The 144,179-nt window shown below is 44.2% G+C and overlaps 1 protein-coding gene across 2 annotated transcripts; it reads left to right on the top strand.

Moving 5' to 3' along the window:
• The first annotated feature begins 34,094 nt into the window (after nt 1-34,094).
• STK35 (serine/threonine kinase 35) lies at nt 34,095-84,030 on the top strand. 2 transcript variants are annotated; one of them, XM_063114451.1, is made up of 4 exons: nt 34,095-34,400; nt 34,986-35,586; nt 47,681-48,430; nt 83,959-84,030. In XM_063114451.1, exons 1-3 carry the CDS (start codon nt 34,095-34,097, stop codon nt 48,391-48,393), a joined length of 1,620 nt encoding a protein of 539 aa, XP_062970521.1. In that variant the 3' UTR covers nt 48,394-48,430; nt 83,959-84,030. The 2 variants fall into 2 exon arrangements, with proteins under 2 accessions (XP_062970521.1, XP_062970513.1); XM_063114443.1 differs by lacking the exon at nt 83,959-84,030 and adding an exon at nt 72,467-77,179.
• Nucleotides 84,031-144,179: the final 60,149 nt, after the last annotated feature.

Genomic DNA, 144,179 nt, shown 5'->3' with positions numbered 1-144,179 from the left:
GGTGAAGGAGGGGCAGAGAGGCCCTCCTGGAGCCAGGCAATGCTCAAAGCACAGACTATCCTTGGAATGTTGGAAAGTTCTTTTGGAAAATCCTTCTGATCCTGGGGCACATTTTTCTAAAGAACTTTCTTGATTGGAAAAATCCTGTGCTTTCAGGATGGGATTAAATGTGTGGGAACAGCCAAAGGTCACAGGGTACCACAGCTGCAGAGGCAGGAAGCAGATCAAGTTTGGGGACACCATCAGAGACTGAGAGCCAGCCATGGCTACATAGACACAGGCCCAAAAGAGCGGTTACCCTTGTCAGGACCATGGCAGTTTCCATGGAGGAGGTCCTAAGTAACCCAGAGGACAAGTGGCCCAAAGCCACTTCTTAGCTATGCAACCGTGGGGGACTCACTCCACCTCTCTGAGACTCAGTCTTCTCATCTGTAAAGTAAGGATAATAACCCTCTTTGCCTGAGAGGCAGCACATTATATTGGTTAGTATTGCTGGCTTTCAAATCAGACAATTGAGTTCATGGCTCTGCCACTATCTGTGTCGTTTGGGGCAAGTTCTCCAATTTCTTTATGTCTGTTTCTGCATCTGTAAAAGGAGGGTAAGGGTACCTATGAAACAGGATTATGGAGACAATTAAATGAATTGGCATAGGAAAAGGATTTTTAACTGTACTGGGCATACTGAAAGCACTCAGTAAATGATAGCTGTTATTTTTATTACCTTAGAGGGGAGTATGAGGATTAAAGGAGACAGTATGTATGAGGGATTGACACATATAATACAGCTTAGAGAATGAGCTCTGAAAATTATGGCATTCTGATTATTTAAATCTACATAACAAACCATTCCAAAACTGAGTAGCTTAGGATAACAACAATCATCTATGTTGCTCACAGATCTGCAATTTGGGCAGGGCTTAGCAGGATTGGTTCATCTCTGCTCCACATATCATCAGCTGGGGAGGTTTAAGTGGGAATGGAGGGTTCACTTCCAACATGGCTCACTCGCACTGGTAGCCAGTTGGTGTTATCTAATGGCTAAAAGCTTAGCCAGGGCTGTAAACCAGTGGCCTCCATTCTCTCTACATGGGCCTCTCTGCAGAGCTGCTTGGGCTTCCTAACAACATGGCACCTGGATTCTAAGAGCAAATGTTCCAAGAAACAGAAGGTGAAAGCTTCCAGTCTCTTAAGGCCTGGGCCAGAAAATGAGCACAACTTCACTTCTGCTGTGTGTTATTAATTAAGCAGTCATTAAGTCTGACCAGATTCAAGAGGAGGAATATAAACCCCTCCTCTTGAATAAAAAGATTGTCAAAGAATTTGCAGCCATCTTTAACCTACTGCAAGTAGTTTGTATTCTCACTCCAGGTATTGGCCCAGATACACGTACACAGACATAGCTGGGACATATCTCTTCTTCCACAAACCACGTGCCAACCTAGAGGTAGATGATCAAAGGGGGAATAGGGGACTTCCCTCAAACTAGTTAAATCACACTTGTCACTTAAGATTCAGTAGAAGTGTGTCTGGGCCTCCCTCTCCCAAGATCCCTGAGCCAAGAGCCAATCTGCAGCCAGTACCCTTGCTTCTCTCTTCCTGGAGCTGGTTGGAAAGTGGATAGTTGTACTTAGGGGCTATAAATCAGAATGGTGAAGGGCAGAGCCTGTGGAACCATGGTGGGCTTCCTAAGCCTTGGATATCTCATCTGAAAAGTGGGCATGATAACTCCTATATTGTAAAGTCATCCTGAGGATTAGTTGAGGTCATGAGTTAGTAGGGTTGAAGCGAATTAACAAGCAACAAATCAGGCACAAAATGTGGCATGTTATTTGTTTCAGAAACAAATCTCTCACTTTCCAGCTCCCCACCCCATTATGTTGTAGTGAGTTGACAGAGGACAGGACACTAAAATACCAATTTAAAGTATGCTTTTCTAAGATAAGAAACTGTGTACAGTCATTCCCTCTTATCCGTGGGGGATATGTGCCAAGACCCCAGTGGATGCCTGACACCACAGATGGTACTGAACCCTATATATACTGTTTTTAACTATGTGTACATAAATATGATAAAATTTAATCTATAAATTAGGTACGGTAAGAGATTAAAAACAATAACTAATAATAAAATAGAACACTTGTAAAAATATCCCAGCATCACTACTTTTGCATCTTGAGGCCAATATGAAGTCAAGTAAGAGTTCCTCAAACACAAGCACTGCAATACCATGCTGATAACCAAAACGGCTACTAAGTGACTGCTGGGTAGGTAGCACATACAGTATGGACACTGGACAAAGGGTTGATTCATGTCCTGTGCAAGACAAAGCAGGATGGTGAGAGATTTCATCACACTGCTCAGAATGGCACCCAGTTTAAAACTTATGAATTGTTTCTTTCTGGAATTTTCCATTTAATATTTTCAGACCATGGTCGACCAAGGATAACTGAAACCTCAGTAAGTGAAGCTACGGATAAGGGGGGACTTCTGTATATATATTTAGTATGATCTCAATTATGTAAAAAGATGGGAACCCAGAAGGAAATATGACAAAATGTTAACAGTGGTTGACCTTTAGAGGATGGGATTACAGGTGATTTTTTCCTGCTGCTTTGGTAGATTTTTTTGTACATCCATACATCTTACTAGGTTCTGTGTTATTTTTATAATAAAGACATGTATATAAAGTGAACGAATATGTGATAGCACCCCTCCTACCCCCATCACATGCTCCCACACGAGTTCATCTTTCTGTCAGACAAACTAGTGGAGAATTGAACAACTCTTTCTCGCACTGAAGTAAACCACGCACTGCAGGACATTTAGCGTCTCTGCCCCTCGCCCACTTAAATGCCAGCAGCATTCCTAGTGTCAACCAACAACGCCCCCACATTATGCAGAAAATTTTTCAGAGATTCATTTAGGGGTGAAATGTCAGGGTGTTTGTGATTTACTTTAAACTACTTCAGAAAAAAATAGGTAAAGCAATTATGGCCCCCAAAAAACCCATGTAAATGAGAAATCTAGGTGATGGACATATGTGTGTTTGTTCTATTATTCTTTCTTTTATGTTTGAAAATGTTCATAATAAAAACATGGATGAAAAACTTCCCTCCTGTTTCCAAATGTCCCCTATGTGTGTGATACCACCTGTGGTTGAAAAACTATACCTTCATTTTGTCTCAGCCTCTTTTTCATAAGTGCTGTCTCTGACTATCAGTTTAAAACCCTTACAGAGGCTGCTTCATTTTTCTTCAAATGTTTCCTCCTCTGCTTCCTTCTCCCCAAGATGATATCTGGATGTAGGGGAAATGTCCTCATGACAATGGGGAGAGGTGGCCCTTGGACTGTCTTGGGGTCCTTTGTGCTTTCATGAGGTGCCCCTTGCCCTGACTGGTCAGTGGTGTCCTGACAACATCCTCTGCTAAAGTCCACAGCCACTGAAACTTATGATCTGTTCTCACTGGCCACCACTCTCCTGGGAACCTCTGAGTCTAGCTGCATCCTCCAGCCAGCCCTGCCTCAACTGGCCACCCCACAGCTCCTTAGGCTCATTGTTTTTCATGACTCTCAGCAATCTCCCCCATCTTTGCTGGGGACACAGAAGAACTTCTGAATCTTTCCCATGCCACATGCATCCTGAGATGATTCCCAATACAGATGACAAACTGGAATGGGATAAGATGCAGTAATAGAGGGAGCCCAATTATTCACCAAAACTTGACATGCATGTGGTGTTTTACAGATTTCAAGTCCACTCTCCTTTTAATAGCAAATCATTTCTGAGTGCCTACTCTGTGCCAGGCACTGTGCTAAGAGTCTGGGTCCCCCACTCCACTACAGGTACACAACAGGTACCTGTCGATATGGAAAAGGGCAAGCAAATCATGATGTATCTATACCATATCAGGCAGCTGTTAAAAAAAATAAAATTAATTGATAGGTGCCGATAAGGAAAGGTGTCCAAGTTTCAATACAACTGGTAGGATATGCTCTCTTTTCCATGAAAAAAAAAAGATGTGTAATGATGAGAACTGAAAGCAACACTTTTCTGTCCCTGTGTTAAACAACAATGGAACCAAGTAATAATAATTTATGTGCTTGCTCCAGGAAATGCCAGCTCTTGGAAGGTAAGACTGAACCAGCTAAACATCTTACTTATTAAGACTCACTTCAAGGCTCTTGCCTTTCTGGGTCCACCAATCTAAAACAATTATGTCATAAATTTTGCCCAATCCCAACCAGTTGCCTGCCTTGTATGACCTACCTTAAAATCATCCCATGAAGCCTAAATACTGTTAAGTGTCCTTCCTTAACTTCTTCATTTTGAAATTCTACCAAAACTTTTCAAGATGTTCTCCCTTACTACAATAAGCTTAACACACTTATCTTTGTTTGATGAACAGTTTTTCCTGGTGGTCTTTTAGGGAATCAATGAGAAACCTTTTTCCCAAGATAATTTTAAAATATGCTGTTGAGTTTTAGGGATATACAGGTAAGTATAAATGTTTTTGTAGGTAAACATTTGCCAAAAAGGCATTGTTATTGAGAGACACATACACTCTATTAAGTGTGATTATTATAAACGAACAGTGATTCTACTGGGAAAATCTTAACCAGAGAAACGTTCTGCAGGGTATGCCTGAGTACTGTGGAGACTTTCCCTTACCTACAGCTCCTCCTCATCTTTGACAACATTTGCATAGTAAGAACACCACTGAGTGCATACACCATAACTGAAGTGCCCTGTTCCTTTCTGTGGGACGTTTAGAATCTTTCCAATTTTTCACAATTATAAACAAGACTGCACTGAACATCTTTAAACAAACATCCTTACCCATTTGTTCAATTACTTCTTTGGGATAAATTAAACCCTTAAAATGAAATTAGCGGGCTAAAAGTTCTACAAATTTAAAATTTTGATACATATGGTCAAATTGCCCTCCAGAAAGGCTGTACCAATTCCACTGCCTCTCCATTACTGAAACAATGAACATGCATCACAGTGGCACCCTGGCCCACTTAGCAGGAGAGGAGAATGGATGGCCCTGTTCACATAGCTTTTGGAAGCAAAGAGCCTCATAATTCAGACACCAATTACATTTGGAAATGAGATTAGCACACACAATCTTCCCATTCATCTCTCTGGGAGTTTCAAGGTTCCATTCCTGGGCAGATGAAACAATCAAACAAAACCGGTGAAATGGAGTCAGTGTGTACCCAGGACGTTTACCTTGATAAATGTTTCCATTTAGGACCGACTTTCAAGGCAGCTTGCTTAGCTCTGACTTGAAGGGGCATCCCTACCATGCTCCATCCACAGTTTCTCTCCATTAGTGATCCTTCTCCCTAAAACACATTCCTTGATCTCATTAGCCCCCTTCTCGAAAGTATGTCCTAATGCCCCTCCCCAAACATGTTCTTGAGAATGATGCCCAACATCCTAGTAGAACAGTTGCAGTGGTTTCCTCCATCATAGCAATGACAACATCAACAATAGCATAAAAGCTGGTACTTACTTAAAAGGTGGAGTTTGTGTTTAATGGGTACAGAATTTCAGTTTGCAATAATGAAAAAGTTCTGGAGATGGATGGTAGTGATGGTTGCACAATGTAAATGCACTGAATGCCACTGAATTGGACACTCACTTAAGGGCAGTTAAAAATGCAAATTTTACCACAATGGAAAAATGTAATAAATAAACAAACAAACAAACAAATAAATAAATCACCAACTTTTGGTTTCCTGTGCAGCACACAAGGAGCTAGAAGTCATCACTCCATCCTAACAAGTAAAAAGCTGAACAAACTGAAACATCAACAACTCTTCTTAGACCCATCAGAGAACTGCGATCACAGGGCAAACTGCTGCCTCCCAAACTGGAGAAAGACAGGTAGACACAGAGAATCACAATCTACCAGAGCGAAAACCTCTGAGTAGAAACCTCTGTGGGAGCCAATACCAGGGTAGGAACACCTGAATTGTAGTTGACAAATTACTGGAGGCTCAGCGTGGACAAATCTGAAAGATAAAAACTTGAGGGGGTACCCAGTCATAGGGGGATCCCCACACTTTTGTGAGTTTTACTTCCAGAAGCCTGACCATGTTCTCACAGTGAATATCAGAGAAAAATCCTCCCATGCTTCCTGCAGGGGAAGGGGAGAAAGTTACCATTCTGAAATACACCAGAGCATTCCATTCTTTATAACAAGGGCTGCCCTCAGGAGAAACTATTTTGCCAGAGCCTAACCTATTGGGTTTTTTTCGGAGCCAGACCAACCTGGGGGAAGGGAAACACCCAACGCTAGCCCACTCTAGCCATCCTACCCCAACTAAGAGAGGGAGGGCTGAGAAGCACTTTTGAGGTTCTTAGCTCACAGGCACAGGCCCACTAAAAGGCTGAATACTTATATTTCAAAATACTTCCCCTCTAGAATATTTCCCCTCCCCAACATCTTACCACTGCACCACTAAAGGCCTATTTATTGAGGTTCCTCTTAACCAGTACAGCATGTCTGGCTTTTAGCAAAAAATTACAAGGCATACTAAAAGACAAAAAACATTGTTTGAAGCATCAGAACTAGATGTAGATCTGGCAGAAATGTTGTAATTATCAGACTGGAAATTTAAAATAACTGTGATTAATACATGAAGGTCTGTAATGGGAAAGTAGACAACGTGAAAGAACAGATGGATAATGTAAGCAGAAAGGGGGAAATTTGAAAAAAAAAAAGCTAAAAAGAAATGCTAGAGATTAAAAACACTGTAACAAAAATGAAGAATGTCTTTGATGGGCTTGTTAGTAGACATGGCTTAGAAAAGAATCTCTGGCCTTGAAGATATGTCAATAGAAACTTCCAAAACTGAAAAGCAAAGAGAAAGAAAACCTGAAAACAAAACATAGAAAAGAATATCCAACAACTGTGGGACAACTATAAAAGGTGTAACAGATGCATAATGGGAATACCAGAGGGAAAATAAAAAGAGAAAGGAGAAGTAGTATTTGAGCAATAATGACTGAGAATTTTCCCCAAATTATGTCAGACACCAAACCACAGGTCCAGGAAGCTCAGAGAACACTGAGCAGGGTAAATCCCAAAAAACCAACAACAACCAAAAAACAACACATAGGCATATCACATTTGAACAGAAAATCAAAGATAAAGAAAAATCTTGAAAGAAGCCTGAGGAAGAAAACAGCTTACTTGTAGAGGAGCAAAGATAAGAATTAAATCTGACTTCTTTTCAGAAACCATGCAGGAGAGAAGAGAATAGAGTCAAATATTTAAAGTGTTGAAATTAAACAAAATACAAAATGAAACAAAAAAACACCAGCCTAGATTTCTGTCTGTGAAATTATCCTTCAAAGTGAAGGAGAAAGAAAGACTCTCAGAGAAACAAAAAATGAGGGAATCTGTTGCCCATAGACCAGACTTGCAAGAAATTTGAAAGAATTTAAATAACTTAAGTTTAAAGAATTTCTTCAGAGAGAAGGAAAATTATATGGGTCAGAAACTCAGATCTACATAAAAAAGATCCTTGGATAGGAATAAGTGAAGGTAAAATAAAAACTTTTTATTTTTAATTGATCTAACAGATAACAATTGGTTCAAAATAATAATAGGAATAATGTATTCAATTATGTATGCTAATGTGTTTGGATATATGTATACGTGTGTACATATATATACACTCATGTATATATATATATATATATACACACACACACTTACGTATAAGTAAAATGAATGACAGCAATGATACAAAGAATGGGAGGGAGAAATTAGGAATACTTTATTTTAAGGTACTTGTGCTACCTGTGAAGCAGAGTGGTGTTGTATGAAAATGGACTTGTATTCGTTGTATATGCATTTTTATATATACATATATATGTATGTATGTGCATATATACATATATATGTATGTATGGGTATATATATACACACACACTATATATATATGTCCAGGGCAACCACTAGAATTCATATACATTATGAATAGTTATATATCCATTCTATATAGTTATATATGCATTTAGTATATACGAGGAGTCTTAAAAACTCATGGAAAATGTGTATTATGAAAAAACTATGCATGGATTTCAAGATTTTTTGCACCAAAGCAATCTTATATTAACCTGTTACAATATGTCTGAAGAGAATCTAGTTTGAAGCACTAAGAAGGATAAGACATCAGTTTGAAAAGAGCCCCTATCAGAGCAACACGAATTCTGCTAAAATTGAAGTAAGAGCAAACATCAAACTTATGGTGAAGCTTGGGTAAAAGAAGGCTAAAATCATGGATGCTTTACAAAAAGTTTATGGAGATAATGCTCCCCAAGAAATCATCAGTTTACAAATGGATAACTTGTTTTAAAAAGGGATGAGACAATGTTGAAGATGAAGCCTGCAGTGGCAGACCATCCACACCAATTTGCAAGAAAAAAATTAACCTTGTCAATGCTCTAATTGAAGAAGACCAATGATTAACAGCAGAAACAATAGCCAACACCATAAACATCTCAATTGGTTCAGCTTACACAATTCTGACTGAAAAATTACAGTTGAGCAAACTTTCTGTTAAATGGGTGCCAAAACTGTTGTGCCCAGATCAGCTATAGACAAGAGCAGAGACTTCAATGGAAATTTTAAACAAGTGGGATCAAGATCCTGAAACATTTATTTGAAGAATTGTAATAGGAGATGAAACTTGGCTTTACCAGTACAATCCTGAAGACAAAGCACAATCAAAGTGATGGCTACCAAGAGGTGGAAGTGGTCCAAAGTAAAGGTGAACTGGACATGGCAACAATTTTGGGGGATGCTTCAAGGCATTTTGTTTGTTGACTTTATGGAGGGCCAAAGGACAATAACATCTGCTTATTATGAGAGTGTTTTGAGAAAGTTATCCAAAGCTTTAGCAGAAAAACACCCTGGAAAGCTCTACCAGAGTCCTTCTCTACCATGACAATGCTCCTAATCATTCCTCTCATCAAACAAGGGCAATTTTGCAAGAGTTTCAATGGGAAATCTTCAGGCATCCACCTTACAGTCCTGATTTGGCTCCTTCTGACTTCTTTTTGTTTCCTAATCTTAAAAAGTCTTTAAAGGACACCCATTTATCTTCAGCTAATAATGTAAAAAAAGACTGCATTAACACTGAAAAATTCCCAGGACGCTCAGTTATTTAGGGATGGACTAAATGGCTTCTGTCATTGCTTACAAAAGTATCTTGAACTCAGTGGAGCTTATGTTGAGAAATAAAGTTTGCATTTTTTATTTTTATCTTTTAATTCCACTTTTCCATGAACTTTTTAGAGTTCCCTCATATATAAAATCCTAAGGCAACCACTAACAAAAGTAAAAAAAAAATAAGGATAATTGATAGCTGAGAAAGGAAAGAAAATAGAATAATATAAAATGCTCAGTTAAAACTACAAAAGGCAGAAAAAGAGTGAAAGACAAAATCAAAAACAAGAACAATGAGTAGAAAAAAGTAAAAAATATGGTAGTTATTAATTCAACTATATCAATAATCATTTAAATGTCAGTGATCTAAATACATCAGTTAAAAGATAGATTATCAGAGTGGAAAAAATAACAAAACCCAACTATAAATTGTCTATAAGAAATCCACTTAAAATATAAAGACACACATAGAGTAAAAGTACAAGGGTGGAGAAAGATATACCATGATAACACTAACAAAAAGAAAACTGAAGTATTTGTATTAATTTCAAACAGAGCACACTTCACACAAGTAAAATGATCAGGGATAAAGAGGGACATTACAGATAGGAAAAATAAGCCCTATTGGTGTGCAGTCAACCCAGATATCTATAACCAATAATGATTTATTGCATGTAACCAAATGACTAGAAGAGATCAAATGTACACATCACAAAGAAATGATTAAATTTTGCAATGATGAATAGACTAATGACCCTGAATAGAGCAAAACACATTATATACATTATCAAAATACACTTCTGTACCCCATAAATATGTACAACCAATTTGCTTCAATATAAATTTTTTTAAAATAGAGAAATTACATAATGATAAAAGGTCAATTCTCCAAGAAAAACATAACAATCCTTAATGTGTATGCACTTAACAGCAGAGCATCAAAATACAAGGCAAAAACTAACAGAGCTGTAAGTAGAAATAGTTGAATACACTATTGTAGTTGAAGACTTCAACACTCTTCTATCAAAAGTGTACAAATCCATCAGGCAGAAATTCAGTAAGGACATAGTTGAACAAAACAGCACCACTTATCAACTAAATATAATTAGCATCTATAGACTACTTTATCCAACAACAGCAGAATACACATTCTTCTCAATATTGGAATGAACATTCACCAAGATAGACCATATTCTGGTCCATAAAACACATTTAAACAAATTTAAAAGAATAGAAATCATAAAATGTCTACTCTCAGATTACAATTGAATTAACCAAGAAATCAATAACAAAAAAATAGCTGGAATATCCTAAAATACTTAGAGAGTAAACAACACATTTCTAAATAACACATGAGTAAAAGAAGAAATCGCAAGAGAAATTTAAAATTATTTTGTCCTGAGTGAAAATGAAAATTCAACTTATCAAAATTTGTGGAATGCAGCAAAATCAGTGATTAGAGGAAAATTTATAGCACTGAATGCATTTATTTAAGAAAGAAAGAAAGAAAGAAAGAAAGAAAGAAAGAGAGAGAGAGAGAGAGAGAGAGAGAGAGAAAGAAAGAAAGAAAGAAAGAAAGAAAGAAAGAAAGAAAGAAAGAAAGAAAGAAAGAAAGAAAGAAAGAACTAAAATCAATAATCTAAGCCCCTATCTTAGGAAACTAGAAAAAGATCAAGTGAAATCCAAAGTAAGCAGAAGAAAATAAATGAATAAATAATAATAATAATATAAAAGGAGCAGAAATTAATAAAATTTAAAAAAGGAAGTCAAAAGAAAAAAATCAACAAAACCAAAAGTTGGTTCTTTGAAAAGATGAATAAAACTGATAAACCTCTAGCCAGGCTAACTAAGGAAAAAAGGGGAAAGACAGAAATTACTAATATCAGAAGTGAAAGAGAGAACATCACTACAGATCTCATTAACATTAAAATAACAATAAAGGACTATTATGAACAATTCTATACCCACAAATTTAATAACCTAGGTGAAGTGGACCAATTCTTGAAAGACACAATCTGCCAAAACTCACACAAAAAGAAATAGACTATTTGAATTAGCCTATACCTATTAAAGAGATTGGATTGATAATTATTAATCTTCCAAAGCAGAAAGCACCAAGCCCAGATGGGTTCACTTGTAAATTCTACCAAACATTTTTTTTTTTTTGTCTTTTTGTGACCAGTAAGGGGATTGCAACCCTTGGCTTGGTGTCACCCACACCGTGCTCAGCCAGTGAGTGCACCGGCCATTCCTATATAGGATCCAAACCCACGACAGGAGCGCCGCTGCGCTCCCAAGCGCTGCACTCTCCCGAGTGCGCCACGGGGCTGGCCCCTACCAAACATTTAAGGAATAAATTATACTTATACCAATGCTCTACAATCTCTTCCAGAAGGTAGAAGCAGCAAGAATACCTCCTAACTCATTCTATGATGCCAGTATTACCCTAAAACAAAAACCAAAGACCTTACCAAAAAAACCAACCAAACAAACAAACAAAAAACTAAAGACCAATACCTCTCATGAACACAGATGCAAAAATCATCAACAAAATATTAGCAAATCAAATCCTACCATGTATAAAAAGACTTATACACAACCAAGTGGGGTTTATCTCAGATATGCAAAGCGGGTTCAACATTTGAAAATCAGTTTATGTAATCCAATCACATCAATAAACTAAAGAAGGGACAGCCCGTGGCTCACTTGGGAGAGCATGGTACTGGCAACACCAAATCAAGAATTAAGATTCCCTTACCGATTATCTTTAAAAAATAAAATAGAAAAGCTAAAGAAGAAAAATCAAATCAATAGATACAGAAAAAGCACTTGACAAAATTCAACATCCACTTATAATAAAAACTCTCAGCAAACTAGGAATAGAGGGGAACTTCCTCAACCTGATAAAAATCATCTATGAAAAAAACCTAGAGCTAACATCATGCTTAATGGTGACAAACTAGACATTTTCTTGCCAAGATCAGGAACAAGGCAAGGATGTCCCCTCTCACTACTCCTTTGCCACTTTGGAAAACTAACTAATGCAATAAGACATTAAAAGGAAGTAAAATGTATACAGATTGAGAAGGAAGAGATAAAACTGTCTTTGTTCAAAGATGACATAATTGTCCATGTAGAAAATCCTAAAAAAAAAAAAAAATTAAAAAAACTTAGAACTAATTAAGGTGCAGGATACAAAAGTTAGTCTCTTTCCTATATACCAACAATGAACAAGTGGAATTTGAGATTAAAAACACAATACCATTTACATTAGCATCCAAAAAATGAAATATATAGGTATAAATCTAACAAAATATGTACAAAATATATGTGAGGAAAACTACAAAACTCTGATAAAAGAAATCAATAAGAGCTAAATCAATGAAGAGATATTCCATATTCCATGTATAGGAAGACTCAATATTGTCAAGATGTCAGTTCTTCCCAACTTAGTCTCTGGATTCAATGCAATCTCAATCAAAATGCCCAAAAGTTATTTGTGGATATCGACAAACTGTTTACACGAAAAGGCAAAAGACCCAGAATAGCCAACATGATATTGAAGGAGAACAAAGTTGGAGGACTGACACAACTTGACTTGAAGATTTACTATAAAACTGCAGTAATCAAGACAGTATGGTGTTGGTGAAAGAATATACATATAAATCAATGGAGCAGAATATAGAGCCTAGAAATAGACTTACATCAATATAGCTGACTGATCTTTTGAAAGGCAATACAATGGAGAAAAGACAGGCTTTTCAAAAAATGATGCTGGAACAACCTGAACATCCACATGCAAAAAGATGAATCTAGGCATCATCCACAAAAATTACCTCAGAATGGATCATAGACCTAAATTATAAAACTCCAAGATAACATAAGAGAAAATCTAAATGACCTTGGACATGGTAATGACTTTTTAGCTATGACACGAAAGCCAAAACCCACAAAAGAAAGAATTGATAAGCTGGACTTCTTTAAAATTAAAAAATGCTCTGCAAAAGATGATGTCAAGAAAATGAAAAGGCAAGCCAGAGCCTGGGGAAAAAAATATTTGTGAAAGACACATCTGATAAAGGACATATACAAAATACATTAAAAAAAAAAACTATTAAAACTCAACAATAAGAAAACAAACAACCTGATTATAAAATGAGTGAAAGACCTGAACATGCATCACACCAAAGAAGACATATGAATAGCAAATTATCATGTTAAAATGTGCTCCATATCGGGGCCGAGCCTGTGGCGCACTTGGGAGAGTGCGGCTCTGGGAGCGTGGTGACGCTCCCGCCACGGGTTTGGATCCTATATAGGACTGGCCGGTGCACTCACTGGCTGAGTGCCAGTCACAAAAAAGACAAAAAAAAAAAAAAATGTGCTCCATATCATATGTCACTGGTGTTGCACTCTCTTTGTCACCTCTCTTCCCCTGGGTGATGGAGATGCAAAGGATTACTCAAAGCCCATTCCTTCTGAGCAGTGAGAAACCCCAAAGGGGTTAATTTCCTGGAACCCTCAAGAGAGAGGCATTCCTCCTCGGGAAATTAACCCCAGACTGGGGTTCTTTCTCAGTATTTATTCTCCAGGACAGAAAGTTACAGAAAAGGAACATAGGTGGAGTTACAGCTAAGTATAGTTTAACAATAGAGGCTGGTAACATCAGTGAAATAACAAAGTGACATTCCATAATGCAATTTGCAAAAGGTTAAGTTGATACACCAACAAAAGCTTGTTCTTAGCAACTACTGTCTTTTCCTACAGCAGTTTCCTCAGTATTTTTACATAACAATAAAACAACTTTAGGTTAACCTGCTCCAAGGGCATCTGTCCTTGAGCCAACAATTTTGCTGTGTTACAATTCTTTATCTACATCAGGGACATTAGCCTGGAGAAAGTTTCCTGTCTTTTGCAAGCTTAACATTTCTATATGTAATTTTAAGAAGTTAGGTTATACCTGAAACTACAGGGCTTTGGAAACTAGGTCCTGTGAAATACATTTGCTTTATAAATGTTAGTATACTCCACAACTGGGGAACTGCAAATTAAAACAACAACAGTGAGATACCACTACATTCCTATTAGAATGGTAAAAATTCAAAACACTGACAACACCAAATGCTGGCAAGGATTTGGAACAACTGGAGCTCTCATTTGTTGTTGGTTGGAATAGAAAATGGTATAGCCACATTGGAAGACAGTTTGGCAATATCTTATAAATCTAGACATACTCTTACCATATGATCCAGCAGTCGCACTCCTTGGAATTTACCCAAAGGAACTGAAAACTCATGTACACACAAAAATCTGCACATGGATGTTTATAGCAGCTTTATTTATAATTGCCAAAACTTGGAAGCAACTAAGATGTCCATCAGCAGGTAAGTGGATAAACTGTGGTACATCCAGACAATGGAATATTATTCAATACTTAGAAGAAATGAGCTATTGAGCCATACAAATACATGCAGGAAACTTAAATATATATTACTAAGTGAAAGAAGCCAATCCGAAAAGGCTACATACTGTATGATTCCAACTATATGACATTCTGGAAAAGGCAAAACTATGGAGACAATAAAATGATTAGTGGTTGCCAAGGGTTAGGAGGGAGGGAGGGATGAATAGGCAGAACACGGAGGACTTTTAGAGAAGTGAAATGACTCTATATGATACTATAATAGTGGGTATAAGCCATTATACATTTACCCAAACCCATAGAATGTACAACACCAAGTGTGAACCCTACGGTAAACTATGGACTCTGAGTGATTTTGATATGTCGATGTAGGTTTATTGATTGTAAGAAATGTACCGCTCTGGTTTGGGATGTTGATAGTGGGGGAGACCATGTGTATGTGGGAGTAAAGGGTATGTGGGAAGTCTCTGTACCTCCCACTCAACATTGCTGTGAACCTAAAAGTGCTCTAAAAACAAAGTCTACTTCAAAATCTAACTAAGGAAAATAAAAAGCTAGCACCTACATCCTGCCAGGCAATTTACACATATAATTTAATCTTTAAAAGAACATAAGGTGGTTCCATTACTAGGTTGGATTATACTTCTTTGAATGACACTCTGTACAGAAACTGACCTGCATAGGACCTCAGGAGTCTGAGAATTGACCATGGTTCAGCCTGCCTAGAGAACAGAGGTGTAAGTCAGGAGCCATTAAAAGAATTTTCATGCCTCTCACCAAAACCAGATTTGGATCTTTGAAAGTTGACTCTTGCTGCAACAAATAGGAGAGGAAAACGGCTTAGAGAAGCAAGCCAGAAAACCAGCAGGTATTCAAGTGAGAGACAGTGATGACTAGAACCTGGGCAGTGGCTGCGGATAGTGAGGATTTAGAAGAAGAGTCCACCAGCCCAGGACAAAATGTATTGCCAGGGCAGGAGGAAGGGTGTCCAGGGTGATTTATCAGCTGTCTTTGACCAATGTAAGCAGAAATGAAATAAGCTGAAAAGATACAGGGTGGAACAGAGAATTGCCAGGAGAACTGAAGAACCAGGTTAGGGGCAGAAACCGATGCTTCAGGAGCCCCACGTTACAACAGCTTGGTGGGCAGTTCTGTTCACACCAATCATGTCCTACCACAGGGGCCTGCTCCCTCTCTGCTTTTGTGCCTTGTGGCTTCGTCAAAACCCCAGGAGCCTGCTAAAGCCCCTGCATAGGTGCAGTTCAGAAGTACAAGAAAGTTATCATCTCTGGGGGCAACACAGTGGGGGAGGATCCTGGTGGATAAATGCCTAATGTGCTTTTTGCTTCCCAGTGGTCCCAGAAGGAGTGGAGCTCCATTTCCTCTAGAAGCCACCTTGAGAATGCACCCTTGTAGACTTTTCCTCCTTCTCTCTATCATTCTTCTTACTTACTCACTCCTACTTCCTGGGATCACCTCCCAAATAAATCACCTCCATCTGAGGTTTTTGTTTCAGGCTCTACTTTTGGAAAAACCCAAAGGAAGGCAGGGGCTTTTGCAGCAGGGAACCATGCTGAACATCCAAGTACAGAACTGGTCCAAGAGGACAGCTCTGATCTGAGGAAGCACTGAACATGGTGGATTGCACCATGGCCACCCCTGCTGCAGAAACACGGATTTCCTGTGACTGCCACTCCTTTGAGCAAGGCTTCCTCATCTTCCTCATCATATTAATTTCCTTGTGTAACTTGCTTTCTCTCCAAAGTGTGGGTGAGTGTACCTGATTACCTGGTCACATGTCCACCCTTTAGCTGCAAGGGAGTCTGGGAAATTTAATGTCTCCTTTGAGGCTTCCATAATTTTAAGAGGTGTCTGCCTCCTATTAAGACATAATATGGGAAATTCTCCTAATATAGCAAAGGTATTCAGAGGCAGGGTGGCAACCAAACATATCATGTATATTCCACATATCTTGTGGGTTTGGGCTGGATCCACGAGGATATTTCACAGCCCTGTCCTGAGAGATGCAAGCATCGGTTGCTGAATCAGAAGGTTGAGGTGTTGTCTCAAACTTGACTTCCCTTTACCAAGGTCAAGTTCACTTTCACAGCATTCAGAAGAGCCTTAGTAAGCCCAGCCCTACTAAGTAACCTAAGGACAGAAGCACAAAGAATTTTAATAATTTCCCTGTCTTCCCCCTTTTTCTTTTTCCAGTCAGCTCACTCTGCCTTCTGCTGAGCTTTGAATTTTAATTCAAAGGACTGAGCTGATTTACTCCTATCCAGTCCAGCTCTCAGCCCAATTAACAAGTACGACATCCTGAGACTGGGAGCACAGGTGCTGCTGGAATGTTATTGCTCAGCTCTCCAGCCAGGCAGTTGGTAGAAGATGGGCTTTTTTATCAAGAGGCAGCAATACATAGCTGTAAAGAAGATGGGAAAATATACAGAAGACTGAGGAAATACCAAGGGGTCACCTAACTTAGATGGGAGGTTAGGGGTCAGGGGAGACTTCCTGGAAAACCCAACATTTCAGATGAATCTGGAAGGATGAGTAGGAATTAACTCCACCTAAAAGGAAAAAGGTGCTCCAGTCAAATTACCTGCATATGCAGAGACCCAGACGTGTGTGAAGGCGAAATATATTCAAGGAACCAACCCAGGGAGAGAGCTCAGAGAACCAGTCAGTAAGTGACCCGTCACTTCTTAGGGGATCTCAGACACCCTCAGAGAGTCCAAAGGATTCTACTCCAGAATTGAGCCCATATACACACATACACAGAAACTGGCACCAGCTGCCAAGGGGTGCAGGGATCCCAGGTTAAGAGCCTGTTATGTAAATCAGCCCATCATTTGCAGATGTGCACATAGGCCCAGAGAAAGCCAAGGTGGCAGTCATAACAAAGCATTGCCTCTGCATCAGTATTTTGCTTGGTCTCTCTCATTCAGGTTGGAAACTTACCTCAAGTGACTGATGATCTTTATTTCAAAGGCAGGCAAGCAAAAGCTGATTGAAAGCTTTGCAAGCATGGACAGGGTTTGACAACTGATGTGTTTCACTGCAGGGCAACTGAGCATCCAGCCAGATTTTTCACAGAGAACCCCTAAATGTCATGATTGTAGGTCCTTTCTCTGGGGCAGTTTGGTTTCTTCATAGAAGTAAGCTCCATAGAAGGAAGCTCCAATTCATTGCCAAAGACTGGGGATGTTGCTTAAAGAGCCTAGATGTAAATGTTCTGGAGCTGGGCTGGGAAGGGGCTGGGGCTGTCAGCACTCAGGACACAGCTTCTTAGTTAACCCCTCTGCTGAGTTCAGCCTCCTCCTATCCCTGTGCTATGACTATGGTCACTAAACCTGCAACCTCTCTGGTTCAAATTCCTGAGAGATTAAACCCCTGGTATCCTCCGAGGGGAGAAGTGTCTGACTGCATGGTATCAAAAAGGCCTTGACAAAGACTTTCAGTCAATCTTCATGTTTTTGGCACCTTGTTTTCCCTCCACCTCAATATTAGTTCTGACAACCCCTGAGCCTTTCCAGCATTCTGGGGTGAACTGGCTGTTCCTCAGTAGATGCCCCTCTTGAGGCTGACCTTTCACACTACCAAATCATTTGCAGTTCCCCAACCCATTCCTGCCTGCATTTATAGTGTTTCAGGGTTACAGGTGTCTACCGGTTTCATCAAAGGTGAAGAGGGTGTTTCTGCTGTATGTTCTCCTTATTGTGTGGAGTGGATTTAATGAGAAGACAGAAACGAAATTCAGCCATCCTTGACTGTACTTAGCACGACTGCTCTCTACACTCAAAAATGGTTAAGATGTAAATATTGTGATGTGTTTTTACCACGATTAAAAACAAGACAAATAAACAAAACTCAGCTGTCTTAAAACTCATCTCCCTACTGAGTTTCCTGTAAATTGTGAAAAACAAACACAAGCCATTTCCTTGAAATCTGTTTACATGTAGAACTTGGACGTTTCCATTTCTCCTACACAACTGATTGAAACTATCGTGAGGACTGTCTAGTGAGGCGCTTCTCAAAGTGTGGTTCTGGGACCAGCAACGTCAGCTTCACTTGGAAACTTGTTAGAAAAGCAAATTCTCGGGTCCTACCTCAAACCTACTAAATCAGAAATTCTGAGAGTGGGGTCCAGGAGACTGTTTTATAAACCCTCCATGACTGAAGATTTCATATCAGCTTTGTACAGTGATGCAACGGTTAAAGTTTGAGAACCACTCATGTAGAACAATATGGGGAAAAAAGAATGAAATCAAGTATAGTCTGAACATCAAAGGAAGAGTCTAACTCCATAACCTGGAGAAAAGGTAAAGGAGATCGTGAAAGGGAAAGAGAAAGTCCGTACCATTCACCGAGTGCCTGCCATGTGCCATGTACCAAGCCTGCCAGGTTACATACATACTTCTCTCATTTATCCTTACAGTTTCTTCGAAAAGAAGAAACTATTTCCCTCATCTTACAGATAAGAAAACAGAGGATTTCAGAAGGTAACTTAGCTAGTGAAGAAGGATTTCAACCAAGGTCTGCCTGACTCCTTAGGCCCTTCTGTTTATTTTCCACATCTCCTTCTTTTAAAATTAACCTAATCACTGAGAATATCACTGGCTATGGAAGACCAGAGAAAAGAAAACAAGATTTCTCCTCTGCTTGGTAAAATCCTACTCTTCCTTCAAAGCAAAACTCAAATGCCAACTCCTCGGGGAAGTCTTCCAGGACTACCTTGCTCAAAATTAGCCTTCCCATAGCACTTCACACTTATCTGTCCTGGAGTACCTCACACACCTTATTGTAGATGTCCTCACACCTTTGGTCCCAGGGGCCCTTAAAAATAATTGACATTCATATGCAAATGTGAGCCTCAACCTAAATCTCATACCTTATGCAAAAAATTAACTCAAACTGGATCAAAATGTAACACTATAAAGCTTTAAGGAAAAAAAAATAAGAGAAAATCTTACGTAGGATGTAGGGCTGGGTGAAAAGTTCTTAGACTTGACACCAAAAGTATGATCCATAAAAGAAAAAAATACATAAAATGAATCATTCAAAATGAAAAGCTTTTGCTCTGAGAAAGACCCTATGAAGAGGATGAAAACACTGAGAGAAAACATTTGCAAACCACATACCTGAAAAAACACTTGTATCAAGAATATATAAAGAACTCTCAAAATTCAAGAGTGAAAAAATAATAATACAATTTGAAAATGGGCAAAAGTCATAAACAGGCATCACACTGAAAAGGATCTACATTTGGCAAATAAGCACATGGAAATAGTTTCCACATCATTAGCCATTAAGTAAATGCAAATTAAAATTATTTACCACATAAATATCAGAGTAGCTAAAATAAAAAATAATGACAGTACCAAATGCTGGTGAGAATGCAGATAAACTGTATCATTTATAAATTGTTGGTAGGAATGTAAAATGGTACAGCCACTTAAGAAAACGGTAGGGCTGTTTCTTACAAAACTAAACATGCTTACCATACAAACCAGCAATTATGCTTTAGGCTATTTATCCCAGAGAAGTGGAAACTTGTATTTACACAAAACCTGTACATGAATGTTCATACCAGTTTTAGTTATAATAGCCAGAAATCAGAAATAATCCAAGTGTCCTTCCACAAGTGAAAGATTAAACTGACTGTGGTACATCCATACCAAGGAATACTACTCAGCCATAGGAAGGAATGAACATGCAACAGCTTGGCTGAACCTCAAAGGAATTATGCTGGGTGCAAAAAAGCCAATCTCAAAAGGTTACATACTGTATTATTCCATTTATACAAAATTCTTGCAGAGCTGGCTGGTTAGCTCAGTTGGTTAGAGCTCAGTGTTGTAACACCAAGGTCAAGGGTTCGGATCTCTATACTGGCCAGCTGCCAAAAAAAAGAAAAAGAAAATGAAGCAAAAAAAGATTCTTGAAATAACAACTACAGAAAAGGAGAACAGGGGTTAGAGAGGGAGGAAGAAGGGATGGAGGCAGCCGTGGCTACAAAAGTGTAGGATGGGATCTTTGTGATAGAATAGTTCTGTATCTTTTTTTTAAATTTATTTTTTATTTATTAGCATATTCATTGTTACAAATCATACTTATTCCTTTTGCCACATATCCAATCTTTCCCCCTCCTCCTTCCCTCTCCCCTTCCCCCCTGCTGTTCTGTATCTTGATTGTGGTGGTGGTTACATGAATCTATATGTAATACAGTTGCATAGAATTAAATACACATACACACACACACACACACACACACACACACACACACACATGAGTGCATGTAAAATGTGAAATTTGGATAAGGTGGGTTGATTGTATCAGTACCAATTTCCTGGTTGTGATGTTGTAATAAAGTTATGCAAGATGTTACTACTGGGGGAAACTAGGTGAAGGGTATAACAGATCTCTCTGTATGATTTCTTACAACTGCATCTGAGTCTACCAGGACTTCAGAATTAAAAGTTTTTTAAAAATATTTAAGACAGCAAAGAGATTTTGTTGATGTGGGCTATATCAATTGCTGTGTACTATATTAGAAACTAAAATGGAATCATAAAAATGTACTTATATGTTTATTTTTATTTTTTACTAATTTATTTTAAAAACAATAATAAACCCATTACATGTGAATATAAACAAAATGTCTTCGTGACAAATAAGTATATTCCAAAACAAAAATATGTAGTAAAAAGATTGACATTGTTTTACATTTTTGCAAATCTCTTTAAGTTCTGGCCACATAGACAACTGGATTCTCCTATCTCTTTCTGCATTATAATATACTGTGATATCACACATCATCATGTAGCCTCTAGAGGGTTTTCTGGAGGTCTGTGTGCAATGGGCTCAATTCTGGGGTAGAACTTTCTGTATACCCATAAAAGAACAAGAGTGAAAAGGGAAAATAATGTCATGTTATTATAAAAATAATTTTGACCTCACAGATCCCCTCAAAGGGTCTGAGACCCCCAGACCACACTTTAGAAACCCCTGCATTATTGTGATCCTTGACCCACACATGTGCCCCTGCCCTCACAGCAGGTGAGGGCGAGGAGAGTATCTTTTTCAACTTTGTATTCCAAGTGCCTTGTACAGTGCCTGGCACAAAGCTGATACTCAATAGATATTTGATGAATCAATGGAATATTAATGACCTATTTTCTGAGAGAAAGATCACCAATATGGCTGACAGTACATTGCTTTAGACTTCTAGTTCTGAGGCAAAATAAAGGTCAGAGTGTTCTGATAGAGCTTGGTCCCACAGAACAAACATTGTTCTGAGAAGCCAGGAGTCTCCTGGGGCATGAAACATAAGTATGCAATGACTGAATGGCCTTTTGAGAAAGGTCTTGCTGTGTCACAATCTCTCACAAGTCTTGACCTGGAGGCCTCTACACCCTGTCCAGACCAAGCATGGAGAGAAAGGAGCTTAGCGGGTTATGCAGAGAACTACTAAATTATTTTCTCCTGATCTATTACCTTCCTTGTACTCCTAACTCCCTAGGCTATCCCCAAAGCACTGTTAGTGGCCAGTCTCGGTCCACTTGGTCCACAGCTGCTCGGGGAAGAGAAAAATAATTTGGGGCCACCATTTCAGATTATGAATTGGTTCTCAGCTCTCATCCAAAGTATTCATCAAAGCGCAATTTAACAGGGAGCATAGAAAAACACAGATGCAGACTCAAAATTGCCACTGAAAAATTTTTGTTTGTATCCACTATGCATCAGATGCTGAGCCAATCTGTAGGAATATTCCAAGATGACCACACTCAGCTCCTACTCAAAGAGCTCATGGGAAATGACTTGACTCCCCATTGGCCAGCAGCAAGGACTCTAAAGAGGAACAAGCACCCAGGGAAGAGAAATCATCTCTTCCAGGCTTGGAGAAAGGAGGTGCATTTGATTTTGCCCTTGAATGGAAGAGAGGGATGTTGCTAGGCTGATGGAGGACAGCGTACCTGAAGGTATTAGGGAAGATACAGAGTCAGTTGTTTTAACACAGATCTAAAGTAACAGTGGTCAAAAAAACACAATTATTTTTCTTTTATTGTGGTCCAGGCTTATGTATTCTATGCCTGCCACAGAGACCCCATAGCATCAGGTACCCAGACTCTTTGCTTCCCCATGCTCCACCATGTCTGAGGCCTGGCCCTTGTCTGTTTGCAAGGTCCAGAACCATCACGTCTGTATCCCAGCCAGTGGAGTGGGGATGGGGAAAGGGCACAATTCAGAAGTCGCACATTTCACTTCTGCTCCCATCCCATTGGCCAGAGCACAGTTGCAAGGGAGGCTGGGAAACCTCATGCACAATTTTAAAATGTGGGCTTCTGTTGCTCTTGAAGAAATTGCAGTACAACTAGAGGTTTCTGCTCCAAGCACAGAAGTGTGAAAGCAGAGGGAGGTTTTAGAAGAAGCCAGTAGCTAGGTGTGTTTAGAAGTTGCAGGAAGGGGGAAGGAAATAGAGTAAGAATGGTGGGCTTGGGCCACATACTGAAGAGGGCCATGATCACCAAAGCTACAGACTTTACTCTGTAAGCCATATAGCGGGGGTTTGCAAACAAGTGTGTATCAGCATCACCTGGAGGGCTTGTTAAAACCCAGAGTGCTGGACCCCACCCTCAGAGTGTCTGATTCCATAGGTCTTCAGTGGGGGCCCGAAAATATACATTTCTAACCAGTTCTCAGGTGCTGCTGATGCTGCTGGTGCTGCTGGTCCAGGAACTTGGAGAAATGTAAATCCGTTTTGAAGAGAGAAATGACGTCCATATGAAGGAAAGCTGTGTTACAGTGACAGAGACCTAGCTGTACTGAAACTTCCCAGAGCACTAGAGCTTCACACTCTCTTGATCCTCATGTTCCTGAGAAATTGCTCTCAAGAAAAACAGGGGTGATAAAGAGCTTGTAAAGTAAGTTCATAGAATTTCAGTGCCCAAGGGTCACTCCCCATTTCCTGGCAGGGCTGCTGTCTCTAGCCTCGGCCTGGACCCATCATTTCTTTGCTGTGTACAGAAGCCTAGATATGGGTGGTGTTGGGCAAGTCCCTTTCCTCCCTGTACCTGGATTTCTCCACTAACAATAATGATGGGGATCATTTACCTATCCAAGGTGCCAAAGACTATCAGATGGCACAGATCAAAAAGTTGGACAGTGTCCCAAGGCTGTGGGAACTCAGGCACTCACCTACACCATGGTGTGGGCAGTGAATTGGCACAATCCCTGGAAGGCAATTTGACGATCAAACCAGGATTTCAAATGCCCATATCCTTTGACCTAATTATTCCATTTCCAGGGATTGAGCCTACAGATATACTCATGTTTATGTGCAAAAGTTAAGGTTATTCAATGCCCATAGTTTGTTCTGGCAGGAGGTAGGAAACAACCTAAATGTCATCCACAGAGGGCGGGTTAAATAAATCACAGTGCATCAGAAAAAAATACAATGACGAGTAGTCCTTAAAAATATTAAGGACTATCATATATACATGCTTATATATACATGTATGCACATGTAAATATCTAACTTAATATTTTTACTTAATATGCAGAGCACATATCTGGAAGGATTTAGAGAAATAGCTTGCCTTTCAGAATAGCGATCAGAATGGAGGTCCAGCTTGAGAAGGAAACTTACTTTTTACTGTAACCTCTTGTTTTTTTCAACTTTGAGTATGCATTACTTATTTAAATACATAAACATACAAAAAGTGCCAGGTGCTTTAGGTGCTTTATCTCACGAAAGCTTCAGAATAATCTAGAAAGGAAGTACTCTTAATATTCCCAAGGCACAGAGAGGTTAAATCATTTGGGGCTGGTGGCTGGGGAGGCAGGGGGAGGAAGAGGGAGGATAGAAAGAGGCTTGATTTGTAAGGTTGCCAATTTCCATGGTGTAAATGCTCTCACCATGGCTGACTTCAGGATGTTACTGAACAGAGTTGGATAGAGATGTACACAATCAGCTCTCAGGGCCCGGAGGAAGCAGCTCCAGCACATCACCGTAAAAGACCTTATACTTGATTCTTCCTGCTTCATACCTAAAAGAGTTGCTTTTCAAGGACAAAACAAATAGAAGCAAATCTACCACTTCAGGACCTAAGAGCAGCCTCCAGAGATCTTTATAGACAGATACTGGGGAGTTTACTTACAGTGTAAACAACCTGCTTTGTTTTGCAATGAATTGGAAACAGAAACCCAGAAATGAAAATTAAGCATCTGGGTTTTATATTTGCAAATTGCTTGCCATTTTCTTTATGAAATACTGCACACAGCTATACAAGCATAAGGCAATAAAAGAATAATAAATTAATCAGTGTTAGAATTCTGTCAACGCAGCCCAGCATACTTATGGAGGGCCAGCAATCTAAATTAGGAAAGTGGCTTATAAGCTTAATCAGTGCTTTCATGGGAGAGGTGGGGGTGAGAAAATCAGATAGACTTGAATTTGAGTTATGCTCCAGCTCTGCTACTTGCTAGGTACCTTGGGTAAGTGGCCCCACCTCCTGAGTCTCAACTTACTCATGTGTTAGATGGGGATAGCGCCTACCACACAGATCTGTGCCCACAGGTTTGCCACATTTAGTAAATGAGATGAACATATGGTATATACCTGAATATATATATCATATACATCTTTTTCCCCAAAAAATTATCCCTCGGAAGAAAGAAATTTGCCTTATACTTATGTTCTTACAGAGACTCACAGAATCATTCACATTCCCTATATTCTCTCGATCACTTTATTTTAAACAACAAAGTATTTTAGGAGGAAGATCAATTTATAGAAGTCACCTGAAGGAAGTGCCTAAAAAAAAAAGCAAAAAATTTTTGACACAGATGTAAGTCACTACACTGGACATTGACCTCACACCTCTTGTAAAGATGCAAGCCTTATGAAAGAAGACTCTTAAAAGCAATACATTAAGGCTGGCTGGTTAGCTCAGTTGGTTAGAGTATAGCACTAACACCAAGGTCCAGGGTTCAATTCCTATACTGGCCTGCTGCCAAAAAAATAAATAAAAGCAATACATTAAATGTTAAGATGTTGTGATCATGAATATAAACTATACGAGAAATGGAAAAACAATCTCTTCTAAGTGAATTGGGACTTCTAGGATAAAATATTTCAGTGACAGCATCATATAAAGGCTCAAAAAATGCTGGATCACAATTTAGATAGGACTGAAAATTATGTGACCTAGAAAGTGAACTAAATGATGCAGAAACCATCCCCAGTGATAATAAAGATAGTGAGATCAAAGATGCTCCAGGAAGAGATGGAATAAAATTGTTTTGTGAAATGGGAGAGTGGAAAAAACCTATGTTTTTAATAATCTTGAAAGTGTGTGTACATAAAATAAATTAAATATCAAACATAGACATTTTATTATTTCATCTACAGCCTTAAGAATATATATATGCATGTTGATCCCCAAAATGTGGGGTTTTTTTTACCGCAATCTTCTCATTGTGAAAAATGGGAGGATCACCCTGTATTGGAGACCACCCAACATTGAGACATGGGAAAGCACTTTAAATCTCACAAAGCTCTGTGTAATTTGTGATAGTACCGTTACTGTCATTAGCACTATTTTTATTATGATTGTTCTACCGCAGCTGGGCTCTCTGGTTGTGCTCTTCTAAGCACTTCTCTGAATTGGAATCCCCTGATCTTCTACTTTCTAGCTGTGTGATCTTACGCAAATTGCCAAACTTCTCTGTGCCTCTGTGCATCTCTGTCTTTTAAAATAGAGATAACAATAGTACCTTGCAGGGTTAAGGATTCAGTAAATTAGTATATATAAGAAGTGTTTGAAACAGTTCCTAGTAAGGGCTTCTTAAACGTTAGTTATTATTATTTTCACCAAGGGAGAACTGTAATTACTTGTAAACACCTCAGTTTTCCTCACCATACGGTGAGTTTTTAACAGCTAGGACCCTGTCTTACTCATCCCTGGATCCGCAAGTCACACATAGGACCTAACACCCAGTAAATGCTTATGGGCCCAATAATAATTTCTATAGAGAAAAAAAGGTAGTGTATGTTTGGGGCCCAGCACAGGCCCTGGTTCCCATTAGTTGAAAGAGGCACACTCCAAGTGTTGGTACCTATGTCTCAGCCTACTTTCTTACTGGCCAACCAAAATCTAAAGCAAAATCACAGTGCAATGGAGCTAGAAACGACTCTGGACTGGATATTTCTTTCTTTGTTCCCTCTCTAGACCACAAGTTCCTCCATGACAGGAACTGGGTTCTATTCATCTCAATCCCCAATCTGGCAAACAGTAGGAGCTTAATAAGTTCTCATTGAGCAAATGAGTGATGAGATGCATTCTACATTACTGTACTTTTTTTAAAATGAATTTTATCTTTTTCATACCTACAAAAAAAGTACTTAAAAGTTAATACCCAAAATATACACATAAAAAGTTTGAATCATTTAAAATTATGGTGAAAGTAAAAGAATAGCCTAGAGAGAATTCTTCTCAGCATCTAGAGTATCTTATATCCAAATGTTTCCTTTCTGTATGCATGAACTAACATATAAGTACAAAGCCTGTATCATATAATAGTTCAAGATCACAAACTTTGGAATCAGATATGCCTGGGTTTGAATCTGAGCTCCACCACTTTTTAGTGGTATGGCCTTGAGAAAGTCATACAACCTTTCTGTGCCTCAGTTTCTGTGGAAAATGGAGATGATAATAAAATCTACCCTAAGACTTACTGGGATATTAAATTAGTTATTACATATGAGCACTTAGGATGGCCCCAAATACAAAGAAATAACTCAATGAAGGTTAGAAATTATAATACATATTTAAACAAAATATGAAGTCATACTATAGATCCTCCTTTACATTTCTTTTTAACATAACTCAATATTGTGAATATTTGCTCTGTTGTAGTACATACAGAACTAATTCCTTCCTTTCAATAGTTACATTGTATTAAATGTATGACTGTATGTAACCAATCCCCTACTGTTGACACTTGAGTGTTTCTAATATTTTATTGTTACAAATAGCCACAATAAAAATCCTTGTTGTACATATATATTTTCTGAAGTACTTGGGTAAGTATTTCTATAGGATAAAGTCCTAGAAATGGAATTGCCAGATCAAAGTGTATTAATTTTTAAATATATTAATAAATGAGTTATCAAATTGCCTTCCTAAAAGGCCACATTGCTTTACACTTTGATCAACGAGTGTACTTTGTCTTACGGTTATATACGCTTCAATCAGACTCCCCAATAATTTATTTCAAATGTCATAGTAGTCACAAAATTAAGGACTTTACCCTGCAAGTTCTGCATTGTAGTCTTTCCAAAAATCATAAACAACTCCTAAGAACTTAGTAACCAATTTTCTGCTGCAAATGTATGGATACATAGCCTGACAGAGAATTTTTATACCATTCCCAGCTGGGAGAGGAAGAAATGTTGGAATTTCTTAGCCATTTCAGTGGCCGATGGGAAGAACATTTGAAATTAGAACCATCCATTAAGTTTTGAAGACAAGGCGGCTCTATCTGCTTTCACTTTTGTTTTCTGTGACTAGGACCCTCATTTAATAGACAAAAAGCCTTCTCTGTTGTCTTACTGGGTGCGATGTCTCTAATTCCGTGTTCCCCTGAGTGTGATGAAAATACCACTGGCAGCCTTCTAGCTTGGTTGAAGCTGTACAGGGACAACAGGTAAACCTCCTGGCCAGAAGCTGAACAGTGCCCCCAAGCTGACAGGCTGCATCAGTGGCGGCGAAAGCCCATGCCTACTTTTATTTTTAATTTCAATTTTAATCCAAGTAACAAATATATGTAATGTTTAAGAGTTAGATACTGCTAAAAGTTAGATATGACTACAACGTTTATAACAAAAATCCCTTGTCCCACCATCAACTCTAATTCTGTAATTACCTTCCAAGACCTAATTTTGGTGTCGCTTCTTGATTTTCTTAATTTCAGATGTTTTCTATTAAGTCACAGTTATGGAAGATAAAGATGTAGTTTTCTCTCTCTCTCTCTCTCTCTCTCTCTCTCACACACACACACACACACACACACACACACACACACACACACACTTCCCTCTCCAATTTTCCCAAAATAATTATATCATAATTTTTGGTCAAATCAATGTGCTGTTTTACATTATAATGACAATGTAATATTATTTCCAGCTGAGCATTACAGTCTATGGTGATTACAATGTTTTTCTTATGAATTGTTTTTGTTTCTTGGCTTTAATTATCACCTCATGTCTTATTTGCTTACTTTCCTATTTCCAATTTTTTTTTTTCTTTTTTGCCAGAACTCAAGTCCTCTACAATCACTTCAGCTTTATGGTTGGTCTAGGAGCAGGCTAGTATAATATAGTGGTTCTCAAGGTGTGGTTTCCAAACTAGTAACATCAGCATCATTTGGGACCTTGCTAGAAATGAAAATTATCAAGCTCTCCCCCTGACTTACTGCATTAGCCACTCTGGGGCTGGGGCCCAGCAACCCGGCTTTTAACCAGCTCTCCAGATGATGCTAATGGGCACTCAAGCTTGGGAACCATTTGTATAATGATTAAGAGCATGGATACTCAAACGGAAGTCCACCAGGGTTCAAATCCCAGGTACTCCACTCATTTGTGATGGAACATCTTCCAAGCCTCAGTCTTACCATTTGTAAAATGAGGACAATAACAGTCTCTTCCACATGGAATTATTGTGAGCAGCGTGGTATTAGGCATCTTGACAAGCTCCAGTTTTTCTTGGAGACATCCCTCTTGGAGCCTCCCCAAATCCAGCTCCATTATGGGAGGGGAGCTCTTCAAGTCAGCCGCATAGTCTCCACCCAGGCATCTCAGTAGTCCTGCTCAGAGGGTCTCTTCCATTGGGGCACCCACCTCAAGCTTGTCTTTACCACTTCCACGCCCCTCTGAAGTCCTCTTCCTCTACCCTGTACCAGCCTTTCTTCCCTTCACCCTCTCCAACTCTCAACTACAACCCTCATTTCACACCATTCTCAGCCTCTACCCCAATGTCACCTCCAGCCCCAAACTTCAGTCCCCAACTCTCCCTCCTTACTCCCCAAACCTTTCTCCGAGCCCCCTACAGCAGTCTCAGTCACTCCACCAATCAGGCCACAGCCCCCTGCTTTCCCATGGGACCACCCCAATGGCTGGCTGCCCCTTTGGGTGTTCTCAGCTACCTGAAGTACAGGGATGGGTAAGGATGCTGGATTACCAGCCCCAGCCTCACCGTTCTGCCTTCTCACACTAGGGCAGTTCTTGATATAACAATCTATCTGAACCTCAGCTCTCTCATCTGTGAAAGGTGTGATAATAGTGTCCCACTATATCACTTAGCACAGTGCTTGGTATATAGTAAGTGCTCAATAAGTCCAAAGTCCTTATCATGGCCCCCAAGTCCCTGCCACATTATGGGGCCCCACTACATCTTTCTCTGTCTGCACTTCCCACTACTCTTCCCCCGTTCACTGAACTCCAGCCACATTAGTTTCCTTGCATGCTCCCTGCCACCCCAGGGCCTTTGCACCTGCTCTTCCCTCTGACATGAAATGCTCTTCCAGTAGATATGCATTTGGCTTATTCTTTTACTTTTATCCAGTTTATGCTCAATGGTCATCTCCATCCATTCTAAAACAGCACCTACCCTATCCCTTGCAATCCTGTTCCCTACTTATCATCTTACATAGGACTAATGTTATGTGGAATCACATAATGCCATTATATCTTATTTTCTGTGTCAGCCCCTCGAAGGCAGTCACTGAGTTTTGTCTTATTCATATCCATACATCACCTCTAAAATTGCTTAGCATATAGCAGCGCTCAAAAAATGTTAAATGAATGGCTTTCCTTATGTTTAATGTACTCATTGCTTTATCCAACCAGTAACTGAGTGAATTCTTGTGTATAGAGCACAATCAATGGTCTGACATTCCACACAGCCCTCTGTACACAGCAAATTGGCACTCAGCAGAGGAATCATAATTATTTTTTATTCATCCACGATGTTGTATCAATACTCTATTCCTTTTTTTTTTTTTTTTCCTGAGCAGCATCACGTTATATGAAAATACCACAATTTGTTTATCCATTCGTTTATTGATGAACACTGAAGTGTTTTCCAGTTTGGGACTCTTATGGGAAAAAGCCACTGTGAAATTCCTATACAAGTCTATTGTGAATGTAAATTTTCATTTATCATGGGTAAATACCTAGACATGGAATATGTCTGCTGGCCCATAGCAGATATATATCTAACTTTATAAGAAACTCCCAAACTTTTCTTCCAATGTGATCGTACCATTTTACATTCTCCCTTGATGGCTGAAGTTGAATATCAAGCTTGTTCCTATCTCAGGGCTTCTGTACTTGGTCCTGGAATGACTTTCCATTAGTTTTATCATGATTGGCTTCTCAACACTCAGATCTTCGTTCAAATGCCATATTCCAAAGAAGCTGTTAAAGGGCCGGCCCATGGCTCACTCGGGAGAGTGTGGTGCTGATAACACCAAGGCCGCGGGTTCGGATCCTATATAGGGATGGCCGGTTAGCTCACTGGCTGAGCGTGGTACTGACACCACCAAGCCAAGGGTTGAGATCCCCTTACCGGTCATCTTTAAAAAAAAAAAAAAAAAAGAGGCTGTTAAAGACTGAATTGTGTCCCCCTGAAATGCATATGTTGAAGTCACAACCCCCAGTGCCTTAAAATGTGACCATATTTAGAGAAAAGTTCTTTAAAGGGGTGATTAGGTTAATGTAAGGCCATTAGGGTGAGGACCTAATCCAATATAATGCCCAATCCAATATGACTGGCTCATATTGCACCTGAAGAGGAAGAGACACCAGGGAAGTGCCTGCACAGAAGAAAGGCCATGTGAGGACACTGTGAAAAGGCAGCCGTCTGCAAGCCAAGGAGAGAGGCATCAGGAGAAACCACACCTGCTCACACCTTGATCTTGGACTTCTAGGCTCCAGAGTGGTGAGAAAATACATTTCTGTTGTTTAAGCCACCCAGTTTGTATTTTATGTCAGCCCTAGCAAACTAATATAAAGGCCTTCGAATCATCATTTCACACCATTATAATAGTAATAGTTTTAAGCAAGAGTCATTGGTGAAATCTAAAACCAGTCTGATGAAGAACAGGACATTTAAGTAGTCTCAAAATGTCTTTGTACAGGATACTTAATAGTTACAAAGGGAAAAATGTAACTTTATGGTGGAGCACCTTGGCAGACACCACCTCAACCAAATGATGAAGTTAAGATCACCCCAGTAGTGAGAGTCCACTGCCCCTTGATGTGAGGCACTGAGAGCACAACTTTCTTCAGTAGTATTCCAGTCTAAAAAGGCATACTCTGAATCTAATCATGAGAAAATACCAAATCCAAATTTAGGGACATTCTACAAAATAACTAGCCAGTACTCTTCAAAAATTTCAAAATCATGAAAAGACAAATAAAGGTTGAGTAACCAACTGCCTTTCTGGATTAATGGAAACTAGAGAGACATAACTAAATGCATGCAATGTGTGATCCTGAACTGGATCCTGGGAAATAGCCATAAAGGACATTATTGAGACAATTAGCAAGATTTAAATATGGATGGTATATTAAATAAAATTACTGTATCATTGTTAAAATTCCTGATTTTGGCTGCCTCCTCTGCATATCCAGGTCAGCAAGAGCCAGACCGATGCCTGGGATCCTTAGAGATGGGGGCCGGGACAGCCCCAGCCTGGTCTACAACCAGATCCTAGAAGATACTTATTACCTACACATATTTCTTTGGGTGTTGACTTATCTGCTCATGTCCTTCACCAAATTTCAGCTTAAACTTTTCTAATGCATTTTTAAGAGTTTTTGCAATAAGGATATTAATCTTTTTCTGTTTAATAAAAAAAAAAAAGGTAGAGAATAGAAGAACGGTTACCAGAGGCGGGGAGGGGTGGGGTTGGGGGGGAAGATAAGGGGTGAACTAATGGGGACAAAACTTTGCTATCTACCCAAAGTGGATCATTGTGCAGAATATGCATGTATTGAAACAACACACTGCACCCAACAAAAATAAATGTAAATAAAATTGAATTAAAAGAAAATGTGCATGAGAAGCAAAAAAAAAAAAATCCTGATTTTGATCATTGTACTGAGATTATGCAAAAGAATGACTTTGTTCTTAGGAAATACATACAGAAATATTTAGGGATAAAGGGGCATAATGTCAGAAACTAAAATGATTTAGAAAAAAGGCTATATATATATTATATAAACATATATAATATATACAATATATACACACACAAGAGAGAGAATATAATATACAAATGTAGCAAAATATAAAAACTTGTTATTCTGGTTGAAAGGTAGATGAGTTCTTTATTATTCTTGCAATTTATGTGTAAATTTGAAATTTTATCAAAAAATAAAGTTACAGAGGCTTTCACTGATCACACTATCAGAACTGGCCTGTATCCAACCCCCACGCACACTTTAGCTCATTCTTTTTCTCCATCACACCTATCACTGGTAGAAATTTTCCTGTACATTTATTTAAAAATAATACCTAACATTTATTGTGTGCAGGACCCTATCCTGTTTTCAGTGATTTACTTGTATAACGTCTGTGAATCCTCCAACAACTGTTCCAATCTTACAGATGAGGAATAAAGACACAGGTTGATTAACTTGCCCAGGGTCACCAATGTTGTTTGTCTCCTCCAGTAGCACAGAACCCCAGCTAAGGCAGAGACTGTCTTGTCCACTGCCCTTTCCCCAGCGACTTAGAATGGCGCCTAGCATATTATAGACGTTCAACAAATACCTGTAGATTCAGTTGACAAATATTGGGCATCTACTAGACACTGGGTTACAAAGCAGTGAACAAAAATCCACGCCTAAATAGAGCTTTACATTGAGCACTAACTCTCAGCCCTGCACCCAATTAGCGGCTGGCAGGTATAGGGATGCGAAACCGTGACCTTGGTGTTATAAGGCTGCACTCTAACCAACTGAGCTAATCTGTCTGTCACCCCCGGGAAGTAAGCCCATTCTATCCATCTTGCAGAGGGGAAACAGGATCAGGGTGGGGCAATGATTTGCCCAAGATCACTGGGCTAGTAGGAGGGAGGGTCAGGATCCCAAAAGTCCCTGAGGTTCCCAGGCCTGAGCTATTTAATCAATCAAACCGACCAATCCAATCATCCAATCAGTATTTATTAGGCTCCTACTGCGAGCGGTTCATCTTCACGCAGGTCGGGCGAGGAGAGGAGGTTGCGGTGCTCAGGCTGCAGCGGAGACCCAGAGGTCGCAGCGGATTGCGGGAATTTGGCGCCTATTTTTGTTGGTTGGGTGTTCTCGCCGGTGATTGGGCCCCGGCGCAGCGTGCCGGGTGCTACCGGCTGCGGCTGCTCTGTCGACCTTGGCAGGACCTGGGCTGCGCAGTACTAGGCAGACCTCCCGGGGGATGGGCCACCAGGAGTCTCCGCTGGCCCGAGCGCCGGCGGGAGGTGCGGCTTATATAAAGAGGTTATGTAAAGGGCTCAGCTGGCGCGAACACGTGGAGAGCCACGGGAGCCTGGAAGCCTGGGCCTTCCCCTCGAGCGTCGCTGCCACCTCGGGTGCAGCGGCAGGGCCCATCGCACACCAAACCCGGGCCATCGCCTCCCGCGCGGGTAGGTCTCCGAGACAGCCCCGGCCGGGAGCGGACCATCCCCAGGCGGGGGCTCCAGGGAGGAAACGGGCCTCCCGGAAATGGAGGAGCGCCGGCCAGGTAAGGGCACAGTCCACTGGACAAAAACAATCGCCGAAGCTGGAGCTACTCCCGATGCCTCGGCGCTAGGGGAGGGCAATCGGGTGCTCAGCTCGCCGTACTCAGAGAAGCCGAACTTTTAAGCCCATTCCCTCCACCCACCGCCTTTGGGGACTTGGGTCGGTCCTCGGGGCTCCACTAGGGCTTAATTCAATGGACTGTTTACACCCGGGAGAACACAAGGCAGGACGCGGGGAGGGGTTTCTCAGAGTGGACCAGGCAGGGAAAAAGATTTCAACGGTCCGAATCGCTTCTCAAGACGACTTTCTTAAATCATAAAGCCTGCCGGTTCTTGTTTGTCTTATTCCTACACGACAAATTAACTGAGAAAACGGCGAGTTCTTGCTTTTCTTTCCGGCTCCCCCTCTGAACTACTGCCTTGTGGTTCCGTCTTTCCCGCTTTCCCCGCCCCTCCCCCTTCAATCGGAGGCAGTGGCTTCCGTCTTAAAGGGGCCCCGGCGGCCGGAGGAGTTGGGACGCTCTACGGCTTGAACTCCTTGCCTCCCCGCCTCGGCCTGCTCGCTTAATCGATTCTTTCGCCCACAGGTCACAAGCCAAGGTCCCACTTCTCCGCGTCCCGGGGCCGGACGGAGGGATGAGGCAGGGGGGGCCCGGGCAGCGCCGTTGCTGCTCCCCCCGCCGCCTGCAGCCATGGAAACGGGGGTGGAGGACGGCGCCCGCAGAGGTACACAAAGCCTGGAGCGGAAAAGGCGAAGCCCAGTGCCGCGGGCGCCCAGCGCGAAGCTGAGGCCGGCGGCGGCGGCCCAGGCCATGGATCCGGTGGCGGCCGAGGCCGCAAGCGAGGCCTACCTGGCGCGGCGGCGGCCGGAGAGCAGCGGCGGGTTGGTGCGACCGCGCTACAGCCTGTTGGCGGAGATCGGGCGCGGCAGCTACGGAGTGGTTTATGAGGCAGTGGCCGGGCCCAGCGGGGCCCGGGTGGCGGTCAAGAAGATCCGCTGCGACGCCCCCGAGAACGTGGAGCTGGCGCTGGCTGAATTCTGGGCCCTGACGAGCCTCAAACGGCGCCACCAGAATGTCGTGCAGTTTGAGGAGTGCGTCCTGCAGCGCAACGGGCTAGCCCAGCGTATGAGTCACGGCAACAAGAGCTCGCAGCTTTACCTGCGCCTGGTGGAGACCTCGCTCAAAGGTAGGAGCACCGCGGGCCATTTCCCCCCCGCGTGGCCTAGACCCCCCTGCTGTCTGCACGGCTCTGCCCAAACTGTCCCAGGAGTCCCTAGGCCCGGGGCCTGGTCCTGTCACCCTGGGCCCAGACACACACTCTTTACCGGGCTCAGACCCCGGGGCCTCTCTCTTCTCCGGACCCAAGATCAGTCCCGGCACAAACCTTAGCTGGTATTTTCATAACAAGAGCTCATTTAAGTGCTGACTATTATCTTAGTAAGTGCTCCATAAGTGTGCGCCATTATTATAGCACTTCTATGATCCGTCGGGGAGTGGAGGGGTTTGAGTTTAGAGTTGGTGGCAGAACTGCGGAGCCCCCTCACTCTCTCTAGGGCCTCTTCTATTTCCCTCCCAAAACAAACAAAAAGAAAAAAACTAGACCCACCCACACCTTCTCCCTGTCTGGCTGCAAGTTTCCTGACACCTTCCAGCTCCACCCCCTAAAACTCTAGCTTCCTAGTCTGCCTTTTCCTGTGGGACCTCAGTACTTCATCCCAGGGCAGTCAAGTAAACTGACGGTTTTCTGGCCTGGTCCTCTGGGACGTGCAGGCTAATAACCCCCACAGGTGGGCCTAGAGCTGACACATAACAAAACATCTAACGTCTTTTCCCTCTGCTTTACATTCTTAATCTTCTTTTAACCTCTGAGGCGGTCTGGGAAGTGGTTTTACTTATCAGGAGAATGGCGCTCATTGAGGCAAGGGGCTTGCAGTCCTGGGAGAACTAATAATCCTAGTTTCCAAGTTTTAACTGCAGTTAGGAAATGTTTTCCTGAGTGCTCAGTACTCACATGCCTCTTTCAGACTACAAGTAAAGAGGAGAGGGGCAGTGGACTAGAAATTTCAGGGAGACTTCCTAAGGCAGGAGAACCCAGGAGAAAGTTTACTAATCTGAGTTCCAGCTATGGTCTGAGCACTAAAGTGATTTAAGATAACTTTAAAATTAAGTTTTGTCCCCTTTCTGTAAGTTATAGAAACTGAGACTCAGAGGTGAACAAATACAACTTGATCAATGTTAATCAGCTTGAAAGGGAAGTTGGACTGTACTCCTGGTTTCCTTATACTTCTCGTGGTTAAGTACTGTGAACCCAGATCTGTCTTGATTCAAGGCTTGGATCCTTTCAAATGGGCAATGCTGCCCTACCTACCTTGAGGATGAACCTTTAAGAATGAGTAGGATTTTAGGTGGGGTTGGATAGAGTGGTTCCCTAAAATCCTGCTTGGAGCTTTTGCCCAACTTTACTCTAAGATCCCACCAGCCAAGATCCCACCAAGAGAGCTCCTTGTCATGTTTCAAGTCAGTTTGACAGTGGATTGGAGGACATGATCTGTATCGCCTTCCTTTTTCAAGAGACTTCTGCCTTTTGCCCATCCCTACCCCATCCATTCTGAAAAATCCACTCTCTCCAGGGTGAATGTTTGTTTTGAAAAGACTCCCCAGGAGATTCTTTTATCTTACCTGTATTCTAGGAGCTCATCATTTATTTCTAAGTCCTTTCATTCTCAGACTGTCCTCTTCTCTATGGTTAATGATGGTCTGAACTTCCATATTACAGGACTGCCTTGGGATATGGGAATTTGCTTTGCCAAATATTCCCTTCTGTCCTCAGTTCATTGATGCCGGTCTTGACACTTCAGCCTCAGTATGAAGCCCTTGCTTACTCATATAAATACTGTTTAGATTTTGTTTACCCTTAGATTTTGTTGAAACTCCATAGTAACCAATGGCAGCATAGCAAAGTGGTTAATACCACGGACTTTGGGGTAGACTCACGTTCATTCCTGGCTTGTCCTAAATTGACTGCATGAGACATGGGACAAGTTGTTTAAAACCTTTCAGAAGCATTCCTTTACCCATAAGATAAGGGTACCTCTGTCATTGAGTTGCTGTGCAGACTGGAAATGTCACTGTCTCAATAAGTTCAGGCTACACTAGTGAATCCTCTTCAACCATTACCCCTTCGAGATTCACGTTATTCAAGTTTCCGAAACTTGTTTAACCGTGGAACACATCCTATTTACTGTGTCGTCAGCAACACCAAATCAACAGAAACACTGGTTTTTTTCATACACCATTTGTGAACTACAACTTGAGACATAGAGAAATGAAATATTTTGCCTGAGGCTACATACTAAATATGTCCCTCACATTTGTTTGGAGTCTTCAAAGTATTTGAGCCTCTACAATGTTCTGGATTCAGAGACAGGGAAATGAAGAAAATGTGCTTTGTCCTTGTTTGTCAAAATGACATTCTATCTTTCATGCCATGTGTTAACTTAGTAAATAGGCAATTGTTTTTGCTTGTTAATATTAAAGTGGAGAACAAAGATTCAGATTACTCCAGGTTAAGTTTTCCTGACTCCAGCTTCCAAAATTTAGTGGTCTTGATCTGTCTTGGGGACCTGAGTTTACAGCATGCTGATATATCCAGTAATGTCCGAGCTGGAAGGAATCCTCGAGATAACCTGGCTCAGTTCTCTTAAACAGAAAAGTCCATTGCAGTTACCCTTTGCCCAGTCTCCTGCAACTTAGAACCACTTTGAAATAGACCAAAATGCCTTGAAGTCTCAACCGAACCAAATGCGCATAATTTTACTGTGTCCCTACTGTGGTATTTGAAAGGAAAGGAAGAAAAACAACAACAACAAAATACTCCTTGCCCTAAAGGAACTTACATTTGAAAAGTTTGAAGACTAGTAGAAGACCTATATGCTAATCAAGGTCACTGGAGGAAATGGCAGTTGGCTCATTAACAAGGGCTTTGTACAGAATTGAGAAAAGAGAATCAGGAGTTAGCAGAGAAGATGGGCTTGAAAGAAGGCTGCCTAGGACTGAGAATAGGCAGAGAAGAGGCAAAGTGGAATGTCTTTCACTATTGGGCCAATACAATAGTTGTTTTTTCCTCCTTCAATCTCAACTCCCTAGTGAATACTCAGAAGGCATTTCTATAGTTTCAAGAAATTATTCGATGTATGGGTAATCCAATATAAAAAAGAAAGTTCTTGAAATGCTTTATCCCACTTTGATAAACTTCTGTGCATAATGACGTTTTCTGAGCACAGACCAAACAGGTCCTACCCAGAAGCACTGTGCAGAGAGAAGAAGCTATAGCGGGTCAGAAGTGGTCTTCGATGTCTTATCTGGAACTTCTGTTTAACAAGGAGGGAAACTGAAGCCCAGAAAAGGGACAGGACTTGTCTAAAATGAATTAGTGGCAACACTCAAACCAACCTCCCAGGTTTTTTAAAACCATATTAACAATCCTGTAAGTTATTTGGTTGATGGGTTGGTGCCTATATCTTTAACTTTGAAGTACTTTTCACACGAGGAGTTAAGGCATCACCAGTTCACTTTTATCCCCTTGTTTTCTATTGCTAAAGGACCTTGTTCCGAATACACCTAAAACAAAGTTCAAGATTACTGCCACTTACAAAACAGTGGCAATCCTGACTCATTGTCCAATTTAGAATTTCTGTTGCTCTCTCTAACGTACCCACTTACCCTTCTGACAAAGTGAGGACAAAACAAAAAATCCAGAACAAACTCTCAAGGCTCATAAAACCAAATAATTAGAAATTTGGTTTCCCCAAACTTGGTAAGTCCCTAGTTTTGCTTTACCAGTTGTTTGTTTACTGTACTCGATGCATTTAGGTGGCTTGAGATGGCTGGGAATCGAGGCCCTTGGGAAGTAGTTTTGCCTACATGCCAAGTGGCCACGCTGAGCCAGGCTGCTATATTAGAGGCTACGTGCAGTTTCCGTCACAAGGCAAGCAGATAACACATGACCAGATGAACACAATGCAAGGTCATGAGTGGTTGCATACTATAAAACAGTAGGGGTTTTAGGAAGTATAGGTGGAGGTGTGGGGAAGACCAGGGTCTTAGCAATGGGTTAATTTTTGGCCTGCAAACTCCCCCAGCCTCTTGAGTCCCTAGGGAAGCCTTAGGGCTCAGGGCAGGGCTGGGCCACCCCCGCATAGGCCCCACAATTCTGAATTCTCTACTGTAGCTTGGGCCTCAGAGTTTAGAGAGCCCCCAGGTAAAGAGGCAGAGAACTGGATGATGATCTTTGGCTACCGTGATGTAGATAAAAGTGGCAGTAGAGGCCCTGTAAATTAGCAGGATACAATAGAACAGAGAGTCAGAAGGTTTTAGTACCACTGTCACCCTGTCCATGAGAGCTATAACTTGCTGATTGCTGTGTGCCAGGTGCGGTTCTAAGGGCTTTATACCTATTAACTCATTCAGTTCTCACAACCACCTTTTGAAGTCAATACTCTGATTATCTTTGTTACAGGTGAGGCAACTGAGGCACCGAGGTTAATGAAATTGCCCTGTGCAAAACAGCTAAGCAAATAACCAAGCGAGAATTCAAACCCAGGCATTCTAACTTGAGTATGCTTTCTTAACTAACACTGTGGGGCACTGTTGGGACAGGTGGCTTAAATTCAGTTCTTCTGTTTTTCTTGGTTGTAAAATGGGCATAATCATTTTACTCAAACTAATGGCTACTACTTATTTTTAATTCTGTATTAATCACTGCCTGTGGCACTGCTCATTTCTGCTGGTACCTTCCACGTGTTTCAGCTGCCAGGGACTCTACGTGCTTTCTAGTCAACTCTTGAATGTCTTTGGGGCAACCACTGCAGACTTGTCTTGCTGCTGACCTACTGTCTTCCTCCTCTGTGCATTGAGGATTTTAGGTACCAGCCCCAGGAGATAGAAACAACCCGTAACTTAATTGAGAACTATGATTAATTGGGATTGCATTGGCTAAGGCTTTTTATAGTGTAAACTCTCAAGGAGAGCTTAGCTTCCTAGTAGAACATCAGTTCATTTTCACCCCTAATTCGGCCTCTGTTGATATCCTTAGAGCTAGGAACCGTCCTTAGTGACCCTCAAATTGTGGATCCTGACCTAGTTGTCTTTAATTTACATATTCTACATGCCCAAGTACTACTTTTCCTTTCTTTTCTCTTTTTTAAGCCTCTCCAGCCCATGATTATTGATTTGTTTCACCCCATTATTGGACATATACTATGTGTGTGTGATGTACTGTGGGGAACTCAGAATGATTTCATTCTACTGTGAGTGCCAGTCTAATGGAGATGTTACAGTACAACAGATGTTACTTCACTGCTGCCTGTGAGAGGTGCTCTAGGGGAACCAGTTGAATGTGGACTGTTTGGGGGAAGGAAGGATAAGCCATAGAACAGTAAATCAGAAATGACCTTGGCAAGAGCTGAGGCTTAGGTATGTGCCTAGGCCCCGCAGCATATGGAGAGAAATACTGACCTAGACTGCCATGGGTTACACGTTGCTGGTAGAATCTGCATTTTAACAAGATCCCCATAATGTTCCCAAGTAATAATAGCTAGCCTTTCATAGTATTTTCATGTTCATTCTCTCATTGTGAATTTGATGTTGAAGTTGATGTTTTTATATAATCTGGTTTTATAGATGAGAAAACTAAGATCTATCAAGGTCAAGTAATTTGCACAGTATAACAGTAGTGAAAGGTTAGAGCCTAGATGTACATCCGGATGCTCTTTAGTTTCCGTGTTCTTGACACACTGTCATATGCCCTTGTTGGATGGCTGCCAGTGGTGTCCAGAGACATTAACATATTTAACACCCAGTAGTTGTTTGCTCTGGTATCCACACACTATACAGGGTGCTTTGTATGTCACAATTAAACCTTACAACAGCCCAGTGATGTAGGTGTTTCTTCTCAATTTATGGAAAATGAAACAGATTCTTGGGGTCTTTGCCAGGGTCATAAGTGGGGGTTGGGAGGAGTGTTGACCCCCAGGCTGGTTGGCTCCACAAGCCCTTGTCCTTTCTACTAGGCCTGTGAGTTCATCTCTGCCACCTTCACGGATCTATTTGACTAATCTTAGGCCTCAGGCGGTACTTTGGACATACCCTCTGGTGTTGATATGTTACCTAGCCTCTCTATAGTGACATGACAGCCCGAATCATTGATACTAGGACCAGAGCTTAGTTTACATGCTCATCTTTCTTTGTGAAGACATGCCAGGATGGGTCCTTTTCTTCAGTCTCTCAGGCTCAGCCAGTTGTTTAAGTAAAACATTTTAATTTTTATTTACTTATTTTTTTTTTAAAGATGACCAGTAAGGGGATCTTAACCCTTGGCTTGGTGTTGTCAGCACCACGCTCAGCCAGTGAGCTAACCAGCCATCCCTATATAGGATCCGAACCTGTGGCCTTGGTGTTATCAGCACCTCACTCTCCTGAGTGAGCCACGAGCCGGCCCTAATAAGTAAAACATTTTAATATACAACTCTTAACCAAAAATAGGGATAGCTGTAAGCGTACCTTATTCAAACTTCATTTTTCTGGGTTCTTTCTAAACCTTTTTCTTAACCATAACTTTATAATTTTTATATTCTACTTTTTCCCCCCTTCACATTAAAACTTGTTTATGACATGCTATGTGACCTTGTCTTTTGGCTTTTTAAGTAAATTTTTGTTGAAGTACAACATGGCCCTTTAAAGTGTTCAACGCAGTGGCAGTACCATAACTGTTACCCATTCTTGGACAACTAAGTTCTTTCCAATCCTTCACTTTTGCTATGCTGTGTGGAATACCAGTTCTGGGTGTTTTTGGTGTTTTGTGTGTCTTTAGTTGTTGGTGATAGGGTTTTGGGGGGTTTTTTTTGTCCTTTCAGTACTTTTAGAATAAATTTTTTAGAGTAGCACTTTTTATGTCAAATGGGTTGGGCATTTTGAAGACTTGTGATACATATTGCTGAATTGCTATCATCCCAGCACATTTAAGTCAAAATCATAATTAGTCCTCTACTGAAAAAGGAATCTGCATTCTGCATAGTTGGACCATCAACACAAGGGACTTAATGAACATTAAATTCCTTGGGGCGTACAGAAGTGTCTGTTACAAGGAACTGTGGGAAATAGAACATCCAAGTGTGAAGTGCTGCTGCTGGCTGTGAGGATCCGGGCTATGGAGACTGGGTCCTGCCCCTAACTAGCTGTGAGACCATAGGCAAGTTAATCTTCTGAGCCTCAGTCTCATCACCTGTAAAAGGGGATATAGTTATCATTTGAATAGGTACGAGCTCGGAGTGAGAAGAGAGGACTGGGTAGAGTACCCTCTAAATTCTTCCTTTTCACCACACGTGACCAGTTACCAAGTTCTGATCCTAAACCTCCAAGACCTTTCTCTGATCCCATTCTTGTCTCCTCCATTGCCAGCCCTTACTCCTCTGGGTTTCAACTCTCCGGGCCTTGGCCGCTAGTCTGTCTTCCTATCTCCATCCCCTCATGCCTCCAGGAGGAACTGATTTCATTAATTGTCCAAGACATGCTCTTTCACATGTTAATGTCTCTGAAATCAGATTTGAGTGGTATGTCATAGTGTTGTCAACAGCCTCTATGTCTTACTGAAATTGTGTGTCTTAAAATTGATGACTTCTTAGATTCAGTAAGCAATATGGTATCTTTCTAAAATACAGTGTCTTAGAGCCGGCTCGTGGCTCACTCGGGAGAGTGTGGTGCTGATAATACCAAGGCCACAGGTTCGGATCCCTATATAGGGATGGCCGGTTAGCTCACTTGGGACAGTGTGGTGCTGACAACATCAAGTCAAGGGTTAAGATCCCCTTACTGCTCATCTTTAAAAATAAAATAAAATTAAATACAGTGTCTTTCTCGATAGAGAACTTTTAGTCACTTCCCATTTCTTAGGGTATCAGTCTGCCATAGAACATCATCCTCATTTCTACCTCTACTACATCTCTTCTGAGATTTCCCAGACTGCTTGGGTCCCTGGCTGCACGTTCACACCCCCGTGCACGTGTGCTCACTCTCCCTCCACATTCTGGGAGACGCAGCTGAAGGGCCTTGTTGGCAATTGTCCGCAGCCTGCCTTTCTCTCACCCAACTTCTTTCCCCACTCCACAGGCAGACCTGGGCTCTCTTCCTTGCTCTCACAGTGGAAGTCATTCCGCTTCTAACGACCAGAAGAAGCCTTCGTAAGGGCAGAGACTGCTCATTAAGTCACCCCTTATCTCTGGTGTCTGACCAGCAGTGTGTGCTCAGGAAATGGTTAAATGGAATTGTCAGAACCTGGAAATCTAGCTTCTGGAGGAGGTTTGGGAATAGGCTTTATAAATCCAGGATATTTTGTATCTTTCCAGGAGGTACCTACATTTCCAGAGCTCATACTAATTTGTCCTTATGCTGAGCCTGCTGGCCTCAAGTTTCTTAGTGAAGCAGGTCACATTTTATTTTATTGGGAGACTTCAACACTACTTATTATTTCCATGAATAATGAGATGTGAGATACCAACTGGAATTTTTTTTTTTTTAGCATTTTCTCTGTCTCCCTGTGTATTTGTGGTCACCTGGCTATTAGACTTGAGGGAAAAGTAGTAAAACTATCCTGAAAGTGGGCCTGCCTCCTTTCTTTAAAGTACTTTTTTTTTTTTTTTTTAAAGCCCTCTGGGAACTGGGAGACAGCATTGTCTGGTGGAAGGACTTGGCTCTCAAGGCTCATATCCTGCCCAACTGTTCAAGACAGCGCTCTTAGGCAGGTTACTCAGCCTTTCTCAGCCTTAGTTTCTCCACCAATAAAATGGTATCCAGTAAGAAGAGACAGCTCACATAATGAGCTTTTAAATAGTGCCTGGAACCCAGTTAATTTACCACAGGTACTTACCCCACCTCCCAGTAACACTCACTGTTCCCTCCATCTCTGGGAAGGAAGCTAAATTTTTAACTCTTTAATCTTACAGAACTGTCAGGTTATACCAGACAAGTGAATTATAAAACTTAAATAAATTTTGTCCTCTCAAAGAACTATAAATTTCATGTGAGGATTCTAGTAGTTGCTGCATATGTCTGTCCCAGTTAAACATCCTGAAACTGGGGGAATAACCACAGGGTGGAGTTGGGGACCCACGGGGCCCACTGTCAGATGGACCTGAGCTCAAACTCCATCAGCCCCTACTCTGACTGGTGGACCGCAGTGACACTTTTGGTCTTCAGGAATTAGTGTCATTTCAGAACCAGTGCAAAGTAGATTGGCACTGGAGCTGGCCTTAAGGTCACACTCAGTTATACCTGTAGAGATTTGGGGGGGTTGCTTTTTAGGTAGAGAGATCATCCCAGATAAGAGTGGTCTGGTCTAGCTAGAACATGGGTTTTAGCTGTTACAGCCTAAGAAATTTGATGCCTTGTATGGAATCATCCACTTTTTATTTTCTGATCTAAATTTCATCTTTTGCCTAACACGTGAGAACTTTATTCTGTGGCCTACAGCACTGAAATTATTGAAATCATGACTTCCAAGGACTTGACTGGGGTGAGATGGGAATGATGATGTTAGGGATGGTCAGTGGATGATTCCTCCAAAGTATCTTATACTCTGCAAAATGTATTTTATATCTGTGGCCTAATTCACAGCAATCATGTGGTATAGGTGTTGTTCTCTCATTTGATAAATGAAAGGACTGAGGCTCAGAGAGGTTGACAGACTTGCCCGAGGTACTAGACCCCATTTCATCATACCTCAGTCTCCCTGTGTTTCCCTTTGAACTAAGAATCCACCTGGCAAACCACCGGGCAGAGTTGGAGTCTAAACCCAGGCTCCTTGCTTCCTGGTCTGTGCTTTTCCTGCTGCTTCACCCTGTCTTGCTTCTCCACAGAAATGCACTGAGTACCTGCCAAGTGTCAGGCCCCATCCATGTCCCCTCCATGTCCCCTCCGTGAATCAGGTCATGAGGTAGCTGAGAGGCCCAGGTAAACAGTGCCTGGAGTGAAGAACTGAAATCCTAATGTGCCCCTTCTGTTTCTAGTGGGCTGCTGGGTGTTCCCATGTGAGACACATGCTCCAGCTTCTCGTGAAATAAGCCCAAGGCCTTTGCCTGCGCAAAGAAGCACTTTGTCTCTGGGACGAGTAGCTGCATTCCCCAGTTTTCCATTCTGTCATGCTCTCTGATGCTGTATGTGATTCTGAGAATCCTTCTTCCTGTCCAGTGTTTTCCTCTCAACAAACAACCCCCCGTAGCGTCTCCTGAGCTTAGTTCACTTCCCCTCTGTCCAAGGTCCCATCTCCCCAACCCTCTCACTAACTTAGGGCACTTGGTTTTGGGTTGTTTTATTTATTTATTTTTTTTAACCCTTTTTTCTTTCCCTGGATTCTTATAACCTAGACTTACATTATAGTCTGTTTTGTAGACTCGTTTTCTTTTTATTTGTTTCCATAGTTACCAGCATGGTACACAAAATAATCGTCATTCCCCACCCTCTGTTCCCCGACCAGAAGTTTCACTATTTTCTGATATGCCGTTTGCAGAAGAAATTTGATGGCTTTTTTGTCTTTTCCTTTCTGGCTCTATCACCACTAAACATTTCTTACTCTCCTTTTTATGGGTCTTTACTCTAGAGTCTAGATTGATTTGGGCTTCCGCACGCTGTTTCATTTTGCAGTGTTTTTAGAAAGAGAGCCTCAGCACACTCAGCCAATGACCTAGAAAGAGGATTATGAGAAGGGAAATAACTGACTAAAAAACAAACAAACAAAAAATCTGCCCTAAACTGGTTCTACCTGTATTACTTTTATAGTTAGTAATATAAACAAATTATATAATCTCAGGGGAAGTAGGCCTGTCAGATTGTGGACTAAAACCTAAAGCTTTTGTATTGTACATCAGTTCATCTTCTTGGCTCAATGTAGAACTCCCAAACCACTGGCTTTGGTAGACTGTGTGCCTTGGTAATTTCTGGGCCATTTTGGTTAGAGGGATATCATGCGGATCACCAGTTCTGTAATATAAAGTAAATAGCTAGAAAAAGGACCTCTCTGCCAGAGCCTGTCTGAGGCAGTGCAGCTGTCGTTTTTGGTAGAATGTATACACCGTACTGGGGACTAAAGGACTTGTCTTCAGGTCCTGCTTAGTTAAAAATGACACATATGACCACTCAGGGCAAGTCGCTTCACTTGCAGGCCCAGCCTCCTCATAAGAAAATAAGACATCTGCCTACTTGGATTTAGCTTTTGGGGCAGTTGTAGTCATCACATAACAGCCAGGTGAGGGCTCAGTGTGCCATCAGTTGCTTTATAAAGACTTGGGATTTGCTTGGAGATGCCAGTCCCCAGCTTTACTGGCATTTCAAGCCCACACAACTGAACGCCACCTTATATAGCTGCTTCAGACCCCACTGTTGCCACCAGACACCTTTCTGGTCTATTTATCCCTGCGTTTTATTATTCGTTCCCTCTCTCAGCCCTGGAATTCCCTTCTTCCCTCTGCTGGTCTCCTTCCTGTACTTTTAAGGGTAATTCAATTCCTGCCCCTTCTGGCTTCTTCAGATCTGGCCACTCCTGCGCACCCTTCATAGAAGTTGACTTTGATGTGGGTGTATGGCTTATAATGGTTGCTGTTGTGATACGTGTCATCTCCTTGAAACTAAGCTTCACAGAGCTGGGGGCATGCCGTGTACTTAACTAGTGCCAGGCATATGGGGGGCTAACAGAAAATACTGATGGGTTGGAGCATGCCTCTTTGAAATAATTAAAATTGTAGTGCCGTTCTAGATCCATCAGCAAGAGTCATTACACAGGGCAGGAAAGGAGAGTGGGAAGGCCATTTGCGTGAGGTGGGATAGCGGTGGTGATAGAAGCAGTGGACATTTGATGGCCTCTCATATGCTTTGTCCCATCTTCCCAGCAGCCCTGGGAGGTATGGGTGGTGTGGTGGCTGCCCGTTTGGAGTCAGTATAATGAAACTGAATGGCTTCACGCTCAACAGACAGCAGTAAACCTGAGTTCCTACCCAGGCTTTTTCATTCCAAACCCCGGTGCTTGACACCAGTGCCTTACGCCTGTGTCATGCCTTGACTTGTCTTTATGAGGAGAAACGGGCCTACCTGTGTAGAGTTAGCTCGATACCAGTTGTGCAGGTCCTCTTGGCGCAACTGCTTGTCACCACTGTCACTCTTACTTTAATATGCTGCGTTCCTTTAGTCTAAAAGTGGCGTGAATCTCACTCAAGCTCTTCCGTCCTTTGATTTAGGAGAAAGGATCCTGGGTTATGCCGAGGAGCCCTGCTATCTCTGGTTTGTCATGGAGTTCTGTGAAGGTGGAGACCTGAATCAGTACGTCCTATCCCGGAGGCCAGACCCAGCCACCAACAAAAGCTTCATGCTACAGCTTACGAGTGCCATTGCTTTCCTGCACAAAAACCATATCGTGCACAGGGACCTAAAGCCAGACAACATCCTCATCACAGAGCGGTCTGGCACACCGATCCTCAAGGTGGCAGACTTTGGACTAAGCAAGGTCTGTGCCGGGCTGGCACCCCGAGGCAAAGAGGGCAATCAAGACAACAAAAATGTGAATGTGAATAAATACTGGCTGTCCTCAGCCTGTGGCTCAGACTTCTACATGGCTCCCGAAGTCTGGGAGGGACACTACACGGCCAAGGCAGACATCTTTGCCCTGGGCATTATCATCTGGGCAATGATAGAAAGAATCACTTTTATTGACTCTGAGACAAAGAAGGAGCTCCTGGGGACCTATATTAAACAGGGGACTGAGATCGTCCCTGTTGGTGAGGCGCTGCTAGAAAACCCAAAGATGGAGTTGCACATCCCCCAGAAACGCAGGACTTCCATGTCTGAGGGGATCAAGCAGCTCTTGAAAGATATGTTAGCTGCTAACCCACAGGACCGGCCTGATGCCTTTGAACTTGAAACCAGAATGGACCAGGTCACATGTGCTGCTTAAAATTCAGGGCAAAGCATCTTGGCTGTTTTTAAATGAGGTGAGTGCTCCTGCTCTGCATGCATGCTTACTGGACCTGCTCTGCATGCATGCTTACTGGACCGGGTTTTTCATCCTGAACCCTGCGGTGGGCCCTGTGCAGTTGGCGGGAATGCAGGGTGGAAGAGAACTAAGTGCTTGTTATCAAAAATCCCCCCACATCTTGATAGAGGGATATGTGGGATTATTTGAGTATGAGTTGAAAAGTCTAGAGAAGCCTTCTGAAAGGAGGTTGCATTTGAGCTGTGTCTTTTAGAAATACTTTTTCGTATCAAGTAATAGATGCTCACTGTAGAAAAATATGCAAAAGAGGTACAAGTTTTCAGAGAATAAATACACTCTAATTGTATCCTCCTACACAGACATCCAATTCTACATAGTTTAGATCTTGCTATAGTTAGGTAGAGTTTTGTTTCTTGTTTTTTTTCACTCAACAGTAATCTCAGCATTCCCCCTTGTCATATGGCTTTCAGTGATTATGACATTCCATTATATGAACCATAATTTAACCATTCTACTTTAGATATCAGATTGTTTCTCCATTTTAGATACTATAAAGAGTGTATTAGTGAATATTCTTATATGGAAATCTTTGTTTATTTGACTTGTGTAGGCTTTTCTTTGTCAAGTGCTATGCTAAGCTCCCTGGGTTAACAATGATAAGCAAAATCAAACTTTCCCCATCCTCATGAATTCAGCAGCTTAAGGAGAGACATTTTCATCAATATTTATCATAGTTTTACAGTGAAGGAGAAAGAAGTATTGAGGGAAATTTTCCTTTCAGGTGATGGTGCCCAGAGTCAAGAGAAGGGAATGGGGGGTAGAGGAAGCCTCCCAGGTAAAAGGACTAGTCTCCAGAAGCCGGAAGGCCCCTGACACGTTTTCTAGACTAGACTAATTTGGGTTAGTGAGGAATGTAGGCCTTGTAAAGATCAAGGAGGACAGGGACCTGCCAGGAGAGGGAACAGTGTGGACAGAAGTCGAGGTGGAAAATCCAAAAGCATGTACCAGGAACAGCAAAGTAGTTCAATTGGACTAGAGTCTGAAGTGTGAGCAAGGGAAATAAGATCAGAAATTAGGTAAAATGTGGGACCCTGGAATCTGCCTCTGATTTGGTACACATTAGGGAGCCATCTAAGGACCAGAGCAGAGTAGTGATCAGATAGCTTTCGCAGTACTAAGATAACTTTCAGCATGTGCAAGTCGGATTAGATGGAAAAAAGGCTGAGGTCTGGGAGACCAGTTGGACTAATTATCTTATTCACACTGGTAAGACGTTGAACCTGAAACTGAGTAGCCTTGAGGAGAGAGGAGTACGTAGATCAAGATGGAGCATAGGCAGACAACTGGCCAGGTATGGAAGCAGGGGAAGGAAAGTGTTAGGAGATCAATAGCACTTGATACCAATGCTGCTAGTGCATTGGTCAGCTCTGAATTATTTTCCTTAACAGGGATCCCCAGCTGTGTTTTATAGGAAGGGAAAAGAACATTGACCATATATGCTAGGTAATTGCACATGTATTGTTTCACTGTTACAACCCTGCAAGGGATTAAGTAATTTACCTAAGACCCTACTAAATTAAGGGCAGGTATGTCTTACTCAAGCAATTCCTCCCTCCCTCTTTTTTTAAACCTTGATATCAGTATGGCAAGCTAGAAATAAGCTACTTTTTATATTTTGCTGAAGTCTTGAGATGAGGTGATATGAGAGTGCTGATCTCAGTGGTCACAAAGTAAGAGCCTCAGAAACCATCAGACACAGGGCCTTCGGTCACTGGGGTGGGTTCTTAGTTTCCTTCCTTTCCATTCCTCTCCCTCAGACTTCTAGATGGAGTTGTTTCGCACTGAGTTGAGCTGGGTTACATCTGTAGTGTTATAGTGAATGTATGTATTTTTGGAATGAGTTACTGGGTTTAATGCTTCCATTCCACAAACATCAAGTACCTTCTAGGTGCCAGGCCAATTTGTCCTACCACCCACTGAGTGAGAGAATAGCATCCCCAAAGCTAGGTTTAGGGTAGTGCTGTGTTGGAAATCAAAAGCATTGGCTAGACAGTGTTTTCGTTGTATTTCATGCCATCACTTCCCATTGCCCTGGGAATTCAAATTTGCCCTGGCATAGGAGAGATTGTCATTAGAAGAAGGACCTGAATTAAACTAGGAGTATGAGGTTGTCACAACTTACTGTAATCGGGGCTCCCATTTGGACATCCACACTTGAGATTTTGCCTTTTTATAGGACAGAGTTTTAGCTAAATGAGAGTGATTCCCTCATCTAGGAGAAACAGGTGACCTTGAGAAGAGGAGAAAAGATTAGGAACGTGGTCACTGGTAAATGTCCCAGGCTGTTTAATTTATTTTGTGGCTAGTCAGTACAGTACTGGTGGTGCCAATTTGACCGTAGCCTGTCCTGCCCTGTCCTAGGTAGGCACTTAGAATTGTGGGCCTGGGCCCATGTCTGTGTGGCCAAAGCTAAACCTTGTGCCAAAAGCTTTGACCTGGTTGTGGTGTAAATGAGCTGTATCTGGCTGGTTAGAGAATCAGAAGCTTGAGTTAGGAAGAACACTGAGTTTAACCTTCTCTTCCCCTGCTAACCTTTATGGGTGGAAAAGCTAATTCCAATTACTCATTCAACATAGTTATTGGAAAAATATTTGCCAGGCACCATTTAAGTCACAGATGATACATTAGTGAACAAAACAGATAAAAACTTGTGCAGTTGTGGAGCTTCCGTCTCCTGGGAAAACACAATAATCATGTGTAATATGTTAAACAGTGCTAAGTACTGGGGTGGGGGGAGCAGAGCAGGGTAAGGGAGATGACAGTGGTGGGAGTTGGGTTGTACTTTTAAATGGGAGAGATCACATGGGTCTCCTTGAGACGGTGACCTTTGAACAAAGGTTAGAAGTAGTTGAGGAAGCAATTCTTGAGGATTTCTGGGGAAAGAGCATCCCAGACAGAAGTAACAGTCAGTGTAAGGGCCTGAAAGCTGGACAGAGTGAGCAAGGAGGGGAGTACAGGCAAGGAGGATAGAGACATGACGGAAGTCAAGCAGACGAGGCATTGCAGGCCAGTGTGAAGAGTTTTGAAAGGGTCACTTTGGCTGCTGTGCTGAGAATAAGCTGCAGGGGGCAAGTGAAGGGATGAGATGGGAGGCTGCAGTAATAATCCAGGTGAGAGATGATGGTGGGTGGCTTGATACAGAGGAGCAGGGGAGGTGATGATTGGATTGGGTTTTTTTTTTTTTATGTCAGAGTCAACAGGATTTCCTGCTGGATTGGTCGTGAGGTAGGAGAGGAAGGAATTAAGGATGACTCCAAAGTTTTGGCCTGAGCAATTGTAAGGATAGAGTTGCCATCAAATGAGATGGGGAAGACACTGGGAGAAGTGGATTTGGCTGGAGAAAGTTAGGTTTTAGTCATGTAAAAGTTTGGCACACCTATTTAGAATCCAAGTGCAGGTGTGGAATGGGCAGCAGATGAGTCTAGAGTTCAGGGGAGGGGTCCAGCTTAGAGACACAGACTTAGAGCTTGCTGAGATCTTAGCGTGGAGACTGACCAGAGGTCAGAGGCCCAAGCTCTGGGCCACCCAGCATTGAGTCTGGGGAGAAAGAACGGTGCCAGAGACGTAGGAAAAGACCTCCAGAGAAGGGAGTGATCAGCTGTGGCATGTGCTGTTGGTAGGTTGAGTGAGATGAAGACAATTAACCACCGGATTTAGCACATTAGATGTCATTAGGGCCCCTGAGCAATTCTAATGGTGTAATGAGGGAACCCCTGACTAGAGTGGATTTGAAACAGAATGAGAGGAGAGGAACTGAAAACTGAGAGAACAGACCAATGATTCTCACAGTTTTTGATCTGAAAGCCCTTTACGCTCTTGGAATTGAGAATTCCAAAGAGCTTTCGTTTTGTGTTATATTTATGGATGTTTGCAGTATTAAAAATTACAACAAATATTTTAAATGTTCCTTTCAAATGAATGAATAAGTAACAGTAAACCAGTTACATGTTATCAGAAGTGTCATATTTTATGAAAAATAACTATTTTCAGAAACGAAAATTTAGTGTGTTGTAGTGGCATTGTTTTAGGTTGGTAAATCTCTTTAGTGGTCAGCTGAACTCTCATTTGTTTCTGCAGTATAAATCTGGTGCCATGTCATTCATGGAATTTCTGGAAAACTCCTTTCTACTTATGAGAGAATGAAAGTGAAAAAGGCAGAGACTTCCCTATCGTCATTATGGAAGGGTTCGGCTTCACAGACTCCCAGACCAGACCCCACTTAGAGCCAGTGATATAGACTACTCTTGGGTGAGGAGGAACTGAGACGTGGATGGTAGCTGGAGACCTAGAGAGAAGGGTCAAATTCAAGGTCCCAAATGAAGGGGGACACAACTTGTGCATCCTGATTCCTAGCCACCTTTCCTAGTAGACTGTCATGGCTCAAACTCTGGCTGCATTGAGAAAACAAGCTTGTCCCCAGTACCAACAGATTAAGAAACACCTCAGTAGATTAGGATTGTAGATCTCAGAGTAACATTTCAGTGAGGGCTGAATGGTTTATGGTTTTTGGCAAAAATGAAAGGAAATGCACTTCGGTTTGGAAACTCGGGATTCTCTGGAAAAGAGTGTTGCCTAGAGACAGAGCAGGGAGTGAGTCCCATTTCTGTGACTTACTGGCTGTATGGCCTCAGGCAACTATTTTCACCTCTCTGGGCTTCAGTGTTATTATCTGTAAAATGGAGCCCATTATATTTATCTTATTGAGGTTGTGGGGGGAATCACAACCAGAGGTTGTGAGTGCCCTATATAAACTGCCTAAATTAAATGTCATACAGTAGACTTTTAGGTACTTACTTTGGCCTGATTTGGAAGTATTGTCTTCCCCTCCCCTCTGAACACAGTCAGTAGCCTTGCTTCTGAGGATTATCTAATAGCTTTTCTTTTCAAACAAAGCTGTAGTCAAGGCCACTCTGTTCAATCACTTGTTTCAGAAAAATGAATCTATTTTTAAAGATTACTCAATGATGGGTCCTGTATCTCTTTTATTTGCCACTTTTGGAAGATATTTAATAATTCCTAATGGTTTCTGCCAGCCACAAGCCTTACGCCAAGCAGGAAGCCAGCCAAGCTGATGTTCCAGGTGCCACCGCCCGCGTGCTAGCAGGGAGGTTGTTGTGGGATGAGGGCATCTGCATTCATGGCCAAGTCTGCTGTCTGATATACAAACCTCTGTAACTAGGGCCTTTGGAAGCCCAGGGCCTTGGCTTCGTGTATTTGGAGTGGGCAGCTAAGGCCTGCTGAAGGAAATCAGATGTAGGTGTGAACTGAGGGGTCACAGGAAATATTCTTTGCTCTATCTGAGATCTTGGTAGCTACCTAAATGAGAGAAAGAATCAAGCCTCATTCCTTGTTGAAACAATAGATGATATATTCATCCCTGGCCTGGGGTCCAAAGATGTGGCTCTAGGCTAAGGTGCTGGGTGACTTGGGTTGGCTACTTGACCTGGGCTTCAGATTTTACTTCTGTTTTACGAGATTTGAAATTTTTACCTTGGGGGGGAGCTCCCCAGACCTCTAATGCATCCCTGATGATATTACAGGGATTCAAACGCTTTTCCAGCTTACCTGACAGGCAGTAGCACATTTGCTTACACTTAAACCGTTGATACCAATATAATTATCAATTTGCTTTCTTTTACCTGGAATTATACCCAAATTATGTCACACTATGGGTGCCAAGTTAATCAGCAGTGATACTAAAAAACAGGAAAGAAATACTTAATATACTTTGTTTTAAATAGCAAGGACTTCAAAAAAGAGTCCCTGGAGGGTAAATTAAAAAATGGTTTAGGTGAGAGTTGGGAACCCAGAACTAGATAGGTCTCCAGGTCTCTTCTTTGTTGAGTGTGACTTCCAGGCCAAGCTGTCAGGACAGCCATGAACCAAGAGCCTGAGCCATCTTAGTATCCCTGTCTCTCCAGTGGGGTCCGAGCCTTGCCTTGTCTCACTGGCACTTCACAGAGCTGCTCAAGAGGGGAGAGGGGATGTGCATGAAGATTCAAAGTGGTTGGGTCTCTTTTCCCCCAGGAGATTTAAGCTCAAGCTTCAACTATGAACTCCCTGGTCACTCTATGTTCCAATGTACCTAGAGGTGTGTCCCTTGGGGCCTCGTTTCTCTACTTGTGTATTTTGAGTTCTCTTCCCCAGGTGGGGAAGGCTGGTATTTTTGTAAGGCCCAGGCAGCTCCCTAGTGGCCTGCTGTTACCCTCTCTTGATTGTTCCTGCTACATCAACAGCAGTAAGCTGAGCCGTCAGTTATATAATGGGGCTGGTGGCCCCCAGGGATAATGTGTCTCTTGAAGTTCTGTGGGATGGGACGTGAAAGCATCCATGAGGAGACATGCCTGCCCTGGGGTTGTTGACGTCAAGGCCCAGTTGCTGCTCACATCCTCTTCCTCCTGGCATCCTTGGCTCCCTCTGGCCTGTGTAGCATCCCTTCAGGCAAATCAAATGGCTCTTTTAATCAGCCAGCTGTGAGCAAAGCTCCTGATGACTTAGGGTCCTTCTAACTCCCATTTCCTCTTACCCCAGGGACACACAGACACTCCCATCAACAATAACAGCTCCTGGTTATCAAAACCTGCTTTGAGGGCCCCCCTGGCTTGGGTGGGGCAGAGGCCCTGCCTTTTTATCTCCAGTCCTGAATTAAGCACTTTATGTACATTGTTATCCAGCCTCATCTGCATAACTCTTCTTTTATTTGCTCTCATTGTGCTGATGAGGAAGCTGAGAATCACTTTCCTAAGGTTTTGAGAGTCAGGATTTGAAATAAGGTATACTTGACTGGAAATCCCACCGTTCTGTTCTGCTTCCTATAGTCTCTTAAAAAGCAGCTTTTGATTTTTATACTTATATTTTATATTTTGAGGAAGATGGTAGGTTCCCCCTCCAAATAGCACTATGTACATAGCCCCTTAGGTTTAAGTATACGGTCTGACAACTGATCTTAGCTCAGGCACACTGTAGGAGGGCCACCCGCTGCTCCTGCAGGTGAGGGCAGCCAGCATGCTGATTCCCATGTGTCACACCAATACAGCCCCAAACGTTGGCATGAGAGGCAAGGCTGGTGTAGTGAGGCACCCACATAACAAGTGTCAGGCAACAGGAAGGAGAAGCCACACAAGCAGACAGGTCAGAATTACCAGAAGGTTGGAAAGTAGGAGACCCAAAGCATGCCCCCAGCCAGGAAAGCACCAGGCACCAAGGGAGTGCCGACAGCAGAACCGTCTCTGGCACCAGCCAAGGAAAGAGCTCTGATATGAGCCTAAGGCATCCTAGTTGTCTCTGGTCCCTGGTACCCTGGGAGAAGCCCCTTCCAAGTGAGTTCAGATTTAAGGTTGATGAGGACCAAAAGCAAACTGGCAGGGGTTGCTGTATTTCTCTCTGACAAATCTTCCAGCTCACTCATTGGATCCTAGCTAAAGCAAGGGATTTCATCATCCATGTCTACTCTGATTGACATGGCTGCCTGCAGCCCTGTGTTGAAAGATCCTGGGGCCAAGTCAGATTTGGTGAGCAAGAGCCCTCCTGCCATATGGCAGGCACTTGCCCAGTGGTGACATTGATCATTTAGACCCTAATGTTGTCCCCTAGCATCTTACAGTTTAGTAGTGGGGACAAGACAAGGACGCTTAGTTGTGGTAGGTTATGGCTCAGTGAAATACAGGAGGACTGGAGAGAGTGGAAGGAAGGCTCCATGGAGGAGGTAGTATTATGGGGCTGTTTTTGAAGATAGATTTAGGGGTACCTGGTAAGCCAAGTGAGATGTGAAGAGGTCACAGCTCAGGATGCCTACCGAGGCTTTGTTGGATACAGACAGCTGCAGGGGGAGAGGGTATATTCTAGTAGTGAAATTCCCAGCTGTAGTTAGATAATGGGCCCAGGACCTGGGGAGAGTGCCCAAGGTTCTGTCTTGATAACTAGGGGGCAGCAGCATCCAAGCTCCCAGCCCCTCTTTTCATTTCCACTAGTGAGTACTCCGTGGTATTACAAAATCAGAGGAAATGGAAACCTCCTCCAGCATTTCTAGGATTCAGAGGCATGACAGGCCTTAAAACTGCCAACCAAGTTTAAGATAAATCAATACCATAAAACACTGCAATGAATTTCCCAACTTTAAAGGAATTTCACTTTCAGTTAGAGGTGCCAGGGGAAAGCTGTAACTCAGTCTGCGTCGTACATAGGTCAGGATTCTGTATTTTGTTTCTTTGTTAAAGAAAGTGTTGTCTAGGGACTTGGGAGGAATGATTAGAGCCACCCAGGCACACCATAGGGCGTAATGAGGAAGATAAATGCCTCTATTCTGCCAGGCTGCAAAAACAGTCTTGACATGGGGTCTGGGGAAGTAGTCTTATGAATGGTAACTTTGGTTTTTCTGAATTCAGGGGCATGGTACTGTAGCAGTCCCTGGAAAGCAGGTCGGCTTTTGTACGTCATGTTGGATTTGGGTATTGATCATCTGTTCCAATGGGAAAGTCAGAGATAATGTGAGCCGGTTGACTCATTCTGCATTTACGTCCATCCCTTTGGAGAAAGGAAGCCTTTAATTAACAACCATGTGCAGCACCCCTTTGTTCTTTTTTTTTTTTTTTTTTTTTTTTTCCTGCTTTCTTCAGACATGCCTAAGACATGCCCTCCCAGAAAACTGAAGTCTAGGGCAAATTTAAGGCGTGGAGTGGGAGGCCAGGGCTGTGAGACCTTGGCAGATTACATGGACAGTACAAGCATGGCCAGCCTTGTACCAGACATAAAGAGAACTGGAAGTCACAAGTGAAGACTCTTTTGTTGTTAGTAACCAGAGTACATACTTGGATTTGATGAATGTTTGGAAGAAACCCTGGGTTTGCATGGGGCAGCAAAAATGAGTATGGATATACCACACCCCAAACAACAGGATGACTTTTACCTTTTAAAAAAAGTTATTTGGGGGTTTAGGCCAACTACCTAAACTGAAATCCAGATGTCACAGCTGATACAGTCCAGAGATCCCCCTCCCTCCCCTTCTCAGAGCATTATTGGGCCTGGGCACCAAGCAGGTATAATACGAAGAGCTTTTGAAGAGAACATGTAGCTCCATCCCACTGTTTGGGAGTCTTATAACAGTGCGACAGCTATTGCCAGAATTCCAGCTTTTCTGTATACTCTTAGAATTAAGTTGGGATTGATGCCATAGATAGACTCAAAATGTGAGTCTTCTGCAGCCTGATTACATGACCCTGAGGAAAATTTAACCATAGTTAGAAGGATTGCTTCTGTTTTCAGTGGTAAGAACTGAGGATGTCATGAGTAAGGAGTTTTCTACTTAATACATCAAGACTCAGTCCTTTGATCTTCAGGCTATCACCATGCTCTCCAAAGTGGAGCAAAGACAAAATGCCCACCAAACTGAGACAGTGTCTTGAGACTGAGAAATGAAGCAGGCACTTCCATGCAGTAAGGCAAAAAATTATAATTAAGAGGGTAATTTACTTACAGGGTACTGGATCAGGTGGGCAGCTACCTGGGAGAATGCACAAAGTTTTTCTGCACCACCCCCTGGTTGAGGCCAAGTTGATACAGGCTGTTCACACAAAGCAATGGAAAAGGCCAAGAAAAAATATACTAAGACACACACTAACATCACTACCTATGACAGTGATTATTATTTTGGGTGGTCTTGTGATACAGGTAGGTAGCTGGACTGGCTGTTACCATACCAGTAGTTGATCACTAGGTCCCTTCTTTATAGTCAGCAAACCATTTCTACCTATTGTTCTATCTTACCCCTAGTTACTACATAACTTCCATGGGCAGGGTTCACACAAAGGACACACAGCAAGTGGTGAGGGCTTTCAAGATGGAGTGAGTTACACTCACAGCCTCACACCACGCTTCTCACTGATCCTCAATATATGCCCCCTCCCTCAACACGCACAATGCCAATGAGAAACCTCAGCACTGATGGTTCTTAAAGTGTGGTCCCCAGGCCAGCAGTGTCACCTGCCATCTCAGACTTACTGAGTTGGACACTGGGGAGGGGTGTTCCGTCAAGCCCTCCAGGTGATGCTGATGCGCACACAGTCTTGAGACCCACCCTAGCAAAGTAGGGTAAGTGCACAGGCAGCCACCTTGCCATCTTTAAACATACAGACCATTGCCCTCATCTGTTACTCTGAAAAAGCTTGGATTTAGGCATAAGAGTCAGCAGGGCCTGCAGGGTTCTACTCCTGGCTTCTGTAATTCTATCAGTAATTCTGTGATTACCTAGCCCTGTGACTCTGGGCAAGTCACTCCTCCTCTCTGGGCCTTGGTAAGTCTGGATGGTAGGAAAGGAGATCACCCCTGGAGAAAGGGGAAGCAGAGAAGCAGCAGGGCCTGGGGAATGGGGGCATGCCTTGATGCACAGGCAGGACTGAGGTCTCTAAATGGAGATCTTAGACGTGGCTTTGAATCTTGACTAGAAAATGTCTACTTATTCCACAGGCACATATTGAGTACCTGTTGTGGGCCAGGTTTGGGCCGTGGAGATGGAGCTAGTTCCTGACTTCAGTCCGTTTAAACCCTAGGCATCTCTCTGAGCCGTGGAGTCCTCATGTGTGAAGTGAGATTGCTAATGCCCTGTAGGATTGTCATAAGGGTTAAATGGAAGATTACTGTAAAGCTAGCATAGGATGTAAGTCATGCAGTAGGCACGCCACAGATGTTCAGTCCTGCTGTTCAGTTCTTGGCCAGGTTGGTAGCAGCGCTAGAATTAGCACCGTGGAATATGCAGCTTTAATGTGCTTCCTACCCTCCCCCACCAATAAAAAGTAAAACTCGCACACCAGAGGAGTGTGCCTGCGTACCAGGCTCCATGGCAGGTGCTTCTAATACATTGGTAAGAAAACAGACATGGTCCCCACCCTTGAGGCTCTTACACCTCCATTGGAGAGGCACATCATAAAGAAATAGCGTAGACAGGGACCAGCCCGTGGCTCACTTGGGAGAGTGTGGTGCTGATAACACCAAGGCCACGGGTTCGGATCCCTACATAGGGATGGCCGGTTAGCTCACATGGGTGAGCGTGGTGCTGACAACACCAAGTCAAGGGTTAAGATCCCCCTTACCGGTCATCTTTAAAAAAAAAAAAAAAAAAAAGTGTAGATACAATTTCATTGTGTATGGATGAGGGAAATAGCAGAAAATAGGAGACCTGCCCCAGGTGGTCAGAGAAAGCCTCTTTGAGAAGGGGACATTGAAACTGAGACCTAAAGAATGAGATGTCTCCCAAGCAGAGGGAGAAGAGCAGGCTGGAGCAAGGTGGAAAAGGCCAGGAGGAGATGGAGGAGCCCAATCCGTCCAAGCTTTGTAGATCATGGTAAGTCATGGAAGCGCAGTTTTAACAATTGATGTGCATCTTGAGGATCACTGTGTGGCAGCAGGATTGGAGAGGCCAGTAGAATTGGAGGGAGCCCAGCTGAGAAGCTGTAGTTATCCAGGTTAGGGGAGATAGAGTATCTTCTCCACTGGAGATGGCCAAAGACGAGGGAATTCAAGGTGCATTCAGAGATACCTAAAGGGCTCTCAGATGGACTGAATTAGGGAGGGTGAGGTAGGGGTGACTCAAAGATGACTCCATTATCTGTGACTTGAGTAACTGGGTGGTAGAGACAGAGCCATGTAGGAGATAGTGAACGTTGAAGGAGGAGAGGTTCTGGGGGTGTGGGAAGATACATAAGTGTATCTTGGATGTACAGATGTAAAACCATCCTCTCTCGTCTACGTGGGTATTTGTGGTAAGTTGTGTGTGATTATTTGGGTCTTTTTGGAGGGCTGTAGAATCTCAAATTCAGTGCTGAACAAAGGACACCTTCCCAGGCACAGAATGGCCTCCTCTTAGATCCAGGGCTGCATTGACACCTTTATTTGATGGCTGAGTCGTGCCGTGTCTTGTTCTTCCCTTTGAAATCAACTTCTCATTAGGTGACTGATGTGTCTGGCTCTTCTGTGTCTTCATATGCATATGAACTCTGCTATAATTGTGTCTCAAACGTAACATTTTGTTTTGTATTGTCATGCTTTTTAGAGCTGAAAACCTGTGCAGAGTCCTGTCACATGGGCAGCCTGGTGGTTCTGCCACAGAGCAGCTTTCTAGCACTGGTCTCTCGCTCTCTTTTTGGGTAGTTATATAACATCAGCACCATGTTTGCTGGCTATAAAATTGATTTTGAAATCTACTTAGCTTTGTAAATTGGAAATACTTTCTATTTGGGGTTAAAGAAAGGAGTACAGGGGATGAGGGGTTGAGCAGGGGAGGTCTCTGGTCACAATTGCCTTTAAGTTTCTAAGTACAAACACCAGGAGGCCTGCAGCTTCTACATCATGTCCAGCTAATGGGAAGAGGCTTCAGAATGGCTCCTTCAGCTGTCCTTTCACACCTTGGTGTGAATGATATATAAGGTAGAGGCTGGATCCCTCTGCCTGTTCACTAGATCCCGTCCCCTGGGACCCAGGAGTCACTAGGTCTTTTTTTGCATTCATTCAGCAAATGCTTACTGAGAGCTTTAAAGCTTGCTGGTAATCCTGCATTCACTATATGTTTCTGGATAGGAACAAATTGGTGCAATCTGGAGTCTTATCGCAAGGCGTAATAGGAGGAGGTGGGGGAGGTGGTCTCTCTCTTTCTGTCTCACCTGAACTTGGTGAGCATGTTATGTTTGCCAGACTTAATACTCCCCACTCTTTATCTTATTAAATCCTCACCTGTGTCCTGGGTATTGCTTCTCTCTCCTCCCAACTCCCACTCCAGAGAGAGGCAGTGATTTGCCATTGGCCACATGGCTAACAAGTGCCTGTGCAAGGCCCAGAGCTCCAATGCCCTTGCTCTTCACCACTGAGCTACAGAAGAGAGGTCATCTGAGCAAGTCCATAGTGACACAGCACTGTCTCAGTGCCACCTGGGGCTCAGAGGAGGAGTGCTGGCTTTTGTTGAAGAAGTGAGGGCAACATGAAGGACTGTGACTAAAGATGGACCTTGAAGAGAGGAGAACAAGAGAGGGTATCCTAACCAGGGGACATGGCATGAGCAAAGGCAGAAAGAACCCTGGGAATTAGTGGGAAGAGCATATCACTGGGTTGGTTCATGCAGAGGCTAGAGCTGGAGAGCCAAATAGCACTAAGTTGCCAAGAGCCTTGAATGTCAGCCTAAGGAGGATGAACTTCATCCTGCAAGAAGGTGGGGCTGGGTGGGAAGATGGGTGGTGGTGTACAAAGCTATTTTCGGAAGGCGAGTCAGCAACAAGAAGGCGAGAACTCTCAGCCCCCCAGGGAGACAGTACACATCTCCAGAAAGCGTGAGAATGGTGCAGGCGCCTTCCTGAGCATGTCAAGGAAGAAACAGCAACAACCGAATTGGACAATTAGGCACCTGTGCTTCTGCACTGGTATCAGGACGTGACGGGACTTGCTCTTGAAGCTGATAGACTGGTAAACTTAGGTTTAAACCACAGCTCTGCCACTTACCAGCTGGGTGGCTTCGGGCAAGTCATCTACCTTCTCTGGGCCCCCATTTCCTCATCTGTTAAATGCCAAAGGTGATGCTCACCGTGTACTGTATTCAGTGCAACTTCTAGCATACGGTAAGAGTTCGGTAAACATTGGCTCTTGTATCGCCTTCATCCTGTTTTGTTTTGTTTTTGCCAAATCCTCATAGGCTGATCATGCATTTTCACTCTTTGCTCACTAACAATTTGTGGCACCCTTCTTCCCCCTGAGAGATCTCCAAACCCCTCAGGAGGTGCCCCCAATGAGTTCCCCTTGTCATACTGAGCTTTGGACTGATTGGTATAACCAAAAGTCCATATGGACCATTCTGTGGTCATAGTCTGGTTTGGGTCTTTCCTTTCATAACCACAAATTGTTCTGCCTCCATATGGAAGAGTGACCTCTCCCCTTTAGCTAGTAACAGTGTCTTAGATGTCTTCCTCCTGGCAAAGGGCCCTTAAGGATAACTTACAGAATCCCAGCCTTTCCCTTGAGCCCTTTCTCTGCTAATCACAGCAGCCACAGCTGAACCTCTCTCTTTGGGGACTAACTGAGGCAGTTGGCAGCTTTAATTTCAACCCCACATTTAATAAGGTGGGGAAGGGGATTAGGGCAATCACATAGCTAACTTCCAATTATCAGGGCTGTTTCTAGAAACAAAAAGTTACCCTCAGTTGGTCTTGAGTTCTACGCAGTATCTGTTTACCAGCTAAGATGTTTAGGGAAAACCAGCAACCCCGGTGCCCTAGCGGCCTCTTGACCTCCCAAGGCCAGAAAGTCTGGTTTTAAATGGCTCTGGGTTCTTAGACCCAAACTGCATGACTCAATGTGTAGCCCTGCCTTCTGCTGGTCACCGTGGAGACCTCCAAATCTCAGAAATCTTTGGTCTTGCTCAGTGATTCTTCTTTTTGTACGTTGGCAAACTTTAATGCTAGCATTTTTGGCAGCACACTCCAAGGAATGAAAAGATTTAAAACAACATTAAGCAAGTCAGCAGTGGTGACGCCATGATCACTGCTGTTATATGACCAAGCCGCATGTCTAGCAGCTTCCACAGTAACCACTTGCTACAGTTTGCGGAGAACAGTTCACTGCCCTGACCAAACTTTCTGGCACACTTGAGTTGAAGTTGAGCTCTTTGCAGCAACACATCACTTTGGCTGTAAGCTCTGCCCATGTCCTCTCTCTCCATAAGTTACGCCCTGCTGTACACTGGGCCTGCTAGTTGTTGCTGCAGGAGTGGGTGTGTCGTCCTTGTAGTTAGTGAGCTGTGGATCAAGATTGCTTCTGTCAGTGGCATTCATCCAGTTTAAGAGGATCTCAAGTTATGCTTGAAACCTTCAGGGAGAGGGATCACTATCCCACTGCTGGGAAGGGCTCTGGTGCATTGAGCTGTTGACTGCGCCCCCAACCACTCACTGATCTGATTCCCCTCAGCCTCCGCCACATGGGCTCTTACCTTGCTTAGCATCCTGTGCTGCTTTCTAGTTAGAGTTTTTGCCTTAACAGAGAGGGAGCCGACACAGGTCTTTCTAGTTCTCAGTATTCTTTGTGTCATGGGCCCTTCTCAGAATCTAGATGGTGGGATGTTGTACCAGAAATATGAACACTACTTACATTCTGATACTTCCTGGACTTTGGGTGTTTGTAGAGCCTATGTGTCCTTGGGGTTAGAGGATTTCAGGTTAAGAACCCTTGTGCTGGACTCATTCTTTATTTGGCGTGTGAAGAAATCAAGTCTCCAGAGAGGAGTAGGGAGAGAGCTAGATGGAACCAGAAGCCTGGTTTCCTCCCTGTACTCTCACCACCAGGCGAGATCCTTTATCGTTGTCCTGTGTGTTTAATGTCTCTTAATAGATTGCCACCTAGGGGTACGTGCCTAAGATTGCATTTGTGCATTATAGCCTGGGTGACAATCTGCCTTTCAGAGAATCCACAGGGCTGGCTTCCTGTGGACACACATAAGTAGATGAACGGGATGCAGAAGATGGTGGGGTATGGGGGACCCTTGGACAAAGGGTAGACCCCTGGCTATGTAGAGGCTGGTGCTGAGTGTCTCATAGGACTGCCTCGTCCCCAGCCACCTCTGTCAGCAATCTGTATATCCCAAATGTGGAGTATGGGAGTCCCCCACCATACCTGGTAGCCCCCCAACCAGAACTCCACGACCACTTCTTGAGCTACTTGTTAGCTAACAAGAGTTGTAGGGTATTTTTGCCATTTTATAGTTGGTTGGAACTGGGAGGGGAAACCATAGAACGTCGTTAAGGTCTGGAGAAGTCCACCGGGTTTTAGGCCAAACCCAAGGCTTCTAGTCCTAACTCTGCTCTTCTCATTAACCTCTTACTGTGACTAATTTAAGACTCTATGGTCATACTCTGAAGCCAAGCCAGGTCCAACTAGCCACACCTGGAATTCAAGGGCCCACTCCCCTTAAACAGAACATGTTTGCAGTCAGCTGTCTTCTTCCTTCCCCTTTGAAGGGAGGGCTTTCTGTTGAAAAGCCTATGAGGGAAGGAGTGGTGGAGAGAGCCGGAATGGGGACAGGAGCCTCCTGGTTCTATAACCAACTGATAAGCTGTGTAGTGCCAGGAAAATCTGTAGTCCCCGTGTGCCTCGTTTCTCCCACCTGGCTCTGAAGGTGTGAGAGGGGAGCAGCACAGTGTTGCTTGGTAGAAAAATAGCACAGGCTTCACAGTTGGACACAATCCCAGCTCTGTCCCTTACCAGCTGTTGGAGCTTGGATACGTGGCCCAGCTTTCTGAGGTGAGGATGAGCATCCCTCTCTGCACCTGGCTTGCCCGAGTGTTCAGTGGGAACATGTGCAGAGTGGTTGGCAGTGAAGTGGGAACTCAACCAAAGGCAGAGGTTTTTATAACCCTATTTTTATGTTAAAACCCCATCATGTTGAATGTATGATTCTGTGAAGTTCTTAAATTAATTTTTCTGTTGCCATTATTAACTCTCAGTTCCTATCTATCACTTGGTATTTGAGCTCCTTCTAAAAACGCAGCACTCCTTGGTAATCTGAGAGGCTTAAGAGAAGTGCCAGATTGTCCCTGTGCTTGAGGAAGCCTGTAGTCTAAGGGGGTGGTAAGATGGGAGCACACAGCATGGTCAGTGGGCATCTGAGGTCATATGATATCTGTTCACGGAGAGCCATGAAGTGTTCCTCCAGTGGGTCCTCTGGGAATGCTTCCTGGGAGGAGGTTTGAGGAGGGGGCTTCAAAGGATGGGTGCCATCTGATTGACAGCTAGGGGGTGGGGCAGAGGGGTGGTAACCAGATCAGCAGGAGCTGAGGCCCAAAGCAGAAAGGAGGCTATCACCTCAAAAGAAGATTGACTTGAGGCCAGGTTGTCTGTCTGGAATTTTAGCTTGAGCAGATGACTACTGTGAGGTTTTTGTGGGTTTTGTTTTGTGTTTTTTGGATGTGATTTAAAGCTGCCATCATAACTTATTAAGTACCTGCTGTGTGCTTCGCTGTACCTGTTACATATACTATCACTGGTCTTCATACCCAGCAAAGTAGACATTTCCTCACTTTCTGCTGAGAAAACTGAAGCTCTGGAGGCCTTGGCTTGGTAAAGGTCAGAACTATAACTGGTAGAGCTGGGAGATAAATTTTGGGTCTTCCTACTCCAGAAAAGCCCATGCCCTTAACAGAACACCAAATCTGCCGTTCTGTAAAATATGCTCTTTGAGTAATACTTCTCCCACATTCGGGACCTGCTCCTAGATATCTATCTGTTCTGTGGATGAGCTACCTTGTTTGGTCTCCTGGTCAGGGCTCAAAAACAATAAAGCATGGACCTGTGGTCTTGCAGATCTCTGTGGGCTGCCATGAAGCTCCTGTGTGTATGCTTGTATCAGCCCTGGCCTCTTGTTCCCTTTCTCCCTAATATCCTGAGCCTTCAGTGGACCTGAAGACTGAAACAGCGTTATCCCATTTGTCATCACTACCCCACACACTCGACCCTGACACCAGGGCACCATGCACTGTGCGGTGGGCTGCTCGCAGCACAGTCGTTCCTGGTTTTGCCCTACTTTAAAGACCATGGGTGTGAGCTCGGGCTTAGAGGAATGATGCATCAGAAAGCTTGTGCCCTGGCCTCGTCCTTCTGACTGATCGGAATGGACAGTAGGGCTGGGGCCCCTGAAGCCCCCAAGGCTGGCATGTTGATGTCTGAGTATGAGGAGCCAGATGCTTTGGTGTTTAAACAAGTGAAGAATGACTCATTTGGAAGCTAATCCTGCTTAGAAGGAGAGGACTGCCCTCTGTACCCTGCCATGTTACTTTGCCTCTGTGCACCTGAGATGCCTGCTTGCTCTACAGCATAATATGCCAAAAACTAGTAACCTGAGCCTCAGCTTGCCTATTCATAAAATGGGGACAATTCCTACATGGATCTTTGTCTGAACAGTGAGGTATTTCATATTAAGTCTTGCATGGCATGTAGCATATTAAAGGATTCATTAGTTACATGGTAGTGGTAATACCACCACACAGGACTGTGGGAGAATTTAAGTAAGAGTGAGTTCTTGGCTACTCACCCAGTAATACCACACCTTATTTATACTGTGCCTTAGTCTGGATGACTTTCTTTTCTGTTAAATAGATGAGGCAGGGTAAAATAGAGAAAAGTAGGCTTTGGGTTTGAATCCGAGTCAACCAGTTATTTACTAGCCATTTGTTTGGCTCCTTACTTACCAGCTTTTCGTAACTTCCTAAGTAACCTCCAAGACCGAAATTCCTCATCTGCAGAGAACTTTTTTCACAGGTGAATGTGTATGTGTAGAGAGAGTGTATGCGAGGGCTCACACCTGGCAACCACAGGTGCCTAATGTCCCTGTCTACCTGAACAGCAGGTAGGACTAACCCAGGTGCTCTGTGCCATTCTGAAGCCTGAGAATGGAGTATGAGCCGGCCTTCTGACAAGTGCCAGTGGTCGCCTGGGGTACTGGCTCACCCTTTCTAACATGTAGCTGTGACACTTGTGTAATACCACAGAAAACAGATCCCAGCGAACATCCAGGTTGTATTTCAGATGTGTAGGTCCCTGGACTTCAAAAACCCATCTTTAGCTGTGAGCAGGTCACATGGTGATGAGGATACTTCTGCCACCATCTGGCTGTGCCTAGGGCCATTATGGTAACAGTGAGGCAGAGGCTCACATCCCTCCCAGTAGGGATTGGAGCCCACCCTCCACCACCACCTCCAATGCCTTCATTCTGACATCTCCATTTTCAGGACACAGGACAGAAAGTTCCTGAATTAAGCCTTGACTCAAGATAAGTTATAGATGGTCTAGTCCAAAAGAAATACATAAAGAACACCATCTACATTTTCTAGTAAGGAGAAGGAGGCTTAGATTGTGGAAATGGGTGGGGGTGGTAAGTGGCAGAGTTTGGATTTGAACCCAGGACTGTCTGCCACAAAGCCTGTGTTCCTCCCTGGTAGAGTACCTGGTGAGAATGCTGAGTTTAAAACGTGCTTGTGGCTCCCAGACTTACACATTCATAAGACAGTAAAATTGAAAAGCTGGGGTTGGGGAGGGGAACAGTTTTTAAAACCATTCCCACTTACTTTCGTTATCATTTCAAAGAAATGACATTTTGACACCAATAAGGTAGGAAGGCCATACTTTTAGAATAAGGAATAATTCTTTATTCACCGACATTTTGAGTGTGTGCAGGCCGAGGAATAGGGGACAGAGATGCATACAGGAGCTTGTTCTGTCCCCAGCCCCATCCTCCTGTTGTCTGCTCGCCTCAGCTCCTGTTGCCTAAGCTGCTAATGCCGTAATGGGAGGGATTTGTTTCCCCAGTCTCTTTGGGCCAACCAGAGAACTGCTTGGCCGTCAGAGGAACTTGCTGGAAGGCTGGTCACTATCTGCTTGGCACCACGTCCCTCTTTGTGTCCTGGACACCAGACCTGTGCAGAGGCACCTAAGCCAAGCCCTCCACAAGAGAGAATCTATTTATAAATGAAGGGGTTAAATGGATTTTAAACTCCATTTAAGCTCTTGTCTTTCTAGGAAGGATTTCATATTACAGAGTTATGTGTTAAAAAGCAGGGGCTTTGAGGTGAGACTGACCTGGGCTTAAACCCCTATTCTCTACTACTTGCTAGTGGCACAGCCCTTCCCTCTGAGCTTCAACTTCCTCATCTCTAAGGCTGGGGGGCAATAACTCCTCCTCAGAGGGTTACTGAGTTGAAACAAGGCCGTGGAAGTAAAACACGTGGTCCCTTTTGGGACACAGTGATTGGAAAGCAGTGTAGGAGGATTGAAAGTTATCTTGCTAGGTTGTTACCTCTAAAATGCTTAGAACATGCCTGGCACATGTTAAATGCTTGATAAGTGATGGCTGTTGTGGTAATTATAGAGAAATAAGAAGGTGGAATATGCTGAGGAGGGAACTTACTTATTTCAGCTCTTGAACTAAGGTTTGCCAAACAACCTTCCAGACCACTGACACCTTCCGCCCCCAAGACTGTGTCAGAAGGGAGCTATTAGAACCACTGGCCACGGCGGCTTTGAAAACACTAAATGAAGACTGTCATCGTGGGAAGGCTTTGAGCAGTGAAGCTGGAACAGTTTGGATTAAGTGCTGGTTCTACTGTTCAGCAGCTCTGCAACATGGGACAAGTTGCTCCATCTCTCTGGGCCTGATCTCTTGTTAAAACTGGCCAAATCCATTCTCACAATAATCATGGAAATACACTGCAGGTGTCAATTACAGGCTTATCACGTCACCATTTTCCACGACGCTTAGGGGCATGGCTTTGTCTTCTAAGGGCTCTGTGGTCAGAGGTAGGGGCTCCACTGAGTGGCATGAGGCAAGCCTTGGGTGAAGGTGGTATCTGGGCAGTCAGGGAGCTGAGATGTGACACGTGTGAGGCCTCCCCAAGGCCCCACAGCGGCTGGGGCTTACACCATTCGTTGTGCTGACAAGTGCCGGGGAGGGTCTGCTGCTTTAATATGGAACCGTGTGGTCCAAGCCATTCCCGTTCACGGCTGTGGAAAGGGCCTCCACTATTTCCCAGTGAGCTTGCTGTGCCATTGGCTCTGTGGGGAAGGTGCACTTTCTCTGATGGGAGCTGGGACAGGAACCCAAAGCCATGGTCCTCTCCATAGTAAAAGTAGTTTTCCTTCTCCCTGCCCACAGGGAGGACCAGGCTCAGACCTGTGGGCTGTCCTGTGGTGTCCTACCAAGAGGGCCAAAGCTGGAGGGAGAGTGGGGGAGCCTATGGGAAATGTCAGCTTCATTTCCTGACAGGGAACCTGGTGATTACAACGGTCGGTCGTTAAAAGCTGGTGTCTCAGGAGCTCTTGCAAGTGCTGTGCTTCTGGTTTGACCTTCTGCAGTCACACCCTGTTCCACTAGTTTATTATGTAAAAAGGGACCTTTGGCTTCTGTGTCTGTCTCCTTGCCCGCACTGCTTTTCAGCTGCCATGTGCTACTTTCCTGTGGATGGTCATCCTCAGCTTCGGTCCTGCCTGGGGAGGGAGGGAAAGAAGGAATGTTGACAGATCATAACTGGTCCCAATGACTGTCTTAGGAGATACTCGTGACCATACAGTTTCCTGGGCTTTTCTTGTCATATTTCACCAGGTCTTAATGTCTTGGATGGTGAGGGTCCCCCTGTCTTCTGATTGATCTGCTTCATCTACTGAAAGCACAAGGAGAAAGCAATAAGCATGCTAAATAAAGCCAGAGTTTGAGAGGGCTGCTGAATCACCAGGGGATATGTTTATGATTTTATTTTCCTAAATCAAAAACTGGGATATAAGACCCACAGATGGGTTTTTGTTGTGGGGAATTAACAGGCAGGAGAACAGAAGCAGCAGTGTGGAAGGTTGAGCCTGAGAGATCCCATATTTCCTTCCAGATCACATTCTTTTCCAGGGCCTTTATCAGCCACCCCACTTTCCTCCAGACACAGACACTGGGTCTCCCCTCACTGTACAGTGGAGCAGGGAATCACAGAGTCTAACCTCTCATTTGACAGATGTGGAAAATTCCCCATTGTCCACTGTGTGTGGAAGGGCCCAGATGGAGCCCACATCTGGATCTTTCTGTTGGAGCTGCCAGCTTTTCTTGTTCATTGAAGTACCCTATTATACCTATTAAAAGTAAACTATGACAATGTGGTGTGTGTTCACTATCAAAGATCAGAAATGGGGGAAAAGGAAAATCCATTCACAGAGAGTGCAACAATGTTTTGCTGTATTTCTTGCCAGATTTTCCTTTGGGAGGCAGGTTTTTTGTTTGTTTTTTTTGTTTGTTTGTTTTTCTTTTTACACAGTTGTCATACCACATGGCATACAACTTTGTGTCTACTCTTTTCCACTTACCCCAGTAAAGTGCTTCTGCCATAACACTCACGACGCCATACAGCTATCTCATTTCCTCTGTAATATCTCATTGAGTTGATGGATCATTTGCCTCATTATCCCTTATTTTTGGATTTGTAATTGCCTCATAGTTTAAATAATACTTTGAATGTCTTTATTTATGAAGTCCTTTTCATGTTTAGGATTATGTTTAGGGTTATTAAACTAGACTTCCAGGAGTGGAATTATAGGGGCTACAGGTCTAAGCACATCTAAAGCTGAAAACACATTTCTAGCCTGCTTTCCAGAAAGCTTTTTTACCCTCCTTTCCAGCAGTGTGGAGAAGTGGCCAGTCCATGACACCTCCCCCAGGTAGAAGCAGTTTTGATGATGGAATGCTGAGGAACATGGCCTGTCTAGATCTAACCCATCCATAGCCTCTAGTTGGGGACAGTTGGAGGGAAGGGATTGGGTCATTGAGTATGTAAGTGCCTGCTGTGAGCCAGCAGTCATTGTTCCCCTCAGCCCTCAGTAAAGAGACCCCAGCTCTCAAAGGAAGAAACTGAGGCTGATGGGAATCAAATTGCCCAGTATTGCCCTGCCCCACTGCCTCTTGTGAGGACCAGCCAGGTGTCTCTCCAGGAGATGACTGGCCAGAGTTGCCAGAATGCACAGGCAGCAAGTTGTGGTAGAGAAGGTGCCGGGCTGGGGGGGGCGCACCCCGCAGGCTGCAGAGAGCAGTCTGGGTCTGCCCTTCCAGAGCAAGTGAACAGCTGGGGGAAGGCGGGGAGAGGATTCTAGCACACAGTGAAAGACTTGTCTGATTCAGTTGGTGATGGTGAGACCAGAAACTTTAAAAACTCCGTGATGATCCCATGTGCAGTGGAGATGGAGCACTGCTGCCCGAGAGGCCCTTTTTCCCTACCGCCCCCCGCAGGACAGGGCTATACTTAGCTCTGATCCGGTGGCTCAGAGTGGGAGTTGGCCCAAGACTAGTCACTCTGCAGGCTCTTGTACTCTAGGCCTCCACTAACTAGCATAAGCCCCTAAAGGGCAGGCTGCTGAGGCCTGACCCCAAGGCAGTTCCCAGGTAATAGCTTATGCAGTCAGCCCTCTGCATCTGTGAGTTCCACTAACCATGAATAGAACGTATTTTTTAAAAGGGCAGTAAAAAATAATACAAATAAAAAAATACAGTATAACAGCTTTATACAGCAATTAAATTGTATTAGGTATTATAACTAATTTAGAGACAATTTAAAGTGTGCAGGAGGATACGCATAGGTTATATGCAAATACTACTCCATTTTATATAAGGAACTTGAGCATCTGTGGATTTTGATACCCACAGGGGGTCCTGGAACCAGTCCCCTACAGACACTGAGGGATAACTGTACTAGTAGGTAGTAGGGTCAGGCATTCTTCTCAGTTTTGTTATATGTATTAGTTCATTTAATCTTCATAGGTACAAGTGACAAGACCGAGGAATAGAGGACTTAAATTCAGCCCAGACAAGTGGCAGAGCCTGTTTATGCAGGCACAGGTCTGGCTCCAGAACTCTCCTGCAGCAGGCAGGGTGGGGCCAAGCATTGGTTGAGTCCAATACTGCCCCTTGGGTGGGACTCTGGCCCCACTGAAGACCTTGGCAGCCAGCCTAGTTCAGGTTCTCAGAGGCCTGAGCCTTACTTTTTCATCTCTAAAATGGGATAACTAAACCTTGAGAGGGCTGCTGTGAAGTTTATTACAACACAGTCAGTCACAGAGGGTAGCGAGGACAGTGTACGTGGAACCAAGGCTGGCAAGTAGTGCAGGGAAGCTGGAATGGGAATGAGGTGTGGGATTCATGATCAGATTGGTAGCTGGAGCCAGTGCTTGGGTTCCCAGCCAGGGTCTGCCTTTTAGTCCTTGTGACCTTGGGTAAGTTACTTAGCCCGCATCTCAGTTCCTTATTTGAAAAATAACGTGTTTCCACAGCAGGTCAGTTGTAGTGGAGCTAAGTTTACTCCATATAAAGTATTTAGAAAACTCTGCCTCCAACCCCTAGCACACACACAGCTTCAGAGTTCATCTGGGTTGGTGTTGGCACTCCAAGTGCACTGACCTTGTGTCCACTCCTCGCCTGCCTTCTGTCTTCCAGGTCGATCCTCGGGACCTACAGTGTCATCATGTCTCGTGCAGAGGATGGCAGAGGGTACAGGTGGTGGCTTGGCCAGTTGGCGATTTCCCGACAGCTGGATCTCCGGCAATGTGAAGCTTTTGTTTGGGTTTCCCCTCTCTTTTAGTTTTGCTTAATTTTTTTTTTTTTCTTCTTCTTCTCTTTTTCTTTTTTAATTTAAACCATTGACACTTCAGAAGAGCAGGAAGATATGCTATGGACAGGCACCAATTTAAAGAAATTCAGTGTGGACAAAGCATATGTATAAGTTTCACTTTAAATTTTATAAGGGGCTAGGGAGCTGTTTTGTTTTTGTCCTTTTCTTTCCCTCCGTCTTCTTTCTTTTACATGTCTCTCAGTTCTGCATATAGCACCTCACTTCCCCCAGAGAAGGCTTGCCTCCCCATAGGGATTTTTGGGGTTTCTTCTGGAATGAGGTATGAAGACATAAGGAGACCTCTGGGCCACCTGCCTCCCAGATGCAAGAAATGCCGGACTCTTTGCTGGGCTGGTCCCTGCTAGCCCTTGGGCCTCAGAAATGATCAGAGGTGAAGAACCACATTAAAGAGGAAGACCAGGGTTTGGCCAGGAGGACTCAAAAAAGAAGGTCTAAGCTGTGGGTTCTGTTCTCTTTAAGCTTTTGGGAGCCCCCAGACACACCAGGACTTACAGTGGTTGAAACCAGTTTCTTTCTCTGCCCTTTATAACTGGGAGCTCGGAGGGAGGGGTAGAGGGTGACCATCTCCCATTTGCTGTGGTTGAGCGGCCACCCCACCCCAGTTCTACAACCCTACCTTTGTGTTAGGAAAAAACTTTTGTGCCAGACCTCTGCCTGGGACGCAGCTGGATCTTCCACGGGCATCTGTCACTGCTATGAAGTCAGCACCCCCTGCCTGCTGCCTCCTGGATCGTCGTCATCCCAGATGTGATCACAAGTGTCCAGGTTGTCACAGGCTGCCTAAGGCCCTGAGATCCTGTTGTGACCGTTGCCACAACAACAGTGTGTCCTGAACTGGCTGCCACTGTCGTCTTCTCGCAGTGAAGGGTGTGCCCTGTGTGCCGGGGTCCATGGTGTCATGTACAGTGACACGTGCTGTTAAGCGCCGTCTCCCTTATCCCTAGGAACTTACCGTTAGGTGCCCCCCCCCCCCCCCCCAGAGTAAATGTGTCTGATGGGAAAAGAATGGACCTGCCTGGAGCAGGGTGGTGTCCAGTGGGACTGGGTAGACCCTGTGCCATCAGGTGCCATTCTTGCGCTTGCCGCCTTAAAGCTCCCCCAGCTGTGTCCCTCTAGCCCCACCAGTGACGTCTGTGTAGCCATTCTGACGCTCGCTCGCTGACAATGTTCTTGCAGCCTCCCTAAGAGAGGCCTCCCTCCCCCTGGACTGTCCCTCCCCCCAAAAGGAGAAGGGAAGTAACGTTCCTGTCTTGTCCCTCTATCTGGACATGACTTTGTCTACTCCAAAGGCTTTTTACCCCATTATGGCCAAATAGGATAGGGTCTGTGGGGAAAGGGAAAGGAATTATTTTGGTTTTTTGTTTTTACCTAAACCAGCATAGGATTGATAGGGGAGACAGTTAGAGGACATTTCAGTTGGTATGTGACCAATGGGGTCTTTCCCCCAAAAGCAACAATCCTTTGGCCCTGGGAGCTTGGAAGAGACCAGCAAAACATCAAGCCCAGCTTGGCAATGTGTTTCCTCACATTCTTCAGCCTTCTCTCAACACCAAGATTGCTTCCCCCTCATGGGCAGACAGCTGGCTGCTATTAGCAGGATCCACAGGGCTGCAGGTGGTAACCAGGCCCTTCCCGTCCTGGGCTGAAGTTTCTTATGATTGCCTGTCCCTTGTTTCCAGCTCCTCAGACAACCTCGAGTGTGCTGAGCTACTGCCAGAAGGGTGGGAACAGCAGCATCCCCTAACTGCAGTGATGTTCCTTCTGCCCCACCACCCTGCCTGCCTTTGGGGGAAGCTGTCTCTGTACGTGAGGACATGAGAAAACAGTCCCCAGGCTCACACCCCCCAGCTCTTCCTGACCTACCGCAGCCGCTGCTCCAATCCCTGCTGAGAGCTCAGCCTAGCAAGTGACTTCCTTTTGCCTCTCTCTTTCCTGCCTTCCGCGGGTCTCAGCCCTGGCTACATAAGGTCTGGGAGACATAGTGCTTCCCTTGTTTTCTTGGTATCTCAGTGTGCGCTGTAGGGCACAGTGGGCAGCCTGCTAGGGGTAGCTAGCTTCCACATACCCCATCTCCCAGACTCCCAGCCCATCCTTGCTTGGTGGCAGGACCTCTTTCCCTAGCTCAAGAGAGGGCCGGCTCTTTAGCCCCGAGTGCCTATTCCTCCCTCTCCTGCCCCACTGCATCTGCTGTGTCCTCCTCAGGCATCCGTCCTGCTTGGGGGAGTCATCCCTAAGTAAGCACCAGCACATCCACGGTTGGGCTAGTGCCTGAGGTCTCCGCAGGCCTCTCCACCGCTTCCCCTCGGGAATCAGCTTCCCCTTGTTGCTTCCCTCCTCCTGCCTCCCACCCTAGGCTTGGGCCTACCAGCCACTCTGGTGCGTCATCTCAGCGCCACCAAGTTTGTTAGACCTGTCCAAGTTCTAGGAGTTTCCAAACCTTGAAACAGCAGTGAGTCATCCTCTCCTCCTCGGATCTGCAAAAAGGATAGCATGTTGCAGAGAGGAGCTTGGCCTCAGCCCTATGGGCCTGAGCTCAGTCTCCCTGTCGGCAAGAGGAATCAGCAGGACAGATCGTAGTGCCTTACTCCCTGATCCTCCCCTGACCAGACCTCCTGGCTCAGCTGCAAGTGTGTGGCTTCTTTCTCCCTATGTGTCTGTCACCTGCACTCTGTCTCCTGCTGCAGATAGCCATGGGGAAAGGATCCCCCCTCTTGTCCCCATGTGCCCCACCTGAGGGCCACATCTCTCCCCCACCAACGAGACATCACTACCAGCTTTGCCCAGGACAGAAAAGCTGCTTTAGACAGGTACATGCTCTGCTTCTCGCTCCTTGCAGGTTCTGCCTCTTACCTCTAGCCAGGAAGGTGCGGCCATCGGTTCACTCGAGACTGGCTCTATCTGCCCTCCTCCTGGGCACCGGGGACTAAGGCTGCAGGCCTCAGCCTCATCTCATCCCAGAGGCTGTGGGACAGAAGAACGGGAACTCTTTCCTCCCACCCACCCAGTCAGGGTTCGCCCCCATGGCTTCCCTTCTGAGGGAGAGTATTCAATGTTTACTTAAGAAATACCCTGTTTACAGCTAGAAGAGAAATGACACTGGGTAGACATGTGATTCTGGACAGGGGCTGCCCCCCTTTATGGCACTGCCCGTGGTAGCCCCAGAGCGAATGAAGACAGAGCTGCCTGGGGCAGGGGCAAGCACCCTTCGCTGCCCTGCTCCCCGGCCCTGTGGTGCTGAGACTGCTCACCACCTTCCCCACAGCCTTCCTGCCCTGGACGTTCCCCACCTCGATCATTCCCTTTCTCCACGATCCTCAGCTCCTTGACGTATCAGCTATCTCGTATCCTAGAAAACCAGTATTTGGAGCAATAAGATTATTTTTGCTTGAATCTTTTTCTAAGAAAAGGAAAAGAGCTGACATTGTGGGAATCTTCCTTTTATGCTGTTGGCTGTTTACCTTTTTAGAAGACAGATATTAGTACCATGGATGTCTGGGTTTTAGCCTTGGGGTATCTTTTGGAAACTTGGGAAAGCAGGAGCCAGGCTGCTACCCGCTAAGGAAGGGACCCTAACCCTCTGCCCTTGCCTTGCTCCACATTGCCCCTTCCAGCCCTGCCCACCAGTGGCCTCCCACCATCGGTCCTGCTCACCTGCCCCTCCTCCTCTCACATCTGGGGGCACTGTGACTCTTACTCTAGGTGGGCCTCTTGGATTATCCCTCCCAGACCTGTGTGGCAGCCCCCAGACAGACGGCTGCTGGGAGTCTCCTGGACCTGGCAACTTCACAGCAGCCGAGCTGACATCATTCAGCTCTTCAGGCCACTGGGTTTTGGAGGCTGAAGCCCAGAGATTTTTGTTCTGCCATCCTCCCATACCAGGTTGTAGCACAGCCCTTAGGATAGCGTAAGTCTGTCTCTGATCCTGCCTTAGCTAGGCTTCAAGAACAGGGGGCTCCTGTCTGGAGTGGTGCCCCCAGGGACAACCAATAGGTGTGTCATAGGATTGGCCACGTTAGCATCCACAAACATCACCAAGAGATGAATCCACTGCCATTGGGTGCCCAAGGGCCCCCTAAGATTGCAGGGACTACTAAAAGGGAGGTCCCCCATGTTCTTTTCCAAGAGAAACCACAGAGGAAGGGAGTTTATTTAGGGACATATTAAAGAAATCTTTTGTGCTCCTGGGGCTTCTTTCCATCAGAGCAGGGGAGTATATTTCAATAACTTGTTAACACTCATGTGGGACAGACAGGTGTGAGGGAGGTTTTAAGCCAGGCACAAAGTTAGTTTCAAGTACTAGTTAATAAATCTATTTTCCTTTATTTTCTTTTTTTGCACAGAAGCTGGTAATCTAGGACCTACGTGTGAACAACTTTATATGAATATTTTTTGTACTTGGTTTACTTGGGTTGGTATGATACATTATATTTAAGTTCCTTGAACACTGTGGATCCCCCTAATGTGTATGAATGACTGAGGCTTTGTAAATTAAGGGACGTTTGTGTGAATAAAGTTGTTTGATGGGATCAAAAAAGCCATATGTGATTTGAAAACAAGTGTTTTGTGGTTTTGTTGCCACCTGTTTGAGAGGTCGCAGCTCCCCGGTCCCGGTTGGTGGGTGACAGGGGAGAAGAGGGTGCTCGGCTTCCTTGGTGTTTCTGTGTTTCAGGAAACTTCCTTCTGGCCTTCCACTGGTCTTCCCATTCCTCACCCAAAAACCAGCACTTAGAAATGAAGGAACCTGTCTGATATGGTGCAGCTAGTACGTGGGGAGTCCTGGATCCAGACTAAGACTGATCTCTTCCAAGGGGCCCAAGGCCTAAGCAAACATTGTGGCCCCTCCTCCACACACCTCAAAGGCCCTCCACACCGCAGCCCTGCAGTTCTACAAGGTCTACCCCTGAAGGACTTTCAGTGTAGAGACCAGACGGGTCCCCATACCACAGCAGCAAAGGTAAGGGTCAAGTTCTGGAAAGGCTCAGTGGGGAGGCGGGCTCTATCAAGAGAAGGTCAGAGCAGCTGAGTGGGCTGAGGTGGTGGCATCCATGTCTGAGAGCAAATGGGAGCTATCGGGCCAGACCATAGTGGTTGGGTTCGGAATGGGCAATAGAGCACAAAGCCTGTCTTCCTCTCTGCCTGGGCCAGCAAAAGCCGCATCCCGTGAAGATTAGAATTTATTAAAAGTCAGGCACTTCTGACATCCCCACCATGCTGTGTGGTAGTTGTGATGTGTGCCCCTCTACTGATGACAAAAATAAAGCTCAGAGAAATCAAGACTGCTGGGTGAGTGCTTGGACTGGGAAGAATAGGACTTTTGCCTCTCGCCAGCTGCAACAGGTGACAGCCTGGCTGAGCATCCACTTCCTCCTGTGAGGTGGACATGGTTCAGATGCCTTCAGAGCAGTTGAAGGCTACATAAGAACCTAATACTGAGCTCGGCACATGGTAGGCTCTCAATAAATGGTTCTGCAGGTTTCCTTTTCCTGAAGAGACAGGTTCAGGATTTTACTGGAGTCTGCAGAACGCTGAGCACTGACCCTCCTGGCACCGTGCAATCCTGCAGAGGCTTACCATTCGGTTACCTCTGATGTTTGACATGGAGCTCACCGTACAGGGACTTTCCCGAGGAGAACTGGTGAACCCAGGAAAAATAAAATCCCTGCAAGGATGGAGTCAGGACTTTGGAATGTGTGAGTTAGAGGAAAAGATAAGTAAGACAAGCTTCCTGCCTAATCTGAGAGTGAACAGGCTACATTCCAGGCCCAGGGTTTAGTGTCCAGTGTTGCTGGGGATGAAGCTCCTTACAAAGGATACTTCCATCCTTAGCCTGGACAATATCCAAGAGCTTGAAGAAGAATAACTCACAAGTTTGGTTTTTTATTAACAGGTTTGTTGAGATAATTCATCCCTTTGAAGTTTACAGTTGAGTCGTTTTAAGTATATTTAAAGAGTTGTACCACCATTACCATTATCTAATTCTACAACGTTTTTAATCATCTCAAAAAGAAATCCGTACCCATTAGCAGTCATTTCCCAGCAACCTCCCCCACCCCCGACATGCTCGTAGCCCCTGACTGATGTACCTTCTTTCTGGATTTGTCTATTCTGGACATTTCATATAAATGGAGTCATACAATATATGGACTTCATGGCTAGATTCTTTCACTTGGTGTAATGTTTGCAAGGGTCATCCATGTTGGAGCCTGTATTTCGTTCCTTTTTATCGCTTAATAGTACTCTACTGTATGGATGTGCCATGTTTTATTTATCCATCAGTTGACGGACATTTGGATTGTTTCCACTTTTTGGCTATTATGAGTAATGCTGCTATGAACATTTGTATGACAAATTTTTCTATGGACCTAAGTTTTTAATTTCCTTTTGTATATACCAAGTAGCAGAATTGCTGGATCATATGGTCACTGTTCCATTTTTTGAGGAACTGCCAAACTGTTCTCCAAAGAGTCAGCACCATTACCACCAGCAGTGCATGAAGGTTCCAACTTTTCCACATTTTGGCCATGTTGTCTGTCTTTTTTATTACAGTTGGCCTAGTGGGTGTTAAGTGGTGACAGTTGTTGTAGATGTCTACACCATTGCATTATTAATGGTAATAAGGGGAGAGTAGACAATAGATGCTTTGGATTTTTGACTCAATCAGCAAGTGCTTAGCCTATACCTAGCAGAGTTAAAAGAACACAGACTGACTGTGCTATTTACTGGCTCGTTGACCTTGAGGCAGATCACCTTTCTGACTTCATCTTTCATCTGCAAAGTAGTAAACATCCACTTCATAGGATGTTTAGCAGGACTAAAGATTTTTCATGCATTTTCATGCAAAGTACATGGTGGGCACCCTTTCAGTGAGCATTCCCCTCCCTGTGGAGTTAGGATAGGGTTCAAAAGTAAAGCGGCTTTGGGGAGCTTACAGCATGTTGTGTTTGGGTGTAGATGGAGGAGCATGGGACATAGCACTGCAACAACACAGGGTCTGTTGAGCTCTAAGCTCTGTGCTGAGAGAGGTGTGTCACCCAGACCCTAGAGGGAAGGATCTGGCATACTGAACTGGGCTTTTGCTTATGCCAGTGCAGGAAGAAGTTAGACATCCAGGCCCTCACTGATCTTCGCCTCCCACCCCGCTCCAGCTGTCCCTTGGTAAATACCCACTCCTGGCCACCTACTCAGGGCTCATGGATTGGGCAGGCTCTGCAAGCAAGGAGCTCCTGGTCCACAAGTGGACGTACTCAGAGAAGACAGGCACATCACAGTGTGCCGGGCCTGACGGAGGTTGGTGAAGCCCGAGGGCCCACTCTCTGCACTGCTGCCTGACCTGAGCCCAGAGCCCTCCAGGCATGCTGGATCCCCTCAGCCTGCAGCATCAGTGGACCATTGACAGCCTAGTGTTCTGAGGCATAGCGAGCATGGCTCACTCACCTTTTCCCAGCTTTCAACTTGGAGTTGCAGCATCTGCCTGCCTCCCGGAAGGACTTTATACAATCATATCCCTCCCTGAGGATCCAAAGGAGAACCTAAGGCATGGAGACCCACCACCTCAATCCAGTCTCCACACAACAGAGATTTCCTTTGAAATCATCAGTATGGGTCATGCCATGGCACAGAACACTCTAGGCTTCCACTCCACCTGAGATATTAGCCAGACCCCTCTCTTTGGCCCACATGGTCCTTCTCCATCTTCCTCCTGCTTGCTCCTCAGGCCCACTTGCTACCCAGCCACCCCCTCAGGCCCTGCTCGCAAGCAATCCTGGCCTTACTGCTGTCCTTAGCACACAGGACATTCCCATCTCAGCCTGTGCACTTGCTGTTCTCTCTACCTGGAATGCGTTATTACTGCATTGCTTCATGTACGGCTGCTCACGTCACCTAGGAGATCCTTCCTGACCCTCTTATTTGGAGAAACACCATCTCGATGTCACTACCTCTTTAACAGGCTTTATTTTTCTTTATAGCACTTATCACTAGCAGAAAGTTTTATATGTTACATACATAATATGTATGCAAGGGTGTCTGAAAGTACTTCAAAAAGTTTATGGAAAATAGAATTAAAGGATAATGCAAATCTTTCCATGAACTTCGTTTTTTGTTTTTTGGGTGGTTTTTTTTTTTTGCAGCTGGCCAGTACAGGGATCTGAACCTTTGATCTTGGTGTTACCAGCACCACGCTTCCCCAATTGAGCTAAGTGGGTAGACTCCATGAACTTTTTAAAGTATACATATATATATAAAAATAATCTCTCTCTCTGTCCCCCCACATAGATATGTGTATATGTATACACACACGTATATCTCCATTCGTGTGTATACATGTTTGTGTATAGGCATACATATATCCTTAAGCAGTGCCTGATATGGCATGTAGTAGACATTTAGTTATATTTATTAAGCAGATGGATGAGAGCATATTATATCAGAGCATGTTATTCCGTGGCCCCAGTGGAAGGAACTTGTTTGGGGCCTGCGGGGTAGAGGGCAGCGCTGGGACAGGAACCCAGCCTCCTGATCCCCACCCCATCCCCTCTGCCTGGCCTGCAACTTCTCTCCATTCCTGAGGCTTAGTCACAGGCCACTTCATTCCCATCAACCTCTGAGACATGGGAATAAAACTAGCTACTTGAGAAGGAAATCACCAGATGTGTATGATGATACTATTGGGGTTTGACTTCTTTCATGGGGGACAGGGGTGTATTAGTCTATTTCTGTTGCATATAACAAAATACCTGAAACTGGGCAATTTATAAAGAAATGAAGTTTATTTCTTGCAGCTTTGGAGGCTGGGAAGTCCATAGTCCAAGAGGCACGTCTGGGGTGTGCCTTCTTTTACAGCAACACAAGGTATCACATGGTGAGAATGAACTGAGCGAGAGTGCTAACCTGCTCTCTCACTGTCCTTTTAAAGCCATCAGAACCATGTTGATGACCACCCATTAAACTGTCAACCCATTCCTCCATGAATGGATCAATCCATTCATTAGGGCACGGTCTTCACAATCTAATCGCCTCTTAAAAGGCCCCACCTTTCAAATGCCGTACTTGGATTTCCCACCCTCTTAACACTGTTACAGTGGAGATTTAAGTTTGCAATACATGGACTTCGGGGAGACACATTTGACCCATAACAAAGGTTCAGCAAACTTTTTATGTTGAGGACCAAAAAGCAAATATTTTAGGCTTTGCAGCTCTTAGGGCCCCTGTTGCAGCTATTCAACTCTGCCATTGTAACACATAGCAGCCATAGACAATATGTAATAAATGAGCGTGGCAATGTGCCAACAGAACTTTGTTTGTGGACACTGGAATTTGGATTTCATGTAATTTTCACCAGTATCGCAAAATCTTCTTTTTATTTTTCTTCAGCCATGCTGTAGTTTGAATATGTTGCCTAAGTTTCATGGGTTGGAATCTTAATCCCCAAAATCGTATATTGATGCTATTTGGAGGGGGGCCTTGGATTAGATGAGGTCATGATGGACTGGTGGCTTTATAAGAAAGGGAAGAGAGACCCGACCTGGCATGCTCTTGACCTCTTACCATGTGATGCCCTAGCCATGTTATGACAGAGCAAGAAGGCACTCACCAGATGCTGGCACCATGTTCTTGGACTTCCCAGCCTCCAGAATCATAAGCTAAAGAAACTTCATTTCCTTATAAATTACTCAGTCTGTGGTATTCTATTATAGCAACAGAAAATGGACTAACACGAACCATTTCAAAATGTGAAAACTGCACCCCTAGAGTGATCTCAGGCTTGCTTCTAGGAGCGGGGCCTGTGGTGAAGAGCATGGCCCATAACAGATGGGTCCAGCCCAGGGATTAGTCCATGTGTCAGGTCCACAGAGGTGAAGGAGAGGTCATGGCATGCTGGTGATAGGGCAAGAACCATGCCCAGGGATTCTGCTTCATCTCCACCTGGCCCCTCGGCCACAGCTCTGGGTGTGTGGTAGGGAAGTACAGTGTAGGGAGATGGGCATCACCCGCCATCTGACAAGTTCATGAATCTAGAAGCCCCAAAGTACGGAAAAACAATTGGAACAGGAGGCAAGACATCTGAATCAAATCCATCATGGCCTCATACCAGCTGTGCAAGATGCAGCAAGTTCTCTCTCTGGCCTAATAATGTGGTGGATTCTGGAATCAGACAGAAGGGTTTGGATTATTGCTTTACTATTTACAATCTTGTGACCTTGGGCATGTTAACTCTCTGAGCCTCAGTTTTCTCATCCATAAAATGGCAACAAGACCAGTACCCATGCCATAGATTTTTCTGAGAATTAACGAGATAGTACATATGTAATACATAGCACGGTATTTGGCATGCAGTAAATTATCCTCAATGGTATCTATTGACAGTGTTTTTAAAAGCAGAAAGATATCCTGTGAGATGCTCCTCAAATAAAAGGGCTCCAACTTCAAACAGTGTTAAGGAATACTGTATATTTCATTCCCCTCCTGGAATGTGCCAGTGCATGCTAAAGGCTCTGAGAAGTCCTGTAATAGTCCTGTTTCTCAAGCTTCTCAGGTCACTGATGCTTCTACCTATTATCATCTCCTTATGCTAATGTTTTGGGGAAAATGCTTCAGAGCCCACTTTGGAAGATGCTAAACAAGACCGATCTGCAGCTCTAAAATCCTCATTCCCTTTCAGGGGACTTTAGCAGCCTCATCCTGTATCACATGGGGCTAGAATCACTTCCCTCTTGGAAAAGCCTCCAATAATTGCCTCTGCTTTGCCTACTGGTTCCTTGAGGGCAGACCAGAATATGAAGAATTTAATAACCACAGTCTGGATCCCCTGCCAAAATGCTGTAGGGCCCAGGCCCAGAAAACTTGAATGTGGTAAGAACACAGAGAGCAGTTCCCCCAGCCAGCAGACCAAGGATACTGCCAAAGCCCTCACATTCCTGGTTCCCACATTGGCAGAGCACAGCAAGCCTCCAGCTACTGTTTACCCAGCACCTAATACATGCAATTAGCATTCAGCTGTGAGGCACCTGTAGTTTAGTGGTTCCATAGACAGGCTCTACCGTGAGACTGCCTGGGTTCAAATCAAATTGCTCTTCCTCTTTGGGACTCAGTTTCCTCCTATGTAAAATGAGGAGAGTAACTCCACCTGTGTCTGTGAGGATTAGCTGTTACTGCACAAACGGGAGACCCCAAATAGCAGCATAAGAAACAAGATAGAACTTGGTTTCTTTCTCACATAAATGTGGAGGTGGCAACCCAGGGCTATCATGCTGGTTACATAAAGTCATCAGAGATCCTATCTCTGTCTTCTCTTCAGGAAGTGGCTTCCATCTTCAAGGTCACCCCCTGGTCCAAGATGGCTGCTGGAGCGTCAGGCATTTCATCCTCATCCCAAGAAGCAGCAGAATGGGAGGGAGGAAGAGAGTGTGCCTCGTCCTTTAAGGAACCTTCCCTGAAGACACACAAAACACTTTCACTTACATCTTGTTGGCTAGAACGTAGTCACATGGCCACATCTGGTGCCCAGGAGGCTGGAAAATAAAAGGGCAATGGTCCTGTTATTAAGATTGAGGGGAAACTAGACATTAGGATGGAAAACTAGCTGCTCTGCCACACTGAGTGTGCCTCTGGCTCATTCTAATAAAGATTACATATTAGCATTATTAATAACAGCTCTGCAGACCTGGGTTAAAAAAAAAAAGCAAGGAAGAAATTGGCTCTTCCTCTCAGCCAGAGGGCATGATCCAGGGAGCATTAATTAGAACTGGGACAATAGCCACCTGTATGGTGCAACTGGCAGGACTACATGATGCTGGAAGAGCCGTAGACATGGGCTGTCATCTGTTGGCATGCCATTCATTCAATATGTATTGAGTGCTGTCTATGTGCCAGCATATTCTAGGGCCGGGGATGCAGAAGAGAGGCATAAAGCAGTATTTTGTGGTAATTATAAAAATGGGCTCTGAGACACTGTGCCTAGGTTAGAGTCCCAAACCTGCCACTTCTTGTGTGATCATGGGAAATTTACTTAACCTCTCTGAGCTTTGTTGTCTTCATCTCTAAGATGAAGAAGATGATAAGAACACCAACACAGGGTTATTCTGAGGGTTAGATAAATTCATACAAATAAAGTGCTTTGAACACTGAGTGGGGCAGAAGGTGGGGGAAGCTCTGGTTCCTTCAATGGACCCAAAGAGCTGCTCTACACCTGCTTTGCTTTTGTGCTGCCTGCCTTGAGCATTCATTGAGCACCTACTCTGCAGGGCAGTGGGGACTCAAAGATGAAATACATGTAGACCTGTATCCCCTAATCATATGAATATTTCTTGAGCCTCTATTGAGTGCCAAGCTCTGGTCACAAGATGACAATACCGAAAGAGACTAGGCAGAGCCTGTGGAGTCAGATGTGGGATATAGAGGATATATTCTGGGAACTTTTGTTCCAGGGAAGATGGATCTGAGGGGCTAAGAGACACGGGGTCTGGTCTTAGCTCTGTTGGTGGAATGCAGCCTTTGAACATCTGCGTCTCTTGATTCTGCACAGGCAGCTAAGCCAGAACTGTGGATGGGGCCTGGGAGAGGAGGCCACCCAATTCCAGCACAGAATAGTACTGTATTTTCCTGGGTCATCAAATGAGCAGTAATCTGAGAACAATAGATGATTAGCCATGGATGCCTGCCGAATCAAGCCTGATGCCTGTACCCCGGAACCCAGCCAGTTCTCTGCTCTCAGGGTCCCAAACTCACTTTCCAGGACTGTTCCTTTGAGACCCTTACGTCCTCGCTCCAGCCAGCTTTGGAGAGCAGTTAAAATAGCAAAAAGCATGAGATTAGAAAGAACTGAAAGTGTCTTTATTTGCAGATGACACAATTATCTATGTAGAAAATCCAGTGGAATCTGCAAAAAACAACTAGAATTAATTGAGTTTAGCATGTTTGCCAGGTACAAGATCAATATACAACAACTGTATTTCTATACATGAGCAATGAATAATTGGAAATTGAAATAGAAAAAATAATACCATTTACAATATCAAAAATTATGAACTACTTATGGATAAATCTGGCAAAAGATACCAAAGACATATGGTGAAAACTATAAAATACTGCTGAAAGAAATTAAGGAAAATCTAAGTAAAAGGAAAGATATAAGTTGATCCTCATTACTTGTGAATTCACCTACACAGAAAGATTTCTTTGCAACCCCAAAATCAATAATCGTGGTGCTGTTGCACTCATTCATGGACACAGGCTGGGCAGCAAAAAATTTGAGTAGCCTAATGTGCACATCTCAGCTGAAGTCAAACAAGGCAGCTCTCTGCCTTCTTGTTTTAACTCTCACACTGTAAACAAGTGTCCTTTTCACAGTCCAGGTTTTTTGTGTCTTTTTCACAGTCTTTGTTTTTGTGTCCTTTTCACAGTCTTTGTTTTTTTCCCACAGTGCTGTGTTTTTTTTGCATTTGAGCTTTTTGTTGGTGATTTTAAAATGGCCCCCAAGCATGGTGTGAAGTGCTGCCTAGTGTTTCTATGAGCAAGGAGGCTCCAACGTGCCTCATGGAGAAAATATGTGTGTTGGACAAGCTTCATTCGGGCATGAGTTATGGTGTTGTTGGTTGTGAATTCAATGTGAATGAATCAACAATAGATATAAGTTCTGGTGGTTTACAGTAACGCTAGGCATCTATAAGTAACAATAATTTACTGTATGTTCTCAAATGGCTAGAAGAGAAGAGCTCAAATGTTCTCATCACAAAGAAATTATAAATTTTTCAATGATAAATATGCTGATTACCCTGATTTGATCATCACACATTGCATACATGTATTGAAATATAATTCTGTACCCCCTAGATATGTACAGTCAATATGTGTCAATTAAAAAATAAATAATTTTCAAAAAATTTAAAAAGATGTTCAACATCATTTGCCATTAAGGGAAATTAAATTTCAATTCCAATTTTAAAAATTAAATTAAAACCCCAATGAGTTGCCACTACACACCTGATGGAGTGGCTAAAATTAAAAAGACAGACCATGCCAATGTTGGCAAGTATGTGGAGGAAGGGGTCTTATACCTTGCTGGTAGGAATGCAAAATGGTATTACCACTTTGGAAATACTTCATCAATTTCTTAAAAATTAATCCAGCCATTCCAGTTCTAGGTATTTACACAAGAGAAAAGGAAACCTGTGTCTATACAAAGACTTACACAAATGTTCATAGCTTTATTGTAATAGCCCCATACTGGAAACAACCCAAATGTCCATCAGCAAATCAACACATGGATAAGCAAATTGTGTTATTTCCATACAATAGAATGGTACTCACAGCAAAAAAGTAAGGACTACTGATAACACACAATTACATGGATGAATCTTAAAGTAACTATGCTGAGTAAAGGAACTAGACACAAAAGAGTATATGCTGTATAATTCTATTAATATGAAACTCTGGAAAATGCAAGCTAATCTATAATAACTGACAGCAAATCAAGGGTTGCTTGAGGATGGTGATGGGCTAGAGGGAAGAATTACAAAGATGCAGGAGACTTTGGGGGTGACGGATATGTTCACTCTGGAATATGGTGATGGTTTCATGGGCATATATATGGGTCAAAACTTACTAAGTTTTACACTTCAAATATGTACAATTTATTGTATGTCAACTACGCCTCAAAAGTTTACAAAAAAGGGAAGAGGAGGACATACAATCACCTTGAAGGGACTCTCACAGACCTAAGCTGGAACAATTTGAGCATCAAAAAAGAACAGAGATGATAATGGATTTTTAACATGTTGAGTAATAATAATAATAATAATAATAATAAAACTCGTAAGTGTGTGGTAATACTACAAAATGCAGGAAGGGGGAAGACAGGGGAAAACTTTACAGAAGTTTGTAGAAAGAATAATAGAACTGGGCCGAGCCCGTGGCGCACTTGGTAGAGTGCTGCGCTGGCAGCGCGGCGACGCTCCCGCAGCGGGTTCGGATCCTATATAGGACTGACCGGTGCACTCACTGGCTGAGTGCCGGTCACGAAAAAACGGCAAAAAAAAAAAAAAAAAAAAAAGAATAATAGAACTAAGAGAATCTCTATTTTGCAGCCACCAATGCAATAATTCAGGCAAGGTATCAATAGATGCTAAAATCACTGTATGAAAATTTGTGAAGGAACATGATATTCATGTTATTCAAATATCATGCAGATAAATTGTTATTTACAAAGAGAAAGATTAGCAGTACAGTAGAAGCACTCTAATCAAATGATCACATTAGCATCTACCAGTGATGGGACAAACTGGCATCCTGCCCTCCTTATATAATGCCAATGGGCAGGATGCACCTCGCCTCTGCAATGTTATTGCCCAAAATGTTTAACCCGAATCTGATCACAAGGAAACAATCAGATGCACCCAAACTGAGGGACATTCTACAAGACAACTGGGCTGTCTCTTGAAAAATGTCAATGTCGTGAGAGAGAAAAAAAAGGTGGGGAGTAATTCTAGATTACACACAAAAAGAATGTAACAACCAAATGAAATATCTAGTCCTTGATGGAATCCTGTATTGAAAAAAGTAAAATTAAAGCAGCTGTAAAGAGCATTATCAAGACTTTTGGGAAACTTAGAATCTGGACTGAATGATAACAGTATTGTAATGATATATGATGCTAGTGTTGTAACAATGTTAAACACTTGGTATTTTTGTTGTATAGGAGCATGCCCCTTGTTTTTAGGTGATACATGGATACATGCTGAAGTATTTAGGGGTGAGTGTTATATCTGTCCCTATACTTCTATATCTATCTAACTATCTATCTTTTATTTATCATGTTTCTTGGGGGGGGGGGGAGTTTGGTCGATACAAAGATCGAACCCTGGACCTTGGTGTTAGCGCCAACTCTGAGCTAACCAATCAGCCTCTATGTAGAGAAAGAGAGAGAGAAAAAGGAGCACAAATATGGAAAATGGTAACAATTGGAGAGCCTAGGGGGAGGGTATGAGTGTTCATTGTATGATTCTTTTAACTTCTCTGTAAGTATGAAAGTTATTCAAATTAAAAGTTGGAGAGGAACAGGTAGGGGCGGCGGGTCCAGAGGGCTCCTTCCAGCCCCAAGAGTCAGCTTAGGGCTCTGACTTTGACCTCTAGGCAGTCCCTGGGCCTCTCCTGCCCTCCCGCCTGCTGCCTGGCAGCTTCCTCCTCCTCGCAGCAGCCACAGCCCTGCCTGCCTGTCTGACCTGGGCCCCTCAAAGCAGGGGGGTTATCTCCTCCTGCCGGTGTCCGCTCCCTCTCCTCTCCTGCTCAGAATGCAAGCGTGGGCCAGCTGCAGGGGAAACAAGCAAATATGGGAAAAGAATGCAGTGGAGAGGCTGCAGTGTCCTGCTGAGCCCCTGCAACAACCTCAAGAGGCACAGGGTCACCAGCTCCATCTGCAGATGAGAGCCTTGCAGCCATGTACCGTGAACGTTGACAGACTTGCCCTCACATCTGCTTGCTGAAACCCTGCAATGGTGCGCCTCGAACTGAGCAAAAACCCAAGTCCTAACCATGCACACGAGGCGCTCAGTCTGCCATTGCACTGTCCCTGGCTCATCTTCTCTCCTTCTTCCCACACGTGCTGTTCCAACCCCACCAGCGTTGGTTCTATTTTGAGGATAAACACCCCTGCCTCAGGCCCTTTGTGCTTGTTCGCTGTCCTGAAATGTTTCCCCCCGACATCGCCTGTCATCTGCCCAGCCCGGGCCCTGTCCTCCACCTTCCTGGCTGGCCTTGTTTCCACCTTTCTCCTGAGCACACGTCCCCATCTCACACGCCACCCGTGTGTCCTGCCTCTTATCTGTCTCGCCCAGTAGATGCCAGTTCCCCAAGGGCAATCATTTCTGTCTGTCATGTTCACCGCCGTATTCCCAGCTCCTGGAGGAGTTCTGGCTACCTATAGGTGCTCAACCAAGAATTCTTGAGGGAATGGCTGCAACACTAGGTTTCTGCTTTCTCTTAGACAGCCGTGTGCGTGCGTGCATGGGGGTGCGCATATCCATGTGCGTGTGTACGTGCATGTGTTGGGCAGCTGGGGGGTGTCCAGCCAGCTAGGTCAGTCTCCTGAGACTCATTTCCTGGGGTGTAGGCAGAGTTCTCAGAGGGCTGGGTGGATGCCACTTGTGGCATCAACACATTACATAATCTGGCACCAGGCAGGGGTGAGAGGGGCAGGCAGGGCCTTTATTCTGTGCTTGCCCAGAGAAACTTCCCCAGGCCACATCCCAAGCTGCCAGCCCTTCAGCTTTGTGCTCCCTAATTGCCCTGACAGGGCCCACCACCCATTCACCCGGTCCACTGGCTCTGAAAGGAGCCTGCCTGGATGGGCACGCGGGGCCTGGGTGGAGTTCAGGCCTGGTATGTCCTGGATGCAGCTGCCTGGGGCCTCAGCCCCACCCAGGCATTGGTCACCCCAGGAGGCTGAGCCTCACCTGTCCACCTGCCAGCACATGCTCAGGACTCCAGGTGCTCCTTTGGGGGCACTGCCTATCTGCCCGCTGAAACTTCCTGTGCTGAGACTCAAGCCTTAGCTGCCTCGGTGGGCATAGCCCACTTCCTCAGGCCTCCTCATAGCCACAGAGTGACCCAGGGCAGGTCATCCTCTGTCTGCCAAGGGAATCGTACTGGTTCTGGCCTCACAGAGTTATGGGACACCATGCTCATTCTCAGGTGTTAACATGTGAAAGCCATTGTTATGGTCACAGTCACTGTGAGCCACACCCATGCCAACTGCTGGAGATTCGAAGTTGCCCATTCCTGCAGTTTCTGCTTTGTTGGCATTTAAAGCCCATTGCGGGGAGACAGACATAAATACAAGTGTGCTTCAGGCAGTGAGTGCTTCAAAGAAGGAGACATCAGGCCCACACGATAAAGAGGGTCGTGGTCAAGGTGGCTTTCCTACAGAGGTGGCCTTTGCAAGAGGCCTGACTGAAGTGGGGGGGTGAGCCAGGCAGTGGCTGGGGACAGGGAGCAGCAAGTTCCAGAGGCCTGAATGGAGGGTCTGGGTGGGTCTGACGCCAGGGCAGCTGCGGTGGAGGAAGCAAGGGGAAGCGATAAAGTTGGAAGCGTAAGGTCAGGAGGGGCCTTATAAGCCATTGTAATGCCTTAGCCTCCTCCTTCAAGAGGCAGGGGAGACTTCAGAGGGTTTTGAGAAGCCTGGTGGGATCTGGGTTCCATTTTCACGGGGTCCCTCGGCTTCTATGTTAGGAATAGATTTGGGTGGGAGACAGCTGGAGAAGCAGGGAGGTGGGCCGGGAGCCCAGCGCCATGACCCCGGCAGAGGTGGTGGTTCTTGGGTCAGGACAGTAGAGTAGCGCCACCAGGATGGGCTGGGGACAAGGGGAGAATGGGGGTCAGGACCCCAACTACTGACTTCGCACCTTCTCTGGGTCCTGCCCTTATGCAGCAGACACATTTCTCATCTCCTCAGCACCCACAACTGCACGTCACTGTTCTCTGTTAAACATAGAGGACCCTGGAGGCTGCAGGACTGGGAAGGGCTTGACCCAAGGGCTGCGGGCTTGGCCTAGGCGTGAGCAGGCAGAGTTTTCGGGCCTTTCTCACAGAGTTCTCAAAGAGGTGTGGCCGAGGCCAGGGCTCGCCTCCACCCCCTCAGCCTCTTAAACTCTGCCCTCTGCAGGCTCACAGCCCTTTTCTCTGAGAAAGGGGCTGTCTGACTGTTTCCCATCCCGTTGCAGGCCCAGTGCAATTTCCATCTAGCCTTCCATCCATCAGTGCCTCGCGCCTTCACCCAAATGTGCCCAGATCTCCACTCACCGGTCCCAAGGCACCTCAAACTCAATAGATTGAAGGTGGAACTGACCTCCCCTCCTTCATACTCTGCCTCCCATCCCCTGGGGACAAGGACACTATGTGTTTCTCTCAGCACTTGGCAAGTATTTACTTACTCGCTCCTGGCATCTACTCTATGAGGTAGGCACCATGGGTAACCCCATCATACAGATGAGAAAACCAAGGCACAAAGACGTTAAGTGACTTGCTGAAGTCAGCCAGCTGGTGAGTGGTGGAGCTGGTACTTGAACCAAGGCAGCCCTACTCCAGAAGTACCCACCAGATAGGACTGTGAGGAGGTCGAGGCTCAAGGTGCACAGAAAGTGTTTGACATGTTAGCTCCCTTGTCCTTGCCTTTGTGCAAAGTGCTGCCACCCGCAAGAGTTCATTGCAACACTGTTGCCCCTGGGCCGGGTGAATGGGTGTGGGCCCTGTCAGGGCAATTAGGGAGCACAAAGCTGAAGGGCTGGCAGCTTGGGATGTGGCCTGGGGAAGTTTCCTATTCTACAGATGAGAACACCAAGGCCAAGAGCTGTTGAATCATTAGCCAATTTCACACAATGTGAAAGTGGCAGAACAAAGATTGAACTTGGGTCTCTCTGACACCAAAGCTCATGTGTGGCAGACCCAGAGGAAGAGAGTTTCTTCAGTGACTTTTCTATGTGACCCTGAGTGTAGGGCACGGAGGGCAGTAAACCCCAGTCGATGGCAGACCAGGCATGGAGAGGGGAAACCATATCCAATGCTTATTCTACTCTGGGTTTTCTGCTGGATGAAAAGTAGTTCATTATCGAGATGGCCACTGCGTCCTGCACCTGAACGTCGATAACCAAGGTAATTGGGAGCCTCTGTCTGGCCGCTTGGTCCCTGAGAAGAATTTTCAGGTAGATTTCAGCCAGGAGCACTGAATTCTACTTAGAATGTAAAATGTGTCTGTGAAGTGTTTTCTCTGAAGTGGGAATAGGTAATTGATTTTTTTAAAGACGACGACCTTTCTGGGCTCTGGAAAGTGATTTCAGGTCCCTCTCTTATTTTTCTGCACATAAAGGCAATTATCCCAGGGCAACACTCAGCACAGGAAATAGGACTGACTAATTTTGCACAACAAATGTTTTACTGTTGCATTTTCCTTATTGCAAGAGAGATTATTGTATCGCTTTCGTTCACATCAGAGAGAGAAAAACCAAGCCCTGCCTTAAACAGTGGACTGAGGTTAGAGCTTCCACCGGGTTTGGAAAATCCCTGCTCTGCCTCTCACTCACAGTGTGCTGCTGGAGAGTCACTTTCCCTGTCTGTGCCTTAGTTTCCCCATCTGTACAATAGCAATCATCATAGCACCTACCACTAAGAATTCCCACCAGTGGTAAATGTTAAAAATGGCCTTTACGATCCTCCCTCTGGCTATGCCCTTTGGTGGTCTCTTCCCACCCTGACTCAGGGCATGGTTGCGTGACCTGTCTTAGCCAGTGGGGACAATAATAAACATAATACAGGCAGAGACTTGGAAGACACTTGCTGCTCTTTAGAACTCTGAGGGCACCGTGAAAGAGCCTGAGCTGGGCTGTTGGAGGGTGAGAGGCCACATGAAACATGGGTGAGCTGCCCTGGTTGTACCAGATGGACAAGTGAGGCCATCCTAGCCTCACTCTGGTCCCAGACAAGCTGGCCCAGACCTGGAGAACTTGCAAGTAGACCCATAGAATTGTAAGAAATAATTTATTGTTTTACTCCACTAAGTTCTGGGGGTGTTTTGTTCTGCAGCAGCAGCTAACTGATATGTCATCTCTTGTTCTTATATCTATTAGGTTCTTTGGTACTTGGGTAAAAGGAGAATTTATGGATACATTGTTGAGGACCACAGAATTGAGGTGAAGGCTGGAGAGCTGGGCTTGGAATCAGGCAGGAACAAGAATAGTAGCTACGTGATTGTCAGGACCTCACCTACAGCGTGAACAACTCCACCAATCCTTCCATCCTTGCACCATTCCACGCAGGAGGTAAAGACCATATTGGCCAGATGAGGTCTTGCATCCAGCAGTGGTTGTATCCATGTGGTGAAAAGCAGGGTCCAATAAAGGGCAGTGATAAAGCAGGAAACCTCCAGGGCTGGTCTATCTCAGTTCAAGTCCCAGTTGCCTGCCTACTAGCAAGTTCCTCTTTCTCTGAGCCTTGCTTTTGTCCTCTGTAAATGAGCTGGGAGCTGCATCTGTGTTCTAGGTTTACTTTGAAGATTAAATGAAGTGATATGTGTAAAGAACTTAGAACAGTACCTGGCATTCAGAAAGCCTCAATAAATGTTAGCTGATGTTATTATCGTTATTATTATTATTATTATTATTATTATTATTATTATTATTAGTGTATACTGCAGTGGGAGGAGAGAACTACAGAATTTATCTCAGGAGATTTTTCAGATCAGGAAGACTCCATACGATATGGGATCTCCCCAAAAGGAAATCAGGGTACTGTTAGGAAGAGGAAGATGGATATTGGATAACTAAAAATGACCAAGGTCCCCTCGAGAGATGTTGTGAAGATTCATCTTCGTCATTCCTGTTACTGTGTGCCAAGCGTGTGTGGGGGACAGAGACAACTGTGTTTCTGGACCTCATGCCTGCACCCTGGAGCTGACCTTCTCATTGGGTAGACGCTGGCAATGAATAAGTGAATCAGTAAATCACATGATCATTTCTGAGATCACTGAGTGCCAAGATGAATGGGAAAGAAAGAGACAGGATGCTACTTGGGTAGCATGATGGGGATAAAAGAAAATCCTCATGATACTGGATTAAAGGAAGCAATTGGGCATTTTTAGCAAAGTTGCTATCAAGGCACTGGCAACCTGTGGGTACTCTATACGTGTTGTTTCTCCTCCACCTGGGGAAGGGGAGCAGTGAGAATCCCTAGGGTGGGGGGTCAGGAACCCTGGCTTCTAGTTCTTGCTGGGCAAGTCCCTTCCCCTCTGTCAGCCTCAGTTTCCACATTGGTGCAATTAAGGTCAGCACTTTTTCAAAAACATTTTAGCCTTCTTTTTGGCCTTTTAAGACCCAAATAAAAGGGATGGAAGTGGAAGAGGAGTACCAGAGTCCCACTTGTGTGCTCAGCATCTCTCTCACCTCCCTTCTGAGGCCCCTGAGACACTTCTACAGGCACCCAATACCTGCAAACCACAAGGGCACATAAAGGATGCTGCCATCATCTTGGAATAGACAGACATGGCTGGACTCCTAGCTTTGCCCATTACATGATCTTGGCCTCTCGGTTACTTGACCTCTCTGGTCGTCTGCATCATCTCTCCAGTGGGGATGGGAACTAAGAGGTAGATCGGGGTTCTGGAGACTTACGCTCCACCACTGACTTGCTCCATGTCTTAGTGAGCCACTCCCCTCTCTGGGCTCTCTGGTAACAGATTGGGATTCCTCATTCCAGCCTCTCCTGGGTCAGCCTCTCCAGGGGCATGGAAATTTATGGAGTCCCCAGAGCACAGCCTGTACCATCCTCCTGCCTGGCTCTATTAAGGTCAGAAATCTAGAAGGCCACTGGCAGCCCCCGCGGCCCAGAAATAGCAGGTCATTTGGTTGACGGCTGCCCTTGGGGCCCAGGGCCTGAGCTGAGGCCTGTTGCCTGACAACCACCACCGTCACACACAGTGGACACCAAGGGCACCAGTGGTGGCCCACACCACCAGCCCAGACTAGATCTATCTGGTTCTGGAGAGGACTAGCAGGGTGTCCTTGGAGGCTTAGAAGCAAAGTGTCCATCTGCAGGGGCATGTGCTTGTGGTTCTCCCACCTCCAGCCTTGTAGCACCTGCTAGAAGAGCCAGCTACTGTGTAGGAATTATCGTCTTTAACCCTGACAAGAATGTGGCAAATAGGGCTCATCACCCCATCTTTACAGGAAAAGGAACCGAGACTCAGCCTGGCAACACGTCCTGCTCAGGATCAGGTGACGGGTCGGCAGCACAGCCCCTCGACTGTGGCTGGAAGAAAGGGAAAGGTGGAGGGTCTGGAGGTCCTGGGCAGGGTTGGGAGGTGGGAGAGGTGCAGGGTGAGGAGAAGGTGAAGAGAGACAGCGTTTGTGGGCCTGATACCCCCATGTCCTGGTGCTGCAAGTTCCTCAGTCCAGGGTGTGGCTGCAGTGAAGGCGGCCGTCCCAGAGGTGAAGTGGTCAAGGCCCTGAGTGGTTTGGGGTGGCACCTGGGCCATGGCTCCAGGGGCAGTCCCTTTGGTGGACCCACTCAGGATCATAGAGCTAGAAGCACGAGGCTCTAGATACTGACCCATTTCTTCAGACCCGACCTCGTCCCTTCCTTCAACCCAGCTTGGATCCTTAGGGAGTGCTTCAGAGTATTGAACAAAGACCCCAGACTATGCGCTGCACAGACCTCAGGCTCGGGCTTCCAAGTCTCTACTTGCTGTCCGGGGACCCTTCGCAAATGAGTGCCCCTTTCTGGGTGCTAAGAGGATTTCTCATGAGGATGCCTATCCTTATTGAATCTTTATCCTTACCCCACAGTTGAGGACATGGAAACTCAGAGAGGTTAAGCAACTTACTCAGGCTCACACAGCTGGTGAGGGCAGGCCTGAGATTCAAGGTTATTCCAGTTATCTATGGCTGCATAACAAACCACCTCACAACATGACAGCTTAGCACAGGAACACTGTATGCACGAATATACCATATGCATAGGGCATAGCAGAGACAGGCTGTCTCTGCTCCTGTTGGTGTTAGAATCTTCTGAAGACTCATTCACTCATGTGTTGGGTAGTTGATAATGGCTGTCAGCCAAGACTGCAACTGAGTGGCTGTCCATGGGGCCTGGGCTTCCTCACAAAGGGGTGCCTGGGCTCCAAGAGTAATAGTCCAGAGAGTCCGTCTCCAGTGCCCACAGTCTTCCTCCCTGAAGGGCTGAATGAGTGCAGAATAAAGCACGGAGGGAAGGGAGCTGCCTGGGACCAAAAGATCCCCATGTAGGATCCAAGCAGAATGTTCTGTTCCTGAACCCTGCAGGGCCTTGGACAAGCCTGGAGGGCAGGGTGGCAGCTATTTCCAGCATCTCCTCCCAAGAGAGGAAGAGGGAAAGGGACTGGTCCTCAGAGACCTGAGCTGATCAGACAGGCCAAGGAGCCCAGCCAGAGAGGCTCCAAGCAGAAACAGGTCTTTAAAATGCCAGACTGCTCCTGTCACAGTTGTCACCCTTAGAAGTCACACCCTGTTTAGGCTGAGAACCCAGGAGTTGCCCCTGCTTCTGTCTCTTGCCCCCACTGTCAGTGTGTCCATGCCCTTCCTCAGCTCCTTCTGTGGTCACGCCCCAGGCCCACCCACATCAGCTCTTACCTGGACCATTGCAGTAACCCTAACAGCCACTGGCCCAATCCTAAGACAGTTTCCATTCACCAGCCAGAGAGTTTTAAAAGTGTAAATCAAACATCACATCACTCAGCCGTTTAAAAAAAGTCTGAGGACTTCCTATAGAATTAAATTATAAACCTTCAAACTCAAACTCCTATCAGACATCGCTGCACCCGAGCTTTGCCCTCGCTGCTCCCTCTCCCTGGAACGATCTCCTACACCTTTGTTTGTCTGATTCCTCCTTGTCCTTCTGCAGTCAGTACCAATGTTGCCTCCTTGGAGAGGTGCTCTGACCACCTGGGCTAAATCAGTGTCCCACCCCTTAGATCTTCATCCCCCTGTAACATCACTTTATTTATTTGTTTGCTGTTTTCTTTGTCTCCCCTCTATCCAGCCCTGGTCTCATGAGGGCAGGGACCACATCTGTGTGGCTCAGGACCGTATCCCAAGCAGGGCTTGGCACAGTAGACACTTAAACTGAGCGAGAGTCAAATGAACACACACACCCACAGACGCACATTCTCACTCCGGGCACTGTCTCACCTGGGTGCACTCAATCACATGCTCAAACCCTCTTTCACACTTGCAAATACACAGACACACACTCATTCACACCTAGCTTGCACAATCAGACATTCCTAGACAGGTCCTGCCCAGCAGCGCCAAGATGATGCTGGGGTGCCTGTAACCAAGAACGCTGCCGCCCCCTCCTGGATCAATTAGGGAAGTGCAGTCAGGGTCTTGCCAGAAAACAGCTCTGGCACTAACCTCAGGCCAACCCTAACTCTACTTCCTTGCAGATACAGGGCAATTCCCGCGGGCTGTCCCCTCCCAGGGAGGATCTGCATGTCATTTCTGAGACTACCCTCCCTACCCTGGTATTTATGGACCTCAGGATGTTCTAACCAGCTGTGGAGAAGGAGGGTGGGAAGAAGTGGAAAACTGTGTGACTCGGGTAAGTAAGATCATTCACCTCTTTCCCTCTCGGAGCCTCAGTTTCAGAATCATTGTCACAGACCTGGCATGGTAGGTATGCAATAAATGTGATACACTCACAGGTGTGTAATATGTACGAAAGGCTTTGAATGCCAGAATGAAGCCCTGGATTTTATCCTGCAGTTCATAGGAAGCCACTGAGAGTTTTTGAGCAAGAAAGGGACGGGGTCAGAACTGTACTTTGGAAAGATTAATCAAATCGTGTGAATTCATTCATTCGTTCATCTAATAAATAGTGCTTTAAACATCTTCTGCATGCCAGGTTCTGGGAATGCAGCAGTGACCAGACAGGTACTACTGGCCTTCATGAAGCTGACGGTCTGGAGTAATGTGTGGGAGGGGAGATTTGGGCACAGAGAAGGCATCACCACATTCCTAGGCAATTCATTCGAGTCCTGGGGTGACATGGGTCTCACATAAGAGCTTCAGCTCCTGCCCAGATGAGCCTTGCAGGCAGAGCAGAGCAAGGGTAAGATTCAGCTCAGCCACTGATCTAAGTACAGACCCTGGGACAGGAGCAGGCTTGGTGCTCTTCACCTCCCTTTCCAGGTAATGAGAGGCCAGCCCAGGAGCTGCATCTGTTGATTTTTTTTTTTTTTTTTTCTGGTTCAACCAAATAATGCAAATAGCATGCAAATGTATGCAAGAGGTCCTAACTCAAGTTATGTTAGATAAATGTATTATGGTCTGCCTGCTGCAATTATAGTCAAACTCAGCATTTAGGATGTGACTAACATGAATACTGAACCGATTAGTATCAGACAGCAGAATCACTTTGGACACAAGATGAGGCCCAGGGACCCTGACACACCACATGGGGAGATGTGTACATGGGCAGGTGTTTGTAAAAGATTGACTGTGTTCAGGAGATGAGGAAAAGGAAGGAACGAATTTGTTCTCAGCCAAGGCTGGGGTTTCAGTCCTTCCTTCGAAGGAACATGGATGAGGAGTTAGAAGTTCTAGGTACTAGTACTCACCTGGGCTGCTTGGTAACTTTGTAAATTCTAACTAGTCACTGTTTTCTCATCTGTACAATGGGTCCAATGACAGAGAAGCGTGAAAGAGACCAGGGAGGTGTCTGGGCTCCCCAGAAGTCAAACCTGAGACAAGAACTCCTATGAAAATGACTCACCATGAAGCATTCCCAGGAACAGCAGATGGAGAACAGGGAAGCAGGGAAGGGAGGGGGGAAGCTGCCCAAGGGTGTATTGTCTCGAAGTCCCACTTCAGATCCATCCTGCAAAGGAGAGAGTGTAGGTCACCCTTCAGAGCTATCCCATGTGGGGGGCATGGGAGCTGGGGTATTTATACTCCTGTAATTGTCAGTGGTTGGAGGGAATAAATTCTCCACTGGAGGGCATGCATTTCCAGGCCCTTCCATCTCTCCATACATGCAAGCAAAGCAGACTAAGAGCTGTCCTCTGAAAGACACAGGTGCTGGCTGCTGGGAGTGAGAGTCAACTGGGAACTTCTGTACACAATTTGGGACCCAAGGGATCATCTACTCCAGAAGGGGAAGTGCTTTGTAAGCTGTGACATGCTGTGCCAGGGCTGTGGACGGTCCTTGTCTGGACACTTCTTGGAGCTCATCAACCCCTCTTGGGCAAGCTGTCTTACCTCCCCGGGTCTATTTCTTCCTGGGTAAATGAGGGCAACAATACACATGGACGGTCATGAGGGTAGGAGGTGTTGAGAAATGTCGCTTCTCTGGTGGGGAGGCTGTGGGGAGGTGGGCACCTTCCTACACTGCTGGTGGGAGTGTAAATTGTTGTAACCTTTTGTGCAGGGCAATGTGGCAGCATCTATCAAAATTATGAATACACAGATCCTTCAACTCATCAATTTTAGTTATAGGATTTTGTCCTACGTATGTTCTTGCACACACATGAAACAACCTATCTACAAGTTTATCTGTTGCAGCACTGTTTGTAATAGCAAAGAAATGAAAACAACATAATTGTTAAATAAATTATGTATACCCATAAAATGGAATATTCTGCAACAACAGTAACAACAGAAAAGGAGAACAAGGAAGTGTTCTTTGTACTGTTGTTGGATGATGTCCAAGTCCTTAAGTTAAATAATAAAGAAGCAAGATAAAGAAGTGTATAAGATATTTATTTAACAAACTCCTATATAGCCAGATATTATCCTAGGTGCCTTACAAGTATGAATTCACTCAGTCCTCCGAAAAATCCTGAGATAGGTATTATTAGTACATTTTACAGATGAGAAGACTGAGGCACAGAAGTTCAGTTATTTGACTAAGGTCAGGAAGCTAGTAAATGGCAGAACCAGGGTTTGAAGGGTAGGAGCTCCAGGATCTGTGCTTTTTATCTCTAGGCTGTACCTCCTCCCTGCAGCTGGAGATGACTCCTAACTAATCACAACTCTGTCTTCCTGGCCAATGATTGGTTGAGAAGGGCACGTGACCCAATTCTGGCCAATGAGATGGAGAGGTCTGCTGGGGAACTTCTGGGGAAGGTTTTCTCACTGATCGAAAGCTGTCCAGAGGAGACGGTCTTCTCTGCTTCCTAAAGTTGTGGTGAAGTCCATGGAGCAGCATCCTAGTGATGGGGAGGGGCCATGCCTGAAGACAGAGACCCAGGCATGATGGCGGGCAGTGGAAAGACAGACGGAGCCTGGGTCCATATAAAGTCATAGAGCCATTGACATAACCAACCCTGGGCCTCTTGTTTAGTGAGATAATAAACATCTTTACTGCTTGAGGCAGTGAGTGGGTATCAAACTTGAGCGAGCATTAACATCACCTATTAAAACACAGATGGCTGGACCCTGCCCCCAGAGTTTCTGACTCAACAGGCAAAGCTGAGAATTTGCATTTACAACAAGTCTCCAGGTGGTGCTGATGCTGGATGGGCTGGAGGCCACACTTGGGAAGCCATGGGTTTAAAAGATTTTGAGTTAGGGTTTTTGTTCCTTAAGCCAAAAGCATCCTTTCTGAAGCATTCTGTGACCTTGAACTATGTGCCACTCAAGTCCTCTGGGTTAGGGGAGGCCAGGGGTCGTGGGTCAGAGCACCAGAACAGGGGTCAGGAGCCCAGGATTCTCCATCCCTCCTTGTGACCTCAAGCAATCCATTTCTCCCCTGCAGGGTCTGTTTCCCCATCTGTCATGGGAAGGAGGTCAGATGAGAATACAGCTAACTTTACTTCTGGCTCTGACATTCCATGTTCCAGGATTCTTTGGAACAGAACAGTCTGCCCTTGGGGATTCTGGCAGTATTGAGTCAGGTCCCCTTCATTACCATCTCACTCCTCTCAAACCTGGAGAGGCTTCAGCTCCTGCAGCATCGGGCGCTGGGGGGTAGAGTCCTGCTCCACAGTCATTTTTAACATATTAAAATTCTGGGTGGAAAGCTCATTTGGAGCCTGTGTTTGTGCTGGGAGAAATGGGGCCAAAGCCAAGCCTCTCCCCGCAGGGGTGTCATCTCCCCTAGCTTGGGCTGGGATGTGTCACAAGCTAGCATCTGAGAGGTGATGCCCAGGCCTGTGGGAGCCACTCCCCAGGAGCTCTGAACATGAAGGAGGTGGGTAAACACAGACCTTGGTACAATTTCTCTCTCTGTATTCAATCAGTCACTGAGCACTGGCTTCCACCTTCTAAGTGTCATTGAATCTGCCAGGCACCCCTGTCTCTTTGCCCTGGATTCTTGGAACAGGCTCCACCGGGTCTCTCTGCCACCAGTCTTTCCCCCTGCACCCCTCTGCCCCACCATCAACAACTGCTATGACCTTTGGATAAAGTCTAAACTCCTGAGCATGGAAGACCCACAAGACCCTTCACAGACTGACCCCTGCCACTTCCTCTGGCATCCATGTGCCTTCTACATACCAGCTGGACTAGAGCAGTACAGTTTCTGGAATATCTTAGGCTGTCTCACACCTCTGAGCCTTTGCACATGCCATGTCCCTCACCCAGAACACAATACTTTGCACCCTCCCTCCTGCCATGCAGCTCCCCCATGTCTCAGTATAGATCTCATTCCAGGCAGGACCAGATGCATGGCTTATGGGATCCAGTGCAAAATGAAAATGTAGGGCCCTCACTCAAACTTTATTAAGAATTTCAAGATGGCAACAGCAAAGCATCAGACCAAGTTTGGGGCCCTTCTAAGGGTGGGCCCTGTGAGACTGCACAGGTCTCATGCCTGGTGTCTCCACCCAGGGTCTTCCTCTGTGCCCCCATCGCCCTCTGTGTGTTCCTGTCTCAGTACTGACCACTGCAGTAGATTGTCTATTTTTCTCCTCCCACTAGACTGTGTGCACCAGGGTGATAAGACTCCCATTTGTCTTGGTTCAGGAATGTCCTGGATGCTGGGTACAGAACTCAACAGATTAGGCAGTCCATAAATATGAGAGTACTTCAAAAAGCTTGTGGAAAAATAGAATTAAAAGATAATAGCTAAGAAAAGTGGATCTGGACCATAATCATCCAAAGAAAAGATAAATGTATAGGTAATAAACTCTCTACCCTAAGTGAATCATTGTATAAAATATGCATGAGTATTGAAACAATACACCGTACCCACACGTATGTACAATTAAAAATAAATTTAAAAGAAATTTTTAAAGATAATACAAATCTTTTGATGAACTTTTTGAAGTACCCTCATATTTATTGAATTGTCATTCAATGCATAAACAATCCGTTCAACGAATATTTTTCTACAGCCTCTGATGTGCCAGGCAGGATTCTAGGTACTCAGGCTACATCAGTGAACCTAGACCCTTGCTCTTGTAAAGTTTACATTGTGACAAGAGAGACGCACTGTAAATGTCTCAGGTTGAGTTCTGGCAGAAGCAGACCCTGAGACTTGGATCTGAGTGCAAGTGAATTGCTTGGGAGTGACAGAATGCACCTGTATGGGAATGGGGAACTGAGACCCAAAGGGAAAGAAGCCATAAAGGAATGTGAGCAGGTTACCGCCGCAGGCAACTGGGGCTCAACTCCAAGGGGGAATTCTGGGGGCCTGTGATGGCTGATTTTATGTGTCAACTTAAGTGGGCAAAGGGATGTCCACATAGCTCATAAAACATTATCTCTGGGTGTGCCTTTTAGGATATTTCTGGAAGAGATCACTACTCTAATGAGTACACTGAGTAAAAAAGATTTTCCCTCAATAGTATGGTGGGCATCATTCAAACCACTAGGGCCCAAATAGAACAAAAAGATGGAGCTTGAGTGGGGACAGACATCTTCTCCTGCCCTTGGACACTGGTGCTTCTCTTTCTCCAGCTTTCAGATCTGGACTGGCTGGAGCTACACCACGGGCTCTCCTGGGCCCCCAGCCTGCAGATGGCAGATAGTGGGACTTCTCAGCCTCCATAATCACATGAACCAATCCCTCATAATAAATCTTTTTCTATATTTCTATATCCTATTGGCTCTGTTTTCTTGCAAATCCTGCCTGATACAGGATGGTGTTCCACATGCAGAGCAGGGAAGATGCCGGTATTTATCCACCAACTCCCATTCTTCCCTGGACAAGAGCTGCTCCCAGGGCCATCAATTCCCAGATACTTCTGGCCTGAACCACATGCAGGCTGAGCTGCTCCTGCAGCCAGACGAAGTCCTCAGGCAGTGTCACAGGTGCTGCACGAGAAGCCATTGGTAGGGAGAGGGATGGAGAGCAGTGAGGGGGACTGGAGAGCAGTGAGGAATATGGGCATGCTATAAATACACTACACAATAACCAGAACAAATAAGCGCAGTGAGAAGTGTAGGTGGAATAGAGTGAGGGGGCTGGGTGTGCTTGTGGGAAGGGGTGCAGAACCCCCTTGACCTGGAACTGACCTCCTACACCCCAGCCCACCCCACAGCCCTGTTGGCAGCAGCTGGTGCCCCCACCCCCCACCCAACCCCCACCCTGCCTCAGCCCCTTGGTCTCAGCCCCCAGTGTTTTTCCTTTAGTGTTTATTTCTGGCCATAGATTACAATGGCATAAGCACAGATGACATGAGAGATGAGGACTGAAATTGCCAGGGACTTTTAATTTGGCTTCTGACAATCCCTTCACTGGCCCTGATAATTGGGAGACCTGGATCTACCCCTCTGTCTGGGCCTGATTGCCTGGAGCAGAGTTTCGCTTGCTCCCCGGGGAGCAGCCTCCTACCGTCTGGGTGCTCCCCACCTCTGGGTGCTCCCCACCGGCTGCGGAGGAAGGGCACAAGTACTGTGACGTCAGACAGCATGCCGGCCCGGGATGCAAGGCCCACCACCCCTGCAAAATCACATTTGTCTTGATTTTGCCTTGATTTGCAGCCCTCGCAAACAGGATTCTGAGGTTCAGTGCAGCTGACGCACAAGACCAGGTTCTAATTTGCTTCTGGAAGGGACTGAGTCACCGATTCCCTTTTGAGCAGGCACCTCCTCTCCCACTGTCTCATGCAGTAATTCACAAAAGAAGTGTGAGCTCTCGCCCGGACAGCACAGATTACACATATATGATTGTTTTCTAATCCTTTCACATCCGTGATCTCATTTGCGCCCCCAAAACAGCCTACAGGTTTGGCAGGAGAAGTATTAATATTCTTTTTTCAGAAATAAGGTGGTGGGCCTTCAGGCAGTTAAGACAAAGTTACCCAGCTAGTAAGTGATGAGCTGGTTTAGAGCCCGAATTTTCTGAGACTTAACTTCAGCACCTTCTCCACTACACCAAGCTGTGTTTGCCTTCCAATAAGCCCTCCAGTGAGGGTAAGACCTTGGAGAAACATTTTTTAAATTTTTAAAAATTGCAATGTGACAGATTAAAAAACAAACACAAGGCTGGCCAGTTAGGTCAGTTGGTTAGAGAGTGACGTTGTAACATCAAGGTCAAGTGTTTGTATCTCCTTACCGGCCAACTGCCAAAACATAAATAAATAAATAACACAAATCATAAGTGTATAGCTTAGTGCATGTTACAAAATGAACACACCTATATACCCAACATCCAGGTCAAGAAGCAGAAGATTTCCCCCAGAAGCTCCAAACCTTGATGCCACCTGCCGCCCACCCACTATTCATGAGGAAGTCCTTTTGCTCTCAGTTTTGGCTTTTAGTCACATCTTTACCCTCGGGGCATAACCTCGCAAGAATTTCTGTTCTTGAAGAAAAAAAAAAAAAACAGTTTCTGGGTGGACCTAATTTAATGATAAGAATGATAGGCTGGGGAGAGCTGTCAGGAGACTGGGTGCTATTCTTGACTTGATTCCAAACTCACTGTGTGACTTCAGGCATGTCACCTCTCTCCCTTAGACTTCAATTACCCCATCTAAAAAACAGTGATTTGCTCAGATCTCTCTGCTGGAACTGGAGCTGGAATCCCTCTCTGTGGGCCTGAAGTTGTCAACATTCTTGGTTTTAGGTTCTGTATGGGACCCAGCTCTCCACAGCAGCCGGCAGCCTAACCACGGTCCACACTGACCCCTAGTAACTGGCTGCATAGTCTCTGTGGGGCCTGGGCTCTGCATGTGTATGTCCCCTTTGGAGATTGCTAATAAAAGCCTATAATGGGTCTGGGGAGGGTAATGTTTAAGATGAGAACTGCTATGCCTTTTGGGGATGGGTCTGTCCCCTATAATTGCTGACTTTTACTGAGTGCCTACTGTATCCTAGGAGCTCTGCTAAGTGCTTTACATGCATATCTTATTTCATCTCCCAACAGTCCAATGAGTGGGATTATTCTCATTCTTATCTCTAGTATATAAGCTGCAAATAAAAGATTGCCTTCTCTAAAACAGAAAACCTAACTATAACGTATAATGAAGTCTGCAGGATGGCAGTTCTACGTTGTTGCAACAGCTCAAGGGTGTCATCTAAGACCAGACTTTTTGTTTTTCTGTTTATCCATTTTCATCTGTTGTGGTCAATTGCAAATGGCCCCATCAAGAGATGGAGTCTCTCTCCCCACCTCCTGAATCTGGGCTGGCCACATGTCTGCCTTTGATCAACAGAATATATTAAAAGTGAAGCTATGAGAGTTGTAAGCCTAGGTCCCAGGAGACCTTGAGCTTCCACTCTTGTCCTCTTGAAATGCTCCTGCCATGTGCACAAGCCTGTGCTAACCTCCACCTCATGGAGAGAGAGACTCAGTTATGCCAGCAAAGGACCCAGACATAAAAATGATCCCAGGCAGTACTTTGTGAAGCAGAGATGAGCCATCCCAGCTGAGCCCAGCCCAAATTTTTGACCCACAGAATCCTGAGCAATAAATGATTGTCATTTTCAGCCAGTACATTTTGGAATATTTTGTTAGTCAGCAAAGGCTAACTGATACAGCTGTATTTTTGTGTTCTTAGATTTGTCATTAGCCTTGTGGTTGCAAAATATCGGCTATAGTCTCATAGAACCAAAGTCAAGGCAGGAGGTAGGGAGCGGATCAAAAATGTACTGTTTTCTTGCAATGCTCTCCCCTCATCAGTAATGGAAATCTTACTCAATAGCCCCTCATGCTGGCCAGATACCTCATTAGAACTTGGTCTTAAGCTCACTCCTCACCAGTCATTGGCAAGAGGACACAGCCCCATGATAAATATGACCACCCATGACTCATCTGAGCCCCTGAGCATATCGCTGCCTGCCCCAAACCCAAACAAGTTTGGGCTCTGTTAGTGAGGAGGAAGCAGGGAGGGAAAATGGTTGGGTGAGCGACCAGCAGTGTACATCATACCCATTTTACAGGTGGAGGAAGCTGAGGCTCACAGAAGTGCTGTAACTTAACCAAGTCACATAGCTGGTACATAGCAGGGTAAGATACAAACACAGAACTTTCTGACTTTAAGGCCCCATTTCTTAATCACCAGCCTACAGAGTTGGAGAATGACAGTCCCAGAAGAATCTTTGGAGACCAGCCCTCTGTTTCTGAGGGGTTCGTACTGTGCTCTGTGATGCCCTGGGTTCTGCAAAGGCACCTAGGGGCCACCATGAATAGTTCTGCCTGGATCTCTCATCCATACTGGGATTTGTATGGAATATTTTGTTTGGAAAGGAGACTGCAGGCCTAAAAAGAGATTGAAATTCACCCCCTAGGCAAACCCCTTTATGTGACAGCTGGAGAGACTGAAGGAAAGGACCAAAGTCACCCAGGGGAGACCAGGTCTTCCTGACTTGCATCCTCAGTGCACCCACATGGAACTCATCACAGTTTGTAAGGATGTGTTTGTGTGATTATTTGATTAACATTGTGTCTCTTAATAGACTGTGACCTCCAAGAGGAGAGGGACCATCTGCTGGATTCTCAGAGCCTGGTACGGTGCCTGGCATATGGTGGGCCCTTCACCAGTACTTTTATGGTTTGTGTGAATGGCTCAATAGCTGAGACAGGATTAGAACCCAGATATTTGGGCTTCACACTCTTTCCTTTGAGGAAGAATTAGGATGCAATGGATTCAAAAGGACTGGAAGGGTGGGATGTTCTTAAATGTTGGCTGCAAAGGGAGGCTGAGCCCATGTTCTTCACCAACCAGCCTTTACAGAGAGCTTCATAATAAATGAAGGAAGGTTCGTGCTTCTGGGGTGGTTTGGACAGCGTGGAGGGAGGGATGAGCCCCATACAGGAAGCCAAGAGCCCCAAGTCACTCCTGAACAACTGCGGGATTTCTATATCACCGTGAGGAAGTTCTTTAAATACTTCAAGTCTCAGTTTCCCCACCTATAAATTGGAGTGGAGTGGACCAGATGGTTTCTAAGGCCCTTCCCATTCTGATACCACTGAATGATAGAAATAATGGACACTATTTCCTGAGTGCCACACACTATAACAGGAGCTATGCGCACACTATTTCATCCTCCCAGAAGCATTATTTTTAGCCACATTTCCTGGATGAGGAAACTGAAGTTCCAAGAAGTGGCATAACGTGTCCTGGCCTCTAATGTGACAATAGCAGGTCGGGGATTTGAAACTAGGTTTGTCTGACCCATACACCTATGCTCTTAGCTCTATGAGTCTATGTATCTACTCAGGGCAGAAGTAGAAAACACGTATGACAAACTCAAGGTCCCTACCACCCAGTGGTCCGATTTCTGGGGTGAAGTTTCCTTATGGGACACCCCAGCATCAAAGGCATGATGAGCCACAGGACTCAGGTGGTGAGCTGGAGGCCCACGGGAGGTACAGGGAAGGATGGTTGCAGACCCTGCCCTCAGGGGGCTCATAGTCTCAGTAAAGCGAACTTTATACAAGGCAACTTGCAAGTGCTAGATGAGAGGCTGCAGGAACTCAGAGGAGTGAGGGCTCCAAGAGGTCTGTGTAATCCAGGAAAGCTTCCTGGAGGAGTCAACTCTATGGTACAGTCTGAAAGATTATACATTGGTCAGTTTCTGAGAGCAGAATTACTCTTTCTAATTTATACAAAGGGATTTATCCTGGAGTAGTAAGTGGCTTACAGAACTATTGGAAGAGTTGAAGAAACAGCTGCTAGGCTCATCTTCCAGAAACAACTCCCAAAGCCACATTGCAGAATGGGGTGACCAAGTAAGTGTCGGTCCCTGCCACAATTAGGAAGCTGTCTGCTGAAGTGAAAAACGGCTGCTCTACTTGATGGCTCCGGAACCACGTTGCCTCTGCTGTGACCCACATGGGCAAAGTAAATGCCTTGTGTCCTGCCCCTCTCCCCACTTAGCTCAGTTCTACATATAAGTCTTGCATGCTGGTCAAGTGAAGGTTACATCCAAATCCCTAACTGCACAGGAGTCTGGGAAGTTTATTTTTAGCTCTATACTCTAGAAGTAGGCTCGATTAGATATCAATAAGAGTATAGCAGTGAAACCACTCGGGTCTTTAATATTCTTTGTAGGAAGGATTTTGATAACAAATTAAATGCCTTTAATAGACATAGCACTATTCAGATTTTCTGTTTCATCTTGTGTCAGTTTTAGTAAATTGTATATTCCAAGAAATCAGTTCATTCCATCTATATTGTTTAATTTGTCAGCTCGTCTAGATTATAATCAGGCCAATTCACAGTGTCTACTATGCATGAGTAAACTGGTCTCCTCAGAACTGGGAGCTGCTGAGATGAGAAGGTTTTCAAATGTTTGGACCAGAGCTAAGCCAGCTGCCTAGATGTTGACAAGGTACAGAGGGGTAAGGGGACATGCAAAAGGCATCGCTGTGGCCAAACCAGCACTGGATCCTTAGGTAGGGAATGAAAGGTAGCATGTCTACCCATTAGTGATTCTTGAGTATAGTGGACAGCTTTGGGGATGTCTTCCCTAATTTTCTCTGGAAAAAAATTCAACTACTATAGGTTAGGACCTAGGCTATCATGTTTAAACAATGTGACCCCCTCTCACTCCACCCCCTCATCCCACACAACAGTTGATTGGACCAGGGGTAGATCCCTGATCCTGGCTAAACCAATCTCTTTCCCAGAAATATTGATTTGGCACTAAGAGCTTAGTTTAACTTGATCTCTTGAATGGAGGAGCTATAAATTCATGGCAGCTCTTGGTGAATAGGAGAATGCAGCGAGAGCCAGAGAGAGAGTCTCTTGAAGGTCTTTTGGGTCCCAAATCTGGGCTCCACTTTGTCCTTGGATCTTCAGGAGAAACATCTATGTCTATCTATATATATAGATAGATTTTTTTTCCTATATGTGTTTTTTTCCCCAAAACTACCTTTGGGTGGGGAAGGTCTCTGTTATTTGCAACCAAGAATCTTAACTATTGTAATAAGCTGAGGCTGAGGGTTGGAACTCAAAGGCATATGGGCAAAAAGCCAGGCAGGTCCAGATGCAGGGGGAAATATGCCTACCTCAAAATTACTGGGAAATCCAGTGAGGTGGCAAATCTTGTGTGAGACTATATGTATACTACTGTTCTTTTATACATGTGCATTACATACAAACAGAAAGAAGGTGAAAAACATCTGCACTCTCAGCCTCAGTTGGTATGCACATAAAGAAGCTCATGACAAAGGGGAGGCATGATAAGACTTTGTGATTGGCTGAGGTTTGTCCCAAATGTTAATGCTGAGAATCTAATGAGTGGTGTGGGACCATAGTGAGCTCCTTTCTCAAGCTAGTCAGGACTAAAAAGCTTCAAACCATTATATTTTGGTCTATTCTCACACCACTCGCCATCCAATGCCCAAACTCAATAATGAATGAGACTTTGACTACTCCACAGCTAAATGCTGTGCATATAACAAGGTAAAATTGTATTGTTTTAATATTTGGCATCAGAATTTCTCTGATGGGACACAGGAGTAAGAACTTTCTTTGTTTGGAAAAATACCTTGATAAATCACTACCGGAAGAAGGGCTCAACTATTGGCAAGGGTCAGGACACCAAAGAGAAAGAGCCAAATGGCTCTGCCTGAGACATCTGTTTTGCTGAGAATTGTGCTTTGCTCCAGGGAGGAAGCAGGAAAGGAAAGAACGTAATGGGGAGCAGAGGGATGGTGGATCTGGACTGTGTGGGGCTGGGAGGCCAGGTGGATTTTAAGAACATGGCTGGGTAATGCAATTTTATGTTGCTTGCAGAATAGTGCACAAAGCAGCTCCTCCCCAGGACCCCTGTAGTGGATTGACTTATGTCCCCCCCAAACTCACTGAAACTTGAATTGTGTCCCCCAAGTTTGATGTATTAGTAGCTTGATCCCCACTGTGACTGTTAAGAGGGTGGGAAATCCTATTGTGGTAATAGAAAAATGGAGCCTTGAAGAGGTGATTGGATCATGCCTTAGGGAATGGATTAAAAATGGTGGCCAGGGGGGTGGTTCTGAGGGCTTTAAAAAGAGAGTGAAAGAGAAGCTCTCTCTCTCTGCTCTCTCTGCTTCCACCGTCTTGCAATGTGAGACCCCTGGGTCGCTGTTGCCACCACCAGACATGTTCCTTGGACTTTAGACTTCCCAGCCTCAGAAACTGTAAGCAATAAATTTTGTTTTTCTTTATAAGTCACCCAGTTTTAGGTATTTTGTTATAAGCAACAGAAATGGACTGATACAACCCCCCTCACTTCATTAAAGTCTGCCATTTTCACGAATGCTTTGTGTGGATTTGTTTTCTTTTCTTTGGCTGGGAGAGGTGGTGATGGTGGCGAGGACAGAGCAGAATAGGGGACATCTGAAGGGACTCAGTGTGGAACAAAGACACCACTTGGGAAAACAAGTACTCAAAGCTAGAAGTGACACTGAGGCTATCAGCCATCCCCTACCCAACCCTGGAAATTCACAGATATCTTAAGGAAATCTTTAACAGGGCTTGGAGCCAAGAGTTCTAGCCAATCTTATTTAGATCTCAAGAGGCAGGGAGGCCTCAGCTGACAGGGGTTGGATAAAAACACAGACGATTCCAACTCCAAGCACTAATTCCTGAGCACAGCAGCAGCAGCATCTGAAGAAGAGTGAGTTAGACATACCCAGGAGGATCGTGTGCCCACACCCAAGGCATGAATCATAAGTGATCTAAGCCAATATCAACAGTCCTGCTCTCCACTTTCCCAGCTAAGGATGTCCTTATAACCTAGTCCTGGCAATGAGACCTAAGTGAAAGTCTACCAATTTGGGTGCAGGGTCATGGTAGGGCTTCGGAAAGTTTTTTTTTTTTCCTTCTACCCTGAACACGCACGTGATGGTTGGTGTGTTGGCAGCCATATTGTTACCATGAGGGAAAGGTCAAGAGAGTTAGAGCCATGTGTCCTGACATAGTTGAGCTTTGAACCAAAACCATCAACCATCTGCCTCTGGCTTTGTTATATTAGAAAACTAAGCTCCTGTTAATTTATAGCCAATAGAGTCAGGCTTTCTGTTTCTTGCACTAAACACATTTCTGGTTGGTACAGAGGTGGATGAAGGAAACTGCTCCCCAGATTGCTTTGTTTTACTCGTGTTTGAGAATTAAAGACAAATTCAGAGGACAATTTAATCAGATGCCTGGAACCACAGGCTCATCTCCAGCCCTGGTTGAGAATAGAAAAGAACTGCCAGATCTCATTACTGAAGGTACAGAACAGCCCTCCAGTGAAGCATCAAAGTTAATGGTGTATCTCAATCTCATCCACCAGCAAAGCCAAGACAGCGAAAGGAAGCCAGTGATGGATGCCACCATGCCAGCTGTTAGTTTGCTATGGTTTTAGTCCCTCAATCACCAACAGCTTCAGGATCCCACTGGAGAAATGGACCATCAACAGGAGGTGAGAGAGCTGAGAAAGGGTATGCTCCTCTAGCTTGGAGGAGCAGAAGGCATTCACGAGCAAGAGAAAGCAACCTAGAGCAGATAACTATTGTTCCTATTTCATACATGAGAAAACAGACAAGATGAGCGTTTTAAGGGCATTATGTTTAAATCAATTGGTTCACTCATCAAACATTTATTAAGTACCTACTGTGTACCAGGTCCTATGCTGGGTGTCAGTGAGATGCTCAAAGTCTGGTGGGTACAATAAACCATGGACACAAATAACTGCAACATAGATAAAAGGGATCCTGGGAGTCTTGATAGAGCAATGAGGTGCACTGGTCTTGGGAGAGAGAGATAACTTTGACTTTTCATTGCTAATGAATGGGAGAATGTGAATCTATTTGGCTCTTAGATTACTTTTGGGGCATATATGATGTAAGCATACAAAAATTAAAGGAAAAAGAGGAAAAGGAATAGACTTATCCATGAGGGCAGGGATTCTATTCTTAATTAGTCCCTAGCACCTAGAACATGCTAAATTAACACATTTACTAGGCACTTGCAGTGTTTGAGAGGAAGTCTGTCTGAGGGCTTCTGAGAAAAGTTTCTTTGATCTTAAAAGGAAATATAAGAAATCTTTCCAGCATGTACCCTTTTATTTTATTCTAGGTATTGTCCCATGAAGATATGATGCCTGGAGCCATGACAATCATTTTGTGACCATGAGAAAACAGATGGAAACAATCTGATGCTAAACATGGCAAAGATGGAACCTTAACAGCTTTATTGAGATATAATTAACATACCATATAATCAAATCCATTTAAATTCAACAGTTTTAAATATATTCACAGAGTTGTGTAACCATTATCCCAGTGAATTTTAAAACTTTCTCATCTCCACAGAAATAAACACTTTACCCATTCATTCATTTCATCTCAACTTCCCCACCCCGGGCAGCCATTAAATTACTTTCTGTCTCTATAGATTTGCCTATTTTAGACATTTCATATAATGGAATCATAAAGTATGTGGCCTTTTATGGCTGGCTTCTTTCATTTATCATGTTTTCAAGGCTCATCCATGTTGGAGTCTGTATCAGTATTGCATTCTTTTTTATTGCTAAATAATATTGCATTGTATGAATATACCACATTTATTTATTCATTCACCAGGTGATGGACATTTAGGATGTTTCTACTTTTTGGCTGTTATAACACTGCTATAAACATCTGTGCTTAATTTTTGGTGTGGACATATGTCTTCATTTCTCTTTGGTATTTACTTGTAATTACTGGGTCATAAGGTACCTCTGTGTTTAACCTTTTAAGGAATTGCCGGATTGTTTTCCAAAGTGACTGCACCATTTTACATTCCCACCAGCAATGTATGACGTACCAATTTCACCACATCCTTGAAGATATTTGTTATTAGTGTCTTTTTTATTATAGCCATACTGGTGTGTGTGAAGTGGTTTCCCACGGTTTTGATTTGCATTTTTCTTTTTCTTTTTTGTTTTTGTTTTTGATTTGTATTTTTCTAACAGCTAATGATATTAAGCATCTTCTCATATACTACGGGCCATTTATATATCATTTTTGAAGAAATGTCTATTTGTTCATATCCTTTGCCCATTTTTAAATTGGGTTATTTGTCTTTTATTATTGACTTACAAGAGTTCTTTCTCAAGTATATTATTTGCAAAAAATACTCCTATTCTCTTGGTTATCTTTTCACTTTGTTGTTGCTGTCCTTTGAAGCACAAAAATTGTTAATTTTAATGATGTCCAATTTATCTTTTTCTTTTGTCACATACACTTTTGGTGTCATATATAGGAAGTCTTAGCCTAATCTTAGGTCATGAAGATTTACTCCTGTATTTTTTTCTAAGAGTCTTATCTATTAAGCTCTTACATTTAGGTTTATAATCCATATCAAGTCAATTTTGATGGATGATGTGAGGCAGAGGTCCAACTTCATTCTTTTACATAAGAATATCCAGTTGTCTCAGTACGATTTGTTGAAAAGACTGTTCTTTCCCTTATTGAATTGTCCTGGGATCATTGTTGAAAAACAATTGATCATAAATATAAGGGATTATTTCTGAACTCTCAATTCTATTTCATTGATCTTTTCCGTCCCTTTATGCCAGTATTGTACTGTCTTGATTACTATTGCTTTGTATTAAGTTTTGAAATCAAGAAGTGTAAGTCCTTTGATTTTGTCCCTTTTTTTTTTTCAAGATTGTTTTGGCTAGTCTGGATCTCCTGTATTTCCACTTGCATTTTAGGATTACCTTGTCAATTTCTGCAAAAGAGGCGGTATGGATTTAACAGAAATCACATTGAGTTCTTAGATTAATTTTAGGATTGTTGCCATTAAAACAACATTAAGTGTTCTAATTTATCAACATGGGATGTTGTTCCACTTATTTAGGGCTTCAGATTTATTTCTAAGTATTTTTTTTTCTTTTCGATGCTATTGTAAATGGAATTATTTTCTAAATTTCATTTTTAAATTGTTCATTTCTGGTATATATAAATACAATTGATTTTTGAATATTTACCTTGTATCCTGCAACCTTGCCGATTTGTTCATTCATTGTAATGGTTTTGAATGGATTTTTTAGAATTTTCTATATGCAAAATTATGTCACGTATAAATAGAGACAGTTTTACTTCTTCCTCTCCAATCTAAATGTCTTTCTTTTTTTTGCCTCATTGTTCTGGTTATAACCTCCAGAATAGAAATGGTGAAGAGAAGTGTTGAGAATGGACATCCTTTTCTTGTTCTTGATCTTAGGGAGAAAGTATTCAGTCTTTCATCATTATATATGATGGTAAATTTGTTTTCTTCATAGGTGCTCTTTATCAGGTTGAGGAAATTTCCTTGTATGTGTAGCTTGTTGATCATTTTTAACCACAAAATGGTGTTGTATTTTCCCAAATGCCTTTCTCCCTTTATTGTAATGATCATGTGGCTTTTGTCCTTTATTATATTAATATTGTTTATTACATTAATTGATTTTTGGATGTTAAACCAACCTTGAATAAATCCTGGAATAAATCCCACTTTGTCATGGTTTATAATACTTTTTATATGTTGGTTGATTTGGTTTGCAGAAATTTTGTTGAGGATTATGGCATTTATATTTATGAGGTATTTTGGTCTATAGTTTTCTCGTAATGTCTTTGCCTGATTTTAGTATCAGGGTAATATTGGCTTCATAGAGTTGGGAAGTGTTCTCTCTTCTATTTTTTGGAAGACTTTGTGAGAGACTGATGTTAATTCTTCTTAATTCACCAAGCTCTCTGGGCCTGAAGTTTCTTTGTGAGAAGAGTTCTGATTACTAGTTCAATACTTGTTATAAATCTATTTAGATTTTCTATTTCTTCTTGAGACAGTTTTCGTCATTGTTTCTTTCTAGGAACCTGTGCATTTCATCTACTTTACCTAATTTATTGGCATACAATTATTAGTCATATTTCCTTATAGTATGTCTTAATTCTGTAAGGTGGCTAGTGATGTCCCCTCTTCTATTCCTCATTTTAGTAATATGAGTCTTTTTTCTTTTTTTCTTGGTTTAGCTAAAGGTTTTTCAATTTTGTCGATCTTTCAGAGAACAACTTTTCATTTCTTGGATTTTCTTTATTGTTTTTCTGTGTCTATTTCATTCATTTCCACGCCAATATTTACTGTTTCTTTTCTTTTCTTTTGGTTTAGTTTGCTTTTCTTTTTCTTGTTTCTTAAAATGGAACACAGGTTATTGATTTAAGATCTTTCTTCTGTTTGAATATACATATTTACAGCTATAAATTTTCCTCTGAGCTCTGCTTTAGTTCCTTCTCATAAGTTGGGGTTTGTTAGGTTTCCATTTACATTAACCTCAAAGTATTTTCTAACTTACCCTGTGATTTCTTCTTTGGCCCATGAGTTATTTAAGAGTTTATTTCGGGCCGAGCCTGTGGCGCACTCGGTAGAGTGCTGCGCTGGGAGCGCGGCGACGCTCCCGCCGCGGGTTCGGATCCTATATAAGAATGACCAGTGCACTCACTGGCTGAGTGCCGGTCACGAAAAAACGACAAAAAAAAAAAGAGTTTATTTCATTTCCACATATTTGTATAATTCTTTGCATGTCTCACAATTTTTTTAAAAAGTGGACATTTTAGATAATATATTGTTAACAACTCTGGATACTGATTCCCCCCTCTCTCCCAGACTTGTTTGCTCGTTTATTTGGTTAGTGACTTTGCTAGAATATTTCGGTAAGGTCTGTTTTCCCCATAGGATGCAGCCTCTGATGTTGTTCCTCAGACATCTCAGCCTTGGGCATGAGCACATTTTCCCTAGGATGCCAGTGGTTTTAGCAGGTCTCTCTTTGACTGTCTTTTTCCTTTCTCTCTCTGTTAAGCTGTTTGCCTCTGTTGGTCTCACACCTAGCTGCTAGTCTCCACTAATTGACAGCTAATTGCTGTGTTGTTTTGGCAATGCCAATAAATTGCTCCACAGTCAGATCCTATGAAATTTGAGTCCCTTTGCAGGGGTAGTCTTCAAGGCCAGCCTTTGAGTCTTGTTCTAATCCCAAAAGGGCTCTTCTTAGCTGTGTCTTTCCCTGATTCTCTCTGTTAAACTACTAAATGGCCCAGGGTTTAGCTTTTTGCTTTCCAGGAGCTACGAATTTCCTCATAATTGCTTACCACCGAAATATCCATTGTTTTCAAGAGCACCATTAGGTTTGAACTTCTCCACACTCTGTTCACAATAAAGCCAGTTCCAAGCTCTTCATTCTTAAAGTCTCCCTCTCCCTCTGGGCAAAATCTCTATACCACTGCTCCAGCACTGGGAGTGGAGACAGCAGCTTGCTCTTCTTGCTGTGAGGAGCATCCCTGCTTCACAAGTGGGGTGTGGTAGGGGTGGTAGCACGTGGTCTTCTCAGCTTGCCTCTCCTGGTGTGGAAGCTCTGCATTATGAGCAAACTGAAGCAAGAGCAATTAGCAACCCAGTATTCTCAGCCAGACATGCCTGGGGTATGTGGGAACTGGGTAGAGGAAAATAGCCTCTACCCAATAGTAGCCAGTGGGAGCTGGGTGGAGGAAAGCAGCCTCAGCCCTCTCAAGTATTCTTGCCTGGAATTTAGCCATTACAACATGAAGATGGGGGGGGGGGGTGAGAATTTCTGGTGACCTGCAATACTCTAGGCCTAAACTAGGATCTGGGGGATGAGGGAGTCCTGTGTTCTTGTCTGCACCCACCTATGCAGAGCTTCATCATGCTGACCTAGGGGAAGGAGGAGGGAATAGGCCACAGCTTAAATGCCACAGACTTTCTGTTCTTATGTAGCATGAAATGTTTCTTTATTGGCTGTATTCCTGTAAGGTAATTTCTAGAAACTTTTTTTTTTTTTCTTTTTTTTCTTTTTTTTTTCTTTTTTCTTTTTTTTTTCTAGAAACTTTAAATGATTGTTTTATAAAATAATTTTTACCAGTTATGGTTTTTTTCACCAGGAAAAGGTCTGCAAAGCTCCTCATGCTGCCAGTCCAGAAGTTGTTCCAAACTTGGTGGCTGGAGGTTAGCTCACTTGGGAGAGCATGGTGCTGATAACACCAAGGTCAAGGGTTTGGATCCCCATAACAGCCAGCTGCTAAAAATATAAAACAAACAAACAAACAAACAAAAAGATGGAACTTGGAACTTTTAATTAGCCAGCCCTGGAGTTTCCCTGTCTACTGACTTCAACTTCTTATTGTGTGAGGTTTTAAAAAAATCCTATTGTACATTTGTATTACTTGTGGCCAACAGCAGCCCAATTGGTCTTAGCTTAATGAATACTAAACCAAGCATGACTCATCTATAGAGGAGACATCAGGTAAGGCATTCGATCACAACACCTGTAGCACCCTACGGCTATATTTTTCTGTTTACTGGTATATCTCTTCCATTAGACTCTTTAAGTCAGCATCCATGTCTAATTTTTCGCAGTATTTTGATTCTATAGTATTAGACCTAGCTATTGTTAGTATAGATTAATTACTTTAGAACCATTCACCCTTTAGTCTGTCCCCACAAAATTTCCATAATCATTTAAGAACTTTGCACCAAGAACTGTCCTATTTATCTCAGCTACTGAGATGTCTGATAATGTAGGTCTTAGGGTACAAATTTTGTTTCTACCACTTTGCCTAACAACCTTGGGCACATGGCTTAACTTCTCTGTACATCAGATTTTCATCTGCTCAGTGGGATAACAATACCAGCCAACATTAAATTTTGCAATAATAATAACTAACATTATTGAATGTGTACTGTGAGCCAGACACTGTTCTAAACTCTTTGCGTGTATTAGCTGCTTTAATCCTCACAATAACCCTATAAGGTAAGTACTTCCATTATCCCCAACTTACACATAGGAAAACTGAGGAACAGAGAGATTAAGTAATTCCCCCAAGGATACACAGGTAGTAAGTAGTAAACCCAGGATTTGAATCTACGTGTTCCAGCCCCAGAGTTCTTACCCCATTTATAATCTGTACATATATGGCCTTTTGAGTTCAATCTATGCATTCAAAATGGTTTGCAAGAGATCTTTTCAAAACAAAAAATATGGGGGCTGGCTGCTTAGCTCAGTTGGTAAGAGTGCGGTGTTGTAACAACACCACGGTCAAGGGTTCGGATCCCCTTACCTGCCAGACAACCAAAAAAAAAAAAAAAATGCCGAACAAAACAAAAAATATGACCATGTCACCCACCAATCCATTCCTACCACAGTTTAAAATCGATAGTTCTACTCCTCTCTTAGGATCAAGGCAAAAATCTCCTATCACCAATAAGCCCCACCCACCCCAGGCTTTCTCAGTCACCCTCCCTGCTCATCGCTCTCTGCTCTGACCACTCTGGCGACCTTCTGTTTCCCCACAGGACCAGGCTTCTCTTTGCTGGTACTTGTTCCAGAGGGGTCCTGCCCCACAGCAGGGGGGAAGGAAAACTACACAGAGACCAAAAGGAATCTGAACAGTCAGGTCTGGCTGGGTTTTCCCCCTCAGTCTTTGACCATTAGATCATATTCTTTTGTCTAATCACATTTCTACACAATTGTCCATTTTTCATAGAACCTAAGCATGAAAATAGACAGTTGTCCCTGAGTCTCTGGGTCTTCATTTCTGAAGGTTCTGTGTCACATAAAACTTTGATTAAATAAATGTGCTATGCTTTTCTCTTGTTAACCTGCCTTTTGTTATAGGAGTGTCAGTCGTGACCCTTACAATGGGAAGGAAAGGGATCACACCTTTTCAGTCCCTACACTACCACGTGCCTGGTTCTAGCAGCTGGGGATTCATTGGTGAGCAAAACAAAGTCCTCGTTTTCATGAAATATAGGCTGGTTGGGGGGTAGGTGAGTATATAATAAAGATAAACAAGTTGAATAATGGCAGGTGGAAGAAAACTAAAATAGGGTAAGTAGAATGGGGTGGGGGTGGGTGACCACTTCAGCTAGAGAGCCAGGGAGGCTTCTCCTTACAGTGACAGAGCAAGACCCTGCAAAGACCTGGGGAAGAGTGTTCTAAGCAGGGGGAAGTGCAGGTGCAAAGGCCCTAAGCAAGGAGTGGGCTCAGTGCACCTGCAGATGGACAGAAAGGCCCAAGGGGCTGGAGCAGGGAGTCAGGGGACAGGTGAAGCTAGAGGGCAGAGTGCTGGGGGCACTCCAACCTCAGAGGGTGACTTGAGAGGCCTGGGAGGAGGTGGACAGCTGCATACCTCTGTTGCTGCATTTAAGCTGGTTTGAAATCCTCTCTTTGAGGTCCTGCCGGAAGCCTGTGCTTGGAAACAATGGAGCTAGAAATGAGTCTGTTTAAGATGCCACTTGTGCCTGCTCACCAACACCCTGGGATGGGCCAAGCAGGCCCACACTGTCACACTCACTTAGTATGTCTCTCTGGAAATGCTTCTGGTTTTGGAATTATTGTTTTCAAAGCAGAAGCAGTTTCTGAATCCAACCTTCCCCTTTCTCTACTCCCCTATGCCAACCTATTGATATGTGTATGGAATGAATTGGAGAAGTCAACCGGGATATTAAGAAAGAAACCCTGAGGCTCAGAGGATGAGATGCAGACTGACCTGGGGTTGCAGGGCATCTACACCCACCCACCCATGAGATGATCTGGCTCAAGGGTTCTCACACCTGAGCAAGCATCAGCATCACCTGAAGCACATGTTGAAACCCAGATGTCTTCCCTCCCCTCCTCTCCAAGGTCTCCTTCCCCAGGTCTGGGGTGGTGCCCAAGAATGTACACCTCTTACAAGCTCCCGGGTGATGCTGATGCCACCAACCCTGCACCACGCTTTTAGAACCACTATATAGCTCAAAAGTCCTTCCTCCAGCAGGTCCGAAGGGACCTTTTTCCTGGAGTGAGCTTCCTTTCCTGGGCATGCCTCTTGCCCCTTAGCACTTTCTTTGGGCAGCTTTCAGGAATTTCTCACTTTCTTCCTTGAGTTAAACCAGATGATGAGATACGAGCACAGGAGTCAAATGTCTCATTCAGGGCCTGGCTCAGCAACAGGAATTCCCTTTCCCCTTGTTTCATGGGTGGCAAGGGCTGACCTGGGAGTCAGCAGGCTGGGTCCACCCACACCTCAGAGTTTTCATGAGAAAACAGCTTTCCCCAAGGCCCTCCTTTCATACAATCTGTGAACTCACAGAGGCCATGTGTGATTGTCACAGCTAGCACACTGCCGGGCATGAAACTTGGGTCCCCAAACACCAGGCTCCAGCCCTTCTCTCCAGCCCACTCATGGCCGCCTCTCTCTGCACACTTGCACACGTATGTGCACACCTCAAGGCCACCACCACCACCTGCCCAGCCTTCACAAGTGCTACTAGAGCATTATTTCTGTATGCAGTGCCCTTTCTCACCTTCTCCATGGGACGGCATTTTGCTCTTGGTAGCTCTAGCTCATATGTCTTCTTGAAGGTCTCCCCAACCACCCTCTCCTCTACCGGGGAGCACCAGTTACCCCCTCCTAGGCTCCCTCAGCATTTTTTTTTAAAATGATGACCAGTAAGGGGATCTTAACCCTTGACTTGGTGTTGTCAGCACCACGCTCTCCCAAGTGAGCCACGGGCAGGCCCCTCCTCAGCATTTTGAGAGGCTGGTTAGTGTGGTGAGTCAGAGGCCTGGTTCCAGATGTCCTGAGCCAGGCCTGGCCATTAAACATTCTATGGCTTTGACCTAGTTATGCAACATCTCTAGTCCTGAGTTTCCTAGTTTATAATATCAGGTTTTCCCCAACCTCTTTTTCTCTCCCTTTCCTGATTTATAATATATGATAGCATAGAATAATATATAATATAATATGAGGTGGGAGATAATGATAGCTCCCACCTCATGGATTTGCTAAGAGGATTCTGTGAGTTAACTTGCCCTCAGAAGAGTGCCTGGTGGTACATGTGTCGAGCTAGGGCTGGGGCTGGGTCTGGAGCTCACAGACCTCTCAAGTCTGTTGTCTAGACTGGGTCACAAACCCTTCACATGCCAGGCTAGGTCCCCAGACCCCTCACACACCAGGCTGGGTCACCAGACCTCTCACACTCAGGTCTATGAGCTAGTTAACTGGCAAAAAGGTCCTTGGAGCCTTGGTTGGAGAGCATGGCCACATGGGGCAGATGCCAGAGGCAGTAAAATGCCAGCCAAGTTGTGGCACTGCCCATGTGCACTAACTCCACCCACACACAACTTATTTACAAAGAATGTGCCGCACCACCCGCAACCAGATCTAAGGTGAGGGGGCCTGATTAAATTATTCTATTTTCCCAACAACATGGTAGATGTTGAGTTAACCTTAACTCGGTAGTGTTAAAACCTCCTTTTTTGTACCTGAGGCAGCATGAACAGCCCTTATCAGAATCACCTGCGTGCCTGTCAAAAATGAAAATTTCTTTCTTTTTTGTTTTTTTTAGTGGATAGCCAGTACAGGGATTGGACCTTGGGCCTTGGTGTTATCAGCACCATGCTCTAACCAACTGAGCTAACTGGACAGCTCCAAAAGTGTAGATTTCTGCTCCCTGCCCCAGACCTCCTAGGTCATAATCCGAGGATGGGGGTGGGGCTCTAGTTTCTGCATTTTTGACCATTGCCTCTGGGTGATTTTATGCAGAGTAAGCTACAGAAAAAGCACTTTTTGGAACTGGGTGAGTCTGGGTTTGAATCCACCCAAAGCACTCAGCAAAGTCTTTCCCAGGAGCCTGAGGAGCCTCCCACATTACCGTGGTGTGAAGAGTGGGGACACTGCTGTCGTGACCAGCCCACAGAGCCCTCAGCCCCATCCCTTGCTCTACAACGTGTCTATAGGGTTCCTAGATGCTCTGTCTCCTCCTGAAGACCGAGCCCCTACCCTGGCCCGCACCAGACACTTCCTCAGCACAATCAGATCCAACCTCAGGGTTGCCCAGACTCCCGAGGGCTGGTCCCCATCTGTCAAATGTGGCCCTGCTCCTCCTCCTTCCTTCAGGCCTGCTTATTAGCACCTGTGTGTGAGGCCCAGCGTGAGGAGCCGGGGTGGGAATACAGAGCAGGGTTAAGGGAGGAAGCAGAATTAAACAAATTTCACACACACAGCTTCCTGTTGTGAGCACCTTCTTAAGGAAAAGCATGCTTTCTTCATGTTTGAACATGAATACTCTTCTGAAGTTATTTGTAGAGTGCAAACTGTTAATGCCAAGTGCTGGGTATAAGAGAAATGACAGGAACGAATGAATGAAGCTATGGGTGATGAACTGAGGGATGAAAAGGTGGAAGCCTCCACCCAAGGAAGGAAAGCAATCCTCCTGAGAGGTGGCTGCAGGGATGCTCTGTGCCTACGCCGCGCCTGGACCCTGGAGGAAAAACCTCACTTCCTCCTGCCGTCATGGCCCATTGCCTGCTTAACCATCCACTGGGCTTACAGGCTTTTAAAAGATGAGACCCCAAATCTGTCTCTGGCAAACTCTCTTATTCTTATGCTTTTTGGAAGATTTGCTAGTTCATTTTCTGTTGCTTATAACAGAATATCTAAAACTGGGTAATTTATAAAGAAACAAAATTTATTTCTTACAATTTTGGAGACCAGGAAGTCCAAAGTTGAGGGGGTGCATCTAGTGAGGGTCTTCTTCTTGGTGGGGACTCTACAGAGTCTGGTAATAACACATGGTATCATGTGACAAGAGGCTGAGCAAAAGCTCTCTCATGTACTCTCCTTTTAAAGACACCAGTCCACACCTATGATAACCCATTAACGGATTAATCCATTCATGAGGGCAGAGCCCTCATGACCCAATCACCCCCCAAAGGCCTCACCTCTCAACACTGCCACATTGGAGACCAAGCTTCCACATGAGCTTTGGAGGTGATGCCAGAGGAGAAGGGGTCTGTGAGGCCTGATAGTCAGCCCCCACCCCATCCTCTTACCAGTTTCTTGACTCTGCCACAGAAAAGAATTGAAGGGCAGAGTCACAGTAAAAGTGAGAACAGGTTTAATGTAACAAATAAGAGATACAGATTTCACCGAAAGTGTGCAGCCTAGCTCCAGAGACTGAGCAGAGTTCACACCAAGTTTAATACAAAATAAGAAATACCCACTTAAAGTCTAGCACAGAGAGTGAGCAGCCGCTTGCCAAAAGTAAGTTTGATACAACCAGCAGAGTGTGGGGTGGCCCCAGGAAAGTGAGCAGCAACCCCACCTTCTGCCGGGATTCGGCTTGTACAGCTTCCCTAATACATATTCATGCTATCTAATGAATATGAACTCCACTTTGCTTAGCATGCTCAGCTGTCATGGTTATATAACCTCTTTCTACTGAGCATGCCCAGCCACTGGATTTGCATAAGTCAGCCCCCTGAGGTCTCAATTTCCCCACATTTTTGCCAAAAATAGGTCCAACCAGCAACAGTAACTCTCCTCTAGGGGGAGGGCCTGGAGAAGGGGCCTGAGACCTCAGAGAGTGGCTGGAAACCCAGAGGTGTGTCCTGAAACCCAAACCCAGAGAGACTGAGCACCTCCTATCTCAGCTTTCCTTTAGTTTCCTAGTTGATGCCCTATTTGAAAAATTTTGACCTAGTCTTAGGCTACTCTAAGACAAGTAACCTTCTCCACATTTCAGTGAGGTGATAATATTCATTTTATATTAACTTACTTTTGTATGGTGCTCTATATAAAAATACCTACATCCACTAGCTGCTCATACAAGAGATCCTAGTCTCCCTCGATGCCCAGCACCAAGGCTCCACTCAAGGCAGGAGCCCCAGCAGTGATGCTGAATGGGCCATGTCTGATTTGATCCCATAATGACTATCATCCTATTTAATCATTGGAAACTGAGGATCAGAGGGATGATATGACCTGTCCATGGCTGCCCAGTCTAGAGCAGAACCTGGATGTGGAAGTCCCATCTCTGACAGTCCACCCTGGAGAAGGGCATGGAGGAGGGACTGGCACTAGGAGCACAAAGAGTAGGGATTCACAGGAAAATGAGATGGTTTCAGTCCCAGGGACTTGCTTTGAATCTGGGCTGTGGGTCCCGGCTGAGTCATTTGACCTCTAGGCCTCTCACTTCCCATCTGTAAAATGGGAGGGGGGTATAGCTACTTAGCAGGGCCATTTGGATTAGATGGAACCACATTATAAAGCATTTGGCCCACAGGTCAGGACTAGTAAATGTCAGTGACCCCCTCATCACCCACCCCAAAAGACCAAGATGACCCCCATGCCTCACCCTCTTCCATCTCTGCCCTCCCCAACCTCACCCGGGGTTTGGTGGTGTGATGAACACATTTGCCATAATGAACACATTTGCCATACCGTATTGAAAAGAGTGACATAAATCAAAAGGCACAACACAGCTTCTTTGTCCCTAGATTTTGTAAGAAAGGAACCTCTTAAATTCTCAGTGGTAGTCTTCCTGGCACAAGCTGACTGCTTTCCTGAGAAATGAATGACAAAGCTGACTGCTACTTCACAGAGAGGAGGTGGAAAAGGAAAATGGGATGCATAATTTGTTAAGGAGCAAGCCTTTCAAATGTCAGTGACTTATCATGGGGAGCTGCAGGCTAGGGGAATCTATTGGGATTCTGCTTCTGGGAGCCTCTGTGCCATCATTTTGCTCTTGCTTAAGTTTTGCATTTCAATCCACTCTACCTCTATTGATCTGCTTCAGTGTGACACTTTTACACTGAGTAGCTCTAATTGGCTCAGATGGACGACTGCAAGGTAGACTCTCTCCAAGATGGCACACTTTGGGGACTGTTATAGTGACACTGAACTTTAACTGAAGATATTGTGGAAAGAGCACAGCGTAGGAGACAGACAGGCATGAGTCATTCTCTGCATGACCTTGGGCAATACCAGGTCACTCTGAACCTCAGTTTCACTGCTTGGAACATGGACATTATGTCTGGGACTTCCTAAAGCTGTTGCAGGGATAAACAGAAGCCAGATGTTGTGTAGTGGCTGGCACAAGGAGGCAGATATTTTTGGCAATAAGCCTCTGCATTCTTGCAAAAGTTTTTATTATGTCAAAGAAAATGTCTCAGCTCTGAAATGCCAGGTAGCGCCAATGGCTGTGTGAGCAATGCGGCACTAGTGACATCTGTCCAAATTTCAGAGACTCACTACTTCCTCCAGGTCATTACAAATCCAGCCCTTGTTCTTGAGCACTGCAATCTAAATTGAGAAAATAAAATATGAGCACGATATCTGGAAAATGACTTTGAATTTAGGCACTTATATTAGAATACGGGTTCAATTCTCTGGATGTTTCTATCAGATATAACAAACATGCGGAGGCGAAAGCTGATCAACCGTTTCATTCCTTTTAAGAAACAACGAGATGAACGGCTTCCCTAAGTCAGTGTGGCACAGCATTTAATTTGATGATGCTGTTTAGAAACTCTGTGTACTGTTTCTTGGGCCAAAACCTATCACTCATTTACAAGAAGAAAATCAAACGACAAACTACCAATTCCCAGTTAACGAGGGAAACTATCGAGGCAGTTGATCATAAGCAAAGACTCCATTCCGGTGGAGGAGGGGGCAGGGCTCTTGTGTGATTAGAAAACAATGAGAGAAAAAGCCTGTTATGCTCATGTGCTGGGCAGAGAGTCAGAAGCCTGGGAAGTGGAGACCTTCGCTCCCCGGGTTACGCCACCTTGGTTGGGCGGGTCACCTCCCCTGACTGGACCCTTTTTCTCATCCTGAAATGGGCAAGCCATTTCTATCAGCCTGCTCCTAGTGAGGCCTGCCACAACTGGTGCTTTAAACCTGGGGTATCGTTTAATCTTCACAAAACCCAGGGAGGCTGGGGACATGCCTGAGGTCACAGAGCTAAAAAGAAACAAAGCCGGGATTAGAACTGTAGTCTACATGCTGTAACCATCCCCCCAGTTACCAAAGCCCCAAAGTGGTCTTTGATCTCATTTTATTTCCCCCCCGTATTCAGTCTTCCCACTAGTACTGTTGGTTCTATCTTCTAAGCATCCCACATCCGTCCACCTTCCACACCCTTGCTGCCACCACCCTGGAACTAAGCTTGCCGTGTTTATGAATTGTAAAGTAACGGAATGAGAACTATTATACGTATTGTGATTGTGAGGTCCACCATAAGGTTGCCCTAAAAATGGAAAAAATGCTCATTTATTTGTTAACAAATCCTCATATAGTATGAGCCAGGTACCATTCTAGGCGTCCAGGTATTATGGTGGCATCTGAACATAGTAGGGGAGACATACAATAAGCAAGTGAATGAAATAAGTTCAGATAGGGCAATTGCTATAAAGAAAGTGGATTGTGGATTTTCGGTAATTGGGGTAAGGGGTAAAAATTTAAATAGAGATCAGGGACGACCTCTCTGAGCAAGTGACTTCTGAGCAGAGCCTCTGGCTGCAAGCCAGATTGGGCTATCCAGGGAGCTCAAGGTGCAGGGATCAGCAAGAGAAAACCCTAAGAAGGAACTAAGCTTGCCATGTTGAGGGGCAAGAGGAGGCTTGTGTGGCTGGAACTTAATGAGAAAGTGCTAGAAGATGAAAGCAGAGATGGGGGCAGGCTGGGTTATGAGGCCTTGTAGGTAAGAAGATTAGATTTTCCGTTAAGTGAGATGAGTTAATTATCTAATTGGTATAAAAATTTTAATTTAGTTGATTTATTGTTGAACAAATAATAACAGATCATATGACCGTTTAACAGTAATAGGATTCAAAATTCAGAAGAACCAAAAGGTAGACAGTCTCCCTCCCACCCTAACCCCCTTCTGCCCAGATCCTTCCCTGGAAGCCATTCAGATATCAGCTTCTTGTGTTTTCTTACAGAGATATCACACACATGTACGATCAAATACGTACATACTCCTCGTCCCCGTTTCTTTTACAGATAGTAGCAAATAGTCATCATTTGCTTTTCTCACTTCATGGCTTGGAGATCATTGGCGTCGGTACTGTCGACTGTTCTCATTATCTTTTTCTTTTTCTTTTTTTTTTTATGTCTGCATAGTATTCCATTGCATGGATGTACTGTCGTTCATTTAACCAGTTTCCTATTGATAATCATTTAGGTTATTTCACCTGAGGGCTATAAGGTAACATTCTCGTTTATATTTTAGAAAGATCCCTCTGGCTACTACCAGGAGGGTGGATGGTCCGAGAATGAGCACAGAAGCACTAGCCCAGCCCTGCCCAGTTAGGAAGCAACTGTCGTCCAGGAAAGAGAGGATAATGGTTTGGGCCAGGGTGTGGCAGAGAGGGTGGGAGAAGTGGACGGATGTGGGATGCTTAGAAGGTGGAACCAACAAGGGCCGGCCCGTGGCTCACTCGGGAGAGTGCGGTGCCGACAACACCAAGTCAAGGGTTAAGATCCCCTTACTGGTCATCTTTAAAAAAAAAAAAAGAAGTTGGAACCAACAGTAGTAGTTGGTAGATTGAATATGGTGGGTAAATAAAACAAGATCAAGGACCACTTTGGGGCTTTGGTGATTGGGGCAATGGTGAGACTCCCTTATTCTCTCAACAGCATTTCATGTCTGATTTCGGCAAACAGAGCAGGTGGCAAAAGCAGGAGAACTGGCAGTAAAAGATGGATCCTCTGCATGAGACTCTCCCTTTACGTGGCTAAACAAAAACTGTATTTTATGCACTAGAGGAAACATAACGTTTATTTGGAATATTTCACCCCACCACGTCTGAATGGAATCAATCCCTAGGAATTTCCTCTGATCTCACCAACTGCTCTTTCTCAGTCTCCTTTGCAGGGCTTGCTCTACCTGATGCCTGAACACTGGCATTCCTCAGGGATCAGCCCTGAGCCCCCATTCCTTCCTGCCTGCATTATCTCCCTGGGGTATCTCATTCTGCACTGTGGTTTTCAGTGCATCTGTGTGCTGAGTCACAGATTCCTATCTTCAGCTCAGGCCTCTTCTCTGAGGTCTCCTGGAGATTCGTGTACCCAACTGCTTCCTCAACACCATCACCTGGATGTTGGATAGACATCTCACGCTCAACATGCTCCAGTCGGAACTCTTGACCCTCCACTCACAATCCTGTCCTCCCCAGGTCTGCAGCATATCAGTAAATGGCCATCCCATCCCCCATCCCCCAGATACACCAGTTACAGTGCTAGGAGTCATGTTTGAGCTGTCATCTCTTCAGCTAACCCCGTTGGTGCTATAGATGTATCATCCCCAGTCCATCTACTTCTCTTCGTCCTCGCTGTCCACTCCTCCCACCTCCACCCCCTCCCACTGGATAACGTTTCCCCCAGGAGTGGCTCATCTACTCTGTCTGCCTCTGTTCCTGCCTTCCTGGAGCCATTCTCCACACATCATCCCAATGGGTCTTTCCAAAGGGGAGTCAGCTTAGGCCACTTCCATGTTGAAAACTTCAGTGTTTTCCCATCACAGCTCAGATAGTATTAATTTTTTTTTTCCGGTGGCTCCCGACTTCCTCCTGACCTCAGTGACAATTTTGTCCCAGGCATTTTGTGCTTTAGTCCCTAATCACCTGGGACCAGGTCATTTGCTTTCCCTGTCCCTCTGCCTAGACTGTTCTTGTCTTGGCTCCCTACGTGGCTGGCTCTTTCTCCAACTTCAGTAGTCCTAAGCTTATGCTCTGTCTCCGCACTCGAATGGGCTGCCTACCTCAGCGGGAGTGGGACCACGTTAGTGTGTGAAGGAATCCTGTGTGAATTTCCCAGGTAACTGGCACTATATTTCCCATTGGTTCCCTCGACACTTTAGTGCTGCTTATGGATTAGTGCTGCTTATGGATTAGTGCTTTGAACTGCTGTGCAGATAACTCGCCCTTTGATCTGACTCTGCCTGGCACATGGGACAATAAATGTCATGATAAATGTCAGCCAGGATTATTGTGCTTCCTTCACCAAGCCTAGCACAGAGGGTTTCAATAAGGACTGCTTGATGAACTTTTTCTAATTCAATGTTGTTTTGATTGTTCACCCACTTTTTGCTGAAAAATGCTGTGAATTTCTTTTTGATAAATGAAATAATTTCCCAGAAAAGTACACAATCACTTTGGCGATGTCCAGTCTTCACTTCTCTGCTCAGTAGCAGTGCTTAGCATTCAGCTTAGACTTCTTTCTAAGGTGGCTGCTTCACCTCCAGCAGAAGTAGTTAAAAGTCTGAAAACCAATATTTTGATGTATTATGAAAAAACACTTATTAAATTTTTTTATTAAATTCAAATTTTTATAAAACAGACCCTCTTCAATGTGGAAGTACTATGCAGAATAACACTAAATCACTTTAAATACCTTTATTTCATAAACTGCCACATATCACACTGTTGAGCAGTCACCCTGGATACAATTTCCTTTAAGGACACAACTCCATTGCAGTACAGCCACCTCGACTCCTTAATCAATGATTTAGCAAGGTCCAAGGGTTTCAGAAAGACAGTAGAATCTTAGAGATCATCAAAGCACATCTTCTTCCTTTCTCAGATAAGAAAACAAATGCCTGGTAGAACTGGTACTTTCTTCTCAGAACAGTTGTGGCCCCTGAGTCATACTCAGTGGATGTTTTATACACAAACTTGTATTTTGATTGCATGAATGTACTGTGCTAATGAGTCACCTTCCACCCCATTTGTAGAGTGCTCTATCTGTATAGTTATACACAGGTGTTCTCTCAAGTAGGGTACATAAGGTGTACAAAATCATCCATTGCAGTGGGAGAATACCAGGATTTGTATTTATGGCTATGTTTATATAACAATAAGATAGAGATCAAGCTTCACTAGTATTTACTATGTGGCTTGAACCTGAAGGCCACCCTGGGTCATGTGTCATGTGCAGTAAGCATGGGAGTACCAGAGTGGTGGACTATGGCTCTTGTTTACTGGCCTTCAGCACACTAAGCCTGTATTGCAGTTTCCCTGCTCCAGGAAGTCATCAACTCATTTACAGCATTCGTTAGACAGAACTTAGATCTTTAAATGACAGAATTTTTACAATACTTTAAAAGTTGGCTGCATATGCTTCCAGATTTTTCCCTAAGCATCTACTAACAAATGGTTATACTTGAAAAAACAAAAATAGGTTGACAATCTACATACACATCTTTTCTTCACTTAACCATATGGTCTGGGCATCTATTCATGTCAGTATATATAGCTCTACCTCATTTTTTTCTACTTTATTCTTTTTAATATTTGCATAGAACAGTCTTTCCTCTCATTACAAGGTTTCATTCCTAAAAATATTCATAGGTTGAATTTTCATAAGTGGAAAAGATTATTATTTTAGCTGAAAATATGCATTTGCTGCCTGAGTTCATAATCAAAACATACATATGATTCTCAAAGTTATGAAATTAAAAATAAAATAATAGAGACAAAGGAAACAGAACAAGTGACACGTGGGGTTGTCACTGCCATAATCTACTAACTCGACCACAACCTGCATCCACTTGTGCCACTGTGGAGGTGATAGATAGCATGGTGGCTGCTCCTATGGCCCATAAACACAACGAAATTCCTCGTAAACCCAAGAGAGGATATTAAATAAAACTCCTCATGAAATAAAAACCTTGAACTGCATATCTTGGGGTAAGAATTTCCCATAATATGGATGCACCATAATTTATTTCCCTGTTGATTACTACTCTATTATTTAGACATTTAGGTTTGTATTAGAATTCTAGGGTTGCCATAACAAAGTACCACAGACTGCAGGGCTTCAACAAGATAAGTTTATCTTCTCAAAGTTCTGGAGGCTAGAAGGTCAATATCAAGGTGTCAGCAGGTTTGGTTTCTCCTGAGGCCTCTCTCTGTGGCTTGCAGATGGCCGTCTTCTCACTGTATCTTCACATGGTCTTTCTCTGTGTGTGTGCACCCCTGGTGTCTCTCTCTCTTCTTATAAAGACCCAGTCATATTGCATTAGGCCAATATGAGGTCATTACCCATATGATATTATCCTTTATCTCCAAATACGGTCACATTCTAAAGTACGGGGAGTTAGGACTTCAACACATGAATTTTGGGGGGACACGACTCAGTCCATAACAGAGTTGCTTCCCCAATTTTTCACTAGGTATTTCCTCACCACCCACACCCCTCAAACCACACCAATGTCATTTTCACCCTCAACACTCCACTGGGTACTTCCCTCCTCTACATGCCACCTGGTCCAATTACGATCAATCATTGCTCCCATGGACAACTGCAGTATTCTCCTTCTAATTGGTTTTGTGGCACTTATCATCTGCACCCATCCACTCTCCACACAGGTGTTGTAAAATATGCTTCTAATCTAATCATCCCTGGCTTGTTGCTTTTAAATTAAAATGCAAACAATTTAGGGTGGTTGTTAGATTTCTATCTACCTCCTTTATCCCCCCCACAGTCTCCCCTGGCCCACTTCGTACCAGCCACACTGGCCTGCTTTTGTCCCCTCAAAAGAGCCACACCTTATCTCGCTTTAAGGCATGGGTTGTTTCCTCTGCCAGGAGCAACCTCTTCTTTGGCAAATTCAATTCATCCTTCACATTTTGGATTAAAAATCAGTGACTCAAAGAATCCCTCCTTGACCCCCACATGTCAGGTTGCCATTGTCCCAGGCTCCCATGAAACCCTAGGTTTTCCTTTGCAGTAGTTCTTACACATTGTAGTCATTAGCGTGATTTTTTCTTTTTTTGGCCAGCTGGCCGGTATGGGGATCTGAACTCTTGACCTTGGTGTTACAACACCTCACTCTAACCAACTGAGCTAACCAGCCAGCCCTGCTGTGATTTTTTAATATACATCTCTCTCACTGGACCGAGAGCTCTGGGAGGGTAGGGACCACACAGAATGTGTTTATTCTCACATCCCCAATGCCCAGCCCAGTTCCTGGCATGAAGTAGGCACTCAGTAAATATTTACTGAATAAATAAACACCTTGCATTTGGCTGTTCCCTCCATCTGGAAGACCTTTTTCATGCTTGCCCATCTGGCAAATTGAGGCCAGCCAGCCTCTATGTCTTTCTGATTAGGCTGTGAGCTACTTCATGGCAAGGCCTGGGTTCCCAGTGCTCAGTAAGAGGCATGGCAGCACACAGTAAGCCTGCCAATCAAAGCAGAACATTTTTACTTTGCTGTGTATTCAGGTCCTATATCATTACCGTACTGAGGCTCTTTTTTTTTTTTTTTTTTGGCAGCTGGCCGGTATAGGGATCCAAATCCTTGAATACTGAGGTTCTTGAGTCAAGAAGTAGATAAAAAAAATTATCAACCTTCTGTCTGATTCCTATCACTGGAAGAAACAAATAATACAAAATAAAACGGACAATGGTTAAGATGGCACCTGCTAAATTTGTTATTTAAAGAAACTCAGAAGACTCACATCCTGAGGGTAACATTGGAAATTGTAAAAGCTGAGGGAAATCAGTTCTGGTTGAAATAATCATTACAAAGTAAAAAAGACGTCCATGTAAAATCTGTTCTTTATTAAACGTTTTTAGAGGACTGCCACTGACAAATTTTAGACCTACAAAATTCTACCAAAGAAAATGGAACTTACTAGTGTTAATGCCCTCTAGCCAAAGACCACCAGGAACACACCTGAACAAGTTGAGTTCATACTTGTTGCACTGAGGGAGAGCACATACCATGGGAGCATTAGGGGCTATTTCACTAAAAGGATGTTAGAAAGAACCTATTATTGGATCTGAGCTTTGGTTCAGTGACTTGGGGAGGGTCTATGGAAGCCCAGTTCGCTCTAGATTTAGATGCTGTCAGGAAGCAGGAACAATTTCGTGATTCATTATCTCAATAAATCTATACCGTTTGGATCCCTGTACTGGCCAACCGCCAACAAAAACAAAAAACACCCAAACAAAAAAAACTATAGGGAAGGCAGAGTAGAACAAAGACAAAACTGTAATTGGTAAAGAAGTAGCAGTCATTCATTTTCGCCGAGAGGGATATGTTTGGTATTTTGCAGGCGACAGAGTGACCTTGGTTTTTTTCTCTGTTTAGACAAAATTACAAAGTAGACTTGCTCTGTCTCATTTTGTCATGCTCTCAGAGTAACTTTGCCTAAGGTTAGAATTCTGTCATGTTGTTTATGTTCAATAGAATAACATGGCTGAGCTGTGCCAGCCCAGCTTTTGAATGTCAGAGTTGCGGTGTTTTTATTTTTTTTTCTTTCTCTCTTTCTTTTTCAATAAATGAGGATGAAGAAACCTCACAATGACAGAAACCAAAGTAAAATTCGATATACGAATTATTAAAGTAAAATCTTTATTATGAAATTTACATGTAAAAGAATCACTCTGAAGATAATTTCCATAAAATAAAAATAGAACTGGATACTGTTTATGGTGTATAAAACTGATTCAATAATTAAATTGGTTTAGCAGCATTGGCTCTGAAACATTGTTTCACAACAGTTCATCACTGTTGATATAATCCTAATTAAAATTATTGGATTTCGGTTTTGGTGAGAATGTATTCATAAATTTGCTAGTGTCTTTGGAGAGGAATATGGCCATATCCATGAAAATTAAAATCGCAATTGGCCTTTGACCCAGCAACTTTACACTTGGAAATTTATTCTTCAGTGTAAACAGCACATATACACAGAGGTGTGTGCAAGGATATTAAAATATTACTCTAGTATTGTTTGTAGTAACAAAGATTGGGAAAAAATTAATGTCCTACAGTACGAGGTCGGTTAAATACATTATGCCACATCCATGCTACCGAAAATTAAGCGGCCTTGAAAAAGTCAAACGGTCCTGCAGCGACAGGGCTCGGCCCACGCTCCTGCACACCCGCCCCGCAATGTGAGGTCAGGCAAGTGAGCCCCAGAATGCGTGTCCACTGCTGGAAGCAGCCCCCCACCCAGCTGTGCTAAGAGTCTTAGTGGGGCCCTGTGTAACTCTCGCGTTGCAGTCTACTACCCACAGCTGGAGGGCGAGGGTGCGGCCAGTGGTGGCGAGTAGGGGACCCACGCGACTCGTGACCGGACCCTCCTCCGCGGTCGCATCACCATGGCAACCACGGGCTACCGCGCACTGATGGCGAGATAAAGAGGACCAGAGCTGCGCAGCTTGGCCCCGTCCGCCCTTGGAATTCCAAGAGCCAGGGAGAGTCCTGCGTCCCCGAGCCCCCACCTGTCATGCTGGTGGGTGGCATTAAACCGGCAGCAAAGGACGCAAAGAGCTCTCCCCCTACTCCTAGGAGACCGGAAGTGCCATGGCCCAGGTGGAGGAAAGACACCCTCCGTCTTCTTTCCCGCGCGCTTCTTGGAGACGGGGAGTGCGCGGGCGGCCACGAGCCCCCGCCCCTTCCGGCGCGTCCCAGAGGCCCGCATCACCATGGCAACCCGGGCGCGCGCCGACCGACGCGGCCCCGCCCTTTCCGGCGCTGCTACCGCGCGCTTGTCCATGGCCACCCGGGTGTTGGTGCCAGGGCGCCGAGTCCGCGGGAGGCCGCTGGGCTCCAGCTCGCCATCCCAGGGGAAGGGATGAAGGCGGAGGGAGGCTGGAGGTGTGGGAAGGGGCGTGGGGGCGGAGAGGAGAGTGTAGATAGGGCCGGGCAGCCAACGGACGCTTACTGTTGCGGGGGCATTGAGAGGCAGCGCGTGGTTGGCGGTCGCGGCTGTGAGGGCTCCCGGGCCTGGCGGCCGCGCATTCTCGGCTCCGCGCAGGGCTCTCCCCCGGGAAGGCCGAGACGGGCGGAGGCTCGGGCTGCGGGTCCGGCTGGCAGCAGGGGGCAGTAGCCTCCCGCCTTGCACGCCGGATCCTGGCGCGGCAGCCCAGCTGGGGAGCCGAGATCGGGAGAAGCCGAGGGCTTCCTTGCACGCAGATCTGCCGTCCAGCGCTGCTGTGCCGGAATCAGAGCGAACAGCTCTCTATCCACTCCCCGGTCCACTCGAGCTCGCCCTGCACTTACCGACGTAGCTAGTGGTTAAGAGCACGGGCTCTGGGCTCGCCTGCTTGGGCAAGTTACCCTCTCAGAGCCCGTTGGTTTCATCTGAAAGTGGTGATAATGATAATGATCCTGTAATCATCTTAATGTTGCTTAGAGTATTAAACGAGGTAATGGGACAATACAGTTTCTGGACTTAGTTTCTAGCACGTGGCAAATGCTCAATAAATGTTAGTTGCTATTAGGTGACCATGAGTGTGTTAGTTAACCTCCCTGCACTTAACCTTGCCTCATTGAAAAATGTATATAGTAATAGTACCCAACACAGGTGTGACAATTACAGCAGTTAATATTTGTAAAGTTCCTAAAACTGTGCCAGGCACACAGTGCTATATAAGTGCTCTCTATCATTACCATGATCATACTGTTAGCACGGTTATCATCTGTTTGCCGTGTGAGGTGGGAGAGGATTGCTTTTGTTCTTCTATCACATGGACTTTTAGCCTCTGGCTGGATTACAGAAATATTTACCTACACGTCTCTTTTTACCTATCAAAAATTTCCAGACTTTTACACGGTTATAAAAGGCATTGTGTTCTTTAAAAATTGCTGGGCTGAGTCGGTAGATTTAGGTCTTGGTTACTACTGGTTCTTTGTGTGATCTTGGGCAGGTCACTGTTTCCTGATCTATCTCTAGGACTCTTTCAACAGAGGGTGCCTGTTATTATCTATTTGTGTATGCTTAGCCCCTCCTGGTACAGTAATGTATTCAGTAAAAATAAAATAGCACATGTCACAACTCTCTTGAGTACTCAGAGAAAGTGGCAAGTGCTTTTGAGAAAGATGCTATGGGATTCTGAGAAGGGAGAATATGTTTCTTAATTTACTCTTTAATATCTAATAAGTAGACAGGCCAATATGTTTGGGGGTAATATGAGAATGGTTCCACCCCTCCACCTCAATAAAAACCCTGGGAAGATATTTCCACCCTCTCCCTCAACCCCCGAGGCTTTCTTATTTTTCAGTTGACAGTTATATAGCCAAATTCACTGTGGCCTGCCAGTCTAATCCAGCCCCCGCTATGGATTCCCAGGCTTGGACTCTGGGACTGACCTCCTCCACCAGCTGGAGCAGGAGCATCTGGTAATCATCATTTTCTTTTTATTTTATTAGAAACCCTCCCTTAGCTCATCAGAGGGTCAGGTCCCTATTTATTCTCCGTATGTTAATCAACTAGGTTAAAGGGTAAGCAGTGTTTGTGACCTGGAGGTTAGGAGCATTGGCTTTGATAGAGAGGATTTGCATTCTGGTGTGACCTTGGATGAATGTCTGATTTGAAACAAGGATGGTAACACCCAGGGCTGTTGTGATGATTATATAAGATATTGCACTGACAGGATCCAGCAGTTCGCAGAGCAAGTACTCAAAAAAAAAAAAAAAAAAAAGTTAGCTACTCTTTTTATCACTGTCATCATGGTAATTAAAGTTAGCTTACAAAAGGCAAGGTAATCTTTGGTAGTATTTTTCTTGTCTTTATTGCCTGGCACATCATAGGGACCCAGCAAATGTGTGTTGATTGAGTGAGCAAATCCACCCAGGAAGCTCTAGTAACAATGAATTTCACATTGCCCTAACAGCAGCTAACATTTATGGAACACTTGTGCCAGAAACTGTATTAAATCCCATTACCTCGTTTAAATACTCAAATTCAGTGACCTTGGCTAGCCTTCTGATTTGACTCCTGACACATTTGTGTCATTGATTCACAGCCCAGAAGCTGAGAGTGACGCAGATTTCCACGTTATTTCCATAATGAGGCCGGCAGCCACATGATTTCTTTAGCCTCTGCTAAGGTAGGAGTCTGGTGTCATGCTGACGTCAGGTGCTGTGTTCTCATTCCCCCGAGGATGAGCTGGCTTCCTTGACGCAATTTCCCCGTCTCTTATTAGTGGATTGCTTGAGGTTACACTCCTGAAACAGCAGGGCTCAGTCAGTTTAGCATTGCAGCCCTACAGCTTGGAAGGGCCGCATTTATCAGGGCGATATTGTCACATGGCATCAGTTTTCTTCTGCCCATGTGACCACTTTCAGAGAAGTGTAGTAGCTCTAGGGGAAGGACAGACCAGAGTAGATCTTTTTGCTTCTTCTGAACCCTTCACTGTACAGGTTGAGCATCCCTAATCCGAAAATCCAAAATCCAAAATCCTCCAATGTGCATTTCCTTTGAGTGCCACGTCTGTGCTCAAAAAGTTTTGGATTTTGAAGCATTTTGGATTTCGAATTTTTGGATTAGGGATGCTCAACCTTTGGGTTGAAGAAGCCTTTAGGAGTTATCTAACCCAGTACTTTTTATACTGTTCTGTGGTGGCTTTGGGGTTCATAGGCTCCCCTCCCCTCAGCGGGTGCTGCTTTGGGGAAAAAGGACTGCCTAACAGGCAGAGCTTGGGGCATCCTACCTCTGGTTCAACCAGAGTGTGCTCTGTGACATCTCTGGAACACTAAGGCACAAGTTTCTTTTTATTCCTCAATAGAAACTTAAGCAAGTCAGCACTGTTGTAAGACAGAAGCTTTGAGCGGATGTTTACACATTTATTTGTTCATTCAACACATTCTTAGACATTGTACTAGGATGCTGGGGATACAGCAATAATCAAAATAAAAATCTTTCTGTCAAATAGCTAGTAGGAGGAGATAGCGAAATATGTGCCGTGTAGTGGCTCTCCAAGGAGGTGACATTTGAGCAGAGAGCTGAAGGGAGTGAGGGTTGATAATTGGTGGAAGAATGTTCCAAAGCAGAAGGAATAGTTGTACAAAGTCTCTGAGGTAGGAGCCAGAGTCGCTGGAGAGGAGGGAATGACGGAGCCAGCGGAGGGAGAAGAGGGTCTGGGGTCTAGATTACTAGGACCTTAGAGACCATGGAAAGGACTTTCCATTTTATTCTGAGGAAGATGGGAGGACATTGGAGAGGTGAGAGCAGAGGAGTGACAGGACCTGATTGATAGGATGATGCTGGCTACTGGGTGGGGAATAGAGTTTAGGAGCAAGAGTGGAAGCAGAGGCCCATCAGGAAGCTCTTAAAAGAGTCCAGGTGTGAGGTGGCAGTAGCTTGGCCTGGGGTGGTAGAGTAAAGTATGGTGAAAGCGCTTGGATTTGGGATGAATTTTGAAGGTAGAACTTACATGTTCTGTTAATGAGTTCCACGTTGGGTGGGAGAGAAAGAGGAATCAAGAAGGACTCCAAGGCATGGGGCCTGAGCACCTAGGTGAAAGGTGCTGCTTATTGGGATAGCAAAGCAGAAGGAGCAACAACAGACTCTGGTCACGGTTTGCCAATTCACCTGCTTTTCAGGATGGAGGAGGAATTGCTATGTGGTGATGTTACAAGGTCTAAGACCAGAAGGGTGTTTTAGCTGAGGTTTTCCCACAATAGGGATTGGCCCAAGATCACACAAGTTGGATCTAGAAGCTAGATCAACTGATTCCTAGCGCTCAGGCCTCATAGTGCTTATTAACATCAACAAAATTTCATTTCTGTAGGCTCTGCTTGAGGTTCAGGCAGCTGTGACCAGAGGCACTAGGCTGCTGGCAGTGTGTTTTGATGCCTCGTTGGTCTGGTGCTGGGAGAAGTGTTCCTGTCATGCAGATTAGCAAGTGGGCCAGCCTTTTCTTTTCTCCCAGTAGCACACCAGAAGGAGAAGGAGAGAAACTGGAGGACATTCCTAACAGGATGTTCAGAAAGTTCCGTGCACTGAACACACCCTGCACAGGGACAGACGATGGAACTGGGGGGACTCGAGTGTGTCCTCCGACCACTGAGGGTTCTGTGAGGGAGGATCCTTCCTGCTGCTGTGTGTTTGCTGGTTCTGAGTATATATCATTTGTGGTATTCATATAATTAAAGTATTATCCTGTGGCTTTGATGGATTTGACTATTTCCACTTGGAGGAGGTGGGCATGTGGCCTGGAGGTGAGGTCAGCATTCCCTGTCATCACAGGTCTGCCAGTGTCTGACAGGTATGTGTTCCCCAAACTGAAAACGGAAATAGCCTAGGGGTCTAGGAAGTTTCATACTGGGTCATGACCTACAAGGAGATGAGATTATTCCCATATGGACTAGGGTGGGGGCCTTGCAGGAGCTGGAGAGGAGTCGAGGGGGAAGAGACACCTAGGAAGTTTGTGGCAGCTGTGGAGGCTACGTGCTTGGTGGCTTCAGAGGTCTGTCCTTTGGAAATTTGATTGTTTTGTCAGGTAGGAACATGTACAGTTGCAAGGAACAGAATACCCTAAGGTGCCTCTTAAAAATCAAGGGTTTCTTGTTTTCACATGACAGGAGATCGGGCAGTTGCTGGTATTGGTTCAGCTGCTAAATGTTGCTATCAAGAACTTAGGCCTTTCTTTCTTCCCTCCTCTTAGTAGATTGGCTTTTGTTCTCCTGGCCACAAATTGCCTCAGCTCCAGGCATTAAGCCTTCATTCAGGACAGGAAGAAATGAAATAGGGGGGAATGGCCAGTGCCAGATGGGTTCGACTCTCTTTTTAAGACTTTATATTTTTAGAGCAGTTTTAGATTCACAGCAAAACTGAGCAGAAGGTACAGAGATTTTCCTTATGCCCCCTGCCCCCACCTCTCTATGCACAGCCTCCCCCATTATCAGTATCTCCTGCCAGAGTGGTACATTTGTCACAACTGATGAACCTACACTGACACATCATCATCACCCAAAGTCCACAGTGTACATTAGGGCTCATGCTTGGTGGTGTACCTTCCATGGGTTTGGACAAATGTATCCACCACTGTAGTATAATACAGAATAGTCTCACTGCCCTTAAAATCCTTTAGGCTATCTAGTCAGCCTTTTCTCCCCGCTAACCCCTGACAGCCCCTGATCTTTCTACTGTCTCCATAGTTTTGCCTTTTCTAAAATGTCACATAGTTGGAATCATACACTGTGTAGCCTTTTTAGATTAGCTTCTTTCATTAGTGGTATGCATTAAAGTTCCTCCATGTCTTTTCACGGGTTGATAGCTAATTTCTTCTTAGCATGAAATAATATTCCATCATCTGTATGTACCACATTTTATTTATCCATTCACCTACTGAAGCACATCTTGGTTGCTTTTGAAAATATCCATGTGCAGATTTTTGTATGAACATAAGTTTTTAACTCTTTTAGGTACATACCAAGGACTGTGGTTGTAAGAGTATGTTTAGTTTGGTCAGAAACTGCCAAACTGTTTTCCAAAGTAACTGTACCATTTTGCATTTGTGCCATTAATGAATCAGAATTCCTGTTGCTCCACATCAATTTGGACCAGCCACATTTCAAGTGCCTAGTGGCTGCCATATTTGACAGCACTGGGGTAGACAGCATGTCGTGTGAGCAAACCAACACTGTCTTGCTGCAACTGTTTTTTTGCTGCTAGTATTTTCTGTAATTGTTTCCCTTTTTATTCTCCCAATTGAATTTGGAGAGTGCTGTCTGGTCTCAGCCTGCTGAAGAAAAACAAGAAAAAGGGATTTTGGCTTGCATTAGAGGCAACAGGAACATCCTGGGGCTAGGCAAGGAGGGCCCCGGGGATGGCATGGGTGGGAAGAAAGGGACAGCAAGAGGCAGGCTGACTGTCGTAGTGGTGAAGAGTGAAGTTCTGAAGTCAAGATCAAAATGAACTATTGTTTTCTGATTACAGGAGTAAAATTTTTATAGAATATAAGGAAAATGAAAGCACTGAAAAAAACCTCTATAATGCTAGAAATAGTCCCCATTGGTAGTATATTTTATTTTATTATTGTTTTCTATACCTGTATATACATTCACACTTTACACATATATTTGCATTTTGAAATAAATTGAAAAAAATTTGTATAATATTTTATAGCCTGTTTTTTCACTTTAAAATGTATTATGAACCTTTCCCCATATCATCAAAATTCTCCTAAAATAGGACTTTTTTTTTTTTTTGGCAACTGGCTGGCACAGGGATCTGAACCCTTGACCTTGGTGTTAGTCACACCATGCTCTAACCAACTGAGCTAACTAAAATAGGGTTTTTAATAATTGTGATTTTTAGAATTCCTTCCTATCATAATTTAGTTTAATCAGTCCCCTTTTGTTAGACATTTAAGTTGTAATCAAGGTTTGCCTGTGATAGACAATGTAAAAATCTGAATAAATCTTAGCGCACATTTCTGACTGGCTGGTTGAAGGGGGATAAATATTTTAGGGTGATACACACATATTGTCATCTTTTCGAGACTTCATACTAATTGGGACTTCCTTACAACATTGCAGGAGGATGCTCATATTATGAGAAGGAACTTTCAAGAAGCTAGAGACAGAACGGGAGGCAGCAAGCTTTCTGTCATGAGGTCTGTTGGAATATAGGCTAATGCCATGGTCTCAAATCTTTTTCCCTCACTAGCACTGAGCATCAGTTATCATGGCTTATACAAAAAGGGCGTTGCTTTCTCTTGCCCTCTTGTTGGATGTCACAAAGCTAGATATTTGGTGGAGGAAATACTGTAGAAAGAAATACTGCTTTGGGGTCAACACTGAGGCAAATGACCTTTAAGTTTTCCTCCAACCTTCAGGACCTATGTATGGTACTTAACATATGATGTTTCAGTTCTGATCCTGAAATGGGGTCTGTACTGTGCTTGTCTGTGCTCTTAGGAGGTAGGGATATGGTAATTTCCTCAAAGGATTTTCCTAAGGTGCTAATCTTTCTGAGGTAGACAAGTTTCTCCCAGAGGATGAAAAGTGTGTCCTACAATCAGCATCGTATTGTTTAGCTCTTTTATATCCTTGCTGATCTTCTGTTCTATTAGTTGCTGAGAGGAGAATGTTGAAGTACGCAAGTATAATTGTGGATTCATCTGTTTCTCCTTTCAGCTGTATCAGTTTTTGCTTCTTGTATTTTGAGGCCCTGTTGTTTGGTGCATACATATTTTGGCTTGTTATGTCTTCTAGGTAGAATGATTTTTTTATCATTACGTAATATTTTTCTTTGTCTCTAGTAATTTTCTTTGCCCTGAAGTTGACCTTATCCAATATTAATATAGCTGCTGCTGCTTTTTCTTTTTAATTAATGTTTGCGTGGTATATCTTTTTACATCTTTTTATTTTCATCCTACCTATGTTGTTGAATTTGAAGTAAGTTTCCTGTAAGCAGCATACACAGTCGTGTACCACTTAACAATGTTTTGGTCAATAACAGACCACGTATACAACGGTGGTCCCATAAGATTATAATTTTGTATTTTTACTGTACCTTTTCTATGTTTAGATATTCAAATATTTACCAGTGTGTTACAGTCATATACAGTATTCAGTACAGTAATATGCAGTACAGGTTAGTAGCCTAAGAGCAGTAGGCTATACTATATAGCCTAGGTTTTTAGTAGGCTATATCATCTAAGTTTATATAAGTACACTCTATGATGTTTGCACAATGACAGAATTGCCTAATGACACATTTCTCAGAATGTGTCCCTGTCATTAAGTGATACATGACTGTATCTGGATCATATTTTTGATTCACTCTATCACTTTCTGTCTTTTGATTAATTTATTTAGACAATTTACACCTAAGGTAAGTATTAATATGTTAGAGCTTAGGTATGCCATTTTAGTATTTGTTTTCTATTTTGTTCCTCTGGTCCTCATTCCTCTGTTTCGCTTTCCTTGCCTTCCTCTGGGTTTCTTGAACATTTTGCAGGATTCCATCTTGATTTATTTAGAAGACTTTTGAGTGTATCTCTTTGTATAATATTTTTAATGGTTGCTGTCAATATTACATTATACATATGTGATATAATCACTTTGAGTGAAGTGTGGAAAACTTACTTTTATTTAAGTTCCTTTACCTTCCCTGATTTTCAATATAATTTACATGAGTATCAGATATGTTGCTTTGCCCCCCACGGATTTGTCCCCACTTCCCCTGGGTGACAGAGATGCAAAGGATTACTCAAAGCCCATCTCTTCCAAGCAGTGAGAGGCCCCGAAGAGGTTAACTTCCCTGGGAACGCTCAAGCAAGAGCCAACCCTTCCATTTGGGAAATTAATGCCAAATTGGGGTTCTCATCCTGCATTTATTTTCCAGACCAGGAAGTTACAGGAGGAGAACAAAGGTGGGGTTATAGTTTAACAATATAGGCTGGTAACTTTCAGTGAAACAAGCCAGATGACATTCCAGTAAGGCAATCAACAAAAGCTTGATTTTAGCAAACATTCCTTCTTATAGCAGTTTCTCAGTATCTTTACATAACAATCAGTAACTAGTCTGTCTTTGAGCCAGCAACCTGCTGTGCCACAATTCTTAGCTTACACCAGAGACTTATAGCCTGAGGAAAATTTCCTGTCCTTGCAAGGTCAATATTTGAAACTGCAAGGCTTTGGAAAACCAGGCCCTGTGAAGTACATATGCTTTGTAGTATATTCCACACAGATAGTTTCTTTTTTTGTTTCAGTCATCAAATATGATTTGTAAAACTCATGATTACAATAGTCTATTGTACGTACATATATTTTTTCCCACTGTTCCCTCTTCCTTCTTGATGCTCCAAGATTCCTTTTTTTGTAATTTCCTTTTTATTTGAAGAGATTTCTTTAGCCAATCTTTTTTTTAAAAAAATTTTTTTATTAGTATTTTTTTTTACATTCTATGATGTTGTTGTGGAGCAGTTGGGAGGAAGGGGAGAGGGGAAGGGGAAGGAAATGTGATGGAAGAAGGAGGAAGGAGGAGGGGCAGGATTGAGGCCTGTGGCACCCCCCACATTCCCACAGAGGGCTTCCAGCAGTGGGTTGGTCATTGCTCGGCTGGGTGCAGATGTCAAGGGGGGTGTGGTAAAAGCC

Source organism: Cynocephalus volans, chromosome 1 (assembly GCF_027409185.1).
Source record: "Cynocephalus volans isolate mCynVol1 chromosome 1, mCynVol1.pri, whole genome shotgun sequence".
Taxonomy (NCBI): domain Eukaryota; kingdom Metazoa; phylum Chordata; class Mammalia; order Dermoptera; family Cynocephalidae; genus Cynocephalus; species Cynocephalus volans.
The sequence above is the reverse complement of the archived record's forward strand: the minus strand, read 5'-3'. Positions and strand labels throughout refer to the sequence as shown.

Coding starts and splice junctions, on each gene's coding strand:
- STK35 (XM_063114451.1), top strand. CDS start 34,095: ATGGGCCACCAGGAGTCTCCGCTGGCCCGAGCGCCGGCGGGAGGTGCG. Junction 34,401..34,985: donor AATGGAGGAGCGCCGGCCAG/GTAAGGGCACAG, acceptor TTTCGCCCACAG/GTCACAAGCCAAGGTCCCAC. Junction 35,587..47,680: donor GGTGGAGACCTCGCTCAAAG/GTAGGAGCACCG, acceptor CCTTTGATTTAG/GAGAAAGGATCCTGGGTTAT.